At 35.8% G+C, this 144179-nt stretch overlaps 5 protein-coding genes across 5 annotated transcripts; 3 read left to right on the forward strand and 2 right to left on the reverse strand.

Moving 5' to 3' along the window:
• Positions 1–13926: 13926 nt before the first annotated feature.
• LOC132553428 (DNA fragmentation factor subunit beta-like) lies at positions 13927–30457 on the reverse strand. The gene is made up of 6 exons (XM_060217672.1): positions 30314–30457; positions 20274–20403; positions 19813–20007; positions 19518–19597; positions 16291–16565; positions 13927–14147 (listed from the first exon to the last, which is right to left on the reverse strand). The coding sequence occupies exons 1-6, from the start codon at positions 30455–30457 to the stop codon at positions 13952–13954; spliced, it is 1020 nt and encodes a 339-aa protein (XP_060073655.1). The 3' UTR covers positions 13927–13951.
• LOC132553422 (uncharacterized) lies at positions 20564–25729 on the forward strand. The gene is made up of 6 exons (XM_060217667.1): positions 20564–20568; positions 21495–21736; positions 22663–22741; positions 23883–23928; positions 25023–25227; positions 25647–25729. The coding sequence occupies exons 1-6, from the start codon at positions 20564–20566 to the stop codon at positions 25727–25729; spliced, it is 660 nt and encodes a 219-aa protein (XP_060073650.1).
• Positions 30458–34069: 3612 nt separating the features above from the next.
• LOC132553427 (centrosomal protein of 104 kDa-like) lies at positions 34070–68984 on the forward strand. Its single transcript, XM_060217671.1, has 27 exons — positions 34070–34230; positions 36395–36486; positions 37071–37152; positions 38778–38916; positions 39194–39256; positions 39938–39949; positions 45064–45131; positions 45238–45347; positions 46009–46220; positions 47293–47320; positions 47989–48103; positions 49324–49407; positions 50896–50943; positions 52221–52356; positions 52723–52890; positions 53087–53148; positions 54372–54444; positions 55145–55210; positions 55846–55970; positions 56333–56576; positions 56974–57069; positions 57417–57464; positions 57697–57764; positions 58044–58152; positions 59045–59183; positions 60945–61091; positions 68172–68984. Exons 1-27 carry the CDS (start codon positions 34118–34120, stop codon positions 68228–68230), a joined length of 2706 nt encoding a protein of 901 aa, XP_060073654.1. The 5' UTR covers positions 34070–34117; the 3' UTR covers positions 68231–68984.
• A 7109-nt stretch (positions 68985–76093) lies between these two features.
• LOC132553425 (lisH domain-containing protein ARMC9-like) lies at positions 76094–108137 on the reverse strand. Its single transcript, XM_060217670.1, has 24 exons — positions 108051–108137; positions 106219–106305; positions 105240–105365; positions 104777–104944; positions 103982–104131; positions 103111–103203; positions 102730–102757; positions 101501–101592; positions 97730–97804; positions 97372–97496; positions 94997–95111; positions 94541–94636; positions 94033–94123; positions 93658–93781; positions 93069–93208; positions 92772–92848; positions 91520–91594; positions 90529–90619; positions 89682–89734; positions 86347–86484; positions 85824–85921; positions 85025–85258; positions 84401–84603; positions 76094–76363 (listed from the first exon to the last, which is right to left on the reverse strand). The coding sequence occupies exons 2-24, from the start codon at positions 106276–106278 to the stop codon at positions 76293–76295; spliced, it is 2523 nt and encodes an 840-aa protein (XP_060073653.1). The 5' UTR covers positions 106279–106305; positions 108051–108137; the 3' UTR covers positions 76094–76292.
• A 16129-nt stretch (positions 108138–124266) lies between these two features.
• Positions 124267–127594, forward strand: LOC132553429 (octopamine receptor beta-2R-like). Its single transcript, XM_060217673.1, has 2 exons — positions 124267–124474; positions 125826–127594. The coding sequence occupies exons 1-2, from the start codon at positions 124267–124269 to the stop codon at positions 127592–127594; spliced, it is 1977 nt and encodes a 658-aa protein (XP_060073656.1).
• The last annotated feature ends 16585 nt before the right edge of the window (positions 127595–144179 follow it).

Below are 144179 nucleotides of genomic sequence, written 5' to 3' on the forward strand. Positions count from 1 at the left end.
GTGACATTGAAAGCTGTTTGATTATCACAGGCTATTCAGATACCACACACAGACAGATACTATGTAGGAAACAGTGAATTTTATCATTGAAGTTGAATCTTAGGATCATAGTTGCTGCATCCCAGAGATTATTGTGTTTTACTATTATATCAATATTTATGTTTATTTACATTACTAGTTTATGTCATTAAAAGCTGTTTATCACAAGCTATTCAGGTATCTCACAGTTACAATATAGGAACCAATGTCTCTCATCAAACCTTCCCTAGGGTGAGTTGTGCTATACTAAAGGATGTACCGTACCTCAGAATATGACAAACGTATAGGTAATCTAACATGCAATTATATAAGATGTAAAGGGTTAAATTAAATTAAAGTGTTGAGATTAACATGTGATTAATTTCACATTGATATCCAAATATTACCCATCAATAATTCTTCATTGTATAAATGATTTGTCAACTGTATCATTGTTTGCGAGGTAATGTTAAGTAATCACTTCGGGGGTGGAGGCACAACGTCCCTAAGAGTACGATTCGGTGGAAATCCCAATGAACTAGTCGTGGATCCAATAGTATACACGAGGTCTCACTAAAAATCCTGGTAACGAGTACAAAGGAGTGAGTCCAACACGGTAATTCTTCTGTATACTTGATGTTTGTAGTCAAATGCCTGTTTATGTTCATGATTGTGATCCTGGCATCGAGCTCATACTCTAGAGAATAAAGGAACTTGGACCTAATGCTGTTTGTTTTAGTGATTTCTTCATGTTTCACACTAAGACTTAAACTGTGTGGAAACATCTGGGAGTAACACCATCAAAAACAACCAATCAGATAATACATTTTCTGCTAACTTTTCCCCTGAAATGAATTCTACAACACAGCTACTTTTTTGATCAATGCGTGATAAGGTGTATCATACCCACAGCACCAGGATAAAATATTATCAGAAAAATACAGTACTAGACAGACAGATAGAAAAACATAGAGCAAACCCTCAGTGGTAGCAAACAAATGCTAGGTATGTACTGATACCATAACAAGAAATACCGGTATATGATAATATTCCACTTCAAATTCTGTTGCTATGCTGATAATTCCATAAATGCGCATTATTTGAATCATAAACACATATCTATAAACTAAGCGAGGAATAGGAGAACCAACATTCACGTAAAGTGTGCAGTAAATGATGTTTCGCTGATGGATTTCACACGGAATACAAGAATCCGACCTTAAAATAGAGTTATAAATAGGTAAAGATGACCATGACAATGGCTGGCTGGGCTGATGGACTTTAATCAAGGATGTTGACTAGTTATAACACTTAGGCCCATCATCATCATCAGAACAAATTTGAAATATGAACATAAGTGACATAATACAAAGCACACAATCAAAGGACATCAACATTAGATATGTGGACGGTTTGTGGTCAAATTATTTGAATGTTTTGCTGGTTACCCAGACAACAGATGATGTTGTTATGGTCATCTTTAAAGCTGGTTCTCTTAACAAGCAGATATTAATAAATAAAGTGGAAAATTTCTAATTCACTAGCAACTGTTATAACCATGGAGTTCTATTTTTCATTATTTTCAAAGATAAAATAAAAAAGTGAAAAAAATTGATACCAAAAATCATCTACCCATTTTGTGATTATGGTGACAAATCCACTCCTTTTGTTTCAAGCTTTTGGTAAAACCAGACATATCTGAACCAAATTAAAAACAATCTTTACAGCGACTTGATTCTGTGGAAACCTTAAGCTAACAAAATCATAAATTACACAGCGTTGTTGTTTTAATTATAACCATGACAAAATGGAAATGTACCACCATAATTAATTAATCCTTCACTGTAAGTAAAATCCTTCGAGATGTATAAATTGTTGGAAGAAGAATTCAAATCAAGGCATGATGACAGTTAGATTTGGTAGTTGATGACTTTATGAATATTTAACAGAGTGTCACCACTGTGGGATATACATGATGTTATTCATGCTAAACTCTGTAAAAAGAGGCCACTATAGCACAGTCAGCAAAACACTAGACTAACACAGGTGGTAAGTGGGTTCATTTTATATACTGATATATTGTGTATATCAGGAAGGCAAGATCATGGACCTCCCTGTGCTGTTCACAGTTCTTGTTTGTATCCTTTGGGAAAGACAATTTTGATACATTAAATTTCTTTGAATAGCACCTAAGCCAGTCTCCCACATTATTTGCAGTCAGATAGTCACCAGGAGCAATAAACCCACCAAACAATCAACCCATTAAACAATCTAACCAAATAAGGGCTTGTAATAGGTATTCATGTTTATGTTCACCTCCACTTTAAATAATTTGTCGACAATTCCATTCATTTTTCACTGGTTTAGTATGGAATTTTTTTTACATCATTTTGGTGAAAATTGATGAATTGAGAAGGAAATTTTCAGGAGTAAATTGCAAATGTTGCGACTTTAGTTTTAATATAAAATCATTTCAGTTGGGAAAGTGACGGGCTAATTATTGGCCCAAAGAGCCCTCAAATAATCTCTGCACTATTATGTAAGGAAATTATCAAAGCAAACTAGAATTTGTAAGGTTGACATTAATTTTGCTGAATCACTCTCAGGTGGTGCAGTGGTAACACACTCGCCTTTCACCTAGACATCCAGGGTTTGATTCCTGGAATGGACCTGAAGACACAGGGTCACCTGCCCTACTACATGGGTTTCATGGGGTACTCTGGTTTCCTCCCACAGTAAGACCCCTCATGTGCTTCCATCCGGCCCAAAGAGTATACCAGGTGATAAAGAGAAGTTGGGAAAACTTGTTTTCAATTGTTGTAAAATACATAAAGTTGATTTATATAGGTTGAAGCAGATGCAAATTGATCTACAATTATGAAGGCTACATCCTAAACCCAATCATTATCTGACCAACAAGATTTAAACCTGGTTCCTTTCCACAATTATCAGGGTATAATTTGTCTACACTGAACTTTTCCACCAGGTCATGACTGCAGTGACAACAAAACAGCATGTTCTATACAAAGTAATATTGAAAGGAAATCACATTTTACATCAGTTTCCTATACAAAAATGCATGTAAGTATATTTCTTTGTACATCCTATACACATTGAAATGACCACCACTTTTGCAACATCATCACAGATTCTGATACAAGGAAACATATGTGACCATGATGAGATTTTCTAAGCTGATTAACCATAAAGCAGTGCTGTTGTCTTATTGCATTTCAATGGGAGTGTCCAGTCAATAGTTTATTACTTATCTTGTGTATACTAAAATCTTGTCAGTATAGACAACATGTGTTGACTGAAATAGATCTTATCATAATCAATCCATAGCATTGTCTTATTCTATTTAGTGTTAGTGTGCATTCAACATCTAAATACAAATATAAATAACAGAATTTACTTTCCACAAATTATTAAAAAATTATTAAAATAAAAACAACAACTTATATTTGAGGACTTGGGTCAAGCGAAATGTTAATCTCACATGATGTATATATTGTGGGATACATCTCTGATTATTTCTCTTTGCCCTAGCACACCTTACATTTCACTAATGGCATGGCCACCATTGTACGATCTCTATTTTTCTCTATACAATGTATCCTTTCTCTTTCTTTCCAGTTGGTCCCAAAATCAAAACTTATGTCCCCCTCTGATAATGATCTGTATTACCTTTAAAGAAATGATGACAAAAAAACTTTGACAATTAAAATCCAAGATGGCGGACTCAGCCATTTTGTTTAACCATTAGGTTCCAATATGGTCAATGGACAGTGCATGACTATTGATCAAGCTTAAAAAGAGGTGCCTGCAAATAAATTTTGAGAATGACTGATCCATCAAGAAATAGCAAAAACAATAAAAAATGTCTGATATTTTGATTTTCCTGATTTTTTCCAAAATGTACATTGCACCATAGGGACCAAGGACAACCTACTTATGAAAGTTGTGGGCTAGCCATCCAAAATTTCTCAAGAAATATAGAAAACAGACAATAACTCAAAATCCTAGATGGCTACCTGTTCATTATTTTGTTTTTTAGGAATTATCCAGTTCTTCTGATAAAAGGGTGATAGTAAACAAGATATGTTTTAGGACAGCAGACAGTGGGGCCATCTGAAGATGCAGGCTACATTACACTATTTCAGCAATCCTATGAATGCATATTCAGTTTTAATCACCTGAATATTCTCATCTTAAAAACAGCCAGAGAAACATCTATTTTAATGCATAATTTCCATATAAATCTTGCAAGTCGAGTTATGGAAAGTTCTCAAGGACTTTGAGATGATGAAAACCAATTGACAATTGAGAAGAGTGATCTTATCTGATGCATTTACAGTTTTAATAATACTCTGGCAATTTCAATCATACATGGTCACTTTCTAGCTAAGCTTGATTGATCAAATGTCAGACTCCACACTTGGCAGTGACCGAAAACAGCTGTATTTTAGAAAATGCGTTCATTCTGCATTTATTTAAAAATCATGTTGAAAAATAATAATACCTGTTCCAATAAGCCATTATATGTTGTAACAAACAAGTTTATCTATGGAAATTTATAAAATCACTGTTAAATCCATTGAAGTTTGAAACTATATTTCTGCACAGAGCAATCATTTGATTGTACATCATCACTCATCAGGCAACACTCTCATTAACGTCAATGTTAGGATTGAACAACAAAACTGATTTTCAATCAATGTTGCAGGATAGATAGATTACATGGTCAGTGACTTAAAATATAAGCTGCATTTTGGGCTTTTGTCTTTCTTCACCTTGTCAAAATGCACCTTATATTATGAGACACTGACCATGTATTCTACATATATTTCAATTGGTCAGCAAAAAGTTAAGATTATTTGTAAATTGTCATGACTTGCACGTACTGGCAGGATCAGTCAAGAAGCTGAAATGTGACAAGCTACTTAATTACTAAAAAGTGTCTGATTTGGGAATGTGACAATACTTACTTGAATTGATCATTAATTATATAACAGGTGTTATCCATGAAACAGAAGACGCCTACCCTTCCTATACACCTGGTCATATTCTCTTAATTAATTAGTCCCTTACCTGGGGTCTACCTTAAATGTTTATTTTTCTGTTGTTCACATTGATAAGATTCTGTTGCCATGCTGGTATTTTCTTTGTAATTTTTGAAAGCACTGTTCGCATCAGGAAGTTGAGATTTTTTTCTCTCGAAAATCATTAGGACAGTAATGTTCAGATAAATCACTTACCAATATAATCACAACAGGTAATCAACAAAACGAACATAAGGAAAAACAAACATCTTAATATAAAATAATTATAACTTACCCATCGTTATACTATCTGGAGGTCACATCACATATTTTTTTAATGTCCTACATACAGAAAGTGATGAACACTCAACAGTGACTGACACAAGTGCAGCGACGTTCACGATTGCAAAAGCAGACGAAACACAACATACCAGCTCGTTTGTTTACAAATTGATCACAACGTCGTTGTCGCTTTATCTCGCTTTACTTGCGATAATAATATTCAAATAGTTAATTCAAACAGATACATACCTGAGTTATCGGATCTCGTTATCGCGGTATCATAGTGTCAAGTAACTGTGCAGAGATGTAAACTTTTTAAAGTCAAGTGACACCATTAAATTGTTACACTACCGGTGCCACATGTCAAAATAATTGAAGGAAGAGCCGTCAACTGAAATTGATATTCTTCAGAATAATACAGCTCAGTTTTGACGTACAAAGAATAATTGAATAAAACCCTAATGATTGTGTGTGCTTAATATTAACGATGACTTATAAAAAGTAACAATTTTGAAAATCACTTTTAACAACTAAACAACAACATAGACAACGACTGTTTAGAGAGGGGAATATCAATTGATATAACAGCGGAAGTTACAGTGGTAAGGGACACGGCTAAAATGTTGATAAACTGTCTAACCTGTCGACGCAATAACCATGACTTTCTCTTGTGCAAAAAAAACCCCTTGTTATTAGCCCAATAGCTATTCAAATCGTCATACGCCCGCGATCTGTTATCCGTATTCCATCCATAAACAATCCTGGTCATCAATAGGACATGAGAAATACTGGCTGAATATATATCTATGCCCTGAACATGACGCTAAACTAAAAATGGAACACTTCTCAAATATTTGAAGCAGAATTTTTATTTTACCATACAAGTGAATATCAACTATTCTAAAGAAGGAAAAGGTATTTTTAAATGACTATGACATTTTTCATCAGCAAATGTTTTCTGTTTATAACTAAAAGGGAAAAAATGAAATAATAAAAAAAATCCAGGAATTTATGCCATGCAACAACACAATCATGATATCATGTTATTAAACAATGAAAAATATTGTTGAAATCAGAGACATGTGATATATATGTCTCTGTTGAAATGAATATTTTTCATGGATAAATAGCTGAGGTTACTGAGAAAGTTAATGAACTTTCAGGATAAAAAGAACACAAAATATTCAGGATTACATCAATTTATTGTATAAGTGAACTGATGATATGAAATGCTTTCCATTTTGGGTACCATTATTACGTGTTGATTTCTGTGTTTTATCTATAGACACACGCTGTTTACCAAAACACGAAATGAAACTTGGTGGAAACTTTTTATGAAAGATCAAGAAAAAAGGATTCATACACTCAGTTGAAATTTTTTATAATTTCTGTAAAAATTGTTACGATTTTGGTAGCATCACATTAGTATACATCTGCTCCTTTGATTTTGGAACAGTTCAAAACAAAACAGCTGACAAGTAGTCATCTTGGATTTTTAACAATGAAAAATTGTTTGAACATCATTATTTCTTGAAAGTGCTGGATGGAACTTTCTGAAATTCCATTATCTATCTCAAGGCATAACCTTCACTTCAATGTCAAAGATCATTTAAGTACTTTTGTTTGAGTCTAGCTTTTAAACTATTGGTGATATTGAATGAAACTTGAAACCTTCATCATCCACGGGCAATGTGTCAGGCACTAAAAGTAGGCCACTTTGACCTTCAACTCAAGGTCAAAAGATAAATAAGTATTAATTCTTCTGTACTTTCTTGTCAATGCAATAGCTTTATAACTGCCAATGATATCGTGATGAATCTTGAAACCTATCTGCATCATGCACAGGTGGTGTGTTTTGCACACTAAAATTAATTAGGTTGCTGTGACCATCATCTCAATGTCATGTCAAGTAAGTGCATTTCTTTTCTGCAAGTGTTGTCTGGGTCATAGCTTTCGAACTCTAAGTGATACCATAATGAAACTTGAAACACACACATGTACCTGGATCAGATGACCCACAGGTAAGGTGGTGTACACTGAAATTAGGTCACTGCAACCTTTATCTCATGGTCAAAGTGCACATTGTGCAGTGTTTTTTTTGCCAGTACAATAATGTTTAAATCATAGAGTTATCAATGTGCAGATAAAGCCACTTTATTATATATGTTAATGTAGTCAGGTTGAGATCAATGTTAAATCTAGAATATTTAACGATTTAGTCTCTATTATAACGTTCTGAAGCAAAGGTGGACAAACACAATTGACAAGCATTTTTGGTGTTTATAAGTGCTTTCCCTTCTTTTCTCTTAATCATATGAAATAATTTTCAACAGTCAAATAAATATGGTCGCTTGTCAATATTTTACTTTTCTGACAGTCCTTAAATCAAAAGGGCACAAAGGGCCAAGGGAAACCTACCTACAAAATATAGTGACAACAAACCTTTAATGTCAAAATCCAAGGTGGCCACCTGTTGGCCATTTTGTTTTTCTGATCGGACTTCGAATAGAAAGGGCACAACTATGGACAAAGGGGTCCCTACATATAAAATTGAAAAAAAATATCCATCAAGTACTTCTCTAGAAATTGTGTGCTGTCAAAATCCAAAATGGCTGCCTGTCGGCCATGTTGATTTTCAGATCAATTTGATAATGTGACAATGCACAACTAAAGATCAAAGAGAACCTATATGGCATCTGAGGGTTTCTTTTGATGACAATTTGAAAATGATCCATCTAGTTCTTAGGAAATGGAGATAACAAACAGTCAATATCAAAATCAAAGCCTGTGAGTCTTTTTTTATTAGTCCAAAGATTGATAGACAATTTAATACAAGAAAACATCAGGACCTACATATGAGAAATTTGAGAACGATCTGTTTCACAGAAAAAGTGATGTCAATCTTCATATGTCAAGGTTCAAGATGGCTGCCAGTCTGGCATTTTATTTTTATATCCAGTCTCAAAAAGTAAAATGGAGACCAACAGGCACCTACAGAAATCTGAGAAAGATTCATCCTGCATACTTTAAGAAATGTCACCAACAAACTTTACAGTCAAAATACGAGGAAGCACCCTGTAAGCCATTTCTTTTACTAATCAGTCTGGAAATAATTGTTTCTGGTCAGGCTCTTACTAGGCTCTAAGAGAAATTTACATGCAAAATTTGAGAAAGATCCATTTAGCCATCTAAGCATTAAAATCATTACAAGAGATCCCAGAGGGATCTTGGCGCCCACCATTTGAGGATCTGTTTTCAGTTCTTGAAGATTTGTTTATTTTTTTTTTGTTTGTTACAGGTGTTGTAAATGTTCATGAACTGGTCTTCATTGAATGTACTCAATGATGGCACAAGATATTTTTATTAAGCACCTATTAGCAAATATCATTTGAAAAAGATCCCAAAGTATTATTAGATAGCAGTCAGTTACAGGTGGATAATGGACAATATGCTTGTGCTGTATTACTGTCTATATCCATGATGGCTGCCTGTGGGCCACCTTGATTTCAAATCAGTCCAAAAAAGGTACAATGCACAACTAGGGACCAAGGGAAACCAATATCTATGAAATATCAGAAGGATCCATCCAGGACTTCCTCAGATATAGCAATAACAAGATTTTACTCTCAAAATCCAAGATGGCTGCCTGTCAGCCATCTTGATTTCGGATCAGTCCAAAAAGGTATAATGCACAACTTGGAACCAAAGGGAACCTGCATATGAAATTTGAGAAAGATCCATCCAGTACTGTCCAAGAAATAGCAGTAACAAACGTTTACATTCAAAATCCAAGATGGCCACCTGTCGGCCATCTTGAATTCGAATCAGTCCAAAAAAGGTACAACGCACAAATAGGGACCAAGGGGAAACTGCATATGAAATTAGAGAAAGATCCATCCAGTACTTTCCAAGAAATAGCAGTAACAAACTTTTACTTCCAAAATCCAAGATGGCTGCCTGTCGGTCCAAAAAGGTACAATGCACAACTTGGAACCAAAGGGAACCTGCATATGAAATTTGAGAAAGATCCATCCAGTACTGTCCAAGAAATAGCAGTAACAAACTTTTACATTCAAAATCCAAGATGGCTACCTGTCGGCCATCTTGAATTCGAATCAGTCCAAAAAAGGTACAAAGCACAACAAGGGACCAAGGGAAAACTGCATATGAAATTTGAGAAAGATCCATCCAGTACTTTCCCAGGAATAGCAGTAACAAACTTTTACTTCCAAAATCCAAGATGGCTGCCTGTCTGCCATCTTGAATTCGAATCAGTCCATAAAAGGTACAATGCACAACTAGGGATCAAGGGGAACCTGCATATGAAATTTAAGAATGATCCATCCAGTACTTTCCAAGAAATAGCAGTAACAAACTTTTACTTCCAAAATCCAAGATGGCTGCCTGTCGGTCCAAAAAGGTACAATGCACAACTTGGAACCAAAGGGAACCTGCATATGAAATTTGAGAAAGATCCATCCAGTACTGTCCAAGAAATAGCAGTAACAAACTTTTACATTCAAAATCCAAGATGGCTACCTGTCGGCCATCTTGAATTCGAATCAGTCCAAAAAAGGTACAACGCACAACAAGGGACCAAGGGAAAACTGCATATGAAATTTGAGAAAGATCCATCCAGTACTTTCCCAGGAATAGCAGTAACAAACTTTTACTTCCAAAATTCAAGATGGCTACCTGTCGGCCACCTTGAATTCGAATCAGTCCATAAAAGGTACAATGCACAACTAGGGACTAAGGGGAACCTGCGTATGAAATTTGAGAAAGATCCATCCAGTACTTTCCAAGAAATAGCGGTAACAACCTTTTACATCCAAAATCCAAGATGGCTACCTGTCGGCCATCTTGAATTCGAATCAGTCCAAAAAAGGTACAATGCACAACTAGGGACCAAGGGAAAACTGCATATGAAATTTGAGAAAGATCCATCCAGTACTTTCCCAGAAATAGCAGTAACAAACTTTTACTTCCAAAATCCAAGATGGCTACCTGTCGGCCATCTTGAATTCGAATCAGTCCATAAAAGGTACAATGCACAACTAGGGACTAAGGGGAACCTGCGTATGAAATTTGAGAAAGATCCATCCAGTACTTTCCAAGAAATAGCGGTAACAACCTTTTACATCCAAAATCCAAGATGGCTACCTGTCGGCCATCTTGAATTCGAATCAGTCCAAAAAAGGTACAATGCACAACTAGGGACCAAGGGAAAACTGCATATGAAATTTGAGAAAGATCCATCCAGTACTTTCCAAGAAATAGCAGTAACAAACTTTTACTTCCAAAATTCAAGATGGCTACCTGTCGGCCATCTTGAATTCGAATCAGTCCATAAAAGGTACAATGCACAACTAGGGACTAAGGGGAACCTGCGTATGAAATTTGAGAAAGATCCATCCAGTACTTTCCAAGAAATAGCGGTAACAACCTTTTACATCCAAAATCCAAGATGGCCTACCTGTCGGCCATCTTGAATTCGAATCAGTCCAAAAAAGGTACAGTGCACAACTAGGGACCAAGGGGAAACTGCATATGAAATTTGAGAAAGATCCATCCAGTACTTTCCAAGAAATAGCAGTAACAAACTTTTACTTCCAAAATCCAAGATGGCTGCCTGTCGGTCCAAAAAAGGTACAATGCACAACTAGGGACCAAGGGGAACCTGCATATGAAATTTGAGAAAGATCCATCCAGTACTTTTCCAGAAATAGCGGTAACAAGAATTGTTTACGGACGGACGGACGGACCACGGACCATGGACGCAGGGCGATTTGAATAACCCATCATCTATTAGATGGTGGGCTAATAAATGTCAGACGATGGAACCTTGGTAATGTAAAGATGGTGGCCTACAAATACACATGAAGCAGTAATTCTGTTCATTTGCTTAGAAGTCATCAGCTTCATCGTTCAAAACCAATTAATAACATGAAATCTGTATTTGAAATTAAGGTCAGTTAGGAGGTTTAGTGAGATCTAGTAATTTGTACCAATGTAACTATCTGATTTCATCATCAAATTGCAGAATCTGTTTCTAGGGTAACTACAGAAACTATAACTGCTTTTTTCTGTACATATACATACATAGCACCATGTTTAGTAGTACCAATTAAACTAAAACCAAGATTTGTCTGTTGTTGGTATATATATCACAGATCACAAAACAGAATCATTGATCAATCAGTACTTTATTGATATGTAATTTAAAATCTATAAGTTTAGATGCATTAAAGGCATATACAGGTATACAGCCACACAGAATTACACACACTATCAGACTTCTTTCTCACCTTGTGGATTTTCCACATCTAATCAATTAAACACCCTGGAGATTAACATTTCTAAATGAGGAGGATTTTAAGAGAACAAAAGACAAAAATTGTAAGGCAGTTGTACTGGATATTAACCTTGATCATACAGATATTTCTGTGATACTATTGTCACTAACGGGCTGGTTATTTTGTTTTTGACTTCTGGACTAGTTCTGCTTATCGTTTTTGACTTTTTGAAGAGGGGAGTAAGTTGGAGTGTGCCTATTAGAAAAATGGAGAGGAATTTACATGAAATTATACAGGAAATCAACACATACAGACTTATATACATTTACTTGTGAAGCAGTTTCAAAAACACCATTAACAGGCAGAAAGTCTTATATAACTTTTATCACATTGTCTTTATGTACGAGGAATGTAATAGTCCTGCTGACAGCTACAAAATTGTCAGTGCTGTGGTATGTTACATATGCTATCAAATGTCAATAATGCTTTTCCTTGCGATGTGTACGAGGAAATTTGGAAACATAACTGGACATCAAAACGTTGTATAGATTTAAATTAATATTAAATAACAGCTTCTTTTTAATCTTGATTCATGTACATTTACAATGATTTCTTCTTGTGTACATTTTATCTACTGAGAACTTACAATGTGTACACACTCCAGGTGATCAGACAATGTATATACTGGTAAGTCGAGGTCAACAGGTATAATGTACATTTTATCTACTGAGAACTTACAATGTGTACACACCCCAGGTGATCAGACAATATATATACTGGTAAGTCAAGGTCAACAGGTATAATGTACAAGTACATGTACATTTATCATTAATTCTTTATCACTTTTCAAAAACATTAAAATTATTTAAAAATATCGCAGATGAAAAATTATACATCACACCGGAAATGTTTTCAGTATCTTTCAAAAGATGATTATAAAAATATATCAAAATAAAAACATCTTTTGACATATTGCACTAATAAGATAAATAATTCTGTGTAAGATCACACAAAAATCAGGACAGGAACAGATATCATTAACACAAGGCCCAGCCTCACAATGGTAACGTGTACTTTAAAAGTATATTGTTATGTTAGTCCAGATTGAACTTACATACATTGTTTTAGATTCTGCTATATAATTTGAAAAGAAAAGCTAGATCAATCTCGAACTTGAACATTTGACTCAGTGAAATCTCCCTTCCAAACATGTCCCTGTATCTGCTTAAAGACAAGAAAATCAGAGCAACAATTAGCACCAATCCTGATCATCTTAACGATCAATTAAAAACAGTTCCATTTACACAAGACATATGAGAAAAACTGTTTATATTTAGATATAAAAATTTAACATGTTCATTTAATGCCACAGGTGTCTGGGAAAATCCAATATTTATAAAATCATACAAAAAAAATAAAAGAAAAACAACCTCAACAATTCAGATTGTAACATGACATCTGTATTACACAACTCAGTTACTGTTTTCAAACTAAATCTGATAATTTGATATTTAATAACATGCCATTCAAGTCAAGTACTTCTGCAAGGTAATTATTTAGGAGGATTTAAAAGATTTCAAAAAAACTTACAGCTTGTTGGGGGGAAAAAAAGAAGAAAAAGAAAAAATGAAATTGCAAATAAATGACCTCATATGGTATTCCTAACACACTTCAGTCATTTTGGAAGTTTGTTCATGTATTGGGTAGAACAAGTCAAATTACACTCCTGAAGAATAAAAGGATTAAGCTCCAAGGAGCTGAAAAAGCACAGAAATACTGTTAACATACATCGTTTTAGCAGTGATTTAACTTCAGTGTTGTCATGCTGAAAGTGTAACACTAATATCAGATTGTACGGATTTCACTTCTATATGCTGCTGACAAAGTAATTGTGGTAGATGTGCACTTATTTACCAGAAAGTGATAAACAAAACTTGATTGTGTCACACTTATAACATATACAGGATAGCTTTTATGTCAATATATATACCAAAAATATCAGAAAACAAGAGCTGTCTAGGATTGGGATCCAAATGAAAGTTCTTTCCTTTTTACAGGATTAAAGATCTGCATAATATTACATGATTGCAGATTTCAGTGGGATAAAATGAGATCATAAAGATAAAATTAAATTAACTAACTTATTGTACAATAAAACACCCCTATATTTCACATGAAATATAATGTAGTCACATAAACAAAAGATCTCACTTTGAAGTATTCAAACTGAGATCCCGCACGTCAAATTGTCTATGATGATTGATGGTAAGTCTTGTAAGCCTGCCAATTTATCAGAGCTGTTGGTGAAAAAATTCATTGCACAAAATCATGCCAGGAACAGTTCCCAGAGCTACGAGCAGCTTTCTTGTGACAGCCAACCTGAACCAGTTTGAGATTTTGTCGGGTAAACAGGAGACTATAGAGATGATGATGGTTTAGTTCTTTCCCCTTGGGTACATTCTTTGCTGCCTCTATGTACATCGGTATTACCTCCCTTGATTTCTCTATTCTGTAATACAAAAATGAAATTATCATAAGTGACATACATATACTCATATATGTTTAACTGTTCTATAAGTGTGTAACATGATACAAAATTCTGATAGACTGGTAAATGATATTCTTATGAACAAGGTTCTCACTAGCTTTACCAGTTCCATTCTTAAAGAATACTGTACAATGGGTTTATTTAGCTTGGCACAAATTCCACCATTTGGTGTCAAAACCAGAAAATCTGTTTCCATTCATGTCATATCTTCACCATAGAAGAGTGGGAACTAAACTGATATAATCTAAATTTTTTTTAACTAATACTGACCAGTTCTTTATTCTCTTAATCTAATTCTTTCTCAATTCCAAAATGAAAAAGTAGATTTTTACAGAATTTTGACTGAATGCCATTGTTCCTGTGATCATAGTGATGTTATCAGAGTTGGAGTGGAGACAGTTCTCATATCAATAGTGAAGTTCAAATATAACTGATCTACAGTTGTAGATTGGTAATACAATTCCTTTCATTGAAAAATTATTTGCCAATCAGCAAAGCAGGGAAGAAATATCTTCATCCAATGATACATCAAAGTCCCATATCCAAATTAGGTGAATCAATTTTACAGAGTGTGTCTAATAAAGTTTAAAAAGATGATTTCCCTTAATATGACTATTTGATACATGTTATAACACATCTACAACAATTAAGTATTACATTTTAAAAAGACCAGTGAATTGTTTCCAACATCGGCCAAAGCTTTGCCATTGCTGGTACAATATACTTTGATTTCCTAAGAATTGTCGAACAAGAAGCCCACACCCCCAGGTCTCAATGATCCACACCCCCAGGTCTTAATGGTCCACATCCCCAGGTCTTAATGGCACACCCCCAGGTCTTAATGGTCCACACACCCAGGTCTTAATGGCACACCCCAAGGTCTTAATGGTCCACATCCCCAGGTCTTAATGGTCCCAGGTCTTAATGGCACACCCCCAGGTCTTAATGGTCCACACCCCAGGTCTTAATGGTCCACATCCCCAGGTCTTAATGGTCCACACCCCCCGTTCTTAATGGTCCACACCCTAGGTCTTAATGGTCCACACCCCAGGTCTTAATGGTCCACACTCCCAGTTCTTAATGGTCCACACCCCCAGGTCTTAATGGTCCACACCCCAGGTCTTAATGGTCCACATCCCCAGGTCTTAATGGTCCACACCCCAGGTCTTAATGGTCCACACTCCAGGTCTTAATGGTCCACATCCCCGGGTCTTAATGGTCCACACCCCCAGTTCTTAATGGTCCACACCCCCAGGTCTTAATGGTCCACACCCCAGGTCTTAATGGTCCATACCCCCAGTTCTTAATGGTCCACACTCCAAGGTCTTAATGGTCTTAATGGCCCACACCCCTAGGTCACACACCCCAGGTCTTAATGGTCCACACCCCCAGGTCTTAATGGTCCACACCCCAGGTCTTAATGGTCCACACCCCCAGGTCTTAATGGTCCACACCCCGGTCTTAATGGTCCACATCCCCAGGTCTTAATGGCCCACACCCCCAGGAGACTTTCACTTAAATCCTTCAGCTGGTCCTTAGAAAATCCAAATGTGAAAAGTTTATGCATAGCAGATGGAGGTCATGGATAGATGAATGACTGTCACTTTATCCTGATCCTTTAGGTGGAATGACCTTAAACTAGACGTCTGATAAACCTTTAGATCACCTGGACTATCACATTACTTTACACGACACAATGTTAGGCTAATGAAAACAATGTTATAGAAGATATAAATATATAATGTGATATTTATGGCACCAGATCAATAGTTGGCCCTCAGCAGGTTGTTAATTTTATATAAGTATGACCATCCATTGTAATATATATATCTGGTATATATTTCTAGTATCTATCAGGACAGGTCTGAACCCTAGCACTAAAAGTGAATCCCAATTATAAAACTCTCGGGTAACATTACTTCAGCAAATACACAGAGGTAGAATAGGGTTTCCTTTGTCTGATAGGTACACTGCTGTAACTCAGGTCTGAATGATTGGCTCAATCACTTAATGACACCCAAGGTATTACAATGAAGAGTCGTATGTTTTATTATCAGGAATGGATTCGTGGCCGAAGTGGCAGACCATTCAGTGGGATACTTGCATGTGATCCAAATTCCATAGGCCGAACAACTGACGGTAACCCTTAGAGGCGTATGGGTTAATGGTGTGATATTTGTCACATGATTCACTGTCAAATGGACCTTCGCATTTAAACCAGCCCTTCTTGTCACAAAGCCGCAACTTGGCGCCAGCTGTTCGGTCAAAGTAAGTTGCATGAAAGTCATTGCGTTTGAGTTTGTTAAGAACATCGTCTAGACTGGTGAGTAAGAGATCTTTATATTCTCCAGCAGATTCTTTCTCTATCTGGTCTTTTGCCTGAAAATACCAATAATTTAGATCAGGTCCTGATATCATACACAACAAAACCAATCAATTAAATTTCAGCAGCAGCAGCAGCGATATCAAAAAGTAAAATTCTCTTAGTTTAATGTTCAAATTAAATAATAACAGATATGGAGTTTTTGTTTTTTAATGATATATCACAATTTAACTGAAAAAAAACCCCAAACTTATGTTTAATAAATATAAATATATCTCTACTCCTGATTTGATGGAAAAGGGGGAAAATGCAAAGATTTGAACAATGTCTCCGTAAAATGTACACCAGACTATTGTAAATTTGAATAATTAAGTGATCGTTGTACAGATATGTCCTACAGATATGTCCTACAGATATGTCCTACAGATATGTACTACAGATATGTCCTACAGATAAGTCCTACAGATAAGTCCTACAGATATGTCCTACAGATAAGTCCTACAGATATGTCCTATAGATAAGTCCTACAGATATGTCCTACAGATAAGTCCTACAGATATGTCCTACAGATATGTCCTACAGATGTTTCCTACAGATAAGTCCTACAGATGTTTCCTACAGATATGTCCTACAGATGTTTCCTACAGATGTTTCCTACAGATGTTTCCTACAGATAAGTCCTACAGATGTTTCCTACAGATGTTTCCTACAGATAAGTCCTACAGATGTTTCCTACAGATGTTTCCTACAGATATGTCCTACAGATGTTTCCTACAGATGTTTCCTACAGATAAGTCCTACAGATGTTTCCTACAGATGTTTCCTACAGATAAGTCTTACAGATATGTCCTACAGACGTGTCCTACAGATATGTCCTACAGATAAGTCCTACAGATGTTTCCAATATTCACAGCAAAGCCTTTTAACTCAGTATTCATGGAAAAAAAGTTTATTTCCTATTAATTAAAAAAAGCATTTAAAAGCATATGCCATATAGAAGAGATGTAAGATGTATACATGTGAATTTATAAACATTTTAAAAACTTTTCACAAAAACTTAAGAAGCAGATGTTGACATATGTCACAGGAAACAGCATAAATGTTCGTTACATTAGTAAACCAATCAGCCTTTTTCTAAACATGGTTTCCTCCAGTAAAAGTGTTATTCCTGAGATGATACCATGCATCTTAACTTTTAATTTTCAGCTAAATATAACATTTAATAAAAGGCAATAAAAAGAAAAACAAAGGACCATGAATAAGTATGGCAAAAGGGCAATAATTATGTATATAAAAGGGAAAGGGCCATAACTATATATATAGGTGGGAAAGGGCAATAACTATGTATATAGGTGGATTAGGGTCATAGCTTTGGATATCGGGGAAATGGATATAATTATGAATGTAGGTGGTAAAGGGCCATTACTGTGTGTATAGGAATGGGTGTCTGTTAATTGGAACATGGCACCAGGGAAAGGTTTCAATTATATATGATGGAGAATTATCTTTTATCATCAGTCAATACTTGTATACCTTAGGGGTTCCTGGAGATGTATATCGTAAACGATATTCTAGAATTTTGATAGCAGAAATTTGAGATTGGACTGTTTAAGAAACAAATGTAATGTTGATTAAAAGTCATATCCATAATTCTATGTATTCCATAACACTTAAATATATCTCTTATTTCATCTAGGACCAAGCACCAAGAAAAATGTTCCCACAAAGGTAGGTATGTCTGTTAATTAGGACTAAGCACTATAGAAATGTTCCCACAAAGGTAGGTATGTCTGTTAATTAGGACTTAGCACTATAGAAATGTTCCCACAAAGGTAGGTATGTCTGTTAATTAGGACTTAGCACTATAGAAATGTTCCCACAAAGGTAGGTATGTCTGTTAATTAGGACTAAGCACTATAGAAATGTTCCCACAAAGGTAGGTATGTCTGTTAATTAGGACTTAGCACTATAGAAATGTTCCCACAAAGGTAGGTATGTCTGTTAATTAGGACCAAGCACCAATAATACTCCCACCCCAACTACCTTATTAACAATAGTTTTGGAAGGATTGTCCTAACAAGATTCCTTCAAGTGGTCTTCTTTTGGTCACCATGGCAACCAAATGGAAACAAAACTGGTACCATTGTTTTTGTCATCCTCCTAAATCTTTTTATACCAATTTTCAACTTAATCAGATAATATCTTAATTTTGACCAATCAGAAGCCTCCAAAGTGTTTCCATGGTTAATGGTTTTGGAGCACTTAATATGTCAAACTATAGGCTATGATAAGCTGTAGCATTTGATCAACTTTAAATGAAAAATGAAAGGGCACAATTATATATCAGAAGTATGTAGTATGCCAAGTTTGAAAAATACTGTTTCAGTACTTTTTTAGGATGTACTTGACACAATATTTTGGACAGGCAGACGTTCGGATGGTCAGACAGACTGACAGGGCGATTCCAATATACCCATTGTGGGATGTATAATAATTCTTAACTGCCAAATCAAAGATGGTCAGCTGGAAGCCATTTTGTTTTTCTGATCAGTCCCAAAACGGGCACTAGGGACCATGGAGAACCTACAGAGATTCATTCAGTACTTCTTAGAAATAGTGATAATAAACTTTACTAGGCAAAATCCAAGATGACCACCTGTTCCCATTTTGTATTTCTGATCAATCCCAAAATTACACAGGCACAACTCGGTACCAAGGCCAATTTTATATGAAACTTGAGAAAGATCCATAGAGTACTTCTCAAGAAATAGCGATGACAAATATTGTTATAGACAGATGTCAGATGACAGACCATGGACCATCTGATGATGGTGGGCTAAACATTTTGACCTTGCCCATATTAATGGTAAAGAACTCGCTTTTCACTTAGCAAGGATGTTAAAAGTTTGGGGTCACTTGTCCCTGCACATACATTTCCCCCAGGTAAATTGTTCTGCAATTGTTGTGACAGAAAGAAGTTTGAATTATATTATTGTTGGTACACCTACCGTTGTGAAGTAGCTACGAAGTCTAGTCTGGGCACTGTGTCTCATCACCTCACTTTTATTCTTGTACTTTTTGTTTAGACCTGAGGATAAACAATAAAATTCTAATAAACTTCTAAACTGATGACAATTCTTTAGAAAAACAAAAAGTCAGTGTTTATATCATACTCAATAGGTATCATAACATGTTTCAAAAATATTTCTATCACAGAACTGTAGTGTAATTTCAGTTATAGCATGGTATAATGTTGAACAAAAACATGCTATTTAAAGCTAGCTATCAAAGGAGATAATTTACCTTCAAACCAGTCCTCATCCTCATATCGCTCCTCGCAGTCTGTGTTAGTCTGCATCATCTCAAGATATTGAGAGATAATGTGAATTTTTTCAGGAGCATCTTCTCCCTGCAGGAGTTCACGAATTTGTCCTGCAATCTCGTTTTTCCTAGCAGTACAGTACAGCTTGCTCAAGGCATCATGTATTAAGGCTCCAGCTGGAAAAATGGTCACAAATGTCAAACATTGAACAATGATACCGGTATATCAAGGCAATATAAAACATTTTAACTACCTGATGCTTCTATCCCAATATATACTTTGATTTTGATGAAGGAACATTCAAAAAGAGTGTTATACGAATCTTAGAAAGGTGACAGATTAATACTGTGTCTATCTACTCAAACTCGTTGATACTGTCATAATCATACTAAAAACTTTCATAGATCTTGAATACAAAATTTTCATCTGAAGATTGAATTACCTCCCCTCCATCGCTCTCCTTTCTGAAGGAAGACAAATACTGTCTGAGATGGCAGCTTTTTGAAAAAGGAATCCTCACAAACTGTTGTCCCATCATCCTCTATCACCACGGTTACCTCCTTTTGACAAAGCTTCAATATAAGACATGAGAATATGATTGAAAATACCAACCATATAACTTAAGTTAACACAAAGACAGCAAAATTTGCTTTAATTTGTATAAGTTATTTATATAATTAGTATTGTCTCCCCATTTACTATGTGTTAACTGTGACTTAAAAACAGGGACAAATGACGTTGAAATAGAACTGACATGGTTGTGGGCGGAAATACACATACAAATATTTTACTGGCATATACATGTTGCTGGATATATGTACATCATATACCTTTAACTTGTTACAATAGAACAGATAGAATAGCGATCCAGGAAGACAACACTACATCCTATCCAAATCAGGGTTTATTCTATCTTCTGGTTGCCAGTTCTAAAAGATAGAATTATCCTTGGTACTAATCCAAATCAGGGTTTATTCTATCTTCTGGTTGCCAGCTCAAGAAGATAGCATAATCCTTGATATAGAATTGATTTGCAGTGTTGTCTTCACTTCTTCGCCACTATTTTACAACTTTTAGTGAGAACTCTGTATACACCTAGTGCTCACTACAGACCCTGGACAAATTTTACAGATTAAGCATTTGAGGGATGTTGTGCCTTCACTCCCCTGAATTTATTATGATAGAAGATATTGTACAGATACCTAACATGCATGACTGGCTATATAGTTGAACAAAAACAGACAAATTAAATGACAAAGACAATTTCTTACTTGTGCCCAGTACACACCTTGTACTATATTCATGTCTTATACCCTACAACTAATCTATACTAGGTGGCTCTTTAACATTGTACAATGAGTATTTTTCAAACAGTGTCTAATTTCTCCAATAATATTTTTGCCATAAGATTGCACATGAGCTGGCATTATTATCTTTAACAGTTGTATTATATAATGTGAGTAATTCAGAGATCTTCATCAATATGAACTAGCTAACATAAGATATTTCTGACTTGACACCAAATGATGAAATTATCATGTGATGAAATAAACTTGTAAAATGGAATAGAAGCAATGGTTTTCACATTTTAGTCCACAGGACATATTTGATAAAGACTTAATACATAAAATATTTATAATCTATACAAAAGCTTGTTTTCAAGGAAACGCTCGGAGTCACTAAAGAAAAAGGAATATGCCATTGTATCACCACAAGTGAGGCCACGCAGACACACAGCTGCTGCTGTCAAGTTTCCCCAGCCAAGTGTGGGGGTCTCACTTCCCAACTCAACACAGTCAAGTTTTCAGAACCAGAGTCCCACTCTGTCAGGGCAGTGTCAGTGCTGCCATCATGTGACCAGAAAGTTTGGAGAATTCCAAACAGAACTTAAACAATCAAAATGTGGTAAGTTTCTACAAAATTGGTATCAATGTTATAATCAGAAAAAAATATCAAGAAAATATCAGCATGGCAACATAATCATAATCCGAACTCAAATTCCATAAAACTAGGGCAAAATATGAACAAAAGAAAGATTTACATGGAGACTCCTGAAAAAGTACAAGGAGAAAAAGACCAGGTGTTCTGGAAGAGTAAGCATATTCTGCTTCATAAACGATACACACCATGTAAACCTTGGTCAATCCAAGTAAGTAATGTCATGTTCTCAAAAGAGAACAAGGTAAACAACAACAGAACCAACAAGCAAACAACCGAGCATTGAAATATGGATTTGAATATACTGAGAGTATTTGAATATTTCATACCATTTCATGTAGCCTTGAATGATAACTACTTACTAGAACTATGCCAAAATGACATGGATTGTCCTTTCCAGGTCTGGTTTCATATTCATTAGAAATATACATAATCTATGAAAAAAATATTTCAATCAATACCAATATATTTTTAAATAATACAGCATAATGTACGATATATTTGGTCAGATTTGGGCTGTAACTCTTGCTTTTAACTGATAGACCAAAAATGACTCTGAATGCATTCATGTTGATTTTGTTACCAATATCAGAATCCTGGAGAGTCATGTTCTCTATAGTAGCTCATCCTTTGCGAACTTAGTCATTTCAAGATCAGCATACATGAAATCATGTATTCAAGAATATGTCTAAAGAAGTAAGTTCACAAAAGTATAGAATTTGTGAAATCTAATTGATTTACAGTATACAAACTTTAAAGATTGTCAATTTTAAAATTTGATAGTTACATCTGACCATTTTTAGAGTATGCTACTCAAGTCTATAAACAAAGTGTATACAAAATGTAATTAAATTTGATGAGGATAAAAATGTGTCAATAACATATTTTTACAGATCACGCTCTTACCCTCAGAGATAGTCTGGTGGACCAACTCCAACAAGTACCCTTAACTCCTAAACCTGCCCCGGGTAAGTCCAACTCCAACAAGTACCCTTAACTCCTAAACCTGCCCCAGGTAAGTACAACTCCAACAAGTACCCTTAACTCCTAAAGCTGCCCCATTTAAGTACAACTCCAACAAGTACCCTTAACTCCTAAACCTGCCCCAGGTAAGTACAACTCCAACAAGTACCCTTAACTCCTAAACCTGCCCCAGGTAAGTACAACTCCAACAAGTACCCTTAACTCCTAAACCTGCCCCAGGTAAGTACAACTCCAACAAGTACCCTTAACTCCTAAACCTGCCCCAGGTAAGTCCAACTCCAACAAGTACCCTTAACTCCTAAACCTGCCCCAGGTAAGTCCAACTCCAACAAGTACCCTTAACTCCTAAACCTGCCCCAGGTAAGTCCTACTCCAACAAGTACCCTTAACTCCTAAACCTGCCCCAGGTAAGTACAACTCCAACAAGTACCCTTAACTCCTAAACCTGCTCCAGGTAAGACCAACTCCAACAAGTACCTTTAACTCCTAAACCTGCCCCAGGTAAGTACATCTCCAGCAAGGTAACTCCTAAACCTGCCCCAGGTAAGTACAACTCCAACAAGTACCCTTAACTCCTAAACCTGCCCCAGGTAAGTACAACTCCAACAAGTACCCTTAACCTCCTCCAACTCCAACAAGTACCCCTGCCCCAGGTAAGTCCAACTCCAACAAGTACCCTTAACTCCTAAACCTGCCCCAGGTAAGTACAACTCCAACAAGTACCCTTAACTCCTTAACCTGCCCCAGGTAAGTCCAACTCCAACAAGTACCCTTAACTCCTAAACCTGCCCCAGGTAAGTCCAACTCCAACAAGTACCCTTAACTCCTAAACCTGCCCCAGGTAAGTACAACTCCAACAAGTACCCTTAACTCCTTAACCTGCCCCAGGTAAGTACAACTCCAGAATCTACCCTTAACACCTAGTCTGCCCTAAAAAAGTACTGGTACCCAACAGTTATAAAAAATTGTCCTTAGATTTCCCCTTTACACCCAGCATATATACACATCTGAATATATCTTTACTTGGAATTGTTTTTAAAATGATGTGAAATCCAAATTTCGCCAAACTGTTTCAATTATTAAGAGCATGTAGATTAACTTGTACTATTTTTTTCTGTTTTGTAGAAAGACCAAGGGCTGGAATAGTGCCTTCTGCAGATGCCTTGAAACACAGAGTATGTAATTTCACTTATATACATTTATCACAGAATTGACTTGTTATCCATGGAATTTGCCTGTATACAATGTAATACTTTGTATGTATCACCCTGGAGTGTTTATCATTGGCTGTGCTAATTAGAAATTGATTGTGATGTCATAATACAATGACATTATTATTGGAAACAAAATACAAAATGGATTCCTCTGTTTAACTTTGTTATCCATGTATTGACTTTGATTAAGAGACTTTTGGGTGGTACAGTGGTAACACACTTGTCTTTTACTTAAAATGTCCAGGATTTTATTCCCAGTGTATATGTACAAAGATATGGGATCACCTGCCCAACCATGTAGGGTTGTCTCTGTACTCTGGTGCCTCTCACAGTAAGACCCCTCGCACACTTCAGGTCAATATAAGTTATCAATATACAATGATAGATTGTTTCAAAAATTATGTGAAATTAATACAATTTATTTATCATATATTTTGACTTTAAAACCTGCAAAAATTCAAATTTCTGATTTATATAAGAAAAAGTAAAGTATCTTGAGTTGTTCACATTATAAATGAATTTTTTTTCTAAGACTTCAGAAAATTCCTTTATTATCTTACACAATTTGTATATTACATGTAACATCGACACTGATAATCCCATTAATTTAGAAAATATCATTCAGTTTGAAATACGGCAGAAAATCCACCAATAATATCCCGAAAATCCACCAATAATATCTGATATCTACATGGTTTACCTGAATGGTTTTCTGGTTGGCTGAAATATGAACAGCTAGAGAGAGAGAGAGAGAGAGAGAGAGAGAGAGAGAGAGAGAGAGAGAGAGAGAGAGAGAGAGAGAGAGAGAGAGAGAGAGAGAGAGAGAGAGAGAGAGAGAGAGAGAGAGAGGAAGGGAAGGAAGGAAGGAAGATGAAAAGAAACGAAAAATTAATGAAAAAACATGAATAAAAATTAAAGAAAACACTACACTTTAAAATTAGCCTTTGGCATAAAAAAGAAAAAAACAACAAAAATCAAAAGGCCATTGTGTGACCTCTGTTTATGTATGAACTGATTGGGAAATTCCTAACACCTACATTTGTTTCTGGATACAGATGATTGAACTTTCTCCAGGGTCACAAGTTTTTATACACCGAGACCAAAGAGATGCTGTCATTGCTGCTGGAAGGACACCTGGAGGTCGTGACCTCAATGGAGAAAAGATGGCGGCAAAATTGCTTCATATTTTCTTCACTGAAGAGGATTTTGCTTATAACAACATGAAAGGGCCACATGAAGTTATTGTACAGGCTGTAACAGGTAAAAACAAAAGATGTGAACCAATAGAAAGATTTACACAAAAGACTCCTGAAAAAGTACAAGGAGAATAAGACCAGGTCTTTTATTAATTTGGAGTGGATAAAACATCAGAGCTCCAGCCCTATATAAAATGACTTGGCTGGCACTTCAACAATAATTCTGAAATCATTTTTCGTGTATGATAATATGGATGTCCCACATGCATTAAATGATCCATTGTTAATCTATGCTGATACCAATGACATGTTTTAAAGTTCAATACAAACCTAATTTGTACAAGCTGTAACAGGCCATGTATGGCTTCACCTTGAACAATTTCTATACCTTTACAATTTCATTTCCACATTTTTCAATTACGTACCACAGCATGCATGCTTTGAACATGAGATATGCAAATTGTATCCTATTTTCTGTTTCAGCATTTTGCCTTGCCAGAAGTACCAAGTCTCCAGAGAAAGTCAGAGCATCTATGTTTGCTGAGCTAGCTTCCATGCAGGAATAATGTGTCAAACTAAACAACATAGTTAATATTCAAGGTTTACTCTCGGGATGTATTACAGTGGACTTTTTAATTTAATTAAATGCTGTCCTTCTGTTCTGTTTGAATGGAATTTCTGAAAATGACTGGGGTTAGGTTATTACTAATTTATATGCTTCAAAACATTGACATAGACTTTGAAAACATATTTCTAATACACTAGCCTGTTTATAAGGCAGTAAATCAGATTGACAAAGCACATCAATGGATTGGAATTCAGTTTGAATGGAATTATTGAAAATCATTTAAGTTTTATCTAAGTTCTATGCTGCAAAAAGCTATAGATCAACACAAACTTTAAATATAATATTTTATCAATACCTACTCACCAAATACAGCCTTGTTATAATACAGTAAAAACAGATTGACAAAGAACTCAAAAAACAAAGGACCCAAGTGACTGGTGTGCTAACAAGCATAGGGAATTTCATATTTACATGTATTAGGCAATTTACTTTAATGTCCTTAGGCTCCCCTGTATGACTGATACGTAATTACCACAATAAAGAATTTTCAAAACCATGCTTCAATCCTCTAAATGACTACATGTTTGTTGGTTGAGTTTATCATCCTGTCAACAACCTGGGTCATTTTGAGGCGGGGCCTCCTTGTAGTAGTTGGTCGCTATACCTCACTGTAAAACCTACAGGAGCCTGTTTCATTCAATTGGGATAAGTTGTCTTGCAAAAGGACACGATCAATCAGAACCATTTTATGTTGTTGTGTAATTAAACACAAATCCTACAATGTATATAGTTGTGTATTATCAGCTTATTACAGCATCAATATTATCCCAAGTCTTGATTTATCATGATCCCAGGTCATAGATTTGAATTTTTTATTTAACAATTTCACAATATGCTGAATCATTTTTTTATGTTATTTAAGTCAAAATTAAAGGATGCACACAATAAATGACATATATCAACATGAGTGACATGTTTTAGTAACAATCGCTGATAAGTTATAAATAACTTTGAATCAAAGTGTCAAGGACACTCAGAGACACTGTGTATGATTTGTATTGAAATAAAGGAAGTGGTATATTGGTATGGAATGCATATGATCTTGAGTGATTGGTCATGCTGATTATATCTATATTATATGAAGTTTCAAAACATGATAAGATCTTAATCTGATCATTACGGTGGATAAGTGTGATTGGAGGGGGTGATCATGTCCAGTCAAGTGTGACTCTGAAATATGCACCTTACACGCTGAAGTGCATGGTTATAGGCCACTCTCATAAATCAGTTCAATGTTTTCTTGTGCTCATGAGAATGGGTTGTGATGTCAACATGGATGATCAGTTATTATAACTGACAACTAATCAGCTAGTTGCTTATTTATCCAATTAATCTTTTTTTAAAAAATTCTTTTAAAAGTGCCTTTCACAATAGTGACCAATAACATGTTCATAGCTTGTTTGAGCACTGGATACACAGTATTAAATCTCAAATACAAAGTGTATGTTTTAAACTGACAAGTCCTACTGATACTACAAGTTGTGTCCTTAGCTAGAGGGAATTTTTCTTTAATCTAGTAATACATTATCTGTCTAGAGACCAAAGGGTCACTATAGCTTCACCAGAATCGCTAGTAATGGTGGAGGTGATAACAACAAAGAAAATGAATTCAAGACCTAATTCAAACCTCAGCAGCTACTCCTTCCTATCATATCTGTATATATTATGTGAATCAAAATCAATTATGATCTAAACATTTTCATTCTTAAGTCAAACTATAAACCAATCACATAACAAAAAAAATTTAATTACAAAAAAAAACAAAAAAAAAAAAAAAACAATCACAATTTCAATTTTCAGATACAATCAACAACAACTGAACGACAGGTTTCATTGCAATAAAAAATAGTTTGATAAATCCTAACTTTCTTACAATTGCACTTGTGTGTAATTATAAATGAACGTGTACAGCAAACTTGATTTACAACACAGATATAACATGATATAAGATAAAAATCATATTGGCCCATTAGCTGTCCAAGCATTTAAACATGTTCTCCACAATGTTCTGAAATTCATAATTAGGGCTATAAGCATTGACAAATCATGAACATCCGAACTGTCGCCGATATTAAAATAATTACTCGCCTTTATTAACACAAATTTGATGATGTTATCTAAACCCTGTTTAGTTCCTCTCTATGTAGTTTACCGACTGCATTTTATTTCTTTAAGCAATAAATCTTTCACACTCTTGATCATTTTGTCGTCCATGTTTTGGCAAAGACAGATTAAGATTACCACCAAAATTTATCATGAAACGCTAAATCTACCATAGTCAGCGTTGTTTCATATTAAAATTAACTCCACCATGGTCAGTGTTCTTTCCTATTAAAGCTAACTCTACCATAGTCAGCGTTGTTTCATATTAAAATTAACTCCACCATGGTCAGTGTTCTTTCCTATTAAAGCTAACTCTACCATAGTCAGCGTTGTTTCATATTAAAATTAACTCCACCATGGTCAGTGTTCTTTCCTATTAAAGCTAAATCTACCATAGTCAGCGTTGTTTCATATTAAAATTAACTCCACCATGGTCAGTGTTCTTTCCTATTAAAGCTAACTCTACCATAGTCAGTGTTGTTTCATATTAAAGTCGTCAGAAACATTGCAATTACTTCATTGTTATCATATAATTTTCAAAAGTGAAAAGTATTTCGAACGTGTTTGAGTGGAAACCTCTTTGGAGTACATGTAATAACCAGGATAATGCAGGGAAAAACGATCCATGGCAAAAAGAAATACATTGTATCAAAATGTATACAAATATGGAAATAAATTGCCATCGAGAGAGCACAACTTCATGCCTTCATAAAGTCTACAAGTGTAATGTTTGAGTTGAAATGGAGGAAAAGGATCTACAGACAAGATTTTAAAAAGGTAAAAAATAACAAAAACTCTATTAAAAATTAAAACCAAAATGCCTGAAAGGAAAGCAGTACTATGTTTTAGAGGCATAGAGATCAATCACAACAGGTGAAGAGGCTGGGTTCTGGATGTAGATGTTTTAATGATAAAGCATACTAGATTTTAAAGGTTGAAAAACCAGAAAAGAAATCTCGGGTCATATTAAAATTCTTAAAAAGAAACCAAAGGGCAACAACTCAATTAAATATTGTATTTCTCATTAAGCAGCATCGAGAATCATATGCAATTTGTTTCATGTCATGGTCATTAAGCTTGCCAGCTTTCAAAGAAACAAGATCAAAAACTGGGAGAGGCTACATAAAAACAAGATTGAAATGCTTAGAAAAAAAAATAAATAGACAATGGGCAATAACTCCTCAAAAATTATACTGAATTAAAATGCTGTTTTAAAAGACACAACTTCATATCATAAAATGTTCTAAATTTGAAAGATATAATTACAATCTGAGAGCAACAAACTTTATTTTAAATGATATAATACTTCACAATGTCAACAGTTATTTTTCCACAGAAGATTCTGATGATGGTGGCCACTATCATCTTAATGCAGAGACACAGACCCAAATTTTAGCACAGGTCTAAATGTCATTTAGAGTCATCTACATCTGTGAACAATGATTATAAAACACTTCATTATTCATTACATTGTCTTGACTCATGATACAATAGTGTTTTCTGTCAACAGCAGCATCCCAAGAAGAAACAAAATATTCAAGATGTTTGCTGTCTTGAAATGAACCGACCTGTAGGTTAGGATCATCTGTGCATACACAACTCATCATGGTAATATTCGGGTATTAGGAAAAGCAGATGAAACAGATTTTCAAATTGACAATCATGTCATTTTTTAAATGAAAGTTCAGGAAACTCAGTTGGTAAAACCTGTCAATCATATAACTCACTGATAGAATAGTTGCCTCAATATGAATTCTGTTCAGGAGTAGTAAAATGCTGCCTTGATATAACTCTCATTTCAGAAGAAGTAGTAATGACAATATTTTCTGAGTGACATCCACTGGATGTTGCAGTACAGGTCCAAATTTTGTTGGGACCCATTAATATCATTCCCTGCTCATTATTGGAGGTATACCAATCTTTCTTCATTAACAAGATTAAGAAGCAATGACAAGATCACTGATGGTTCTTCACATATTTAGACGTATCACAAACTAGTGTAACTCTGGTAAAATACTTGCTGAAAATGGCTAGGGAGAACTTCTCTTTTGCTTGATCGGTTGAGTGCCACACTTTGTCACTAGTAAATCAGAGGTCCTGGGTTTGATGCCAAGCCAAGGAGTTGAAAATTACTGTCAGTGATTAACTAGTTTTGCATATCATTACACCTACATCTAGTTACTGGTATAATTTTACAAAAATTGATCAGGCGAGGGGTTAAAGTGAACTGGTCTCTCAACTTTTTCACTTTTATCTAAAATAGCTGATGGTTCTTAACATGAGCCGAGCTAATCAGACGCTGATGTCATTGGAATGGTGCAACTGGACAGGATATAGGCCTAGACCTATATCCACCAGAAACCTGTTTTGATTGTTTAATATTGGAAAATTATCTTTTCTACTGTCTAACACAACTTACGTTTAGCTTCTTGCATCCCTTTTCCAACAACTCGTGAAAATTTTTGGCTGTGACACCTATTCGCGCTTCTCGCTTAACATCTTGTACTTTATAAGCCCTCATACCGCCATTAAACAGGCCTAGAAATCGATCCCATATCGACATTGGTCACTTCCGTATGTTTGTGCTAAATTCTATAAAAAGGTTTTCAATTCAATGGCTTCTATTGAAGAGTTGTGTTTCCCGCCATCACACATGGGCGCCGCCATTAGGATACACATTGTTTACATAATAAGGAATTCTGCCTTCATTGAAAAAATATTATCAATAATTCATACATCATTTTGTATTGAATTTAAAATAGAATGAAGGGGTAAAAAGGTTTAGAATACGCATTCAATTGCATATTCTCGTCATTTCTCGTAAGCACGAGAATTGGGATTCCATTGGAGTCAATGTACACAAACTCCGTGGTTGTCAAGTGGAAAATGAGATATTTACCTTTATAAAGCATATCACATAATTGGAAGCTACATTTAAAATCCTAATATTCGGAGACTAAAGTAAGTACTCTTTAGAGTTCAGTTTTTCTTTTCACTATTTAGAAAACACACTGAGTTAGAGCTGTTTAGGGTACCGACCCGACTGGGCATGTCTGAAAGTTCATACAGTTAGCATGAGTACTGTAGGTGTAGGGATTTGCCAAATAACATTAAAGTAATAATAAACTTAAAGAATTAATTATTCACTGACAATTGATTACATAAATGTGTAAGTAGTGTTTCTTTTTCCAACAACGATTATGCATCTACTTCATGTAAATTAAAATTGATGTCGTTGGGAATTTTTTAATTTAAAAATGTGTCCGTCATGGAGATGTCGGGCATTTCGCACACATCTTATTTTGCAGCAGGACGTTTCGTACCCATATGCCACTGTTTGCCACCTTGTCTGATTACAAAAGAGTCAATTTTGCACCACCTCCAAAATACAGCTATTAAGCATATAATAATGTCAATCAACCTTAATTACACATATTGCATGCAATATATACATGGATGTACTAAACTGAAGAAATATATATTTATTTGCATTGATAGTAAGAAGCCTCACTTCTACCTCAGTCAGAGGTTGGAGGTCAGATTCTCAAGCAAATGTAGTGTGTACCCCTGTCTCAGAGCTCTCGTCAATAAAAACATAAAGTGGACCTCACACATTACAAGACTGTCAAAAAACTGTTCCTTCAGCATTATTATACATAACCCGAAACACTGCCGGCATGCATGCTGAATGTCAGCCTACCTCTGACTTGTTAGGTCAATCTTTGAGTATACATGTGTTGTTTGGGACTCATACTACAAATTTCCTGACACCTGAAAGACAATGATGAAAAATATGCCAGGAAGATTTTAGTGGTTTCTCTTACAGCAATACAATAAAATAGCATTAATGTAATCACAATAGGAGATACAAAATTCCAAATGCAAGAACGGAAGAATTGAAGAACTTATTCTTTCCCATTACCACTATCTCCAGGGAGCTGCTTGATGAGAAAACCTTCAAGGCTTCAGTGGTGGCCTCCAGCGGCAACAAGTAATATGCACCCCCTCCCCCAATGCATTACATGTCCACAAGGACCCTACATTGTAAACATACAGATACCAATTTTCTTTTTAATTTCATATCAAAAGATAAATCGCTTGCCATGAATTGAGACTACAAGTTTCCAAGTCCATCATCATAACTAAGATATGTCAAAACAGTGATTTGGAAAATTGACCTTATTATTTATCCTTTTGATTTTGCTGTTATAGTATCCATAAGTGTTTAATAATAACTGGGAATGAAGAAGGGGAGGGGGTGGGGTGGGGGGGGGGGGGGAAGAGAAATGTCATGGTGCATAATAAATTTAAAGAACAAAATGTGAAGTTATCAATTAGGGTCATATGATCTTGGTATGGAATCAATTGCCAAGTCACCTAGTTTCTTTTTCATATGTAGATGTGAAAAAATGAAGTTCTTCCAAAGGTAATTCTACTGCTTTTGACCTGCTATTTCAAGATTTGTCTGGGAAGGAAATACTGTCGAAATAGTCTTTGAAATATTTGTTATGTTCTCAAAACTAAATTTTACAAGGTACTGTGATCTCTGTGTGTCATGTGTGCTATTGTACATCAGACCAACAGTAACATGGACTTAGATTAATAATTCAAGTTTCTGATTGTTATAAAATATGACTAAGTGAAAGTTTGTTGAGATTTTTGCATGTATACTTTATTGTCATAAAATAAAAGAATTTACCAAACTGTGTATTACTGTAAGAAAATAGTTGTTTGTCTTTATATTCAAATTAATTAATGTATTGAGCATTTAAATTACCATCTGGAAAAATTACATAATCAACACTTTCTTGACAAGCATTGCATTCAAAGCCATCTGTTTTCTTAGATTATGTTTGCTTTCATGGAATCAGTGACTTACTTTCAGGATTTCAGGGTATTCTTTCAACCATGCTAAGACTTTGATGGCCAGCAGTATTATTTATAATTAACTCCCAATTCCTGGCTGCTGAACTTGTTATTTAAGCACCACACTTTAGTACTTTTTTCTTTGAAGATTTCAAATCTAAATGATTGACCAGAAAATAGTGTCATGAATAGTTTTTCACTACACAATCTTATGGTGTACATGTAATTTGTAAAATAAAAAAAAGGGAAAATTAGGAAATTTGATCATCAACAGAAACTTTTAATAATCAATCAGTTAAAAAAAAGTAACAGGATCTCGCAGATCTGCTGTATAACTGTATTGTTAATTTGAAACACATTTTTGTACCCTTTCAATGGTGATTCTTGTAATTGTAAACACATTACTAGGATATGTATGCTAATTTTGTGTTGTAACGCAGCGTAACAAGACGCTTACAGAGTGAATAGTATATGATGTAAGGATCAATATCTGACAGAACCATCCAAGTATTCCAGGAAAGTTTATACAGTGATATAATTAAAAATCATTAATAATTCATTTGTCACTGTTGGAAACTATTCCGTCACAATGACATAACATTTTCCTGTTTTCATTGATCAATTGACTAATATTCAGGATGTTGTTCAGTAATGTAGATGTTTACAACCTTACATTTACAGTGTTGTAAGGATCACTTAATATCACATCTGTAGGTAGATCAATGATGTTGTATTTACTACAAACACAGGTTAATAACTATGGAAACATATATCTGGATGATGTATTTAGTTATTCATTTATTTCTTGAATGAGCTGAACATCCACTACTGCAGCCTTCAGCCTATCAGCTAACAAACTCCACTAACTCCAGATGATGTTGACTAATGGGAATATAAACTGCCAAAAATCATACATTTTCGTGGGATTCAATTTTCGTGATTTTTCAAAAGATAACTTTTCTGTGGAAAATGTTGTCATGGATATACATATATAGATCAATAAATGTCTGTAAACTATTTAAATCAGTTCATGGACATATCATTTTCGTAGATAAAGAGGTCCCACAAAAACATCAAATATAAATCTCTCACAAAAATTGATGATTTCACAGTATATTCATGTAAAGAATAAAAATTCTGAGTACATGAAGGAATTTACAGCTTTAAGTTTGCTTATGGATTTTTATCGTTCACATGAATATATATTGTATTTGTGTTTTTGCAGCAACATTGATTACAAACGTATTGACATAATACGAAAGAAAACACATTCCTCCACACAAGAATCACTTGGAGTGACAGTTGGGTTAGGACAAGAAAGACAATGCTTACTTGGTAGATACTGTTCAGCAATATAATGCCACGTAAACTTCCATTTCGAGTGGTGCATGTGTCGGGCCAGGATGATGGATACAAAGCTGTTGAACTAAATGTCCACAGTCCATTGACCAGGGGATGGCAAGCTTCAAGGTAAGGTTGTTCACGGTCCATTGACCAGGGCATGGCAAGCTTTAAGGTAAGGTTGTCCAGGGTCCATTGACCAGGGGATGGCAAGCTTCAAGGTAAGGTTGTCCACTGTCATTGACCAGGGGATGGCAAGCTTCAAGGTAAAGTTGTCCACAGTCCATTGATCAGGGAATGACAAGCTCTAAGGTAAGATTGTCCACTGTCATTGACCATGGAATGGAAATCTTCAAGGTAAGGTTGTCCATGGTCCATTGATCAGGAGATGGCAAGCTCTAAGGTAAGGTTGTTCACTGTCATTGACCATGGAATGGAAATCTTCAAGGTAAGGTTGTCCATGTTCCATTGATCAGGAGATGGCAAGCCTCAAGGTAAGGTTGTCCACAGTCCATTGACCAGGGGATGGCAAGCTTTAAGGTAAGGTTGTCCATGGTCCATTGACCAGGGGATGGCAAGCTCTAAGGTAAGGTTGTCCACAGTCCATTGACCAGGGGATGGCAAGCTTTAAGGTAAGGTTGTCCACAGTCTATTGACCAGAGGATGGAAATCTTCAAGGTAAGGTTGTCCACAGTTCATTGACCAGGGGATGGAAATCTTCAAGGTAAGGTTGTCCACAGTCCAGTGACCAGAAGATGGCAAGCTTTAAGGTAAGGTTGTCCATGGTCCATTGACCAGGGGATGGAAATCTTCAAGGTAAGGTTGTCCAGGGTCCATTGACCAGGAGATGGCAAGCTTCAAGGTAAGGTTGTCCATGGTCCATTGACCAGGGGATGGCAAGCTTTAAGGTAAGGTTGTCCATGGTCCATTGACCAGGTAGTAGCAAGCTTTATAGTAGAAACGTCATTTTTGACTCACTTGTGTTGCCTATTCAGTAGAAGTTTGGGGTTTTGAAAATTTAAGTGTCATTGAAAAACTTCATTTACAATTCTGCAAACGTATTTTAGGTATTAGAAGAAGTACACCAAATTTTATGATTTATGGTGAATTGGGGAGATTCCCTTTACTTATTGAAGCTAAAAGCAGAGTTATTATGTTTTGGTATAAATTAATTACCTGTAATAACTTGTCAAGTATCATGTATAACTTAATGTGCAATCTACATATTAATGGCAATATGGATTTCAAGTGGTTGAAAAATGTTCAAAATATTTTTATAGAAACTGGTTTAAACTTTATCTGGGACTTCCAGAAAATATGTTCATTTGATAGAAATTATTTAAAACTTGTCATTAAGCAAAGACTACAAGACCAGTTCATACAAAAATGGTTCAGTAATGTAATTAATTCCTCTCGAGGAAATACCTATTGTATAATGAAAAGTAATTTTGAATTAGAAAAATATCTTTTGAGACTTAAACCTAGAGAAAGACAAATTATCGTTAAATTTAGAACTTCAAATATGCGTTTACCTATAGAAACAGGAAGATGGATCGGAATACCGAAGGAGAACAGAGTTTGTTATCTTTGCTCAAATGAAATTGGCGATGAATACCACTATCTTTTTAGATGCGATCATGAATCAGTGAAGAGAATAAGAGATCAATTTATTCCACATTACTATTCTACTTATCCTAGTATTACAAAAATGCATGGACTTTTTCTGTATGTAATGTTAAAGTTTTATCAAATCTCAGTAAATTTCTAGAAAAGCTTGATAATCTATTGAATCTACGTAGCTAAAATATCATTATGTATGTAACTGTGTACCGCCATGCCATGAATGTTTTTGTTGTAACCTGACCTCTTGTAACATACTTTGTATGTCTGAGAGTACCAATAAAATCTGTAAAATCTGTAAATCAACAGTCCATTGAACAGGGAAAGCATGCTTCAAGTTAAAAAAGTCCACAATGTATTGACTAGGGGATAAAAAGCTTATGTATGCTTCTATCATTGTGTATCAGGATTTTTGAACTTCGACTGGGTCTGGCACAAAAAGTGTTATCAAATTTAGTAAGCTCTGATCAAGTTTTCCTATGAAGTTAACTTCTAGATTTTGACCAAACTTAGCAGAAAAGATCCTTACAATTTGTTTATCATTGGGCTTAGAGAACAGTAGCTGGGAACACCTAGGTACAGATTCAGTCTGGTGACTAGTCTATAATATGTGTTATTTAATTCAGAAAAACAAAGTTCTGTTAAATCTGATCAGTGATGCTGTCTTTTACAGGTACTGTCTATATCCTCAGGACCTCATCGTACAGCTGGATGCTCGTTCACGGTTAAGAAAAATTCAGATTTTATCTCATCAATTTTTAGTAGGTGAGTTGTCATTAACATTATGCTGCAAACAGATACACTATTTGAAGGTATCAAAAATATATATGTGTATTTATGTTGAAGTAAACTTTTCTCAGTTCAAATTATATATTTTCATGAGAGTGACAGGTCATTTAATCGCCCATTGGTACAGTTCTTACTGAGTCTAATAAATATATTGCCTTTGACATATTGCAAGCTGTAAATTAAAGTTACTATTTTAAGGAAACAGAAAAAGTGATATCTAGAAATAAATATTGATTAACTGTTATTGCCCACATTGGAATTAAACATGTATAATCTGAAAATTTTAGATGTTTAAAAGTTGGTATTGACTGAAGTGAACAGGAAATGTATGAATTGAGTCCTTGTAATGAAAGCATTTTCTGAGTTTAGATATAACACAACCTCTACATATATTGATATTGTCACACTAATTTGTGATCAGCCAGTTCACAACCCATTCATTTGTTATTGAAAGAACAATTATTAAATGATTAATTGTAAGAACAGATCTAAAAGAAGGTGTCAATATCTTCTGGAGATATAAGTAATTGTAGTATTATTAATTCTATGTTTATTTTCAGCCACAAAGATCGAGTTTTTAGTGGGTGATGTCCCTGAAGATATGGTTCTGTCTCCAGACAATGCCAGATATACACGACTAGGGTAAGACGGCCACCAGTTACACATTGTATTCTATACTAACAGATACACTGTGATATTCTATTTTATAGATAAACTGTCACATTTGCATTAGACTCATGTGGCATTCCTATTAACAGAAAAGAAGATAAATAATTTCAAGGCATTATTGTGTAAATTTTGTTGCCTATTCTATTGATTAGGCAGCACACCCATGCTTGTAAGCCCAACCATATCACTGTTCAAAGATATGACAAATTGAAGCTGTTTTAATCTGGCAGTAAGCCCAAACTGGATAGATACAGTATTACAGGATATATACAGTATTACAAGGAAGAACAGTTTTACAGGATAGATACAGCATTACATGATATATACAGTATTACAGGATATATACAGTATTACAGGATAGATACAGTATTACAGGATAGATACAGTATTACAGGATAGATACAGTATTACAGGGAAGAACAGTTTTACAGGATAGATACAGTATTACATGATAGATACAGTATTACAGGATAGATACAGCATTACAATATATATACAGTATTACAGGATAGATACAGTATTACAGGATAGATACAGCATTACATTATATATACAGTATTACAGGATAGATATAGTATTACAGGATAGATACAGCATTACAGGGAAGAACAGTTTTACAGGATAGATACAGTATTACAGGATAGATACAGCATTACAATATATATACAGTATTACAGGATATATACAGTATTACAGGATAGATACAGCATTACAGGATAGATACTGCATTACAGGATAGATACAGCATTACAGGATAGATACAGCATTACAGGGAAGAACAGTTTTACTGGATAGATACAGCATTACATGATATATACAGTATTACAGGATATATACAGTATTACAGGATAGATACAGTATTACAGGATAGATACAGTATTACAGGATAGATACTTCATTACAGGATAGATACAGCATTACAGGATAGATACAGCATTACAGGGAAGAACAGTTTTACTGGATAGATACAGCATTACATGATATATACAGTATTACATGATATATACAGTATTACAGGATAGATACAGCATTACAATATATATACAGTATTACATGATATATACAGTATTACAGGATAGATACAGCATTACAGGATAGATACTTCATTACAGGATAGATACAGCATTACAGGATAGATACAGCATTACAGGGAAGAACAGTTTTACTGGATAGATACAGCATTACATGATATATACAGTATTACATGATATATACAGTATTACAGGATAGATACAGTATTACAGGATAGATACAGTATTACAGGATAGATACAGCATTACAGGGAAGAACAGTTTTACTGGATAGATACAGCATTACAGGATAGATACTTCATTACAGGATAGATACAGCATTACAGGATAGATACAGCATTACAGGGAAGAACAGTTTTACTGGATAGATACAGCATTACATGATATATACAGTATTACATGATATATACAGTATTACAGGATAGATACAGTATTACAGGATAGATACAGTATTACAGGATAGATACAGTATAACAGGGAAGAACAGTTTTACAGGATAGATATGTTATCAAAGGATAGATGAAGTGAAAACAGCAATAACAATTGTGTGAATTTCTATTTCTCCAGGTATGTGTCCCTGTCAGACAATGAGAAGACAGGCTTTAAGTCACGAGAGCTAAAGTCTGTACACGTTGATGCTATAGGCCAGTACCTGAAGATACTTGTACATAAAAACCATGTAAACAAACACAATGTGTATAACCAGGTAGGGTTCTTACCTATTATTTTGTCACTGACAGATAATAATTCTGAAGGTGATTCAACAGATGTTATAGTAAAATCTCAAAAAACCCAGAAAACATGGAATCTCAAATAGAATGAATTGGATGTCAGAAGACGAAAAAATTGTTTTGCAGAAGGTTTGAAATAAATGGCATTTAAACAGCATTAAGATGAAGTATCATTAATTATAAATTTACTTTTGATTAATGTTTTAGATGTAGAGTCTGTTGATTTATCTGTGTGAATCACTTTCCTTTCAGGTCGGAGTTATTGCTGTAAATATAATCGGTGATGTCATCTCACGGCCATCAGATCTAACAGATGTAAGTACATACTGATATATAATACCTATTTTATACAGTTATTGCTTATAGTAAGCAGTAATATGGGTTATACAGTGTAGGATGTGTATTGAGAACTTTACTCTGACCAGGATTTAGAAAAAACTGTTTATGACAATTCACGTAAATATTCTATTAAATCTTGGTATAGCAGATAAATAAAATGCTTATTACTAAGATCAAATGACCTATTGATAATTTATATGAATTCTGACTCATTATTTTTTCATTCCAAGGTAATTGTGTAACATCATACAAATAGGTTTGTCTTTGACATGAGCATGTCATATTGATAACAGGCCAGGAATAGGACAAGTTGTCATCCTGTAAGATTATAAATTATTAAAAATTACTAACAATATATCCTTTCTAAAGTAATCTGCTTTAGAGAAGATAACAGTGTAGGTAGGTGTGGTTTAAAATTAAAATCAATTTAAATTAAAAACTGAAAGTTATTAGAGCTGAGATCATGTGGGTTTATATTTTAATGTATACATCATATTGTCAGGAATATCTTTCACAGCAGAAAAGTTCAATGATCTTTATCATCAAAACATAACTACGGCCATCAGTTATATTTATTACCAAGTTCTGAAAGTTTTGATTTTGTGGTTTAGATTTATTATGTCAATGTTCTGTATTCTACTGCCTTGTGTGTTACAGAGGATTAAGCGAGTATGTATGGTTTGAACCTCAGTGATCTGTTGTCAGCTGTCATTACTGCCCTTCACTTTATCCTTTAGACCCTTATATGGAGTTTTATATGCAGTAAACACCATTTCCATGTGCCTTGAATAAGATTGATAATCGAGAATTTTTCAAAAAAAAAAAAATCAATTAAACCTTATACCTTATCCTATACCTTGAAATGTAGTACACAGTTTTTTTTACCTTTCAAATAGAAAAAAAATATACATGATAGATGAATGAAATGAACATTTTTTTAAATGCGATTGTGATATAGATATCCATTTGCTAAAACACTGCACGAGAAGACCAACTTTAACAGTCTTTAAGTTGTAGAATAGCTAGAATATTGGAAAATATCAGCTGTTAAAACTCTTGTTCTGTCACCACTACCCAAATCCCAACCATTCCACTTTCACAAAATGATATTTATTTTGTTTTCTATTCTCAAAATTTGATAAACCAAGTTCATTGGGACAGACTATAGTCATGCTATGTTTATATTTTCACACCAAGCCACTCACACCAATACCACTACTTCATTGTTACAAATGTGTGTAAATAAGTGTTCTTGGTAAAGGAGTCATCTCAGCCTGTCCCCTCCACAGGCTGTCCCCTCCACAGCCTGTCTCCTCCACAGCCTGTCCCCTCCACAGCCTGTTCCCTCCACAGCCTCTCTCCTCCACAGCCTGTCCCCTTCACAGCCTCTCCGCTCCACAGCCTCTCCCCTCCACAGCCTCTCCCCTCCTGAGCCTCTCCCCTCCACAGCCTGTCTCCTCCACAGCCTGTCTCCTCCACAGCCTGTCCCCTCCACAGCCTGTCTCCTCCACAGCCTGTCCCCTCCACAGCCTGTCCCCTCCACAGCCTGTCTCCTCCACAGCCTGTCCCCTCCACAGCCTGTCCCCTCCACAGCCTGTCTCCTCCACAGCCTGTCCCCTCCACAGCCTGTCCCCTCCACAGCCTGCCCCCTCCACAGCCTCTCTCCTCCACAGCCTGTCCCCTCCACAGCCTGTCTCCTCCACAGCCTGTCCCCTCCACAGCCTGTCCCCTCCACAGCCTCTCCCCTCCACAGCCTGCCCCCTCCACAGCCTCTCTCCTCCACAGCCTGTCCCCTCCACAGCCTCTCCCCTCCACAGCCTCTCCCCTCCACAGCCTCTCCCCCTCCACAGCCTCTCCCCTCCACAGCCTCTCCCCTCCTCAGCCTCTCCCCTCCACAGCCTCTCCCCTCCACAGCCTCTCCCCTCCACTGATACATACAACTATGACTACTATTACACTGTTTGACCGTTCACATTTTACTTTTTTTACTAACAGCCGTCATGGCCAGGTCTGTGGGGCCTGGATCATAATCCTGTGGCCTCTTATGATCAATTATCATTTGAAACTATTAAGGTATTCTGTACACTGTTTACTTCTCTTTTTTTATTTATCACATCATTTTAAGGAAAATGTCTTAATCTTTTACTTTTTTATTCCTTTTTCATGTTAGTGGTATATGTCTTTTTCTCTTTAGTGTTGATATGAAAACTCCTGATTTTTTTTTTAATTTCTTCACTCATACCAAAGTATACCACAGACTTTTATACCAAAGTATACCACAGACTTTTATACCAAAGTATACCACAAGATTTTATACCAAAGTATACCACAGACTTTTATACCAAAGTATACCACAAGATTTTATACCAAAGTATACCACAGACTTTTATACCAAAGTATACCACAGACTTTTATACCAAAGTATACCACAAGCTTTTATACCAAAGTATACCACAGACTTTTATACCAAAGTATACCACAGACTTTTATACCAAAGTATACCACAAGCTTTTATACCAAAGTATACCACAAGATTTAATACCAAAGTAATACCACAGACTTTTTTACCAAAGTATACCACAGACTTTTATACCAAAGTATACCACAAGATTTTATACCAAAGTATACCACAAGCTTTTATACCAAAGTATACCACAAGATTTTATACCAAAGTATACCACAGACTTTTATACCAAAGTATACCACAGACTTTTATACCAAAGTATACCACAAGCTTTTATACCAAAGTATGCCACAAGATTTTATACCAAAGTATACCACAAGATATTATACCAGACTTTTATACCAAAGTATATCACAGACTTTTATACCAAAGTATACCACAGACTTTTATACCAAAGTATACCACAGACTTTTATACCAAAGTATACCACAAGCTTTTATACCAAAGTATACCACAAGATTTTGTACCAGACTTTTATACCAAAGTATACCACAAGATTTTATACCAAAGTATACCACAGACTTTTATACCAAAGTATACCACAAGATTTTATATCAAAGTATACCGCAAGATTTTATACCAGACTTTTATACTAAAGTATACCACAAGATTTTATATCAAAGTATACCACAAGCTTTTATACCAAAGTATACCACAGACTTTTATACCAAAGTATACCACAAGATTTTATACCAGACTTTTATACCAAAGTATACCACAAGATTTTATATCAAAGTATACCACAAGCTTTTATACCAAAGTATACCACAGACTTTTATACCAAAGTATACCACAAGCTTTTATACCAAAGTATGCCACAAGCTTTTATACCAAAGTATACCACAGACTTTTATACCAAAGTATACCACAAGATTTTATATCAAAGTATACCACAAGATTTTATACCAGACTTTTATACTAAAGTATACCACAAGATTTTATATCAAAGTATACCACAAGCTTTTATACCAAAGTAATACCACAGACTTTTATACCAAAGTATACCACAAGATTTTATACCAGACTTTTATACCAAAGTATACCACAAGATTTTATATCAAAGTATACCACAAGCTTTTATACCAAAGTATACCACAAGATTTTATACCGAAGTATACCACAGACTTTTATACCAAAGTATACCACAGACTTTTATACCAAAACATACCACAGACTTTATAAGTATAAATAATATTATGATAAATGTACATAATATTTAAGTATAAATATTTCACCTTTTTATACAACTGCCTGGTTGATATGTGCACTTTACTTCATTCTTTTCAGTAATAAATGTTAGAAATGTTGATTATGACGAACCAGTGTTGTATAATAAAATTATCATTATTAATTATCGTCGATTACAGATCCTCTTTCTTAAGTGTATCATCAATTTTTGCAGTATCTGATCTTGTATAGATGGACTGTTACATGTTTTACTGAATGATTTATAATGTCGCTAGTTAACTATCCTCCATGTCTAGTCATAAACTTTCCCATACCTATTGCAGTTTAAAATACTATCTTGATGTTGTCTTGCTGTAAGGTCACTTCCTTTCCCCTCCCTCCCCCTTACCTCTTCTATTTCACTTTGAGTCAGATGCTGTGCATTGTCAACATTCATTTACCATAAGATACAATGATTGTAAATTTGTGAATATCTTTATAAATATGGCTTTTGAGTCAGACGATTTGTGTTTTCACCATTTCTTTATTGTAAGACACAATGTTTGTAAATATTTTTATAAATATACATTAACATCATAATATTGAATGATTGAAATGACTATTGAGTCAGATGATATGTGTTTTCACCATTAGTTTATTCGTGAAATGACACATGTCATCAGTGATATGACACCTGTCATCAGTGATATGACACCTGTCATCAGTGATATGACACCTGTCATCAGTAATATGACACCTGTCATCAGTGATATGACACCTGTCATCTGACACCTGTCATCAGTGATATGACACCTGTCATCAGTGATATGACACCTGTCATCAGTGATATGACACCGGTCATCAGTGATACAACTGGCTTCAGATTGTTGTTTAATTTGGTATTCATTTTACAATCAAGATGTATATTATCATATTTTGCGGTTATATCTGACTAATTTGTTTATGGCTATTTACAATGTATGTTGTTCAAGTAAATATGTTACCATTGAAATGGTGTGTCAAGGTATCAATGTAAATGTGGGATTATAGTAAATGGTTTATTGGGATTGTAGTATGTGGTTTGTCAGGATTATAGTAAATGATTGGCGGGGATTGTAGTACGTGGTTTGTCAGGATTATAGTAAATGATTGGCTGGGATTGTAGTACATGGTTTGTCAGGATTATAGTAAATGATTGGCTGGGATTGTAGTACATGGTTTGTCAGGATTATAGTAAATGATTGGCTGGGATTGTAGTATGTGGTTTGTCAGGATTATAGTAAATGATTGGCTGGGATTGTAGTGTGGGGTTTGTCAGGATTATAGTAAATGATTGGCTGGGATTGTAGTGTGGGGTTTGTCAGGATTATAGTAAATGATTGGCTGGGATTGTAGTGTAGGCTTTGTCATGATTATAGTAAATGATTGGCTGGGATTGTAGTACGTGGTTTGTCAGGATTATAGTAAATGATTGGCTGGGATTGTAGTGTGGGGTTTGTCAGGATTATAGTAAATGATTGGCTGGGGTTGTAGTGTGGGGTTTGTCAGGATTATAGTAAATGATTGGCTGGGATTGTAGTGTGGGGTTTGTCATGATTATAGTAAATGACTGGCTGGGATTGTAGTACGTGGTTTGTCAGGATTATAGTAAATGATTGGCTGGGATTGTAGTACGTGGTTTGTCAGGATTATAGTAAATGACTGGCTGGGATTGTAGTACGTGGTTTGTCAGGATTATAGTAAATGATTGGCTGGGATTGTAGTACGTGGTTTGTCAGGATTATAGTAAATGATTGGCTGGGATTGTAGTGTGGGGTTTGTCAGGATTATAGTAAATGATTGGCTGGGATTGTAGTATGTGGTTTGTCAGGATTATAGTAAATGATTGGCTGGGATTGTAGTATGTGGTTTGTTAGGATTATAGTAAATGATTGGCTGGGATTGTAGTACGTGGTTTGTCAGGATTATAGTAAATGATTGGCTGGGATTGTTGTGTGGGGTTTGTCAGGATTATAGTAAATGATTGGCTGGGATTGTAGTGTGGGGTTTGTCAGGATTATGCTACCATTAGCCCTAATGAAAGCTTTAAGTAATGAGAAAAAATACTAAAAGTCAACTCTGATAAAATATTACCATTTTTTTTGTTTTGTAGGATTATTACTTAAACCCGGAACAGTCTAAAAGGTTAGAATACATGGACGACGAGGAAAGTGGCGTTAGGTAAGTACATTATAACACCATTCTACACTCAATCACTGTTCTTTGGTCATTTGGAATTTGATTTATTTTGAAAGCCTAATGATGTGTTCCTGTTAATATCTTACAGACCAGATTACATATCACCTCTTGATGACTTGGCATTTGATATGTACCAGGACCCAGAAATAGCCAGCATTATACGCAAACTGGAAAAGAAAAAGAAAGAAGCCGTTCTCCGTATGTTGACTAAAGAATTCACTCTGATATTAATGATTCCCTACCAGTTTTACACTCAAAGTCTGGTTTGTTTGGGTTTGTTGATAATTTTACCAATGGAAAAACGACGACATTCAAAGCACAATGGACACTCCAAATATGTCTATCTGACCTGTTTCAACAAATCTACGGTCATGATCAAGAATATTCCTAATTTTGTCTAATTTATATCTAAATATTTACTCTAACCACTGGCAAACTTAAACAAATTTTGAGTTAGTGGTGTTGTAGTGTTTATATGTGTAGTATGATACAAATGTTTGATCACAGTTCAGTAATTGTATGTTATGTCTGTAAGGACTACCTATATACTATACTAGGATTCAGTTTCTGTTGATAACAGTAAAGAATGGTTGTATTTTTATTTGATTATCATATTCATCTCACAATGTGTCCCTGCTGGTGATTAATTCACCCAGATTCTACACAGCTGTTCAGTAGAATTACAAACAGTTCACTGTCCTGTAATAAGCCCATCCTCTGATTTTATATCAGTGTGTTGTTTCCTGGCATTACAGCAGGAGAAATATAGTATTATGTTGTAATAAGTCTCCATGGCAGATTCTGTTTAGTATATAAAACATAGAGAATGTTTTGTCAGATTAAGCAATATGTTTTACAGAGGAGAGGTTTGATTATGCAAAGAAGCTTAAGACTGCTATTCTGGACCTACAGAAGGTAGGCGAGAAGTTAGGCAAGTACGAGGTGGAGAAACGTCAAGCTGTTGAAAATGAGGATTATGACAAGGCCGCTCTCAAAAAAGTTCAGATGGAGGAATATCGCTTACAAATCTACCGTGACCTCAACCTGGGTGATCTGTTGGAGACAACAGGGGTAAGTAATATAGATCTACCTTGACCTCAACCTGGGACAACAGGGGTAAGTAATATAGATCTACCGTGACCTCAACCTGGGTGATCTGTTGGAGACAACAGGGGTAAGTAATATAGATTTACCGTGACCTCAACCTTGGTGATCTGTTGGAGACAACAGGGGTAAGTAATATAGATCTACTGTGACCTGAACCTGGTACAACAGGAGTAGGTAATATAGATCTACTGTGACCTCAGAGTAATCCATCAGAGACTACAGATGTAGGTATTTTCTACCTAAGGTTTACTATGACTTTAACCTTCGGTTTTGATACATTAGTCAAAAATTTTGACAGAGGTATTATGATATGAAGTTGTCAATATATCTGTCAATCATAACTTAATTTGTCTGGAGGTCGCCTCCAAAGCAATCTTTTTCAAACTTTGGTGGCTTGGATACCATGACTTGAAGTTGTGTCTGCCTGAACAGCAGTTTGCTTAAACTGCATTTGGAAGAGTTATTGTCATGATGTTAATAATTCCCAGTTTTCAACTGATTTCTTTCAAACTTGCTTACCATTGCTGTACTTGTTTTCTTTTTTATATAATAAAGGAGGAATGTTTATTGGGATTAGACTGGATATACATGTTCATTGTGACTAGATATGAAATAGAACATACATTGTGCATTGTGACTAGATATGAAATTGAACATAAATTGTTCATTGTGACTAGATATAAAATTGAACATATATTGTTCATTGTGACTAGATATGAAATTGAACATACATTGTTCATTGTGACTAGAAATGAAATTGAACATAAATTGTTCATTGTGACTAGATACAAAATTGAATATATATTGTTCATTGTCACTAGATATGAAATTGAACATACATTGTTCATTGTGACTAGATATGAAATTGGACAGACATTGTGCATTGTGACTAGATATGAAATTTTAAGTCTGGCTTATGAGTGATTGATGGGTCAGTGAACCTTACTTTCTCTTGTTTTTTACTAAATCTGTGAGTTTTACCTTATTGGTCAGTATCTGTGTTTTATGTACTGAACAACGTAATTTTACATTTCAGTCGAGGCATCCCCAGCATGTAGACCTTGGTAAGTATTCTTATCCACAATGTGATGAATTTTAATTTTGATAGAAGCTGTTTGATGAATTTAATTTGATGAAGGAGTATGAGGTTCGGTGTGTATTATTCCCAGGTTATTACTGAAGATATCCAGTTTGTTGTTAAATGTGTAAATTATTTTGCTGGAGTCAGATTTTCTTGTCTCACCCTGAGGTTGAAACGGGGAGGGGGGCAGGGGACGGGGAGCTCCCATTTCATAACTATGACTTCACGTCAACAATCCTAAGCATTGACATAAGTCATGAAATAAGGTCAGCAGAAAAATAACCCCTTATCATTGGTGAGATAGGAGGATCTTTACCGCTGAGGAAAGATTATTAAGTTGCAAACTTTCAGTAAGCCTCTGTTTTCCAATTAAATAATCTTTACACTCTGGATGACATCCCTCTATTTCACTCCAAAGGGGGTGAAAGTTTCTATCAGTCTGTAAATCTGTTCATAAGTTTTTTTCAGATAAAATGTGACTAACTATTTGTGTTAATAGATTTAGTCTGAATTCTTATAAAACTACAATCGTATTGTGATAAGGTGATTCCAATGTTCACACCATATGTTTAATAAACAACACCTAGGGATGCACTGGAGCTATTTTCTGTGTAGGATTACAGGTTCAGTGATTATTGTGTTGTATTACAGAACCTGTAAGGGAACCGACACCACCTCGTCTCAGCCATTTATCACCGAGAACTCCACCCAGGACTCCACCGCCAAGGACACCTTATGATGAGCGACCCCTTCCTGCAATGAAAAAGTAATATATATCACACATCCTGTACTTCAAATTATAGCTTTTTATCCTGTCTGTAAACTTGTATTATGACCACAGTCGTGATTAGTTAACACCAGTCGTGTAGGAAAAATGTTCAGGTAAAGCTGACAATCCACGTTTTTTTTTATAAATCAATTTTATAATATTGAAGTGTTGAACTTGTATAATTATGGACATCACATAATATTTGGGTGATCGATAGCAGAAACTTAAATTACTTTGAAAGCGTTGGAAGCCATAACTGTGTGACATGAAAATAATGAGTAAAAATTCTACTTATGTTTGGTTGGTAAGGGATATGCTAGTGTATAAATGTTTATTTCAGAACAATATGTAAATGAGTCTGCTTCGGTAGTGATTCACATCTTTTTGGGTTGGGGATAGTTTGAGGTGAATTCTGTGAGACTGTGACCTCTCTGATTTATTGGGCCTCCTATAGATTGTCAGCTTTAAGATGGATGTTCTCAGTTGGCAATATATTTCATCATGTCAATTATTAACCTGTAATTCTATGTACAAATAACATTTGATTTAGCGTACATAACATCTCAAGCTTAATGAAGAGGAGATAGTATGTTCCAGAGCACATAGTACAATTTGTAAGCTTTGATACAGGTGTTGTATCATTTAGTGATAGTGTTAACAGTTTTCACAATTTGATACCAATGTAATATATTGCACATTGTATAACCTATACTTTAGTATTGTGTATCATTAAAGCTTCTAGATATACATTTTACAAATTTAGTTTCACAAATTTTAATTGTGTCTGTTACACATGTCCTAGATAGGAACAACTCCACTTTCTCAGCCCCCCCACCCCCATCCCCCAACTTAGTGCCCACTCTCATCATGATAAGTATAATAAGTAATGCGAGCCCTCACCCCCACCCCGGCTCCAGACGCCCCCCCCCCCACTCCCCCCTTCCTTACTATGAATTACAGAACAAATACATATCTCATTTTCAGCAGCCCATTGTGCCATTCCCCTCCCCCTCCCCTCCGCTCCTCCAACAACCCCTCCTCAAATCCCCAAACCTCAACCCCATAACAAACAGGTCCCCGAGTCAAAAAGCATGATGTTTTATACACATTCCTGGGTCAATGCATCACAGGACTTTGTGTACCAATATTGAAGGGACATACAGTACTCAGTAATAGGTATTAGTAGTTTTAGAAATCCTTTTTTTCCCTCCCAATAGTAAAGGGGACACAACTCAGCGAGAACAGATTCCATCACCACGCTCCCGGACGCCATACGACGAACGCCAATTACCTGTTAACAAGTAAGTTTGAGAATTTCTGAGTTATTAAGATAAATAAAGCAGTCGCCAAATCTTGGTTAATTTACACAGAGGACATGTTGTTGATCTGAATGTGAAGTTAAAAATGGTGTACATAGGTTGTTGTTCCCTGTCACAAACCTAGACATGAAAATGATCTGTCTGTCCGTCCATATGGAGGAACATATTATAAAATTGTTACTTTACTGCTTTATCAGATAACATACAGGTAACAAATCTCTGTTTTTATTCCTTTATTTTAATTGCAGTTGTTGCCCCTTTTTACATTATCCTTGAAATTCTCAACTTACATTATATGAAAAATCAATTAGAAACACAGCTTGGGTAAAACATGGTGATAACTGGTTTTATCATACAGTTACTGTCCTTCGACCTGTGTTGTATAATTTCTTTAGATATTGGAAACATAGATTAAAATTTTAAGTCTAGAGAGCAAAAAAAAAAATGGAGGTCAACTCGGGTTATTATGTTACATCATTTTCATGAATGTACTTAAAAAATCACTGATTTCATGATGCAAGAAATCTTTTTAATGAATATTTTATACGTCAAATATATATTAGTTGTTTTTCCAATGAAACCTTTGTTGTGCTGAAAATAAGACAGCATTTATTCATTTTAATCAGAATGCTTTTATATCTATGATGAAGTAGTGGCTGATTAATTAAGCTAGTCTATGTATGATATTATTGTATGTTGATTTGTAGTGACACTAGGTATGTACAATCACAGTGTCTGTAGTGTGTAGTGACTAACACATCAATGATAACCATCCTAGTAGTTTTATCAATGATTTTGTTGTTCATGTCTGAAGTACTCTCAACATTATTAATTATTCTAACCATGAATTACTTGCAGTAGTTAAAACTCACTTTTAATTGCTACATTTTTGTGAGATAATATCAATAATTTTCATTCACAATTTGAGAGTTTTCAAATAAATTTGAAGTGATAGAAGTACTTGCTTCAGTGTATCTTTCATTTTCACAATTGAAATACAATGTATCAGTACAATGTAAATAGAGAAAATGTTGCTCAGAAATTATCAACTTGTGTTACATTTTGTCATTCTTCATTTATAGTCAAGTCTATTTTCACAGTTTTGATGTCTTATAAGATTTTTGTAAAAGTTCTTTCTACTTCGTACAAAACGAATGATTACAGAATTCAGGCATGACAGATAGTGGTGTTACAAACCCTTAAGGAATCCAAAATAATCCTGTGGGACAAATTGTAGTATTCTAAGGGATGATTGTGGTTAGGGGTCACAAGTCCCATTCTACCGCTGAGTATATAGTTAGTGTACCGGTGTTTGTATTTTATTCCTCTGACAGTATTTATGAGTAATCAGGTGTTTGATTTTCTAACAATTTTCAAAGTGTATAAGGAAAACTAATGTAAGATTTCCTATTTTTAACCCACTTTTCTAATCATTGGTATGACTGTGTGTTGTTCTCCTGTATTGACAAGCTATACCAAGCGCTATGTGAAACCAACTCAGATTGCCAAACGTTTCATGTAGGTAAAACTGTATGTCTATAGCCTCAAGGTGTCAAGGATCATAGGTCAAAGGTTATGATCCTTTTAGGACACCATGTCTACTGTCTCCTGTGTGAAGTAGTTCTCTGGTTATCTCCCTTTGTAGTGCTGTTTTTAGTTGTAGAAATCTTGCTGAATGAATCTTTGAAAAGCCTATGATATTATTTCTTCATAACTTATAAGACTTTAATGAAAATCAAAATCATTGTACTTTAAGATATGAAAAATTAGTTGGTTTTTAGGAGACTAAGAACAATTCCGAGGAAAATGATTGATAAAGTCATTTAAGTTGATGTGATACTTCTTTTCCTTACAATGCATACTTGAAGCATTATTTTCATAATTCCATTTTTCTTTTCCTTTTTTCTTATAAAAACAAATTCTTACATTACGTTCCTGTCATTGTAGTAATGTTGTCTATTTCTTGCTTTGATTTCAAACTTCAGTTGGTTTATTTATATGTATTGTTAAACTTCTAGTTTTGGTAACATTTTAAATAATTCCTGTCAAATCCAGTCCCTAACCTCACTCTATCAGGATGTGACAGCACAGACTGATTTACTGGCTATTATTTTCTGATGTCTATTTACTCCTTAAGGCCTCAGTATAAAGACTCTGACCTCTGATTGATAAAATCTTTTATATACTTTTTAATATTCTGCTGTTTTAAGGATTACAAATAAAATAGAAATAAATTCATCACAGTTAATGTGATGTATCTGTTATTATAAAACTTGTTTCCTTTGTCAGAATTATAGGTGTTGTATATATAGTTTGGATAGTCTTGAAACATTCATTGTGGGTCATTTAAATTTTTAAATGATTGATCATTTGGGTTTTATAACCTTACGTTGCTTCTTACTTTCAAATGTCATCATTATCCTGGTATTTTATTGCATCACGTGACCATGAGTCGCATTTACTTTGTAGAAAAGCTATCATTGATATGAAAAGATTTTATTTGATGCATTTTTCTATATTTTTATTCCAAAAAACCATCACATTTGATTCATGAAATTTCCATTTCGAAATCTGAGAAATTATGTCCAGTTTCATATCATCAATTTGAGGATTTAAGAAAAAGTTTTTGGAGGTAAAATCACCTAACGTGATGTATTACATTGATTTTCTGCTTGAAATTTCTTTGTTATATAATTGTACATAAAGTCACACAGATATTCCCTATAGGGCTAAAGGTCATGTGTCTGGTACCTTGTGTTGTTGTTGTCTGTTACATCAGTCTATTGTTACTACAGACCTCCCCCAGTGACAGAGGAAGAAGAACAAGTGGCAGACACAGGAGGTGGGGGCATCACGGGCGAGCCAGAACCCATGTCTGAGAAAGATTTACGTGAGGCATCAGCGGCAGTGGACGTATTTGGAGAACCACTGGTAAATTATCTCCCTTGACGTTCACTCAGTTGTTTGGAAATATCTCTTTGCACCTAAATGTGTTCAAACAGTTGTTTTTGACCCATTTTCTCTTTATGCACGACTGTATTCTGAGGTGAGGTGTCAAACATTATTTTGTAAGTTAAATATCTCTGGATGATGAAAAACAAACAAATCTAAAGTCTGGTAATTTTAATACAGGAAAAGTGAATGAACAATTTCTTTAGATCACATGGACCTTCTGTGTCCTAAATATACCTGTCAGCAATGTTATTGCCCAGAAACAGTTTTATTAGTGGATGTAACTGATAAAGGTAAGACTGTCTGATGCCGTATGGTATGTTTCTGTGTTTGTGTGTGTTATAGGTGGCCAAAGCCTACAGTAAGACCTGGTCCTACCGGGAGGATGCCTTACTGGCTGTATATAAACAGATGTCAGAGATGCAGACATCCACACCTAAGGATGAGGTTAAGTCAGCATTGAAGGGGGCTGTGTACTTGTGTAAACGTGCCATTCGAGACAAGGTTTATGCTGTAAGTTTATCTATTCCAACTGACTTTTTCATTTTTTTATTATTTGTGTTTGAAAATGGCGGTATTTATTTAGAATCATGATAAATACACTCTGTTAGTTAAAAAGTATCTGGTTGAAAATCTTTTGTATTTTGTGTGATAACAGTCAGGGCTAATCTTGTCGGGTGTTGTGTAGAGATTAAATCTCTGATTCCAGGTATTTAAGGCTGGCCTGCACCTCCTCAAAATGCTGCTTACAGAATATATACCCAAACACAGGTAGGTATCACACAGACCTATAAACACAGGTAGGTATCACACAGACCTATAAATACAGGTAGGTATCACACAGACCTATAAACACAGGTAGGTATCACACAGACCAGAATATATACCAAAACACAGGTAGGTATCACACAGACCTATAAACACAGGTAGGTATCACACAAACCTATAAACACAGGTAGGTATCACACAGACCAGAATATATACCTAAACACAGGTAGGTATCACACAGACCTATAAACACAGGTAGGTATCACACAAACCTATAAACACAGGTAGGTATCACACAGACCTATAAACACAGGTAGGTATCACACAGACCAGAATAAATACCAAAACACAGGTAGGTATCACACAGACCTATAAACACAGGTAGGTATCACACAAACCTATAAACACAGGTAGGTATCACACAGACCTATATACCTAAACACAGGTAGGTATCACACAGACCTATAAACACAGGTAGGTATCACACAGACAAGAATATATACCAAAACACAGGTAGGTATCACACAGACCTATAAATACAGGTAGGTATCACACAGACCTATAAACACAGGTAGGTATCACACAGACCTATAAACACAGGTAGGTATCACACAGATCAGAATATATATAAACACAGGTAATATATACCTATAAACACAGGTAGGTATCACACAGACCTATAAACACAGGTAGGTATCACACAGACCTATAAACACAGGTAGGTATTACACAGACCAGAATATATACCTAAACACAGGTAGGTATCACACAGACCTATAAACACAGGTAGGTATCACACAGACCAGAATATATACCTAAACACAGGTAGGTATCACACAGACCTATAAACACAGGTAGGTATCACACAGACCAGAATATATACCTAAACACAGGTAGGTATCACACAGACCTATAAACACAGGTAGGTATCACACAGACCTATAAACACAGGTAGGTATTACACAGACCTATAAACACAGGTAGGTATCACACAGACCTATAAACACAGGTAGAATAATGTTGAATAAGTTTCTGTTACCAGTTTTTATTAAGAACAAAATATATATGTAATTAATCTTAATATTCCAAGCAGAATAAACACACTTTGTATACATCAATTCACATTATTGATAAGCTATATGAAAAATAAGATTTTGAACATATTTAAGAATCAATTATATCTTTCTTCATCTTTGAAGCATTTGTGAATTATGTCTGTGTTACAGGTTGGGCAAGTCAGATATTGTCCACACAGTGGAGTTGGTCATGCCTGAGCTGTTCAACAAGTCTGCTGACACGGTATGAACACTATTATTTGAATTTGTTTTATATATAATACAGTTCTTTTAAGGAATAAAAACTCACCTGTTCAAAGAATTCTTAATCTGTTTTTGGCCATTTGTTATTAAGTGGTGGATTGTTCACATAACACTGTTATCTAATTGGTCTATCTGTCATTATGTCAGTATTATTATCACTATTTCCCAAGTAAAATCATGACTTGTAGATGGTTTGTAGGTTGAGGATGCTTGTTGTATGTGTATATTTTGAGAGGCAGCTATCTTGAATTGTTGTTAAAGTTATCCCTTTTTCTTAGAAATAAAGAACAATCTTGTTTAAATTAGTTTGTCTCAAATTTCATTTGTAAGTTTCTTGCACATTCTCTTAAGTTGACTTCTGGTTATGCATGTGAAATATGGAGACTGAGAAAAGACATTTATCAATTCTTTGAATTGATATATATATATATATGCAAAAAATACATATATCTATGTATATATGTATTTTTGCACCTGTCCCAATGAGAATATTTGTCTTAGCTTCACCATCCAATACAAGGAGGCTTGCCTTAAAATGACGCTGACTTTTCTGAGTAAAAACAAAACACGAAACTTTTACATTGTATGACATACAAACAACTAATATAACTGATTAAGTTTGACATGTAAAGATAATATTACAGTGATGTGATATTTTACTGTTTTCTTTATTTTATCAGGCTTCAAGGAATCGAGAAGATGCAAAAAATTTTATCAGAGAAATGGCAAATTTCCCTGATGTACGAGTAAGTAAAATTTACTTGTGATAACGGAGCCATTTCTTTAAGGTCTTCCTGTCAGTCTAAATAGAAAATCGACCACCTGTTCTTGGTGCCTTTTCTTTCATTTATATTTCATTATTAACTAGAAGGGCCAAGTGAGCTATAGGGATACTGTGTCATCCATTGTCTGTCAACTTTTTCTACAAAATGCTACTAGTCATGAAAAACTGAGGGGAATTTGACCAGAATTTGGTCAGAAGCATCCTTAGGGGAATGGGAACATTTTCTGTATAAATGGTGTGTACTGGCCTCCACCCATTGCCTGAGGGGGTGGGGCCCAATAGGGGAAATAGAGCAAATTCTTTAAAACCCTACTCCTCCTGTAGGAATGATTGGATTTTCCCCTGATGTGGTGTGAATCATGTTTTAGTGAAGGAAAATCAATTTTGTATAAATGGTGGACCTTGGGGCAGGAAGGGAGGGGCTCAATAGGGAAAATATGTTTGAAAACAGTTTAGATTCCCAAGTCATAACCATATATAGCATTGCTGGGCTTAAAGAGATAAACACAGTAGTTGAAATGAAATATTGTTACACAGATTTGTGAATCCTTCTGACATTAGAAAGAAGTGACATATTTTTTATCTTCTGTTTTACAGCCCACCAATGTTGTACCACATGAATGTCTGAAGCCAATTAAGATGACATTAGCACCCCGACCAGCTCAGTCACGTGTGGAAATTGTGGAGATGTTGTACAAAAGTCTAGGAGTCAAGGGTAACACGTACGTAGTCATAAACAGTAGTTACTTCATCATGGTTTATCTGAGTTAGCTTACATCTTTCAGAGTAGCACATGTTTAGTGAACGGAAAACATTGATTTTGAATTTCAGGATAGAAAATATTTTTTCATAGGCAACGTTCGTAATCAAGAGCAAAATACCTTTAGTCCTAGACATGTTTTACAGTTAAGGACAATATATTGTTAGACCACAGTAACACAGGTTTAATTAAGTGTATATAGATCAGTAGTAACTGGAGTAAATGGTGTCATATGTAGCGGAAATATCTACGTGGTAATAATTAATTGAGCATTACTGTATAGAGATGTCTCCGGTGTAAATATGTTATATTTTAATGTTACAGAGGGATGACAATAGACAACATTATGAACTTCTGTGTAGTGGCCTTGGGTCACACTGCAGGAGAGGTGAGAGAAGTATCAGAACGGATCATCAGGACAATGTACAAAGAAAACCCAGGGGACCGTCAAACCATCAAAGATCATTTACCACCTGACGACGAGAGAACGCGAAAAAACACAATGTATCGACAGCTTTTTGAATATTTTGACAAAGTGGATGGCAAGCCAAGCAAATCTGATATTAAGGTAATTACTTAGTGTAAGTTTATATAAGAGTGATTACATAGTTTAAATGTGACTTGAAGGGATAATGTCTTTGATTATCAAATTTCTCCCAATTCTTACAAAAGGATGGTGTATAAATTTTTCCACTATGGTTAACATTGAAAAAGTATTTTCCAACAATATTTTTAAAAAGATATTTTCATGGTTATAGATATTTTGACATCATTATGTTATGTATAACTGTTTTTAATATAACTTGGGAAAGGCTAAACATTAAAATATAAACATGAACACTGCTGGTTAAGTAAGAGATGAAGATAATAGCTTTTCACTGTATAAGTGCTGGACAGGTTGACCATTTACTAATAAGGTCACAATGACCTACTTTCCATGCTAACGAGGTTGATGTTAATTCCAGAGACAGAAGGCAGAGGAGGAATCAAGGAAACAAGAGGAGATAGAGGCGCTCCAGAATCAGCTACAACAACTGCGCAGCATGGCTGCTGGCAAACAGGTGATTTATATACACACACAGTAATTGATACAGTAACACAAAGATTTGAGAGTTCTCTAATTTAATGCTAGGTACCCTAAACAGTATGCTATAGTTTGTTTGTCTTTATTGCAATATTTTATGATGTTTACTGTCCTGCATATCAGTATCATATATCCATGTATTCCATTTTTGGATGAAAATTGAAAATTGTTGTCTTTCTGTTATAAACGACTTTAGTGTTGTCGACCATCCTATCATGATTTATGATTTTAATTTTGACATTTAATTATATTTGAACGATTACTCTGGGAAATATATAGGATAATGTATATAGATATTGACAGTGTGTATTTATTGTATTGTAGCCAGTGGATGAGAATGTGTTGAAAACAGAATCCAAGAAACCTACAAAGGTAGGTATACAGGTATGCAGATGTTATGTCAGTCGTTCATGTCACTAATCCCAACACAGATCATACAAATCTGTCACACTATTTTCCTGGCACAAGTCCTTGGTCTCCTTTCATATGCTAAACTCCACGGGTTCCTGTAATTTTGAAGAACTTTCAAAACTTTTCACTATAATGTGTTATTACTGACTTAGCAATGAAATAGACTTCATCTCTAGCATGTTGATTATTGCAGAAAGCATTGAACAAGTCAAAGCCGAAACAGAAGGAAGACGATGATGCTTCTGTCTACAACATGGATCAGTAAGTTTACTTCTTCGGGTCTACGTCACGTTGCCATTATTCATTTTCCTATTTATATGGTAAGAGTAACTAGTAATTATAGCCATAGGTCAGGACCTGTTGTTCATCATCAATTATTACTTCAAAATCTAATTATCCAGAACTGTAAAGGGATTGTTGACTGTATTGATATAAATTAATACCGGATCATGAAATGGTATAATAATTGCCTGTATTGTTATTGATATATCGTTAAGACCGAGTGTTTATTTATGATAGTATGTTACTCTCTCCTTACAGTATCTGTATATTCTGTGAGGAACACAATCCCAGCTTTACTGAGGACGGACTAGATCTGCACTACTGGAAACACTGTCCTATGTTAAAACGCTGCACTAACTGTAAACAGGTAAGGATTCTCGTCGAGTGTTACAGCAGCTGGCTGTTTATCTCAGTTATCAACTTCATTACTGTATAAACACCAGATCTCCCGGTTTTTGCTATAACAGTTTGCAGCACTAAAAACAGTCCTGATTCATATGATTTGTTTGATAAAGTCACAGCAGATATCGAGATATCATTGTATCTTAAACAATTAGTGCAATAGTCTTTATTCCATATTGTATCATCCAGCAATAGACTTATATATATATATGTAATTAACCCACCTCCTGACATCATCCAAATCTGTTTTAATTCTGAGTATTTTCAAATAAATGTTTTGTTCCTGGGCCCCAGACATCTATGTCAGCGCTTGTTCCTGGGCCCATGACATCAATGTCAGCGCTTGTTCCTGGGCCCATGACATCAATGTCAGCGCTTGTTCCTGGGCCCATGACATCAATGTCAGTGCTTGTTCCTGGGCCCCAGACATCTATGTCAGCGCTTGTTCCTGGGCCCCTGACATCTATGTCAGCGCTTAATCCTGGGCCCCAGACATCTATGTCAGGGCTTGTTCCTGGGCCCTAGACATCTATGTCAGCGCTTGTTCCTGGGCCCCAGACATCTATGTCAGCGCTTGTTCCTGGGCCCCAGACATCTATGACAGCGCTTGTTCCTGGGCCCATGACATCAATGTCAGGGCTTGTTCCTGGGCACCTGACATCTATGTCAGGGCATGTGCCTGGGCCCCTGACATCTATGTCAGGGCTTGTTTCTGAGCCCCCAGTATCTGTGTTAGGTGCTGTGGGTGAGAAGTGTTTCTCCCCTGACATCTGTGTCAGGGGTTGTTTCTGAGCCCCTAACATCTGTGTTAGTTGTTGCGTGTGAGAACCACATGTAACTGTTGCTACTTATTACAGGTTGTGGAGATTGCCAGCTATACAGATCACTTGTTATCAGAATGTGAGGCGAAAGGAAACTACGCCAGGTGTCCTCAGTGTACAGAAGCCATACCGAAGTCCGAGTACGCTCAGCATATAGCAGACAAAAGTTGTAAAGGTATAAATGTATATTAGTATACAGACAACATTCCTACATCAGAGTATGTCCAAGTGTTTAGCAGATAAATGTTGTACAGGTATAAATGTTGTACAGGTATAAATATTGTACAGGTATAAATGTTGTACAGGTATAAATATTGTACAGGTATAAATGTTGTACATGTATAAATGTTGTATAGGTATAAATGTTGTACAGGTATAAATGTTGTATAAATATTGTACAGGTATAAATGTTGTACAGGTATAAATGTTGTATAGGTATAAATATTGTACAGGTATAAATGTTGTACAGGTATAAATATTGTATAGGTATAAATGTTGTACAGGTATAAATGGTATAAATATTGTACAGGTATAAATGTTGTACAGGTATAAATGTTGTATAAATATTGTACAGGTATAAATGTTGTCCAGGTATAAATGTTGTACATGTATAAATGTTGTATAGGTATAAATATTGTACAGGTATAAATATTGTATAGGTATAAATGTTGTACATGTATAAATATTGTACAGGTATAAATGTTGTACATGTATAAATATTGTACAGGTATAAATGTTGTACAGGTATAAATGTTGTATAAATATTGTACAGGTATAAATGTTGTACAGGTATAAATATTGTACAGATATAAATGTTGTATAAATATTGTACAGGTATAAATGTTGTACAGGTATAAATGTTGTATAGGTATAAATATTGTACAGGTATAAATGTTGTACAGGTATAAATATTGTATAGGTATAAATGTTGTACAGGTATAAATGGTATAAATATTGTACAGGTATAAATGTTGTACAGGTATAAATGTTGTATAAATATTGTACAGGTATAAATGTTGTACAGGTATAAATGTTGTACATGTATAAATGTTGTATAGGTATAAATATTGTACAGGTATAAATATTGTATAGGTATAAATGTTGTACAGGTATAAATATTGTACAGGTATAAATGTTGTACATGTATAAATTTTGTACAGGTATAAATATTGTACAGGTATAAATGTTGTACAGGTATAAATGGTGTATAAATATTGTACAGGTATAAATGTTGTATAGGTATAAATGTTGTACAGATATAAATGTTGTATAAATATTGTACAGGTATAAATGTTGTACAGGTGTAAATATTGTACAGGTATAAATGTTGTACAGGTATAAATGTTGTATAAATATTGTACAGGTATAAATGTTGTACATGTATAAATGTTGTACAGGTATAAATATTGTACAGGTATAAATGTTGTACAGGTATAAATATTGTACAGGTATAAATGTTGTACAGGTATAAATATTGTGCAGGTATAAATGTTGTACAGGTATAAATGTATAGGTATAAATGTTGTACAGGTATAAATGTATACTAAATTGTGTAATTATGTCTGTAACTAACGTGCATCACGGTATATTTTTTATTTCCTTCTATGTTATAAAAGATGAAGTAACTCATTTCTCTGTGGTTTAATTTGACATATCTAAATATTTTTCTGTTGTTATATGAAATGCACTGCTGATTTGAGTAAAAATTGCATACAATATATACGTATGAAAAAGTTAACTTCAAGTTACATCACAAGTTGTTTTGCAATAATGATTGATCATTTCTCTGAGTTACACCTTCAAATAGAATCAAATTTATTCATGGAAGTTGAGAATTCTTTAAAAATGAAATTAAGTCATTTTAAATGATTGTAACTATTGTATCTGTGTGCGATATTGTACGGTAGTGTGTAATGTTATTGATTGTTTGATTCAGCTGCCGAACCAGACAAGAATCACTGTCCATTATGTCACCAGAATATTTCTGCTGGGGAGGATGGATGGAAGAAGCATTTAATGGGAAAAGATGGATGTAAACAGAACCCACGGCGTCTGCTGGCCCTCAACAAACAGCCACCCCAGGGTAGGTTGACCATCATTTTGTACTTATATGCTGACAGGAGATATAACCCTATTTCACACCAGGTGTATAAATGACCTGGTGATTTAAACTTAAGTTCAGCTCCACATTTCACTTTGCATAAAAATGTCAATAATCCATCATGATTAACAATTATTATGAATCTTTTTAATAAAATTTTATAATTTTGAATATGTGTTCAGACTCCAGCCAAATTCCAGAATATCCACAATAAATATCAAATCTAAAGATTTTTGTACCACTTGGAAACAATACCTATTCAGCGAGAGTCTAACCTCAACACAATGCCATTGGTTTAAACCTGTTCTTTAGGCCTTGGATTTGAAAGCTCTGATTAGCTATGTAATACAGCAGGGTACAGTCTTCTTCCTACACCTGTACCTCATGGTAAAGTCTTCTTCCTACACCTGTACCTCATGGTAAAGTCTTCTTCTTACACCTGTACCTCATGGTAAAGTCTTCTTCTTACTCCTGTACCTCAGGGTACTCCTGTACCTCATGGTAAATATGATCTTACACCTGTACCTCAGGGTAAAGTCTTCTTCTTACACCTGTACCTCATGGTAAATATGATCTTACACCTGTACCTCAGAGTAAAGTCTTCTTCTTACACCTGTACCTCAGAGTAAAGTCTTCTTCTTACACCTGTACCTCAGGGTAAAGTCTTCTTCTTACACCTGTACCTCTTCTTACACCTGTACCTCAGGGTAAAGTCTTCTTCTTACACCTGTACCTCAGGGTAAAGTCTTCTTCTTACACCTGTACCTCAGGGTAAATATGATCTTACACCTGTACCTCAGGGTAAAGTCTTCTTCTTACACCTGTACCTCAGGGTAAATATGATCTTACACCTGTACCTCAGGGTAAAGTCTTCTTCTTACACCTGTACCTCAGGGTAAGTATGATCTTACACCTGTACCTCAGGGTAAAGTCTTACACCTGTACCTTACACCTGTACCTCAGGGTAAATATGATCTTACACCTGTACCTCAGGGTAAAGTCTTCTTCTTACACCTGTACCTCAGGGTAAATATGATCTTACACCTGTACCTCAGGGTAAAGTCTTCTTCTTACACCTGTACCTCAGGGTAAAGTCTTCTTCTTACACCTGTACCTCAGGGTGAATATGATCTTACACCTGTACCTCAGGGTAAAGTCTTCTTCTTACACCTGTACCTCAGGGTAAAGTCTTCTTCTTACACCTGTACCTCAGAGTAAAGTCTTCTTCTTACACCTGTACCTCAGGGTAAAGTCTTCTTCTTACACCTGTACCTCAGGGTAAAGTCTTCTTCTTACACCTGTACCTCAGGGTAAAGTCTTCTTCTTACACCTGTACCTCAGGGTAAAGTCTTCTTCTTACTCCTGTACCTCAGGGTAAAGCCTTCTTCTTACTCCTGTACCTCAGGGTAAAGTCTTCTTCTTACACCTGTACCTCAGGGTAAATATGATCTTACACCTGTACCTCAGGGTAAAGTCTTCTTCTTACACCTGTACCTCAGGGTAAATATGATCTTACACCTGTACCTCAGGGTAAAGTCTTCTTCTTACACCTGTACCTCATGATAAAGTCTTCTTCTTACACCTGTACCTCAGGGTAAAGTCTTCTTCTTACACCTGTACCTCAGGGTAAAGTCTTCTTACACCTGTACCTCAGGGTACACCTATACCTCAGGGTAAAGTCTTCTTCTTACACCTGTACCTCATGGTAAATATGATCCTGTACCTCAGGGTAAAGTCTTCTTCTTACACCTGTACCTCAGGGTAAAGATCTTACACCTTCAGGGTAAATATGATCTTACACCTGTACCTCAGGGTAAAGTCTTCTTCTTACACCTGTACCTCAGGGTAAAGTCTTCTTCTTACACCAGTACCTCAGGGTAAAGTCTTCTTCTTACACCTGTACCTCAGGGTAAAGTCTTCTTCTTACACCTGTACCTCAGGGTAAAGTCTTCTTCTTACACCTGTACCTCAGGGTAAAGTCTTCTTCTTACACCTGTACCTCAGGGTAAATATGATCTTACACCTGTACCTCAGGGTAAAGTCTTCTTCTTACTCCTGTACCTCAGGGTAAAGTCTTCTTCTTACACCTGTACCTCAGGGTAAATATGATCTTACACCTGTACCTCAGGGTAAAGTCTTCTTCTTACACCTGTACCTCAGGGTAAAGTCTTCTTCTTACACCTGTACCTCAGGGTAAAGTCTTCTTCTTACACCTGTACCTCAGGGTAAAGTCTTCTTCTTACACCTGTACCTCAGGGTAAAGTCTTCTTCTTACACCTGTACCTCAGGGTAAATATGATCTTACACCTGTACCTCAGGGTAAAGTCTTCTTCTTACACCTGTACCTCAGGGTAAAGTCTTCTTCTTACACCTGTACCTCAGGGTAAAGTCTTCTTCTTACACCTGTACCTCAGGGTAAAGTCTTCTTCTTACACCTGTACCTCAGGGTAAAGTCTTCTTCTTACACCTGTACCTCAGGGTAAATATGATCTTACACCTGTACCTCAGGGTAAAGTCTTCTTCTTACACCTGTACCTCAGGGTCTTCTTCTTACACCTGTACCTCAGGGTAAAGTCTTCTTCTTACACCTGTACCTCAGGGTAAAGTCTTCTTCTTACACCTGTACCTCAGGGTAAATATGATTTTACACCTGTACCTCAGGGTAAAGTCTTCTTCTTACACCTGTACCTCAGGGTAAATATGATCTTACACCTGTACCTCAGGGTAAAGTCTTCTTCTTACACCTGTACCTCAGGGTAAAGTCTTCTTCTTACACCTGTACCTCAGGGTAAATATGATCTTACACCTGTACCTCAGGGTAAAGTCTTCTTCTTACACCTGTACCTCAGGGTAAATATGATCTTACACCTGTACCTCAGGGTAAATATGATCTTACACCTGTACCTCAGGGTAAAGTCTTCTTCTTACACCTGTACCTCAGGGTAAATATGATCTTACACCTGTACCTCAGGGTAAATCTGATCTTACACCTGTACCTCAGGGTAAATATGATCTTAAACCTGTACCTTGTGGTAAATCTGCTCTTGAATCAGTACCTTGTGACTACTTTTGTGTTAAATTTCTGTCGTATACACTCCTGTTAATCCAGCTCCATTAGTGTACAAAAGTACTTCCTAACCCATAAATCTATTTTCTTAACCTATGCATCTACATCTCTAATTTATAGATCTACATCTTCCTTACCTATCAATCTACATCTTCCTCACCTATCAATACACAGCTTCCTCACCTATAAATCCTCATTTTCCTCACCTATCAATCCACATCTTCCTCACCTATCAATCCACATCTTCCTCACCTATCAATCTACATCTTCCTCACCTATCAATCCACATCTTCCTCACCTATCAATCTACATCTTCCTCACCTATATCCACATCTTCCTCACCTATCAATCTACATCTTCCTCACCTATCAATCCACATCTTCCTCACCTATCAATCTACATCTTCCTCACCTATCAATCCACATCTTCCTCACCTATCAATCTACATCTTCCTCACCTATCAATCCACATCTTCCTCACCTATCAATCTACATCTTCCTCACCTATCAATACACAGCTTCCTCACCTATAAATCCTCATCTTCCTCACCTATCAATCCACATCTTCCTCACCTATCAATCTACATCTTCCTCACCTATCAATACACAGCTTCCTCACCTATCAATCCACATCTTCCTCACCTATCAATCCACATCTTCCTCACCTATCAATCTACATCTTCCTCACCTATCAATACACAGCTTCCTCACCTATAAATCCTCATCTTCCTCACCTATCAATCCACATCTTCCTCACCTATCAATCTACATCTTCCTCACCTATCAATACACAGCTTCCTCACCTATAAATCCACATCTTCCTCACCTATCAATCTACATCTTCCTCACCTATCAATCCACATCTTCCTACAGTTTGGTACTGTACATATGAGAAGTGATAAATTGTCTAACTTTTGTCAAGCTGACAGAAGAAGAGCACAACAGGAGGATATAAACGAGTTAGATGCGGACTCTCTGATTGAACTGTTACAGGGCTCACAATGGGGGCACCTGTTGTAGGGGGTATGACCACACCTACAGATCATATATATGTCTCGTGTCTAATATCACCTTAAGTTGTCACACATTTTGTTTATTTATGTCACTTTTTAAGTGTCAGCTGTAGTCTGCTTTTGTTTGTTGGCAGTAAAAATATCCCAATTAGTAGATCATTCCTGTTCAAATTTATTTGAGTTGTAAAACCATATTTTATTAGTCAACAGAAGTAAATACAATCCTGTAACCTCTATATACAATAAGAAATCCTGCAGGCACAGGGATTGATGAAGACATGGATGATTCCTACATGTAAATGAAGACAAATAGTCATAGATATTACATCCCAAAATATCAAAGAAACGCTGTCACACTGTTAAAGCATCTTTCTTCACTAATTTATCATCAGGTATCAAATATCGGGTTGTTTTTTTTAACATACTGATTATAGTAAATACCTCTGGCCGACCTAGAAACATAGTACAGGCTGTCCAGCGTCCCTAAAATTCCTAAAAAATCCTAATTTTTTTCAGTTTTGCTAAAATTCCTAAAAAAAATGAAAAATTCAAAAGGAATTCCTAAAAAAGCCCTTATTTTTCACTTCAGTTCCTACTTTTTTTATATTGCTTACAATTTACTGAAAATGTTTTCATTAAATTCATACTTAAAATGTATTTTAATGTAGTCTGTAGTTCTAATTCAGGGTAGACAATGAAAGGCATGCAGTTGACCAGTGGATCTATGTACCCAGATTGTTATTGGTTGTGACTGAGTGACAGAGGTGTTATTCTTAAGGTCACAGCCAACAGCAGCTGGGACACTGAAACCCTGGAAGACACCTTTCCTGCAATTAAGGCATTGTATGTTAGTTTCTATTTTGTCAAATTTGCAAAGGTAAGTCAGTTTAATGCTTTCATACCACCTATTCTAGTTACAAAATTCCTAATTTTAGCCCTAAAATTAGCCCGAATTTTTTGTCAAGAAGTGCTGGACAGCCTGATAGTAGTGTTATCAGCTTCATAGCAACAGCTTGAAGATTGTATTTATTTCTGGTTTGCTCTGATCTTAAAAACTGTACACATGACTGCTTCTTAGAAAACTATATGGCTTTAGATATATAGACTATAAGTATTTATATAGTAGTCCTTTGATAATCAATAACATGGTCAAATTCAGAGTGGTGTTATAAGCAGCTGGCTGTGCTGCTTTGTCAGTAGATATAATCCTTTACAGAAAAGCTATGATGTTTATTAGAAAATATAATCCTGTACAGAAAAGCTATGATGTTTATTAGAAAATATAATCTTGTACAGTAAAGCTATGCTGCTTTATCAGTAGATATAATCTTGTACAGAAGAGCTGTGCTGCTTTATCAATAGATATAATCTTATATAAAAGAGCTATGCTACTTTTTCAGTAGGTTTTATCTTGCGTAAAAGAGCTATGCTGCTTTATCGGTAGGTTTTATCTTGCGTAAAAAAGCTATGCTGCTTTATCAATAGGTTTATCTTACGTAAAAAAAGAGCTATGCTGCTTTATCAGTAGATATTATCTTGCGTAAAAGAGCTTTGCTGCTTTATTAGTATATGTAATCTTGCGTAAAAAAGAGCTATGCTGCTTTATCAGTAGATATTATCTTGCGTAAAAGAGCTTTGCTGCTTTATTAGTATATGTAATCTTGCGTAAAAGAGCTATGCTGCTTTATCAGTAGGTTTTATCTTGCGTAAAAGAGCTATGCTGCTTTATCAGTAGATATTATCTTGCGTAAAAGAGCTTTGCTGCTTTATTAGTATATGTAATCTTGCGTAAAAGAGCTACGCGGCTTTATCAGTAGGTTTTATCTAAAAGAGCTATGCTGTTTTATCAGTAGGTTTTATCTTGCGTAAAAGAGCTATGCTGCTTTATTAGTAGATATTATCTTGTACAGAAAAGCTATGCTGTTTTGATGAGATGTTTTCTGATCTTTCAGATTCTAAAGTTATATTTTTGTGTTTATGACCTACTTCAGCTGGTACAGCTATAATCAATGTACTACCTACATTATAGCTAAGTATAGCTAAGCAAAATGTTACATTATAGTCATGCTGTGATACTTTTACCTTGTTGTACATTGAATATACTAGCTGTATAGACAATTTGACAAAATTCTATAGACTTACCAGGTAGCTGTGATGCTTCAACAATATGGTATAATTATAGACAAGTTATATTGGCTTCAACAATATTGTAGCAGGATCCATCTTACCATATGGACTACATGTATACACTGTACCTACATTTAGTCATTTATATAGCTGTATAGACTTAGTGATAATGCTTCAGGGCTTTAGAACCAAATCTCTTTCTGACCATCATTCCATCATCGTCTGTCCATCCTTAAACTTATGATCGCTGTAGAGGAGTACAGGATGGATCTTTCTCAAACTTTACTGATAGGTTCCCCTTGATGTCTGATGTACTTGTTATGTTAGGACTGAGCAGGAAAACAAAATGGCTGACAGGTGGCCATTTTGGGATTGACAGATATTATTTTTGCTTTTTCTTCACAGGAATTTTCAAATTTCTTACAATTTAGAGAAAAACAGGGGAAAGAAAAGAAAGAACCCACATTTAAATAAGAAATATAAATAAGAAATATCAGGAACCCAGATCCTTCTGGGATCTTGTTTTATATCTGTTATGTATCAGGTGTTCTTTCATACATAATTGTACACACAGTTAAACACTGTAATAATCTAAGTTATGAACAGCTGCTTATAATCCCAGTTTTATTGATTTAATAGTTGTTTTGTTACTTTGTTTATCAACAGCTGTTCATCATGCTGTCTTTATGAGAGACTTTAATTTAGGATGTTGTTTTAGCCTGGTGGTTCAGTACATTATTTTTCTAATTGTTGTAAAGCATGGCGGACTACCATCGTAAAAATTGTGAAAACATGTGCTGTAAAACACTGGTATTGATGTTAACAATTACTAATGTGTTGTCTTGGTTTTACACAGGTCAGACAAAAGGTCGAGGTGGAGCTAAAGGGGGCGTTGGACGGGGAAAGAAACGGTAGTTCCAGCAGCAAGGGTGACTTGGGAATCAATTTAGTGGAGCTGACATGTTACACAGTGTAAAGATAACTCAACAGGGAGACTGTTACATATGCAGAGAAAAATCAAACAACAGGATGATGGACAAAGGATCTGTGATACCACAGACAAGATGGAGCTGTTAAACAATGTTGTCCATCTACATGTATTTAATTTTACAGTCTCCTTGTTTACTATGTGTAGAGCATTGGGTGGGAAATCTGTTGGAATATCTGTAGAAGGAAGAAAAATTTCAAACTTTTTAAAATTTAGCTGTTTTTCTCAGTGGACTTTGCTGAACCACAGACATCTAGATGTGATGTTTTGTGTTAAGTACATCAATTCTTTTCTTCCTGCTATCAAACTAGTACTTCTTATCTCAGTTACAAGTATATTCTGTACTCTGTTGTCCTCGTCTGATTATCCAACATTGGATATAGACATTGTGGTAGTTTGTATACATGGTTCTGTAAAGGGAAACAGAGGGATGGGAAAGGATGTGCAGAGGTTGTTATCAGAGTAAAAACAGGTGTACATGGAAACGTTCGCCCAAATATTCACAACCTCCGTTTGTCCAATAAGATTCATGTCACTGCACAGTTAGATGTCATATGTAGTAATAATAGTTCTGACATTTGTTGTCTTGATAAATTTTGAACCGGGACAAAAAAGTCAATCTAAGGTTAAAGATTCCCTGTATATATACTGAAAAATGCATATGTGTGATGGACAAGGAAATCTACTACATGTTGACTTAATATGTTTATAATTTGTTCTGAACTCAATACTCAGTACAAACTGCTTGGTCAGTTTCTGTGGACAGATCCAGTGAGATGGTGTGGGGACCGTTCGGTGAGCGGGATATCTCCATAGTTAACACACTGTGATGATTGGTTCCATTATTTTTTTTTAATTGTAATGCTGGACTTAAAGATCTGATAGGTTAGGTTTGTAGATTTCAAAGGCTTATTGTAAGAGAGCATGCTTCAGAATACATCATTTAGAAAAATCATAACACAGTTACACCACTGCACTATAAATATTTTAAATTACTTTTTAAGTAGCTTTAAGAGAAACAAGCTAGAAAGAAAACAGAGAGATAATTAGCCATTGCCTACATATATAATTTATTTATAACCAATGTAGACAAAAATGTAGACAAAAAAGCAATAGCTAAATAAAATAGAACAATTTTATGAATGTGGAAAGTAGGGGCTGTACCAGAAAACATCTCTCCCAGAAACATCTCTCCCACCCCAGAAATATCTCTCCCACCCCAGAAATATCTCTCCCACCCCAGAAATATCTCTTCCACCCCAGAAACATCTCTCCCACTCCAGAAACATCTCTTTCACCCCAGAAACATCTCTCCCACTCCAGAAACATCTCTTCCACCCCAGAAACATCTCTTTCACCCCAGAAACATCTCTACCACCCCAGAAACATCTCTACCACCCCAGAAACATCTCTACCACCCCAGAAACATCTCTCCCACCTCAGAAACATCTCTTCCACCCCAGAAACATCTCTCCCACCTCAGAAACATCTCTCCCACCCCAGAAACATCTCTCCCACTCCAGAAACATCTCTTCCACCCCAGAAATATCTCTCCCACCCCAGAAATATCTCTCCCACCCCAGAAACATCTCTTTCACCCCAGAAACATCTATCCCACTCCAGGATTCCAGGTTATATTCACGACTATTCCAGCGTAGATTTTGATTGAAAATTTGCTTATTAAGTAATAGACAGTAAACCTGTAGATGTTACACTGATATACCCCTAGAACAGGTTACTGTGTTTGTTTACATTCCAGATCAGTAGTTTATATAAATTACTGGACACTACACTGCTATGTAGGTAAAATGACACTGCACAGTATGAGGGAATTTTCTCACTGACGTCAGTAAGAATGAGAGACAGTATTGACCAGGGAATGAGAGATAGTATTGACTAGGGAATGAGAGACAGTATTGACCAGGGAATGAGAGACAGTATTGACCAGGGAATGAGAGATAGTATTGACCAGGGAATGAGAGATAGTATTGACCAGGGAATGATGACCAGGGAATGAGAGATAGCATTGACCAGGGAATGAGAGATAGTATTGACCAGGGAATGATGACCAGGGAATGAGTGATCACCTGTTTCTATGTAAGCGTACATTTAATATTGGAAAGAAACATGATGTTCGGATATAGTTCTTGACAAGATGTTCTTTCTGGTACATATTAAGTTCGGAGTATTTGTAGTATACTCTCCTATTTTATAGACAGAGACATTGATTTGTGATTTACATTATGCTACAGTCTGAATCTGTATGTAATCCGATATGTAGCCATCTTGTCTCATCCGTCCAATTTACCACAGATGTAAATATAAATATCTAAATAAGTCCCTTTAACCACAGAGTTAAATATAGATATCTAAATCAGTCCCTTTAACCACAGAGTTAAATATAGATATCTAAATCCATCCATTTTACCATGGACGTAAATATAGATGTCTAAGTATGTGATTTATACTTATTGAGAAATAAGCTCTTGCATACTATTATACCTACTCACATAGTGTTAGAGGTTTAAGTGTTGGTCCTCACTACTTATTTCCCTATAATAGACCTCAACATTAATCAGAGGTAAATGTGTTGACCCCTGGACATATTAATAAATGTTTATAGGAATTCCTTACAAAAATAGAATTTCCCGTCCTTTTTCTAGTAGTGCCAAATCACCTGATCTCTTATTCTCTTCTCTCTGTAGTATAAGTATCAAGACATATACACAGATTTCCAGGTTCTGTACTTAACATGTAATTTTACATTTCCATGTGTCTGATCTCGTGTAGCCTGGTGTATGTATTGTACAGTACTACCAGTGGGGTGGAAAGGAGATTAAAACATGTCATTCACCATATAGAGCCCTGATGATATAATGTTTGGTAATTGAGATGAATGATTGAAAACTCTATATAATGATACATGTATGTATAATTCACTATTTTACCAACTTAGAGGAAAAAGCTACATATCACTTTTTCAGAAGTTTGATTTTAATTTTCATCCTACTTAGAAATAATACATGATTTGGAATTAATCGGGCTATAACTGTATTACTTGTCATTGCCAGATCAGCCTGACTTTAATTGAACTGCCTCATTAAAGTGGTCACATGACATCTTCGGTGCTATATTTGTCTGACTAACATTGAACAATAGAAAAGTACTTTTATATAATGGATACATGACTGGCAGATTGAACATTACAGATACTATGAAATCTATGTAATCCACAGATATATAACTTCTTATAACGTGGTAGGTATAGGATAGTGGACAATCTCTCTCACATCAGTAAAATAGTGTGATATTTACTCCTCAACACCAATTTACTGTAGGATTTAAGTCTCTTTGACACTCGTGTCATATTTGTAACTGTTTTGAATTATTTTTATTTATAATGATTGTCCATGTCAGTTAGAACACACTTTGTTATATTGCACTTTAAAAAACAGGAACGAGTTATTGATAGTATTGTGGCCGATTAGAGTTGGTCCTATTATTGTCATCAAGGAGGAAAATGGTTTGTTTCACTTTTCATTCCAATTTTTCCTTATTTATGTTTTTGTAGTTATTTGCAATATAAAGAGTAAAACATTATCTCCTATAACTAAGCTTCTGTATGCTATTTCTGGAACAACTTTGAACTGTATCATCAAAACGTTTGTTCCTTCCCATAGTTGCCAATTAAATAAGACAAGAGTGAAAAGGATGCTGACCATATTGTATTTAGAATTTTCTCTGGGTATTTATTGAAGGGCATGCTGCAGAAATGTAAATGAAAGTAATGATAGATTTGCTTGCAAATCGTTGTTTCAGATAAGTTAAATTTCAATAGTACTTCTCCTTTCATCATCTGGGATTAAAATTCAAGACAAATTTTCTTTGAACAAAATTAAAACTTAATTTACTTTCTGTTTTTACTTTATCCAGTTTATTCTGATCTTATTCCTTCTTCTTGGTGTTGTATATATATCACAGATGTCTTTATCACTGTGATACTTGTGATGTTGCGATTACATCACTGATGTAATATATAAAATAAGATATTGAAAATCAGTCTGTATGGAGTTAAATATAGGTAAATCCAAGGAGTATGAAGCTTAGTCTGAACAGTGATCCAAAGTTTGTGGTCAGTGGACCATATCCTGTGAACAGTGATCCCAAGTTTGTGGTCAGTGGACCATATCCTGTGGTCAGTGATCTGGACTTTGTAGTCAGTGGCCTTAAGTATGTGATCATTGGTCCAAAACTCATGGTCATTGCTCTGAAGTTTGTGGTCATTTGATCAATACTTGTGGTTAGTGACCTTAACTTTGTGGTCAGTTGTACAAACTTCATGGTGAGTACATACAAATTATACAAAAATGCTCCCATTCCCACTGTTTGGTGATGTATGTATTTTTTTCTTTTGTTTCCAAGATCTGTGATGTGACATTGGAGATATCATTCCCTTTCAACACTTGTGAAATATAACACAAATAAATTATTGATACCATTATGTTGTTGTGTGATATTTTATATATCAGATGAAAGCCCTACTTCTTACATTTATCATAGGATTCTTCTACAGCAAAATGCTTCTACACCAGATCCCTTCTATAGATATAGGACAAACTTACACTAAGTGTTGACTGGGAACCATATAATTTACAATAACATTTTGGTTAATGTTTGGCCATGAAAGATTTCTGCCAAGTTTATTGAAATCAGTTCAGGGGTTTTACAGGAGATACCAAAAATGTTACGTCGCGGGACAAAGGGGTATTGTAAAGATCTTTATCTCGCGTGACCTAATAAGCTAAAATATAATATTGTGAAGACATTATGTACTGACCCCAGACTGACTTTATGAAGCATGATACTTTGATGAATACACAGTGTAATGTACCAAAAATAAGTTCCAGTGAATTACAAAATAATAACAAAAACAAAGAGAGAACGATGTGGACTTGTTTATTAATTATAAAGAGATGGAATGCTATTAATTAAGACCTGCTACAAATAAACTACTGGCAACATTTTAAAATTCTCTGTAGGGAATGCTGAGGTAAGGCACGGGACTTCAATATACCAATATAAGCGATGTCTGCACGGCATCAACACAAACAACACTGTTGTCAGCTTACTATCAACAACAGCTGAGATTCAACAATAATTCATATATGTTAAAATCAATTAGAATCCTTAGAATTGTCAATGACCTTATACGGATGAACTACTTATAGAAAAGTTTCGATGATATGTGAAAATTTTAGGGATGAACTTCTGATCTAAAATTCAGTTTGAATGATGACATGTTTCCAGTGTATTTTCTCTACTAGTTTTCTGTATCCTATTCGTGTATTTAAAGAATTATGGAATTCTATTACAGAATATCAGTTTAAAAACACTGTTTACAAAATAAATTTTAACAACCTTGTGAAGATAAAATTCCACTACAGCATTAAGTTAACACTGAATGAAAAACTTTGTATAAGTAACTGTTGTAGTGTAGGTTTGTTTTAATTAGTATTTTGTCCATATTTCACAATGTTGCTAGGTCACTTGTCTGGTCTATGTAGCCGTTAAAGCAATTGTTACCTCCCCTGAAAAACATGATACACTACTATGTATTACATACATAAAATCACTGACTAGAGATGAAATGGAGTGGAAAAATCATCAACATGACGTTCTGTAGTACTGAGAATTACATATCATATATAGATATACAACAGAAAATTCAAATAACACTGATACAGTTCACTGTATGTGTATGTCTACATGTGGTGTGGAGATAAAGAGATAAAGATATGTTGAAAAACTATTAATTGTCACTAAAAAATAGCAGCTTGAAACATCATTTCTTCACCTAGGATTTCTTATTAAAAACAAAATTTGAAATGAATCAAAAATGAAAATATACATTTAATAAAAAATGATATCGGAATTGAATCAAAAACAAAATGTGAATCCAATATATTGTAAAAATGAAATCTGAATTAAATCAAAATAAAATTTAAGTAAGATTGAAATGAAATTTGAACTGAATTAAGAATGTAATTTCCATTGAAACTGTTGTCAAGGTTCTAACCTGGTTTATCCTGTGAGATAAAGAATGCTTAAAGAAAGGATAATTTCTAAACAAGATAATTCCTTAGGCTTTCATCACTCACACTCCACAAGATCAGATCCAAAATGTAAATTATTGATCAAATGACCTTTTGTCAGCAATAGTAAACTTTTAATATCTGTATTCAGATTAACAGAATATCACATATATATATAGCCAACAGCGTCAGATCACCACACAGATCACCACAAAGACCACCACACAGACCAACACACAGATCACCACACAGCTAGACCACCACAGACCAACACACAGACCAACACACAGATCACCACACAGATCACCACACAGACCACCACAGACCACCACACAGACCACCACACAGACCACCACAGACCACCACACAGACCAACACACAGACCACCACACAGACCAACACACAGATCACCACACAGACCACCACAGACCACCACACAGACCAACACACAGACCAACACACAGATCACCACACAGACCACCACAGACCACCACACAGACCAACACACAGACCACCACACAGACCACCACACACATCACCACACAGACCACCACACAGACCAACACAGAGACCAACACACAGACCACCACACAGACCAACACACAGACCACCACACAGACCAACACACAGACCACCACACAGACCACCAGAGACCAACACACAGACCACCACACAGACCACCACACAGACCAACACACAGATCACCACACAGACCAACACACAGACCAACACACAGATCACCACACAGACCATCACACAGACCAACACACAGACCACCACACACTAACAGTGAGAGTGCAGAATTAGCACTAGACTTAAATAACAGATCTGTCTCCAACTCACAACCTCATTTTCATCCAACTAAAATTAATACAAAGATGAAAGATAATTGAAAAAAAACCCAAGAGTATTACATCAAAATCACAATGGTTACCTAATAATGGAAACTGTTGTCATAACAACACATTCTAGACATACTGTGTGTACATATATGGAATACAAGGTCTCGTCTAAAATTTACCTGATCCTGAGTAGATAGTAACTGAGAGTCTCCATACCTTATTTGGAATACTATAGACTGTTTTAGAGAGATTTGGTCTACAACGGTATCATTCCTCACTGTCCCTTGGAATTGCTTTGGAGAGACAAAGGTCTAGGACGGAACCAAACTTAAGCCAAGGGTACAGACACATTGAATAGGATTGTATAGGATATATTATGGAAGCAGCCTCTATATCCTCTATATCAGTTTATACAACACATTAAATGTTTAGGATATTTCCTGTATCAATGAGCAACATTTAAACTATAAATTGAAAGTTATGTTATTACGGTTACAGTATTCATCTAGAGAGATTTCAAACTTTTTGACGTCATATGAATCTATTACATCCTGAGGGAGACTGTTCCATCAATAACACAGTAAAGAAATGCTTCCATATATCAAGGTGAGAGTGTTTTTTAAAACGTTTATGCTAATGCCCTCTCGTTCTACTATTTATTGAACTGATTGTGGTCAGTAACACTGGTCATTTTCCACTCACTCGACTCTCATTGTCATACAAACTAAATAATTAATTAACAACTGGATTAATGGCAAATACACAGGAGCATGTAAAACATACACAGGACATATCATATCAAATTAATGACTACAACAAATAATTGTGTAACATTACAATGAAAAAAATGGCCACAAATAAATAGATCATATTAATAAAATTCATTTGAAATGTAAAACATTTTCTCTGTTAACTGTCAGAATGATTATCTGTACATGACCAAAAATATGGAATGTATATCACAACAGTGTCAACAAACAAATTTGATATTTCTTCAAGGCAGATGTTTAACATGTTGTCAAGGTGAAATTTGATATGTTGTCATAGTAACAGCACTATGTTGCACCACTTGGCTCTGGACGGGGACTGGCACTGCTCTTGGCTGATCCTCGCCGCGATCCTGACGCTGAAATAAACATTCACAATTACTTCATGATCATTATAATGAATTCCTCGTCTTTCATTAGACACTAAAAACTAGACACTAGACACTTATCACCAGATACTAGACACTAAAGACTAAGCACTAGACACTTATCACCAGACACCAGATACTAGACACTAAAGACTAAGCACTAGACACTTATCACCAGATACTAGACACTAAAGACTAGACACTAGACACTTATCACCAGATACTAGACACTAAAGACTAAGCACTAGACACTTATCACCAGACACCAGATACTAGACACTAAAGACTAAGCACTAGACACTTATCACCAGATACTAGACACTAAAGACTAGACACTAGACACTTATCACCAGATACTAGACACTAAAGACAAGACACTAGACACTTATCACCAGATACTAGACACTAAAGACTAGACACTAGACACTTATCACCAGATACTAGACACTAAAGACTAGACACTAGACACTTATCACCAGATACTAGACACTAAAGACTAGACACTAGACACTTATCACCAGATACTAGACACTAAAGACTAAGCACTAGACACACAAATTCATGAACATCATCAATAAAATGGAATTTGCAGACTTAATCATTTAGTATTGAAAAATAAACAGAATATATGGTCTGAGTTTGATTGACAGCTGTATATGTTGGTAAGATCAACTAATGTAGCCATGTTAACAAACTAAATAAGTCAATTAAAAATCAAAATTAGATTAGGGAAGATATCAGAAATTCTCATTAAAACAAAGGGAAAAGTCTTTGGAAAATTGCTCCAAACTATAGCTACCCAGTGCCTGAAACTAGCAAATACCAGGCAGTGTCAATTGTGTCACTCTTCAGCCATTGATTGATCAGCTTTAATTTTGCAAGAAATACACTTTAAGTTCAGCTGCATCTAATATGCTATTCAGAACACATTTATTTCTGTAGGCTCACAGAAAATTTACTCATTTACAGCTGAGTCACCTGGAACAGCGTTCATTAACAAGTACTCATTTACAGCTGGGTCAACTTAAGTTCAGTATCTTGTCCAAGGATACAACATAGTGCCCATGTCGTGAGTCTAATCAGCGTTTCTTAGATCCCAAGTCCTACCACTAAACCAAATCATAAAGATAAAACATCGGCTTTTTTTACTATTCTTACTAGTTAATATGTAGCATTAGAGACATGTCCATTCCTACTGACATCTACTTTATAACTACTTAGTATGTGACAATTGATTCTACACACTTTTTTGGTACTTCCTTATTTACAACTTTGACACTTACTTGAATGTTGAGACACTTGTATCTAGACACTTCTACAGTTAAGACACTTGTATTCAGACAATTTGTACATTTAAAACATAAGTACTCCAACACTTTCTACAGTTAAAATACATGTACTCTTATTCAGGCATTTCTGTCTGATAATTTCTACAGTTAAGACACTTGTATTCTGATACTTTCTACAGTTAAGACACTTGTATTCTGATACTTTTTACAGTTAAGACACTTGTATTCTGATAATTTCTACAGTTAAGACACTTGTATTCTGATACTTTTTACAGTTAAGACACTTGTATTCTGATACTTTCTACAGTTAAGACACTTACATTTTGATACTTTCTACAGTTAAGACACTTGCATTCTGATACTTTCTACAGTTAAGACACTTGTATTTTTAACCTTTTCACAGATAAGACACTTGTATTTTGATACTTTTCACAGTTAAGACACTTGTATTCAGAACTTCTACAATTAAGACACTTGTATTTGATACTTTTCACATTTAAGACACTTATATTCTGTTACTTTTCACAGTTAAGACATTTGTATCTTTATACTTTTCACAGATAAGACACTTGTATTTTGATACTTTCTACAGATAAGACACTTGTATTCTGATACTTTCTACAGTTAAGACACTTGTATTCTGATACTTTCTACAGTTAAGACACTTGTATTTTTATACTTTTCACAGATAAGACACTTGTATTTTTATACTTTTCACAGTTAAGACACTTGTATTCAGAACTTCTACAGTTAAGACACTTGTATTCTTATACTTTCTACAGTAAAGACACTTGTATTCTGATACTTTCTACAATTAAGACACTTAAATTTTTATGCTTTTCACAGATAAGACACTTGTACTTTTATACTTTTCACAGATAAGAAACTTGTATTCAGAACTTCTACAATTAAGACACTTGTATTTGATACTTTTCTACAGTTAAGACACTTGTATTCTGATATTTTCTACAGTTAAGACACTTGTATTCAGAACTTCTACAATTAAGACACTTGTATTCTGATAATTTCTACAGTTAAGACACTTGTATTATGAAACTTTCTACAGTTAAGACACTTGTATTCTGATATTTTCTACAGTTAAGACACTTGTATTCAGCACTTCTACAATTAAGACACTTGTATTTTTATACTTTTCACAGTTAAGACACTTGTATTCTGATACTTTCAACAGTTAAGACACTTGTATTCTGATACTTTCTACAGTTAAGACACATGTATTCTGATACTTTCTACAGTTAAGACACTTGTATTTTGATACTTTTTACAGATAAGACACTTGTATTTTGATACTTTTCACAGTTAAGACACTTGTATTCAGCACTTCTACAATTAAGACACTTGTATTTGATACTTTTCAGTTAAGACACTTGTATTCTGATACTTCCAAAGTTAAGACACTTGTAGTTTTATACTTTTCACAGTTAAGACACTTGTATTCTGTTAGTTTTCACAGTTAAGACACTTGTATTCTGATACTTTCTACAGTTAAGACACTTGTATTCTGATAATTTCTACAGTTAAGACACTTGTATTCTGACACTTTGTACAGTTAAGACACTTGTAATTTGACACTTTGTACAGCTGAAATACTTAAAATACTTTTTATTAATAGGTTTAGTCATTTCTTCAAACAGCGTTCATAATTTTTTTATTTCCAAGCAGGCAAGTTATTTATATTTTTTTTAAGATACATAAACACAATGATAGACTTTGGAAATCATGGTTTCAATTTTTTTATCATATATTTAGTTATAATTTAATCATAAAATCAACACCAGGTACATTTTTAACATTTTTCAAACAACAGTCAACTGAGTCAAGGTCTTGGATCATGTCGTAGAAATGATTTTGTTAAAAAATGTACTATTTCTTGTGTATACATTTAGCTACTGGCCAGTTCCAAACTAAGGCTTCTAACCAAGTTTGAATTAAAAGAAATTTCACTCAAGATTTGAATTTTCCTATATAAAATCTTCCATCCAGGAACAGTAGAACATCCTTAAAATTTCAATTAATTTGACCCACTTTTGGCCTTGCCTCTCATCCCCCCTTGTTGTCAGTCAAAGTCAATATATGCATCTCATCAAACAGTTTATACTAATAAAAATAAATTCTAACCAAGTTTGAACTATTTCTGAAAAAAAAAATATGCTCAAAAATGCAATTTTCCTATATACAGTAACAGACACAATCACAAAACAATGACAATTATATACCACATTTAGCTAATACCTAATATACAAACTGTGTCTAACATGCAATATAGACAGTGTAGGGCCCAGGGCACTCAGAGGGTTCACATGATCCTGGGTATCACAGGGTTTATAAGGGTTAACATGACCCAGGGTATCACAGGGTATTACAGGGTTTATAAGAGTTTACATGACCCAGGGTATCACAGGGTTTATAAGAGTTTACATGACCCAGGGTATCACAGGGTTTATAAGAGTTTACATGACCCAGGGTATCACAGGGTTTATAAGGGTTTACATGATCCTGGGTATCACAGGGTTTATAAGGGTTAGCATGACCCAGGGTATCATAGGGTTTATAAGGGTTTATATGACCCAGGGTATCACAGGGTTTATAAGGTTTACATGACCCAGGGTATCACAGGGTTTATAATCATAGAGCTGATAAGGGTTTACATGATCCAGGGTATCACAGGGTATCACAGGGTTTATAAAGGTTGATATGACCCAGGGTATCACAGGGTTTATAAGGGTTTACATGACCCAGGGTATCACAGGGTTTATAAGGGTTTACATGACCCAGGGTATCACAGGGTTTATAAGGGTTTATACATGACCCAGGATATCACAGGGTATCACAGGGTTTATATACCCAGGGTATCACAGGGTATCATAGGGTTTATAAGGGTTTATATGACCCAGGGTATCACAGGGTTTATAAGGTTTACATGACCCAGGGTATCACAGGGTTTATAAGGGTTTACATGATCCTGGGTATCACAGGGTTTATAAGGGTTTACATGACCCAGGGACCCAGGGTATCACAGGGTTTATAAGGGTTTTACATGACCCAGGGTATCACAGGGTTTATAAGGGTTTACATGACCCAGGGTATCACAGGGTTTATAAGGGTTTACATGACCCAGGGTATCACAGGGTTTATAAGGGTTTATATGACCCAGGGTATTACAGGGTTTATAAGGCTTTACATGACCCAGGATGTCACAGGGTTTATAAGGGTTTTCATGATCCTGGGTATCACAGGATTTATAAGGGTTTACATGACCCAGGGTATCAAAGAGCTGATAAGGGTTTACATGACCCAGGGTATCACAGGGTATCACAGGGTTTATAAAGGTTGATATGACCCAGGGTATCACAGGATTTATAAGGTTTACATGACCCAGGGTACCACAGGGTTTATAAGGGTTTACATGACCAAGGGTATCACAGGGTTTATAAGAGTTTACAGGACCCAGGGTATTACAGGGTTTATAAGGGTTTACATGATCTTGGGTATCACAGGGTTTATAAGGGTTTACATGACCCAGGGTATCACAGGGTTTATAAGGGTTTATATGTAAATGAACCAGGGTATCACAGGGTTTATAAGGGTTTACATAAGGGTATCACAGGGTTTACATGACCCAGGGTATCACAGGGTTTATAAGGGTTTTAGGGGGACCCAGGGTATCACAGGGTTTATATGACCCAGGGTATCACAGGGTTTATAAGGTTTACATGACCCAGGGTATCACAGGGTTTATAAGGGTTTATATGACCCAGGGTATCACAGGGTTTATACGGGTTTTCATGATCCTGGGTATCACAGGGTTTATAAGGGTTTACATGACCCAGGATGTCACAGGGTTTATAAGGGTTTTCATGATCCTGGGTATCACAGGTTTTATAAGGGTTTATATGACCCAGGGTATCACAGAGTTTATAAGGGTTTATATGACCCAGGGTATCACAGGGTTTATAAGGGTTTACATGACCCAGGGTATCACAGGGTATCACAGGGTTTATAAGGTTCACATATGACAGGGTATCACAGGGTACCACAGCGTTTATAAGGGTTTACATGACCCAGGGTATCACAGGGTTTATAAGGGTTTACATGATCTTGGGTATCACAGGGTTTATAAGGGTTTACATGACCCAGGGTATCACAGGGTTTATAAGGGTTTATATGACCCAGGGTATCACAGGGTTTATAAGGTTTACATGACCCAGGGTACCACAGGGTTTATAAGGGTTTACATGACCAAGGGTATCACAGGGTTTATAAGAGTTTACATGACCCAGGGTATTACAGGGTTTATAAGGGTTTACATGACCCAGGATGTCACAGGGTTTATAAGGGTTTTCATGATCCTGGGTATCACAGGGTTTATAAGGGTTAGCATGACCCAGGGTATCACAGGGTTTATACGGGTTTTCATGATCCTGGGTATCACAGGGTTTATAAGGGTTTACATGACCCAGGGTATCATAGAGCTGATAAGGGTTTACATGATCCAGGGTATCACAGGGTATCACAGGGTTTATAAAGGTTTATATGACCCAAGGTATCACAGGGTTTATAAGGTTTATATGACCCAGGGTACCACAGGGTTTATAAGGGTTTACATGACCAAGGGTATCACAGGGTTTATAAGAGTTTACATGACCCAGGGTATTACAGGGTTTATAAGGCTTCACATGACCCAGGATGTCACAGGGTTTATAAGGGTTTACATGTCCCAGGATATCATAGGGTTTATAAGGCTTTACATGACTCAATGTATCACAGGGTTTATAAGGGTTTACATGACCAAGGTTATAACAGGGTTTATAAGGCTTTACATGACTCAATGTATCACAGGGTTTATAAGGGTTTACATGACCTAGGATATCACAGGGTTTATAAGGGTTTACATGACCCAGGATATCATAGGGTTTATAAGGCTTTACATGACTCAATGTATCACAGGGTTTATAAGGGTTTACATGACCCAGGATATCATAGGGTTTATAAGGCTTTACATGACTCAATGTATCACAGGGTTTATAAGGGTTTACATGACCCAGGATATCACAGGGTTTATAAGGGTTTACATGACCCAGGATATCATAGGGTTTATAAGGCTTTACATGACTCAATGTATCACAGGGTTTATAAGGGTTTACATGACCCAGGATATCACAGGGTTTATAAGGGTTTACATGACCAAGGGTATCACAGGGTTTATAAGGCTTTACATGACTCAATGTATCACAGGGTTTATAAGGGTTTACATGACCAAGGGTATAACAGGGTTTATAAGGCTTTACATGACTCAATGTATCACAGGGTTTATAAGGTTTACATGACCCAGGATATCACAGGGTTTATAAGGGTTTACATGATTTTAATTACATTTAATTTAGTGTTATATAATTGTGGGATCAACCTCTGTCTCTACTACAGCATACAACATCAATCAAGGGGAGACAATTCAGGGACTTATTTCTTCTGTTCATGTAATATCTACTATAATCACTACCCACTTTTCTATAATACAGAAAGCCTATGGTGACAGAAGGTGACACAAAGTGCTGATAATTAGTCTCCTCAAAGCTAGAAATACCACATTTTAATCAGTGTTATAGAGGAACACAGGATCACAGGTGATAAATATTACATACCAGTAACAATTAAAAAATAAATTAAGTATACCAATTCATGTTCATCACCATGTTATAATTTTAAGTTTAAATTAAAGGTTATGTTTGGCAGGTCAACATTAATCAAAACACCAGTATTAAAACACTACTAAGTAAGGGAGAAAACTCCATAGAACACAATATTAAGGGCCTGTTCATTTATGCAGACAACCGGTTCATCAGCACTTAAAATTTCTGCTATAAATTGTCAGACCTAGAAATTTTAAAACAGGCATTGGAAGTCGTAGTGAAAAGTTGTTGGAAAACAAAATAAGATCAGTAGGGCTGTCCTTATTTTATAAACAAACAATCCTGGTCCAATGGCCCTGGTTATTGACTAGCACAACACAGAGTCATTGACTAGTTGAACACAATATTTAGTAAGGGAGAAAACTCTGTAAGACTTTCTTACCAGTGTTTCATGTCCCTGTTAAACCAAACAATTAGAATTAAATTCACTAAGTCAGGTTAACAAGTACAACAAATAGCCCACAGACATCAATATCTCATTATCTAAATAAAGAAACGACATCCAAGAGGAATCCTAGTGTCCCTCATTGTATACATATTTAATTTGATGATGTTTAACATGGTGAACCCACAGACTTTAAGAAGGTCCATTCAGTACCTCTACAGAAAGACTGATTAACAAACTACCATTGACAATAAATGACTGCCTATTGGCATTTTAGTTTTCTCATTAATACTCCCAAAATCAACAATGCACTACTAAGGATAAAGGGAAACCTATATAAAAACATTTAAGAATGACCCACCCAACCTCTAGAAAAAGCATTATTAAGGACAGATTATGGACTGACCAGCAACAAATTTGGATTGAAATATAAATGCAATATTACCATACAATATTTATTTAAACATCTAACTATTTGAAAGTAAATCTTCACCTATAAATTCTTTTAGCATTAAAAAAAAATCAATTAATCAATTAAATCTGAATGACAAGTATGCTTCTGACATTAAAAGATATGTCAGAATTACCTACCACAACAATAGTCATGTTTGTTACTTTCTATTACATCATAAGGCACACACACCTGACTTTCCAGCAGAGCTTGGCCTGGGACCAGACTCAGAGAATTGTGGAGGGGGAGGGGCACTGCCACTGATAGAACCCCGACTTGTGGGGCGTTTGGATCCATCAGGAGTCCTCGGAAGTTTTGGAACTCCACCACTCACATCAGGGGTTCGTGGGATCTTAGGACGGGAACCGAATGCTTGGTTGTACTCTTTACCACTCCTATAACAAAGAATGCATATACAGGGCATTTCAAATTATTTAAAAATACTTTGAATGAAAACACAACTGCAAGAAACATTTTGTGAAAGGATTTTTGGAATAAATGATTGACTTAAAATTTATAAAATACAACACAGATTAAAGCCTTGTTTAATAGTTTTTTGTGTTTTTTGAAGTCAGATTCTCTGTCTATCACCCATGTCTATTAACATAGTAAATCCATATCTACTTAAATAAATGAGTATGCTGAGATCTATGCCTAGGAAAATTTTGTGTTACTTAATATGGAATAAAAGACACATGTAATCTCTTGCCTAGCAAAGGAGTTCTTATTTCTTTTCGACAGCCTAAACTTTCAACTAATTAAGTTTCAAATTTAGAATTTTAAAGGATAGTGATGTGCATATCTCTCCTAACTTACAGTTGGGAGGCTTTGCTCTGTGGGCGTAGACTTTTCTGACTAGCTTGACTCATGGGACGTTGACCATCACCACCTTCTCCATCACCGCCACGAGACATACCACGAGACGGCACACGAAGTCCGGCCTGGGCCAGACTCTCTTGTGTGGATGGACGACTGCCAGACCTAGTAGGGGGACGGTCAAAGCCTGATGGTGTAGCGTGACGCTGGGACAAACTGGACACTGCTCGGCTCCTAGAACACAAAACAAACACCTTAACACAAGTCCTATGTCTTAGGTCAGCTTCGTTGTATCAATCGTTTCTTCAATGACACAGAATGTATAACTGTAAAATAACCTTCCTGGCTACTAACTGTCACTATTCCATTGGTTCAGGTGGTCAGGCTGCATAGTGGAAATACACTTGCCTTTCACCTGTTTGGGTTTCTACACAGTCAGCCAGACCCCTCACATGCTCCAATTCAGGCCAAAGTATTGAATGATACAAGCTGAGAGCTTCTTTCACAATTTCTAAGAAATAAAGTTTATGTATGATATTTTTTATACATAATATTGTTGATAAGTAAGGTAATCAAGTTGTAATATTAATCAAGAAAGTCAACTCATAAAAATTACTGTTTATACATAGATTTTAATTGTATCTATCCTAATTTTTGCTGTTTTCCTTTTCTTTTTTTTTCCAATGTCACAGAAATTTGAAAGGCCTCTCTTGAAGACTTTAAATATTTCAGAATGAGACTTACCCTGCCTGTGAGGGACTAGACATGTGAGGGGTGACATTAGGGATGAGAGACTTACCCTGCCTGTGATGGGTGTGGTGAATCTGCTGCCCTACGCTGACTAGGGGTAACAGGTCGTTGAAGTGGAACCTGTTGGGCCATCACCATATCAGTATGCTGTAATAAAACATGTTTCTGAATCAGTCTCTATATATGTTATAAATAGTCATAGCTGAATCCGTTAACACAACCACAGGTTTTACACAGCCAACATGAACTGCTGCTTTACACCAGTGAGGAAGGGACCATCCCTAGTGTAAACCAGTGTTTACTTTTTTACCCAATCTATCAATAGACTCAATATCAATAAATGTCTCCGTGTACTTTGTATAATTGTGAATGTCTGATTGGTTATTCACAGGTTAATCCATAAAACTTTAAGACCCTACTTTATCAAAAGACCACTTTTATTTTAAAAAATGCTTTTGAAATCTTTCTTGAGTTGTCAGATTAAACAGAGTTGGCTGTATGCTAAATCTAAATCACCAGGGACAGGAGCTATCTAGAGGTACAATCATCTCCAGGAGCTATCTTCCTCTTACTCGTTTCTTGGGTTTGACAGCCACGCCCCCTTGGGCCAGGTAATCAGTAGTGAGTAGTTGTTCCCCACTAAGTTCATCGCCCTCCGGTCGGATTGGTTCATCCTTGTCAAGATCAAGCTCCATGGCATCCTGGTCCTCCTGGAAATAAAACAAACATTTCAATGACTTGGATACAATAAATTTAAGTTTACACTCAGCATTGTGCTGAATTATGAATGTGATAAATGCAGTTTCTTATTAGGTAAATCCTAGCTGTATCAGATGATGTACATTTACATCTAAGTCAGGATTAATTTCCTTTTTTATCTCAGATTAAATATAAAATGGAGTAAAGTACACTCAAGTAAAGAATTGAAAAACAAAGATGTCAGGATCCACAATAATCAAACAGAAAACTGGATTTCTATTTTAACTAGCAGTCTGTAAATTCCAATGATAAGTTTAATAAGATTCAGTATTCATGAGATCGATGGTGATATACTGAATTTTTATGTAAAATAAATAACATTCTAATATACATTTACATACTCTCATGTACTCCGAATCTTAGAAAATTGTATTTACACAATGATAAAAGTATATACTTAAAGTTCTATTAGAAAGCTAAGTTACTAAGTAATACAAAGAATCTAATGTCTGTATGGATTCTACATAGTTACTGTAGTCAATCCGACAATAAAAATATCTAATTTATCTGTCGTCGTATATCTGTCGTCGTATATCTGTACGGAGTCTACATAGTTACTGTAGTCAATCCGACAATAAAAATATCTAATTTATCTGTCGTCGTATATCTGTCGTCGTATATCTGTACGGATTCTACATAGTTACTGTAGTCAATCCGACAATAAAAATATCTAATTTATCTGTCGTCGTATATCTGTCGTCGTATATCTGTACTGATTCTACATAGTTACTGTAGTCAATACGCCAATAAAAATATCTAATTTATCTGTCGTCGTATATCTGTCGTCGTATATATGTACAGATTCTACATAGTTACTGTAGTCAGTAGGCCAATAAAAATATCTAATTTATCTGTCGTCGTATATCTGTCGTTGTATATCTGTACGGATTCTACATAGTTACTGTAGTCAATCCGACAATAAAAATATCTAATTTATCTGTCGTCGTATATCTGTTGTCGTATATATGTACAGATTCTACATAGTTACTGTAGTCAGTAGGCCAATAAAAATATCTAATTTATCTGTCGTCGTATATCTGTCGTCGTATATCTGTACGGATTCTACATAGTTACTGTAGTCAATCCGACAATAAAAATATCTAATTTATCTGTCATCATATATCTGTCGTCATATATCTGTACGGATTCTACATAGTTACTATAGTCAATCCGACAATAAAAATATCTAATTTATCTGTCGTCGTATATCTGTCGTCGTATATCTGTACGGAGTCTACATAGTTACTGTAGTCAATCCAACAATAAAAATATCTAATTTATCTGTCGTCGTATATCTGTCGTCGTATATATGTACAGATTCTACATAGTTACTGTAGTCAGTAGGCCAATAAAAATATCTAATTTATCTGTCGTCGTATATCTGTCGTCGTATATCTGTCGTCGTATATCTGTACGGATTCTACATAGTTACTGTAGTCAATCCGACAATAAAAATATCTAATTTATCTGTCGTCGTATATCTGTCGTCATATATCTGTACGGATTCTACATAGTTACTATAGTCAATCCGACAATAAAAATATCTAATTTATCTGTCGTCGTATATCTGTCGTCGTATATCTGTACGGAGTCTACATAGTTACTGTAGTCAATCCGACAATAAAAATATCTAATTTATCTGTCGTCGTATATCTGTATGAATGTTCCTATTCTTGATACTAAACTATAATAAACGTTGCTATGACAATTAAAGACGTTAGTTTTAACTCAGTATGGAGTCCATATGATTATAAGCTACAGTTACTAATACATGTACTAGCTAGGGTGATAGAAAAATCTACACTTAACTACGCATGGCATGATGAATTATCCTATTATAATGAACTTGGTATAAGGGAATGAAGCAGTCCTAACTCACATCCTGTACAAGTCAAGCTACGCTTACAAAATGGGATCAATAAAAAAGGTTTATGATAATTATACTCATTTGAAAAATAAGAAACAAAAAATATATAAATGTCAAGGTTTCTCCAAGGCAAATTTTACTGATCAATATAAAATTTTTCAAAGTGGTTAAATTTTCATAATATATTACCTGATCTCACTACAAAGATTGCATGTAATTACAGACAGTGAACAAAGGAAGGACATTTGTGTGTAGTTATTCTGGTTTCTCAGTAAAATGTGATGGAGAAACATTGTCTGCTGGTCTTACCATGAATTTATATTCCTTTATATAAACAAAACAAACAGTTCAACACACTTATCTCAACAATTCTCATCTTTATAAATAACAGCTTCTTCTAACCTACATCCCCCTCCTGTTTAAATAACAGCTCCTTCTAACCTACATCCCCCTCCTGTTTAAATAACAGCTTCTTCTAACCTACATCCCCCTCCTGTTTAAACACCAGCTTCTTCTAACCTACATCCCCCTCCTGTTTAAATAAGAGCTTCTTTTGACCTACAACCCCCTCCTGTTACTGTTAAGGTCACTGAGTAAGATCCTATCTGATCTGTTGTGATAACTGTACATGATGTTAGATACAATAACAAACTCACTCTGCTTCAGTAACAGTAAACATGTGGTTAAAACAAACACTTAGGTCAAGAAAATGCTGCATAATGTTTGTCTAAAAATCAAAATCTAATCAAATGGTGGCATTTGAATGTGAAAGCCCTATAATCATAGATGTTACATTTGTGTTCATTGCTTATTTCATTGATGTGTGGTATTTCTAATAATTTTAGTAACGATGATCTAATTACCACTTAAGATTGGTAACAGAAATAGTTAATATTGATCCTTGACCTTATAACCTCATAGATAAAGAAATCTAGACCCTTTATAAGGTTATATACAACAATCTTGTCCTTTACCCTTATAACCTTAAAGAAACAGTTACCTTGTAGCTACAGTAAACTTGACCCCTAACCACATAACCTTAAATCATCAGTAACCTTGTCCCTTGACCTTATAACCTTACAGCAGCGGCTGTGTCCCAGGTAACCATGTTAGATATAGACTTAACTAAGAGAACTATATTTATCACACAGAAAAAAGAATACAAAAGGACCCCAAGGAAGAATATTCCCATCTCAACAGCAGCCTTAGTAAATATTCTATTTGGTGCCACAGTGTACATAATTCCAACATACCAACTTATATCTAACCCATCCCACCTACCTCTTCTTCCTCCTCATCTTCATCATCAGATGCATATTCATCCACAGTCTCCGCTGAAATATAGAAACATTATAATTACAATCAACACCTTTCTTGTGTATACAGGTGAACAATAATTCTCAAATTTACAGTAAACATGAAAATGATGACAACTTGTCCTCTGACTCTTGTGAAAGACGCCTATCAGTAAATTTGTTTACTTCATGAATAAGAGTCAGTTTATCAAACACAACTGATAATCCAATTATTTATTTTAGCAGATTAAATTTATCAATCAGTATTCAACATGATAGCACGATAGCTGTGTCATAATTTTTTTTTGATATTTCACTTAAAGTTAAAACACTAATGTATTGAGATTTCCCTCTGTAATGTTTACAACAGCTAATATATTTGATATAAACATATGAAGATTTTATTTTGACATCATTAAAATAAAGTTTTCATTTATTTTTAATTCAACAGTTGAAACACTAGATAAATCAAATACTTGATACAATACCGATTACTGAACTCAAAATTATCATTGTGATTAAGAAACCATTTCAGAAAATCACACACTGGCAGGTATGATAAGTAAAATTTAAAATTATGACTTACACTAACCAATTTTGTCTTCATTAATTCAAGGGGACCAACACAAATAATGTGCCTCTAAGAAAGATGCAGACATGTTGCAGGTCAACAAAATAAAATTTACTGACAGTGAGCTGGAACAGGGTGGGCTTATTAACAGGCAGATCTAATTACCCAGTAGCACACTACTCTACAGCTGTATCATATCAGAGTGGTTTTGTTCTACAATTGACCCATGTTATTGTAAATCTGTTTAAGAATGAGGACTAACTTGAGTTGAGCTGTTTGATGATAAACTCGATCTGTCTGTTCATATCAGGTTGGTCTTCCTTGATAAAACAACGTAAAATCTCCTCCATACCCTGTAAAATAACGACCAGAATTAGTAAGATATATACATTGGTAACATCCTTACTACAGGTGTCCTGCCAACTGAGGAACTTTTATGTGGACAGTAGACGTACTCAAAAGTGCTTCACTACAGGATATACACACCACAACAGATCACAAGAGGATCTAGGTGACCATCATAATTTAATATTTATTTGTTCTTTAAAAATTGGATCTTTTCCCTTCTATTTTCTTATTTTTCTTTGTTTTTTGCTCTTTATAGCAAGAATAAAACATTACTGAAAATTTGGAAACATTTTCTTCAGGTTGGTAATGTCAATAGAAGTTCTTACACCACAACTAGTAGAATATTCTTTACTGTTGTGTTATACAAACTTCTATTCTAGTACTGAACATTTCACATCATTGACATTTAAAGTCTTTGTTAATTTTTCCACAATTTGACCCCTCTGGACATGAACATGGTTCAAGGTCATTTATTTCATAGAAATTGATGGGCTTTATTTCAGTATCCTGTCAGTCTAGACCTTTGAGAGATCAGTGAGAACATCATAACACTGGTCCTTCGTGATATTGAGAAGAAATCATTTCAAGATTTCAAATATTTTAACCCTGTGACCTTGAAAACAGGTCAAGGTAATTTCTTCTGGCAAACTTAGTCATCCTTCATCCCAGGAAACATCCAAATGAATGTCATGATCCTATGCCTTTTGACCCATCAGAAAATTACAATATAATCCTACTTTAATAACTTTACTTTAAAGGAACAATATTATCCGTCAGATTTCAAAATGAAATACAATTGTATGTGATTGTTATATATAATCCTACTTTAAAAACTTTATTTAAAAAACAATATTATCCATCAGATTTAAAAATGAAATACGATTATATGTAATTGTTATACTGACCATGGCCTTAGCCTCCTCACGGATCGATGGAATGGCTAGAATACTATACAGGGCACCATTCACATAAGGTCGAATCTGGAAAGTAGTACACACCAAGTTATCACAAGGGTATCAACATAATTCTATTGTATCAACCTTATTGTCTTCTATATAATGTAACTCTATAACATTATAACATTCATCACGTAATCAGCTTGTTTTTGAATTTTACTTTGTAATAACCCTTTTGTATATATCACTAAGTGTAACATACTCTAGAGTGTTTTTCGCTCGCTGTTCCAGCCAGAAACTGAGTTTGTATATATCACTAAGTGTAACATACTCTAGAGTGTTTTTCGCTCGCTGTTCCAGCCAGAAACTGAGTTTGTATATATCACTAAGTGTAACATACTCTAGAGTGTTTTTCGCTCGCTGTTCCAGCCAGAAACTGAGTTTGTATATATCACTAAGTGTTATATACTCTAGAGTGTTTTTCATTCGCTGTTCCAGCCAGAAACTGAGTTTGTATATATCACTAAGTGTTATATACTCTAGAGTGTTTTTCGCTCGCTGTTCCAGCCAGAAACTGAGTTTGTATATATCACTTAATGTTATATACTCTAGAGTGTTTTCTATTTGCTGCTCCAGTCAGAAGTTTGATGTCATAATACAGACAATGACATGAACTGAGAATGGCCCAACAAAATGGCTGCCATCATTCAATCTTGCCCTCCACACTTTGAATGATCTAAATGTAACTTTTCTGAGTTATGTGGTTTAAATGTCTTATGTTTTCATCTCTGATGAAATGTTATGAAACTCTTCTTAAAGTTTTAAGTTTTATCTGCTAAAATAAAAATTCCTTCGACTTGTTTCATAAAATTCACATGAAATGAAAATTCCTTTAAGACCCTATATGTCTGTAATGCATCTATGTACCATGATGAGTTTCAATATACTGTTTAGGATATAAAGTTCGTCCCGGATAGTTTGTTAACTTTCTTGTTATAAAGAAAATTCAATATCTGCAAAGGTGTACATCTTTCAGACAATTTTGATGAATCCATACTGAAAACTTTTCCAAACTAAGTACCAGTTTCTACCCTGTATTAAATCTATTACGATGATTTAAGATGATAAGTTCTTAAAGAGGTCAGAGTCATCAAACAGAATCATGTCTTAGTAACAATCTTCATCAATTGATATCTAAATGTAATGTATATCCTCAGAAGTCTAGCCTAACAACGTGGAAGGGAACACCAGTATAACTTGCCTCCTGATTTTCATGTCCTAGAAGGTCACTGAGTACTTTTAACGTCTGGTTAGCATGGGTCACACAACGCTTCTTTCCTGTATAACAAACAAAGTCATGGAATACATATTCACCATTATATATATATATATAAAATATTCAAACTCATGGCAGATTTTTTTTTACTTTTTACATCATCCTTACATCAACAGTTGTATCTATATTAAAACCCATGGTATCTTCTAAGAAAAACAGTCAGTGCCCTAATGTCTTCTGACCAACATTGTAACATGTTTTGACATATGACCAGGGTCGTACCTGATGTCCTGAGACAGAGATTCATGAGGAGAGCTACAGAGTACTCCAGTGTGTAGTCAGACAGCGAGTCGTTATCCTCCAGCACCTTGACCAGCCACTCAATCAATCCTGCATCAATCATTGCTGTCTGGAGGTTACGTCTGTTAAAGATACCATGTACATGATTAAGATAAATCAGTTTTAAATGTTAAACTGACAGATTTGGAAGGACATCAGACACCTCAAATAATGAGGTACTCCATTGAGATATTGTAAACATGATCAGGTGCTCAGTACTTACCGGAGACTGAGTTTCTGTAGAGCCCCTAGCACCATCTCCCTGGTGATCAGTACTTACCAGAGACTGAGTTTCTGTAAAGCCCCTAACACCATCTCCCTGGTGATCAGTACTTACTGGAGACTGAGTTTCTGTAGAGCCCCTAACACCATCTCCCTGGTGATCAGGTGGTCAGTACTTACTGGAGACTGAGTTTCTGTAGAGCCCCTAGCACCATCTCCCTGGTGATCAGGTGGTCAGTACTTACCGGAGACTGAGTTTCTGTAGAGCCCCTAGCACCATCTCCCTGGTGAACAGGTGGTCAGTACTTACCGGAGACTGAGTTTCTGTAGAGCCCCTAGCACCATCTCCCTGGTGACCGACTCTTTCTCTTCACTGTGGAGACTGTCCAGTAGAGAAGTAAATAGATCTTGGTTCTGAGCTAAATAGGTCCGGCCTATAAAAGAGAAAACTATTTTGTTACCTGTGGTCAGCTGTGGTACAACATTTCATGACATTTTTTCCACTGGTTGTCAAACTTCTACTTTCTCTTTTGAAGGAGTTGACTCAAGATTTATTTTTCCTCAGTAAAGGGTCATAACTCCATCAGACATATAAAATTCTAATATGAGATATCTCACAAAGAAAGAAAGGTTAAATCTCACTTATAAAGACTAAGACCTTATGTAGTGGACTATTTAAATGTACCTGCACACAAAGAGGCAAATGCATTGAAGAGTCTGGCTGCACCCTGTTTAACTAACTCATCTGATGACGTCAGAAGACCAAGCACCACTGTCTGTAATAAACATCTGTCTCATTAGTCTTCAAATACAAATCCTAATAAGGAGCCAGTTATGACAATATTATTTGGTTTCCCCTTTGTTAATATGCGAGTGTTAAATTTGCCCTGTGGGGTACCCCTTGTTAACATGATAAATATACATTTACCCTGTTGGGTACCCCTTGTTGACATGATAAGAATACATTTACCCTGTGGGGTACCATTTGTTTACACAACACATTTACATTCACCCTGTAGGGTGCCCGATGCAAACACAACATGATTACATCTACCTTGTATAGGGTCCCCCTTTGTTTACATGACAAGGTTATACAATGTATTTACCCTGTGGGGTCCCCCTTTTTTATGATGACCAGGTTATATTTACCCTGTGGGGTCCCCCTTTCCTTACGATGACATGGCTATATTTACCCTATGGGGTCCTCCTTGTACACATCCCAATAGATCATGATCCCTGTATGCTGTCATTGTAATGTCACGCTGCTGTGGGTTGGACTGTGTCAGTCGCTGTAAACAAAAACAATAGCAACAGTTAATGACTTCTAATTCAAAAACTGTGACTGAAAATTTTCAAAACCTGTTTCCTTTATCAAGAAAAGTGTGCAAACAACAGAACCTTGATGAAGGTTTAAAATATGGCGAACAGCTAGTGGTCTGAAGTCAGCTGTCAAATTATGATTACGTCCCAATAGTTATCTTATACAGTAATCAGTCTTAGGGACTGATGCAGTTTTATCCATTCTGCCCCTTTATGACCCCCTTTGATCTGTTTGTATTCAGGATAAACATCTTTTCAAAGCATGTATATTTTTTTTCATAAAACAAAATCATAAATTTGTTGAAAAGTCTAAAATTAATGATACCCACCCATCTCATCGCCTGAAGGAGAAGTGCCTTGCGTTTATTTGAAGCGTCGGCCATAGCCTGTTTGATCTTTGTAAAATCGAGAGCAGGATAAGGCTCCGGCTCCTCCATAGCTTTTCTTAAAGAGAAAAAAATCATAGTGAGATCTTAGTGTAATATAGAGTAATGCTGGGGACATATGTACAGAATATAGAGTGATGCTGGGGACATATGTACAGACTATAGAGTAATGCTGGGGACATATGTACAGAATATAGAGTGATGCTGGGGACATATGTACAGACTATAGAGTAATGCTGGGGACATATGTACAGAATATAGAGTGATGCTGGGGACATATGTACAGAATATAGAGTAATGCTGGGGACATATGCACAGAATATAGAGTGATGCTGGGGACATATGTACAGAATATAGAGTAATGCTGGGGACATATGTACAGAATATAGAGTAATGCTGGGGACATATGTACAGAATATAGAGTAATGCTGGGGACATATGTACAGAATATAGAGTAATGCTGGGGACATATGTACAGAATATAGAGTAATGCTGGGGACATATGTACAGACAATTCAGAGTGAGATCTTAGTGTTATATAGAGTAATGCTGGGAACAGATGTACAGAATATAGAGTAATGCTGGGGACATATGTACAGAATATAGAGTAATGCTGGGGACATATGTACAGAATATAGAGTGATGCTGGGGGCATATGTACAGAATATAGAGTGGTGCTGGGGACATATGTACAGAATATAGAGTAATGCTGGGGACATATGTACAGAATATAGAGTGATGCTGGGGACATATGTACAGAATATAGAGTGATGCTGGGGACACATGTACAGATGTACAGAATATAGAGTGATGCTGGGGACATATGTACAGAATATAGAGTGATGCTGGGGACATATGTACAGAATATAGAGTAATGCTGGGGACATATGTACAGAATATAGAGTAATGCTGGGGACATATGTACAGAATATAGTGATGCTGGGGACATATGTACAGAATATAGAGTAATGCTGGGGACATATGTACAGAATATAGAGTGATGCTGGGGACATATGTACAGAATATAGAGTGATGCTGGGGACATATGTACAGAATATAGAGTAATGCTGGGGACATATGTACAGAATATAGAGTAATGCTGGGGACATATGTACAGAATATAGAGTGATGCTGGGGACATATGTACAGACTATAGAGTAATGCTGGGGACATATGTACAGAATATAGAGTGATGCTGGGGACATATGTACAGAATATAGAGTGATGCTGGGGACATATGTACAGAATATAGAGTAATGCTGGGGACATATGTACAGAATATAGAGTGATGCTGGGGACATATGTACAGAATATAGAGTAATGCTGGGGACATATGTACAGAATATAGAGTAATGCTGGGGACATATGTACAGAATATAGAGTAATGCTGGGGACATATGTACAGAATATAGAGTGATGCTGGGGACATATGTACAGAATATAGAGTAATGCTGGGGACATATGTACAGAATATAGAGTAATGCTGGGGACATATGTACAGACAATTCAGAGTGAGATCTTAGTGTTATATAGAGTAATGCTGGGAACATATGTACAGAATATAGAGTGATGCTGGGGACATATGTACAGAATATAGAGTGATGCTGGGGACATATGTACAGAATATAGATATGTACAGACTATAGAGTAATGCTGGGGACACATGTACAGAATATAGAGTAATGCTGGGGACATATGTACAGAATATAGAGTGATGCTGGGGACATATGTACAGAATATAGAGTGATGCTGGGGACATATGTACAGAATATAGAGTGATGCTGGGGACATATGTACAGAATATAGAGTAATGCTGGGGACATATGTACAGAATATAGAGTAATGCTGGGGACATATGTACAGAATATAGAGTGATGCTGGGGACATATGTACAGAATATAGAGTGATGCTGGGGACATATGTACAGAATATAGAGTAATGCTGGGGACATATGTACAGAATATAGAGTAATGCTGGGGACATATGTACAGAATATAGAGTAATGCTGGGGACATATGTACAGAATATAGAGTAATGCTGGGGACATATGTACAGAATATAGAGTAATGCTGGGGACATATGTACAGAATATAGAGTAATGCTTGGGACATATGTACAGAAAAATCAACACTGAAGGATAGACAATACTTTCTGTTTTGCAGCAACGGAGAAAACAAAATATAAATACTGCCAAGTGACAGAGAATAAGAAAGATTTGCTATGATTATGAGAGATAAACAACCAGAGATATTAACCTTTCTGAATGATTCATAATTAGATCAATCTACTGTTTAGAGTAGTTAATCAGAGATATTTACTGTTTCGGAGCAATGGACTGTCGTAGGAATTGACTGGCTGTGCCTGGACGTGTAAAGTCAACAGACTGGTTCATGTGGGCACTGAACAGACGAGCGCATATCTCCTGTAGATACTCCGGAGTAACCTATACACAACAAAGGTCAGAAGTTCAGAGGTCAGATTAACTTATACAAATTTACAAGTAAATATTTCAATGTTCGGTTCAATGATTCTCATTTTGTATATACACTACAGTTCTTGTTTCAAACAGAAAATTGCAGAGGTGATTGACATCAGAGCAGTACTTCTACATACTGTAACATCACAATATAAATCCTTATGTGTAAAGGACACTGCGTTGTATGGTACATTACATACTGGTTTTCCTGTGACTGTAGACTCCAGGGCCTCCACCAGGTCAGCTGTTATCCCTATAAGGTTGTGGTAGTCAGCCTGATAAAATAACAAGTTATATTTCATGTATTTTCTGTATCAATGTCACTTTATTTGAAATATAATAATTGTACATGTAATTCCTTTTTCTGACGATGAGATAATAAATGTACACTATAGTAGGAAACAATGAGTCATTTTCTTTGTTTAAATGAACATTACATATACAGAGTACAAAAAATTACATGTAACTGTGCATAGAAGTCATTGTTAAATACCAAACTTGTTTGAGATTCGGAGTATGGCTGTTTGAAAAGTTTTTTTTTAATTCAACCAGCAGAGAAAACAAACAACCATAAAATATGATTCTACATGATCAATAATGCAAACTGGAATGAATGCATTGAATCAGAAAGTGGAAAAAAATCTATTTTCTTTAGACAAATTTCATATCTTGATGGACAACTCATCTCACCTAACAGTCTTAAGATGTTTTCCGTCTCTGATAACCACATTACCTACAGTAATATTACATGCCTACTCTTTTTATGCAATTTTTTAAAGGAGTACTGATAAGTCAAAATCTCTCCTATTTCAGTGAACAAAAGCCAACCAGTGATTTCTTAGAAATTTTCTAAAAAGTATTGTGACATAAGTAAGAAGAAGGGGGCATAACTCTGTGAAAGTTTGAGATAGGAAGGTAGAGCAGACATTAAGTAATTGGTTAAAAAAAATTAAAGATGAAAAATGAAAAAGAAAAATAGGATAAAAGCTAGCAACATTCAGAATAATTAATATATGTATAATTGTGCAACAAGCTTTAATCTTTAAAAAATAAAATTAGAATTAAAATTTGTAATTATTTAATCAAAAATGCAACAAGCTGAAAATACGCAGCGATATACGTAGTATAATGGAGATATATACTCCCGTAGACAATCAGAAAATAGCATAGGCTTCTACAAAGGTGGGTGATAGCATGATTTTGGTGTTGTCTGTATGAAGAACAATTGGATTGAGGATTAATAATGTTGCCAGGCTATTCCATTATAACTACTTAGCTGATCAACTCCAGGTCATGGCTGCTGTGCTTGTCATGTACTGTACAACTGTTACATTCATGGAGGTTTTATTTCTATGTATTTTTACTTCAAACAAATTAATAAAATCACAGAATGATACACAGTTAAAATTGGCATTAATTTTTACTGGTGGATTTTGCTGGGTACCACTTACCTACAAAATTAAGTGCCAACCAATTACTGATATTTTTAGGGTAATTATGACAACATTTAAGCACCACAGAAATATCTGATATCACAGTACAAGGTTATGATAAAAGTTTTCATTTCCAGTGAAATGAGACATATTTACAATGAAGAAATAGTAAGGTCATAAGTTTGGAATTATGGATCCTACAAGCATGTTGTTGTAATGGTAAGTGTTTTTCCTCTCTTGATTTTACAGCAGCCTGTGCTGAGAAAACTGAGAAAAATAGTTTTCTGAAAAATTTGGGAAAATATTGATGGTTTTTGTTTCATTTTAGGAAACACTGTGACACATTTTAGGCTAGATTAAAAGCAATTTTTTGGGGTAAAACAAGGCAAAGAATTATCGCTGATATTAGATCTGAAAAAATAAAATCTTTCTGATGGCCAAATATTTGACATGAACTTTTCTAATGGTCCAAAATTACTATAAACAATAAGACAAACCCTCGCGCGCTTACATCCGGGCCAACAAGAGTGATTAGTATAAGTTGACATAACTTGTTTCGCAATTGTTGTAAAATAAATAAAGTTTATATATTTTAGGCTAGATTAAAAGCAATTTTTGGGGTAAAACAAGGCAAAGAATTATCACTAATATTAGATCTGAAAAAATAAAATCTTTATGATGGCCAAATATTTGACATGAACTTTTCTAATGGTCCAAAATTACTATAAACAATGATCAGATCAAACATAATAGCCATTCCATATGTCCCAGTGTGTGGTATTGTGTGACAATAGCCATTCCATATGTCCCAGTGTGTGGTATTGTGTGACAATAGCCATTCCATATGTCCCAGTGTGTGGTATTGTGTGACAATTTCCATATGTCCCAGTGTGTGGTATTGTGTGACAATAGCCATTCCATATGTCCCAGTGTGTGGTATTGTGTGACAATAGCCATTCCATATGTCCCAGTGTGTGGTATTGTGTGACAATTTCCGTATGTCCCAGTGTGTGGTATTGTGTGACAATAGCCATTCCAAATGTCCCAGTGTGTGGTATTGTGTGATAATAGCCATTCCAAATGTCCCAGTGTGTGGTATTGTTGATGTACATCTATGTCATTAATCAGACTATAAACATATCTGGGCAGTACTTAGGGCTATTATGTAAAAAACCCTATATCTTCTTAGAATTCTAAAAATAATAACGAAAAGATCCTACTTCTTTGTGGCTGCCCTCATGTTATCTAGTACCTATTTGTCATAACAAAATAATGGTCCTTTAAAAACAAGGGTCTACACACATAAAGAGGTACACAGCACACAAGAAAAAATAAAACATTTATACGCCTGACAAGTTAAGAGGCGAGCCGCTTTCACTATTACTTTAGAAGCACAATAACACAGAAACATACGCATGAATTTAAAACTTCCTTCATTCTATCAATGATATTGATAAGTCTGACTACAGTAGAGGGAACAACAGGCCAACGACAAATACATCACAAAATATAATCCGACCTTCTAACTAACACAATCAATTTGTTCTGAATGGCTATTTTAGTGGTGGGTGGGGGATGTTTGATCATGGCATAAAACTTAAAATATCATCATTATTACTGAGACAAAACAAAAACACAAGTATAAGATATTGTTTGGTTGGCTTTCTAAAACTTTAAAGGTTGAAGAATTGAGTGGACATAGATATGAAAATATGAACAAAATTAAAAAACAATGAAAAAAACATTTAGAATTCATAGAAATTCAAGACAAATGTAAAGATCAAATAAACATCTAAATTCAAAAACAACAAACAATAAAAATATTGATGCAAGCTACACCAGAAGCCACTACCAAAAATACTCATTCTCTCGGACAATGGGACACGGAAGTCAAAATTTAGACACAACACTTTTAAATTTAACAAATATTTTGGTAACCATGGATACTAAATGACCGAGCTAACAATTCAACATCTGGTTGTCATGGTAAACTATATATCTGTTACTCACCAACGTTGCCCTAGCTGGTGTTAAAAGATAAAAAAACGTATTAGATTTACAGTAAGTAGTTATAATCAGATATTAGTGTGCACAGGCATTAGTTGGCCATTTGTATGGAGATGTGTAACAGGATTGTAGACACACACCCTAAATCATGTAACACCCTTGTGAGAGTAGGTTAAGTGTCAGATGGAATGGACAGCGAAGTTCCTCAAACATCAGCTCCTGCCCTGGTTACAGACTGTATTCCAGATTACACAATGTTATCTCCATTCACAAGGTAAGAATAAAGGTATTTCAGCATCATCACAGATTCTTAAAACCATTTATGTAGAAATGTAGATATTTCACAGTAAATTTTCCTTTGTATTATAACACAGAAAGACAGCCATTACATCAAAGTATTGATAAATCTGTGACTACAGTGACAGGAGCTGTGAGATGAGGATTTGTGTGTGTTTAGTACATAGCAGCTGAAAAAGTGTGAAGAGAGCATGCCCATGCATACATATATACATATATATATGATTGCTGTACCTGTAGACGATTGTGTCGTTTAATGTACGACATTGTCTTTCTCTCAGCATCCACAAGTTGTTGCTGTAGGCGGGAGATCTGCTGGAAATTATCTGATAAAGACATATATTTTAGAAACAGAATTGAACACCACTATCATACATATGGTGGACACTTGATAATTCAGACACCTTTGTTTCTGACCAAAATCAGCCAGAATACGAGTTTGCACCAGACTGCAAACTGAACTTACCAACAGTTAACTGTCCAATTTAACCGGAATTATCTTCCTGAATATATTAGGATGAAGCTGTCAGTATCATGTTGTGGGTTGTTTTACTTTGTGGTATTTAATGGAAGTACATGGTGTATTTATAAATGTTTTTCATTGCCTACTAAAACATTAATATCATTTAAATTAATGTTCATTAAAGTCTATTACCTGGAGCCCCAGTTTGATATCAATAATGATATTTTACTAACTAGTAACCTGCAAGTTTTCTGAATATAAAATGCACTTTTTATGTATTTATGAGTATTTTTGTACAATTCAGAAGTCAATGTCCTGGTGAATAATTTCAGTATTACATATTTGTTTCAAAGACAACTTCGCAACTCATTACAAACATTGATATCATATTGAACCTTTTGATTAAACAACAAAACATCTGGTCATTTCATGCTAAGGGCAAGTTCAATCATTGACCATTTACTATAATCTAGCTGTTCCATCTATAATCAGGCTGTTCTATCTATAGTCAAGTTGTTCATTCATTAGTCTGGCTGTTCCATCTACAGTTTGGCTGTTCTATCTGTAGTCAAGCTGTTCTATCATTAATCTGGCTGATCCATCTGTAGTCAGGTTGTTCTATCTATAGTCTGGCTTTTCTATCTATACTCAAGTTGTTCTTTCATTAGTCGGGCTGTTCTATCTATAGTCAAGCTGCTCCACCATTAGGCTGGCTGTTCCATCTATAGTCTGACTGTTCTATCTTATGTGGTTACACAAGTCAACTCCAACCAATCACTGCCATGCATCCAAATGAGGGTAAATGTGGTGCTTTGGTCTGACCATTTCATATCGTTTTGAGCTGTAATTGTCTAGAAACGCACAACTCTTTTCACTATACATGTGTAATACAAGCTACCAAAGTGAGTTCAACCTTACTATAGCACAATTTAAGTAACTAAAGATGGTGATTGAACTTGCCCTAGATACCAAATAAACAGATGATGTTACATCTACTCACCATTGTCATCGCCATGTTTACTGCCACGCTGAACAAAACTGTTAAGGAATCTATGAATATCATAAAAAATCTCACAATTTTAAAAATTACATTATGGAATCTGTCCTTTGTTTTTTTTTACAAAAACATCATCAGTAATTAAGTCGAAACCAGATAATGTAATCCAGCTGCTGTAAACTAGCGTTCTGATTTGTCAACATGGTGTACCATGTTGAATTGTTCTAGGATTGATCAACACAGATCTAAGTATGTCTCACAACATCTGTTTAATTACATTATAATTCTATGGAATAAAAAGAGTATCTCTTTAACACATTGTCTTATGACATTTCTTTCAGGTAAATTTCATCGGCCATGATGTGTTTAGGTTGCCAAGGATACATATAAATCAAAGAGTTTAGGTTGTGGTGTCGACTTGAGTGTTAAGGTGAGGAACTTCTCCAGTCTATTCTCTAGATCCTTCACCCAGGCATCCTAAAACAGATGAAGAAATTACAGTGTACAACAATTATAAGAATACATCTGAAAGCTTTTCCAAAACCTTCATCTAGATATACATAGATGATAGGCAATGTCAGCAGTGACAGATTAACAACTGTCAGAGAGTAGAGTTCCTGCTATTGAAATGAGAAGTAGAATTTTTACTAAAACTGATGTAAGAAAATCACTTCTGACAGCTTGACTCGTTATTAGTTTGACAATGTAGAAGATTAAATTAGATATAAAATTATGTTCTGATTGGTCACAAATATACTTTATTAAGAATGGTGTCTCTGGACAGAGTGAAAATAAAAGAAGCTGATGAGGTCCTGCTTTTAGAGAAGTATACAGCAGTTCATACAATGAAACATGCATTCTTGCTATGTTTGGTCACCAAGAACATCAACAAATAAGCATTATCTGTTTATGGCTGAAAACAGGAATGAAGAGGAGCAACTGGTTTATTTATCTTTATCTAAGAGTAGATGAACCACAACACACACAGGAACTAAGCAGGACATTGGTTCTTGGATATTTTCTCTGTTGACCCTTTGACATGGTTCAGTCAAAAAAAAAAGTTACAGTTGTTCTAATAAAGATTTAATTAAAAAAACAAAACAATGACTTAAAAACTGTCATTTTCCAATTAATTGCAAAATTCATCCTTAAAGTTTGTGTATTTCAAAAACATGACTAAATATATAAAATTGAAAATCTTCAAAAACTTGATTACCTGTTGTCTTTTTAATTCGTTGAACTTTAATCTACTTACAGTGAAGAGTTCTTTGTAGGACGGATGACTCTTGGCATTAGGCACAAAAGGAAGGGCATAGAATGGCAGAAACTCTGTTGTCTGGCTCAGTGATGCACCACGGTTCTCTAAATACTTCTTAAAATCTGTCATACAGCGGTCAGCTTCTCTCTGTTTGGATACAGATATGTACAAATACAGGTTAAATACTGTATGTACAGGTTTTGGAGTAGATTACATTGCTAATTCAGCAAGGCAATATCAGTAACATTGTAGAAAATACCTTTCAGGAAAGCATAATTCTTATAGCACTAACAGCTTCCCTATCTGGACTAAGCAATGCCTCCTTATGAGATTTTTACATAGAAAGAGTAAGAAATGTCGGTCAAATTCAGCATCTGTAACCTATATTACATATGTAAGTATCAGTCCTGTAGCACTCATATTTTCTTGACAGGGCCAAGTTTATTTCAATATCAAGTCTTCCTCAAACTTTGTTGAGTGAGGGATAAGATGCTAGAACATTTGAAAGGAGGATGTAATGGAAGTGAACATAACATGTAGATTTGATATATGTTTAGTGTGGAAATCAAACAGAATTATTCTTACATCTGTTGACTTTTTCTCTTGTTATCTCCCTTGGTATTTTGGTATGAAAAAGTGCTATTTTCATTGAAATCTTTTTGAAGGAAATAATGTTCTATATAGATCATTCCCAAAATTTGTGTAGAATATTCACAGGTTGATTCATATGGAAGAAAGTGGTACATATTTCCCCAAACTTCATCAATCTCTAATTTCCCTTTATTTTCTCACCTGTCCTCTGCCAAACTTTATTGGGTAAATAGCAAAGTAGATGTTGAGGTAAAATTCTAGTTTCTTTGCCACTGCATCAGAATCTCTGACATTTGGTGGCAGATTTTCATTCCACAATTTGAAGCACTTGTCACGTTTCCCTTTATGGAACTGCTGCATAAGGTCATTCTACAACAGAAAAACAGAGGGTTGTGAAAATTCTGGTAGCATGAAAACCATCACAACAGTATCACAACAAGCTGAAGACAAGAGGGATTTAATAAAACAGTGAAGAATGGTCAAAAAACACAATTTTCATAAATATTTGTGACTACTTTCTCAGATGTGAACATTGACTGTTTCTTGATTAGAACAGATGATGTATTCCCTGGTGAGCAGCTAGTAATTACAATGATACTGGTCCAATGAGTTAGGTTGTGGTAAGGAGACATCAGCCCCTATATGAAAGACAGAAAGGTGTTACCTGAATCGCCAGCAGTTTCTGGTTAGATTTAGATTTTATGCTGTGGGATGTCACAGGTTTATTTTTTTGATCACATTCTTTCTGGAAAGTTGATAATGTACGGTCAAATCCTCCAAAGTCCAAAAACTGGAGTGAAAAAGAAAATGAGTCATAGATTGTGCATCAAAACAAAACCAAAAATTAGGAAGATCACGTGGATATTCTAAGGCTTTTTCTGACATCATCAAAGAAATAATTGATAACAATTTTGTAAAATCATTGTTTGAATCATGAGCCAACATTTAGAGCACATTTCATTAAAACAGGTAAGTAAGACACTATTTCTGAACAGTACATGTACAGTTACACACCCATACCTGGTATTCCTGTATGTCTTTAACCTCTGTGAACAGTACATGTACAGTTACACACCTCCTGAATGAACAGTACATGTACAGTTACACACCCATAGTAACCTCTGTGAACAGTACATGTACAGTTACACACCCATACCTGGTATTCCTGTATGTCTTTAACCTCTATGAACAGTACATGTACAGTTACACACCCATACCTGGTATTCTTGTATGTCTCTAACCTCTGTGAACAGTACATGTACAGTTACACACCCATACCTGGTATTCCAGTATGTTTTAAACCTCTCTGCTTTAACCTCTCTGAAGCAGTGAACAGTACATGTACAACACACCCATAGGTACTGTAGTGAACAGATACATACACACCCATTACCTAACCTCTGTGAACAGTACATGTACAGTTACACACCCATACCTGGTATTCTTGTATGTCTCTAACCTCTGTGAACAGTACATGTACAGTTACACACCCATACCTGGTATTCTTGTATGTCTCTAACCTCTGTGAACAGTACATGTACAGTTACACACCCATACCTGGTATTCCAGTATGTTTTAAACCTCTCTGCTTTAACCTCTCTGAAGCAGTAACAAACAAATAGGATTCTAGTGATATACATTACCTCTTGAACAATGGCATTGAGTTCCCCTTCAAAAGACACCACTGATAATGATCCAGACATTATGGGTGTTAGTATATAGAGCACAATCTACAAAGGGAAAGACAAAAAATATCGTCAATTAAAATATTGGATTCTTTTTTTACAGTTCTTATGTATGAGATGCTTTATTAAATAACAGATCTAAATAAAATATTTCCGTAATTATGATTTTCTCAAAAATGTTCTTTATATATACAAATTATGATTTAGCATATTGGTTCATTAATTAAATCGTCTCAATCAACTCCTTAGTCTACCCTGGTGTAAAATTTCTGTACAGGTAAATAATATTAACACATTTGTGTTATGTGCTGTCACGGCAAGAGGCCCACTATACACCTTTATACCTGTGTCAAGGTGTGAGACCAGTGGGATGTGAGCAGGTGGGTAGGGGGTAACCTGAATTTAGAGTTACTTTGTGGATTAATGTATGTTATGTATATTTGTTCAGATAGTACATCTCCATTTGTAAAGAAAGGGGTGCTTGGAAAGTTTTTGTAAATTTGTGTGAATCTGTTATAGGTTTGTGTTGTATAAATCACAGACCTGGATAAGTATGTATATAAATTTGGAGTTGGTCATATTTTCAAGAGACTAACTGGATATCAAAAACATTTACGGTCATGATCACTTGATTGATGAATTATGAAAACAGATTAATTTTGATAGCATCTGCTTATGTGGTCACACACTTGTATACATTTCATTGTTTGTCCACTTAAAAGAAACTAATAATTTCATAACTGAAATTGCAAAAAGTCATTTCTATATGTATGTACAATATGACCTCCAGAAGTAAGTGTCAATAGAATATAGAACAAAAAGATAGCATATTGAACACATGATGGAAACTTCCTTATATGGCTACTTTGACATTGTTGAACTTGTATGTCACAGATGTGGGCAACCCATAGCGAGGCAGTCACCATTGAGTCAAAGGTAAGCATTTCAGATAAATAAAAACTGGGAAACAGGATTAACTAGGAAGCTCACACTTTCTTGACCTTTTTTTCTAATATGAAGTATCTGTATTTTATAGCTAAATATAGCAAAACACTGCAGGTATACTTTAAGCTTCCATTATTTCTATAGCATGTCTTTACAAGATGCATTTCACAATATACACACCGGTGAGTTTTCTCTACCTGAATTTTACAACAGCAAGTGTTATGCACAAATCTTTTCTTTGAATACTAAACACTGTTAAAAAATAATAAAAGATGATAATAATAATGTTAGGTTTCCTACACTTTGAGCACTGTATGCCAGTATTTTACCAGTATGTAACTAGCTTTAAAACAGTTTGTAAAATGTAAGTTACTGGTCACAGATTTATATATTTGTATATCTGCCAAGTACACGTTCTCGCAAATGTGTTTCACGGGTATTGGCAAGAACTGATACTTGCCGACAACAGGTAGGTGACCAGTAGTCTCCTTAGGCCCTACCAGTAAGGAATACTTATTGGGCTTTAAACAGAATAAAGACAACGACTTTCTGGCAAAAAGTCAAATTGTACATGTTTACATTGCACAGTTGAATGACCGAACGAAAATGTATGCTATGGAAAGAAAGGGGACCTACTTATTTGAGTTTTACAAACCCTCCCAAGGACCAAATCACATGTCTGTTACATTTCTGTTTTCAAAGCATCGTTTTGCAATTTTGTTAATAAAAGCTTGTATAAATCACAGTTCATTCAGTCTCCAAGTACAGCTATGTAACAGAACAGCAATCAGTCATAAAGAACGTAAGTATGCATTTTTCACGTACAACAAATTTGCAAGTGCTACCTAACAAGAGAAGGGACAAAGATGTTTATAAATCCGTCGCCGCAAGAGGTGGTGAGCTTCAGATCATGATGAATGAATATCTGTCTCCCGTGAACGATGGTGTTATTCCCCTCACCCTGGACGTGAAGTAAACAATGATCATGGTTGTACAAGTGCTTGTAAATGCTTTTATCACGTTCTGTTCAAACGCTCAAATGACGAAGTTAATGTTGGTTCTCGCGCGAAACGAGATTGAACCTGAGGCTGAACGCACCTGTAGACTTGCCCAAGTTCCCTTAGCATTACAATTCATTTTTCCTAAATAAAAACAGGGGCTTATATGTGTTATATATGTCTCTGAAGGAAACCATTCACAGTACTCATAAATTCCAACAAACTGTAAAATATTGTTTTGGAAAGATGTCTTAAAAAGAGCTTCCCCAGAAATTTAACATATATACCTTTTGCATAAAGATATCTCAAATGTGAATATAAGTTACCCATATGTCTCAATTAATCTAGAATCATTTATTAAGAATAAAAAGGGAAATGAAAGATCTCAATAATATACTTAATCAAAAATATTCCATATCTACCGGGAGAAAAATGAGAGGAAATATTTGACTTTGCAGAGATACAAAGTTACAAAGGCTTCAATTTAGAATTAATCAACAAATTTTGGCGACTAACATATCTTTATATAAAATTGGCCAGGCTGATTGTCCATTTTGTTTCTATTGTAAAACTGAAAATTAAACCATTGTTCATGTACTTTCGGATTGTGAAGAAGTCCATTTTTCATCAAATTTTGAGTCTTTATTAGATGTGATATTGACCCAATATGCTTTTAATTGGGAATCCTTTATCTTTGGTTAAATGATAAAAAAAAAACCCAGTGTGGATAACTTATTAATCTTGTGATCTTGAAACTTTATATATACAAGGCTGGATGTCTGCAAACTACATTGTTCATTTCTGCCCTAAAGAACCTTATTAAAGATATAGATACCAATCAAAAGGAGATAGCTGTAACAAAGGTGAAAATGATCTCCTGAACATGAAACGAAAATGAAAAAAAAAACCGGGAAATGTGATTAGAAACCACATAATTAAAAGATAAAAGCCATATAACTAGCTTTGTCTAGACCGGGATTTTTTCCCCTTTTTTTACAAGTTGTATTGAATTTTCAAAAAATTTCCATATATAATGTATTATATGAAATATTTCTATCATACTATGAGTATTTTGAAAAAAGGAATCTTTATTAATCCTTTGGCACTGACCTTCTATTTCTGTCCTTTCCTCCAGCATTTCTTATCTTTAGCTGTATTCTTCTTTTTCAGAAAAAGTTCAAAACACAATGTTTTTCAACTCTTGAAATAATAATTCTGTTTTTCTCTAATTACACGTATGAGTATATAATTTCTCATGTATTAAAAAAATACACCCCCTCCTCAAAGATTCTAGTATTCCCACATACATTATTGTACCTCCAATTCAATATTCAATTTGTGAGATGATAATTTGATTTTTGCTATTGCCTTCAAATTAGAATTTGCTACAGATTTTGTAAGATATTTTTGACAACAAAGTTCCTCACTGATACATACAGGGCACATTTGCATGATAAATTGATCTTTTCATTAGACTCTTGTTTAAAGATCTCGAACGATCTAGTTTTGTTAATGTTTATACTATAATCAGGTGTAAAAGTATCAAAATATTGCCAAATGTGCCCCACACACAATACAAAAAGCTCATCTGTCACACCATATAACCATTCGCTTTCTAGCATATCTTGGTAACAGGCTTGTAAAACACAGTTATCAGAATACACATCTTTGTCGTGTGCCGAGAGTGACTGACGGAATTCCACAGATTGCAATTATAACTGATTTGTTTTAGACTGAAATACGAACTGATGAAATATCGTGGTCTTTGATATAACGAGAACACTGAGAAGATTAAAATAGACTATGGATGACAAGTTTACAATCCGACTTCTATCAGTATTGTTAGTGTGTTAGACCTCCTTGGATATAAACCAGTTGGAAATGCATCAAGGACTATTAATGTTATATATAGATCACGTGCACCGTTAATTATGGTTTATTAACCGGGTTGGACGAATGGTCTCCAACACTTCCTCTGATAAATTAGTTTAGAACGGACCAACGTTTCTACCTTATACACATGTAAATTAATTGAAGAGACCAGCCGAGCCCCTTTCCCCCCTCCCCCATCTCTGTGTGTAATTTTGTATTTAAACATGTCTTGTCAATATGAATCTTGTCAAACTTTTTATGGAAAGGATTTAACATAAGTTGAAAGACTTGTGCTTAATCTTATTGTATTTGTTACAATAAAATAGATTTAAATCTAAACAGCGATGGTTAAATTAAGAAACCCTTTAATCACGCGATGAAAAATACAACTTAGTTGGAGTCAAAGCAATATCCACGACAATCACAGAAAACTGGTTTGTCTGAAATACAAGCGCAGGCAGATTAAGTTTAGGAGTTCTCTTCTCCGACAACAACACAACTGGTCTGTTTATTTCAGTGAACTCATAGCTATAAGCGTAGCTGAAAGACAGATTGATCAATCCAAACGAGACACGACAATAATTCTCAGACAATCTACTACAATCTGTAGACACAGTGAAGAACACGAGATCTGTCACTCTAGACGAACAAGGTATTAGTAGAATCAGTATAATGAGGTCGTGAATAGCGTTAAAACAAGGGTACTCCACGCCGTTTCCTGATTCAAATCAGTAGCGTGTGTGTCCACTCGTGGCTTCAGTCGCTGCTGTTACTCTCCTTAACATTGACCCCATCAAGGTGTTTATTGTTATTTCGCTCTACATTCGCTTTGAAAAGAAATATTTTGTAGCTGATCTCTTACAGTGTTCGATTTGTACTGATTTACCAGATCAAATCGGAAGTAGTATCCTGGATGCACGCTTTCTTGAAAAATCTGCTGAAAGCAGCGTTGAGCGGGGTCACGGTCGACTGAATTCTAAACAAAAGAACATTTTCACGTTGCCCGGAGGTAGTTCAGTACCAAATTCAACCAGATTTCGTCAACGTGTCTAAAAGTTATATTACACAAAACAAACTTGCGTATATTCTCGATTACAAGGAACTGACAACTTAGCTAGGAAAGCATTCCCCTGAGAGACAAGGTTTAGACAAACCCACGTGGTTACAATCAATCAGATGACGTCATCAGTACAAGACTGAGACAAAATTAACCGATATGAATGTTATATTGAAAAATATATCACAAAGGGCGCTTCGCCAGAACACTGGCGTTCGTCGGCGAGACGATACCTAGCTACGAGAGGAGTCGAGGAGACGGGAAAACCAACCAAACAACCAACGTTGTAGGCACGTCGCCAGAATACTGGCGTTCGTCGGTGAGACGATACCCGGCAACGGAAGGAGTCATAGAGACGGAAAACCTGTAGGTAACTAAATAAAAAATAACAAAAGTGAGTCCCGAGGTAACATAGAAACGATAGATAATTTATTCTTCTGTTCAAAATATTTAACGACAAGGACGGAATTCTATCATGAAACAATGACTCTGATACAGTACACGTGCCGACTCTATGGTCTTGTCTCGGAGACACATACTAATGTCTATTTTCGTTATTTCGGACACATGTCCATGGTTTTTCTTTACTAAACTCATCATGATTATAATACTTCACTCTAGTATTTTCATGGTTGGTTGATCCAGGTGACAGTTCAACCATATCTAACAGGAACAAATTGGCCACGTGATCCTTCTACATTGCTAGCCGCAAAACGTATCCAGCTGTCTTTCTTACAATCATGAATTGAATTTATAGACACATTCGCAATTCGCAATATTTGGCATGGTATATATAAAGGATGGAGAGCACGGAGGGTGTGTGTAGGGGAGTGGGGGGGGGGGGGGGGGGGGGGGGGGGGGCGTGATTTATACACGGACATGAGTAGAGGGTATGAAAGGTGCAATCGATGAAAGGATTTATTTCTATCTATTGCAGCAATGCCAGTCAGATTGACAGTGTTAGGGTATTTGTTAAATGGGTATTTAGCGGGTTTGGTAAAATTGACTTTCGTGATTCCCTGAAAAAAATGAATTTTCCATTTTTTTCTTGGAAATACAGAATTATCCTATACACATTTTAGACGTTCACTACCAGATTGTAAGTCTGGCTGGGTGCACTCTTCCGAGTATTTATTTTCTCTGTTTCAATATAGCCCTATTTGGTTACAAAGAAGTGAAACTACGTACACGCCTTCCTCCCACTAGCGTACACTCGTCCGTAGGTCAAAGTGAGACAATTTCCAGGAAGACATTAGGAAAAATAGTTGTTTACAAAGAATGGATCAGACCTAAAGTACACTAGTCTCTTGCGGACCCTGTCACTAGGGAAAATTCATAGCTGTAACGCCCTTTATGTAAGGTAAACCCTGTATTATTGATCATTCCTGACCACATACAACCATACGACGATAACTAACAGATCATTTTATTCTGATATCTGTGACATTCCTTGTGTGTAGCATGTCACTGGTATCTTTCCACTGCGAAGCCTCTGTCGACGTCATCAGGTGGTTTCCAGCCCTCTTCAGATGTTTCGACCCTAAACCATAACATCCTCCCGCTGGTGGGTCAGCAGTGGTGGCCAAACCCCTGCTCGTCTACATTGGCTTCCACATAGGCTCATCTCGTCTGTGTCATAGCCAGCACGATGCTTTCTCTGCAGCTTCTGCCAAACGTCTGATGGCTGCACTTCGTGTTCCTCCTGTGATCCCTTGTGTCTGCAGCATCATCCATAAGGATTGGGCCGGGAACCCTCTGCAGCACACCTACACAGGAAATAGCCACACAGTCCATCCCCTTTCTCTGCACCTCGCCATCAGCTCATCATACTTTGTTTTCATCCTTTCATGGGCCTCCTCGCAACCTTCTTCAAATGGTACTGGTTGCTCTATTGCGATGAGGAGTTTGGACTGCTGCGATGATATCACAATGTCAGGCCTCAGCGTTGTCTGCGCTATATCTAGGAAGACAAGCTTTCTGTCTAAATCTACCTTCATCTCCCATAATTGAGCCCTGTCCAAGATAGAAGAGTTGCTTCTCGTCTTTATTTTCCCTCTTTCACTCTGCCTGACAAACCGAATAGCGGATTGTGCTGATAGCCGATTTGTCCTTTTCTTCCGTCTTTCCATCTCCAGGATATCAGCCAATACTCTCAGTACATTGCCGTGACTCCATCGATACCTTCCTTGTTAAAGTGCCTTCTTGCATCCAGCTAGAATGTGAGACATTGACCCTTTCTGATTGCAGAGTCTGCAGTTCGGGTCCTCTGTCATTCCCCACTGGTGCACATTTACGGGCGATGGAAGAATGTCATATACTGATCTAAGCATGAACGAGATGCTGAAGGGTTCCATCCTCCACAATTCAGCCCATGTATGCTTTCTCTCCGGGAGGTTCCATCTGGTCCATGCACCTTGCTTACTCAGTTCAACGGATTTCTGCTTCCGTCCCTTCTCGTCTACTCTCCGTAGTTCTTTCTGAACCATCTATCGTCGCTCCAGTGTATTTGCCCTTTCCCACTGCTGGAAGTGTTGAACAGTGAACACCTTGCCTTCCGACATATGTATTCCCAATGATATCTCTCAACTCCAGCATACTCTTTGCTTCCCCTACAGCAGCAATCGCAGACCACTTCCGTCCCGGTTTTGTTTGTATCTATGCCTCACTGATCTTTGGGTCTTTGGAGTCCCGTAGTGTCATCACCAGCCTGCACTGGGATACTTTGAACTCCTCACCGACTCCCGGAAGTGGCAGTTGTAGCTTTGTAGAGCGTCCAGACCAATATCTGTGAAGCTTGGTGGTACTCGTAGCCATTTTCTCAGGTACCTGTTCACCGCCCTCTCTAAAGTCTCCACTGTCGTTATTGAGATCTCATACCGCAACAGCAACAATGTCAGGTGTTTTTCTGGTTCTGACGATCTCCCAGTGTGTCGTCGAACCATTTCCCTAGGCATTTGATAGGATTTCCAATGATTGAAGGGATCACCTCTCCTAGGACCTTCAGTGTAACATGTTGGCTGATTCTTGCTCTCCTCACAATCATGTAACGAGACTTTTGAGGTTTAAACTGCATACTTGCCCATGAGACCACCTCCTCCAGCGCAGTCAGCACCCATATGGTTTGTACATGTGTTGTGGTTGTGACGGCGTGGTCGTGGTCATCCATGAACCCTCGGTAGGCTGGTTTGTATACACCTGACTCCATCCTTGGTCCTCTGATTTCCTTCTCTGCAGCCTTTATGATGAGGTTCATTCCCATAATGAAGAGAATTGGTGATATGGTGCACCCTGTCACTATTCCTTTCTCCAGATCTATCCACTTTGTAGTGCTTTACCTAACTGCAAATCTCATCTGCTGCATCTGAAGTAGTCAATCACCATGTTTCCTACCTGCCTTGGAACATAATAATGATCTAAGGCCACCTCGATCAGCTTGTGTGGTACTGAACCATAGGCGTTGGCAAGATCCAACCAGTCTACCGTCAGGTTACCTCTGTTCCTCTTGGCTTCCCTGGTCAGTTGGCTGATTGTACTTGTATAATCTAGGCATCCAGAGAACCCTGGGATACCTCCCTTCTGGACCGAGGTGTGAATGTAGTTGTTCTCCACCATATAGGATGTCTAGGATGTCTTTAGCTTTGCAAGGACAGAAAAGAATATCTTTCCCTCAACGCTCAGCAAATGAGTCCTAAACTGGTCGACTGTATTTGAGTCTTTCTCCTTTGGGGTAAAAACTCCCTGCGCGTTTTTCCAGAATATCGGTATAATTCCCTGAAATACGTCAATGTCCTTGCTGACATCATTATTCAGTGATGAAAGTCCACTAATAATACCCCTTAAGATATGAAGATCCTAGAACGAGGACATTGTTCAGACCGGGACGGACAGGAATAAGACCACGCATCGCCATATGAAAAAGACTATAGAATGAAAATTTTACAAGCAGCACTTATATAGAAAATCTTTGCTTGTGACACGTGGAACGTAATACAATGATTCTGACCTCGTGGTGAATTCCATCTTTCACATAGGCTTACATGCTTCTCCATCACCGCATCCGGTCCTTCACTAATCACCCCATTCAGTAACTGTTCTTTATATAATGGAAAGACGGTAAACATTGTCATTAGGCTAATGACCCAGCGTTAGGAAAGCAGAAATGACAACTATTAACAAGCACGCGATGTTTTAGGATAAGTGAAATGCCGCTTTTTGTCTCAACGCGACAAATAACAGTCGTCAAGAACCAAACATTTAAATGTTTACAAATGGACGAACATGCTAGTTTTGATACATTAAGACGCAAGTTTTATCGTACACTAGTATTAGGTAACGGTTTCCTTAATATTAAGACATGTGTCTTATCGTACAGTAGTCCTAAATAATATTTTCATTAATATTAAGACATGTATTTTATCGTACAGTAGCCCTAAATAATATTTTCATTAATATTAAGACATATATCTTATCGGACAGTAGCCCTGAATAATGTTTTCATTAATATTAAGACACGTATCTTATCGTACAGTAGTCCTAAATAATATTTTAATTAATATTAAGACATGTATCTTATCGTACAGTAGTCCTAAATAATATTTTCATTAATATTAAGACACGTATCTTATCGTACAGTAGTCCTGAATAATATTTTCATTAATATTAAGACACGTATCTTATCGTACAGTAGCCCTAAATAATATTTTCATTAATATTAAGACACGTATCTTATCGTACAGTAGTTCTGAATAATATTTTCATTAATATTAAGACACATATCTTATCGTGCTTTAGTCCTAAGTTACATTTTCATTGACATTTAAGACACATGTTTTATCTAACACTCGTACAAGGTAACGTTTTCAGTAATATTAAGACACGTATCTTATCATGCTTCAGTCCTAAGTTACATTTTCACAGACATTTCACCGTTTCGGAACACCTGGATTTACTTATTCTTGTAAATCTTTGTAAATCTTCAGGATCATATTTTGCCACAGTTTCATCTGCTTTGTGTTTGAATGAAAAATAAATGGCATATTTCTGTTATAGAAGATGTACATTTGTACTGCTAATGTGTAACACAACGTTTCAGCATGATTAGTTAACTCCAAGTGGTCTTATTCGAGTGAGCGCCATTTTGAATTATCTAAACGTAATTTAACATTTTCTGTAGAATAGAGACCTCGGTTCTCAGTCAAATATGTAACTAGGTCGACAGGCAAATGTGAGCTAATATGATTTGTCGTAACACATCTTGCTTTCTAACAATTTGCTTTAATTAAGGAAACTGTGGTCTCTAATTAGGACTATGAAATATGTGATGTTGACAAATTTTTCCACGTCGTAAACAAGCTAGTGCTGTTGTTTGTTTTTTTGTTTGTATTGGTTTTGATTGATTGTGAATATTACTTCCTGTATTATCGTTGACCTGGATTGACCACGGCCTCTTCTGAATGTGATTCACATAGTTATCTGGTAAAGATGGTATAAAACAACATACCGACATGTCCAACACAAATTCGATGAAGATTGCTCAGTACAATTTCTGATGGATGGATTGTACGAAAGACGCGCAAGTGAATATCTTTTGATACAAATTTAGAATTAAAAACCTTAGAGCCAAAAATGAATGTAATTGAATCATACACCTGTGTTGTCATTCTAGTACTCGTCAGTAGCTTGTCATTCTAGTACTCGTCAGTAGCTTGTCATTCTAGTACTCGTCAGAGGTTTGTCATTCTAGTACTCGTCAGTAGCTTGTCATTCTAGTATTCGTCAGTAGCTTGTCATTCTAGTACTCGTCAGAGGTTTGTCATTCTAGTACTCGTCAGTAGCTTGTCATTCTAGTACTCGTCAGTAGCTTGTCATTCTAGTACTCGTCAGTAGCTTGTCATTCTAGTACTCGTCAGTAGCTTGTCATTCTAGTACTCGTCAGTAGCTTGTCATTCTAGTACTCGTCAGTAGCTTGTCATTCTAGTACTCGTCAGTAGCTTGTCATTCTAGTACTCGTCAGTAGCTTGTCATTCTAGTACTCGTCAGTAGCTTGGCATTCTAGTACTCGTCAGTAGCTTGTCATTCTAGTACTCGTCAGTAGCTTGTCATTCTAGTACTCGTCAGTGGCTTGTCATTCTAGTACTCGTCAGTGGCTTGTCATTCTAGTACTCGTCAGTAGCTTGTCATTCTAGTACTCGTCAGTGGCTTGGTATTCTAGTACTCGTCAGTGGCTTGTCATTCTAGTACTCGTCAGTGGCTTGTCATTCTAGTACTCGTCAGTAGCTTGTCATTCTAGTACTCGTCAGTGGCTTGGTATTCTAGTACTCGTCAGTAGTTTGGTATTCTAGTACTCGTCAGAGGTTTGTCATTCTAGTACTCGTCAGTAGCTTGTCATTCTAGTACTCGTCAGTAGCTTGGTATTCTAGTACTCGTCAGTAGCTTGGTATTCTAGTACTCGTCAGAGGTTTGTCATTCTAGTACTCGTCAGTAGCTTGTCATCCTAGTACTCGTCAGTAGCTTGTCATTCTAGTACTCGTCAGTAGCTTGTCATCCTAGTACTCGTCAGTAGCTTGTCATTCTAGTACTCGTCAGAGGTTTGTCATTCTAGTACTCGTCAGTAGCTTGTCATTCTAGTACTCGTCAGAGGTTTGTCATTCTAGTACTCGTCAGTAGCTTGTCATTCTAGTACTCGTCAGAGGTTTGTCATTCTAGTACTCGTCAGTAGTTTGTCATTCTAGTACTCGTCAGAGGTTTGTCATTCTAGTACTCGTCAGTGGCTTGTCATTCTAGTACTCGTCAGTAGCTTGTCATCCTAGTACTCGTCAGTAGCTTGTCATTCTAGTACTCGTCAGAGGTTTGTCATTCTAGTACTCGTCAGTAGTTTGTCATTCTAGTACTCGTCAGTGGCTTGTCATTCTAGTACTCGTCAGTAGTTTGTCATTCTAGTACTCGTCAGTAGCTTGTCATTCTAGTACTCGTCAGTAGTTTGGCATTCTAATATTCGTCAGTAGCTTGCCATTCTAGAACTCGTCAGTAGTTTGTCATTCTAGTACTCGTCAGTAGCTTGTCATTCTAGTACTCGTCAGAGGTTTGTCATTCTAGTACTCGTCAGTAGCTTGTCATTCTAGTACTCGTCAGTAGTTTGTCATTCTAGTACTCGTCAGTAGCTTGTCATTCTAGTACTCGTCAGTAGTTTGTCATTCTAGTACTCGTCAGTAGCTTGTCATTCTAGTACTCGTCAGTAGTTTGGCATTCTAATATTCGTCAGTAGCTTGCCATTCTAGAACTCGTCAGTAGTTTGTCATTCTAGTACTCGTCAGTAGTTTGTCATTCTAGTACTCGTCAGTAGCTTGTCATTCTAGTACTCGTCAGTAGTTTGTCATTCTAGTACTCGTCAGTAGCTTGTCATTCTAGTACTCGTCAGTAGTTTGTCATTCTAGTACTCGTCAGTAGTTTGTCATTCTAGTACTCGTCAGTAGTTTGTCATTCTAGTACTCGTCAGTAGCTTGTCATTCTAGTACTCGTCAGAGGTTTGTCATTCTAGTACTCGTCAGTAGCTTGTCATTCTAGTACTCGTCAGTAGCTTGTCATTCTAGTACTCGTCAGAGGTTTGTCATTCTAGTACTCGTCAGTAGCTTGTCATTCTAGTACTCGTCAGTAGTTTGTCATTCTAGTACTCGTCAGTAGCTTGTCATTCTAGTACTCGTCAGTAGTTTGTCATTCTAGTACTCGTCAGAGGTTTGTCATTCTAGTACTCGTCAGTAGTTTGTCATTCTAGTACTCGTCAGTAGTTTGTCATTCTAGTACTCGTCAGTAGTTTGTCATTCTAGTACTCGTCAGAGGTTTGTCATTCTAGTACTCGTCAGTAACTTGTCATTCTAGTACTCGTCAGTAGTTTGTCATTCTAGTACTCGTCAGTAGTTTGTCATCCTAGTACTCGTCAGTAGCTTGTCATTCTAGTACTCGTCAGTAGTTTGTCATTCTAGTACTCGTCAGTAGTTTGTCATTCTAGTACTCGTCAGAGGTTTGTCATTCTAGTACTCGTCAGTAGTTTGTCATTCTAGTACTCGTCAGTAGTTTGTCATTCTAGTACTCGTCAGTAGTTTGTCATTCTAGTACTCGTCAGTAGTTTGTCATTCTAGTACTCGTCAGTAGTTTGTCATTCTAGTACTCGTCAGAGGTTTGTCATTCTAGTACTCGTCAGTAGTTTGTCATTCTAGTACTCGTCAGTAGTTTGTCATTCTAGTAGTCGTCAGTAGCTTGTCATTCTAGTAGTCGTCAGTAGTTTGTCATTCTAGTACTCGTCAGTAGCTTGTCATTCTAGTACTCGTCAGTAGCTTGTCATTCTAGTACTCGTCAGTAGTTTGTCATTCTAGTACTCGTCAGAGGTTTGTCATTCTAGTACTCGTCAGAGGTTTGTCATTCTAGTACTCGTCAGAGGTTTGTCATTCTAGTACTCGTCAGAGGTTTGTCATTCTAGTACTCGTCAGTAGCTTGTCATTCTAGTACTTGTCAGTAGTTTGTCATTCTAGTAGTCGTCAGTAGTTTGTCATTCTAGTACTCGTCAGTAGTTTGTCATTCTAGTACTCGTCAGAAGTTTGTCATTCTAGTACTTGTCAGTAGTTTGTCATTCTAGTACTCGTCAGTAGTTTGTCATTCTAGTACTCGTCAGTAGTTTGTCATTCTAGTACTCGTCAGTAGCTTGTCATTCTAGTAGTCGTCAGTAGCTTGTCATTCTAGTAGTCGTCAGTAGTTTGTCATTCTAGTACTCGTCAGTAGCTTGTCATTCTAGTACTCGTCAGTAGTTTGTCATTCTAGTACTCGTCAGTAGCTTGTCATTCTAGTACTCGTCAGTAGCTTGTCATTCTAGTACTCGTCAGAGGTTTGTCATTCTAGTACTCGTCAGTAGTTTGTCATTCTAGTACTCGTCAGTAGCTTGTCATTCTAGTACTCGTCAGTAGCTTGTCATTCTAGTACTCGTCAGAGGTTTGTCATTCTAGTACTCGTCAGAAGTTTGTCATTCTAGTACTCGTTTGTGGTACTAAATACCGAACAGACAACCAAGAAAAGTCAAGTGGTTATAAATTTTCTAAAAGTCACATAGGTACCACTCATAATTACTTTTAATTAGGGGTCAAGTTCTGATAAGGTATGGATGTTTTTGCCGATTCATCAATGTAAAATGATTGATTTCTTTGTAAACATAATCACCGCCTCTAGATCTCAGAACGACGCAGTATCTACTTTAATCTATCACAGACTGGCGTGTCGACTTGTCGGTTTTTTCCTGAAGCAAATTACATCTGATGTGTAACTGGGACGTTGTTTTTTTGATAAATAGAATCAATATTGAAAAAAAGCACAACTTTAGTTTTTCCAGTCTATTCTTCATCATTCTTTATGTTGAAGATTTAAACTTCATTTTTATGACTGTGCATGATTTCAATCTGAAAGACGAGGATCAATGATAGCATTAAAGTCGGTATATCAGTCACACCATTCTACAATCAGACCAGGCGTCAATCTATCCATCAAGTCACATATGTATTGTTCTGAGCGATTTATTGATCTAACTATCATACTCTGATTAGGCGTCCAAGCCAACAGTTGTGTCAACAAGGAGGGTCGTAAAATAAAACCCTCATCAATTACCTCGACGAAAGTGAACGAGTTGGATATACAAGCGGAGTTACAGACCTATCCTTCATTTACATCGGCAGTGAAATAGACAATTAGTGGAGAAAAGGTTTCCACTTTAATTGATCTGAAAGTTAAACTCAAAACAAACTACAAAAACAAAAAGGAAAATACCGACATGCCAACAGAATCTTATCTAAAACTAAGATTCGACAAAACCATGGTAACATATAAAACCATGGCAACATATAAACAATGGCAAAATATAAACCATGGCAACATATAAACCATGGCAACATATAAAACCATGACAAAATATAAAACCATGGCAACATATAAAACCATGACAAAATATAAACCATGGCAACATATAAACCATGGCAACATATAAAACCATGGCAACATATAAAACCATGACAAAATATAAACCATGGCAATATATAAAACCATGACAAAATATAAACCATGGCAACATATAAACCATGACAACATATAAAACCATGATAAATATAAACCATGGCAACATATAAACCATGGCAACATTTAAAACCATGACAAAATATAAAACCATGGCAACATATAAAACCATGACAAAATATAAACCATGGCAACATATAAACCATGGCAACATATAAAACCATGGCAACATATAAAACCATGACAAAATATAAACCATGGCAACATATAAACCATGGCAACATATAAAACCATGGCAACATATAAACCATGGCAACATATAAAACCATGACAAAATATAAAACCATGGCAACATATAAAACCATGGCAACATATTTACAAAGGGAAGATTTACACCGACCATTGAAAAAGTATCAGGAGATAAAGTAAGAATAGCATAGATATGGAAATTAACTTTGGAATTTGTTTTGAATTCTATTAAACAATTCCTATTGTATACATTGAAGTACTTGAGTGATGATGCTACTTCACAATAAAAGCACTTTTTGTTTTATATATCTAACATGATATGTTATTGGTATATCTTTGAGACGCAATAAATATAATTAAGAAATCAATAAAATTTAATCAAACAAATAGATTAGAACTCTGAATTTCCAATCAACTTCATTTCGTTTTGTCAAGAATAACATCAGTTTGCAATTTTGGAATTATCTACTTTAAGTTCTGGCGCATGAACATAGTAAGGAAGTTGATATTGCCACTCAAGCGACAGGGCTCATCAAAAATCGACCAAATTCACGCGATGTCGTCTGTAGGCACAGCTGTTAGCTAATGTTGATCAATAAATGAAAGGGATGCAGATATTTCACACCGATGACTTTGTGGGAAATGATGTTATATAAAGCAATCACAATATATATTTCTACGTAGGTGTACACCAGAACCAGTGCAAGTTACGCCTACTTGGCACGCCATGGACTTTGATAAATTTTTTGACGTTATGAAACTTTTATCTATGATGGCTTATACCTGACATTTCGTCTATTTGCTTTTACGCGAAAAAAACCGAGCGAAAAAAAGGTCAACATGAAAAAATTCTTAAGTGTGGTAAAAGACTACGTTTTAACTTAACGCTCTGACGTCATATTACCTCGATTTTGTGTCTTTTCGCGAGCAACAAAGCGAAAAAGACAAAATGTTAGGTATAAGCCTCCATAGTTATCATTATTACACAAGCTTTGGAAGTCAATAATCCAATCCAGTAATATTTCTTGATTCAGGTGTGACGTCATTATAACATGTTGATGATAATCGTAAATAAAAACGCACAAAGTATATGCGGAGATTAATCATTTGTGAACCACGTTGAGGCAGCTAGATTGCTGTGAACTGTAAATAAGGATATCGAAGTATTATTTTTATCCAATTCAGGAATCTGCGTGAAGAAATAGTGTGTGTATGTGACGTCACACCTGCTGGTTAAATAAGCAGGTTATATTAACAGTCCTTTATTTATACAGGGCATATAGTTTGACGTTTATTAGTGTATCATAAAGTGACACCGTGTTACCATCCACACAAACGGACCACGATCACAAGGCCTTTAATATCAACATATATCCAACGCTTACAGACATTACTCACCCACCCTTGTCAAGTCACTGAAATACATTTTGACTGTAGAAATAAAAAACTAAAGAAATGCATAACAATCACTGTATATCACCATATCAACCTATTGCTTGATATGTCTAGTGACACTATCAGAAGTGTACTGTGTCATAAACACGTGACATTTTATCGGAAGTGCCAAAGATACCATGGATATTAAAGAAATTTATTTGTTTTAAGCATACATCGGTGTCTGTTATAGCTTTTCGTAGACCCGTGTAAAACTTTCATTAATGAAAGAGTTATGTATTTTATTCTCCAAGGTCAGAAACTAGTGTGTAATATCATATTTCATTTACATGTTTACAATGAAATCATAGTGGCAAAAACCTTATAACAATGAGTGTAGATCTGGTCAATGTTACCACTGATATCAGACAGGAATAGATTTCCTTCCTTATCTTTTTTATTATGATTAAATCAAAGTAGATTGATATCTGATATTCTGTAATAACATTACTTCTGTAACGTGTGTAAAAATCTACAAAATAAAAGAATATCACACCATATATACAGTATCATCAGCAAGGTAATTTACACAACGGTGGAATTCTGTCAACAACATTCGTCAATGCCAACAAGACCTGTTTTGCCAATACAGCTGAGTGCGTTGTTTGATGTGTGGACTATTCTGGGTTTATCTCTAGAGAAGGAGGTGTGACAAAGCTTGGCAGCACGTATACGTTGTGTAAAGATAACGGTGTGCCTATTGTAAAAGGCACAGGTCACAACAGTACAGGGATCACCAGATCGATGAAGAAAGTGTAAACGAAACATCTCTTCAAGGATCCTTCGTGAGGAGTTAGAGTGGTTCACAGTAAACACTGCCAGGATGTTGTGAAAATCATATGGTGGAATTTATGTCTATTCTTTTATTATCAAAATAACTGATTACATAACTTAAGCATACATCTATGAGACTATGTCACCTTGAACAGGTACAAAGTGGTTTCATTTATCAGAGCATAATTGCCATCTAGTACAAGAACCTCTTAGCGTGTTGCCAATACATACAACCGGGATTCGTTACTAAGAGGCGTTAATTGACCTATGAGTACTCGGCGGGGAAACTGTGGTGGATTAGTGATGGTTCACATCACACGGAAACATCGTTAATGGTAACACTAATGGAAGAAATGTTGAAAAAACGTGTACACTAATACTGCTATCACTACAGTGGACATACATAAAACGGATGTGTTATACTAACGTGTCTATTTACAAGTAGTTGATCAGAAATTACTCTTATGTATGATAATACCAAATGATAAATTTTACTGGAAAACCGATCTCTCAGGCTAAAATAGGATAGGATTTACTACAGTTAGAAACCAGATATTCTTTGTCAAAATGGAAAAATTATTCCACAGGAAAGCTGTATTCGAACACAAATTGTTTACATGCTAACGAGTCATGTCGACAACGGATTGTAATCGGACTGTCAGTGTAGACTGTCAACAAGATGCAAACGTAGGTCTCTCCTTGATGGCATTGTGTCTTGGGGTGATTTTAGCTCTGTCTGTTGCAGCAAACGGAATGGTTTGTTTTGTTTTTTACAGGAAGTCAAATCTCCTAAGCATATCCAACAGTTTTGTGCTGAACCTTTCCTGCTCGGAGCTAGGTAAGATGTGTACTGTACTTTACATTGTTTATGATGGTTTTTGATATGAAGTTCTTTGTATACACATAGCCAGGAAAACGTAATATATCCCACCGTTTAAGTTGCTAAATACACTTTGTAGGCCCTTTTAAAGATAATGATTTCCTGTCACATAATCAAACGTTTATCATTTTAATTCCAATGTGTAATTTAATGCCAAAAACTATACAGACAGTTTCTTAGTATGTTATGTATTTGACAATTGGCTAGTTTCAAGTAATGACCACATATTAAAACTTAGTTTATAATCATCTTATAAGATACAAGGAAAAATTATCTAACGTGGCACATGTAAAAAATCATTAGATATAGTACTGTTTTAGCGAAAAACATAATTGAATCCCTCCCTCCCCCCCCCCCCCCCCCCCCCCAAAAAAAAAGAATATATATATATATATGAGAACAATAATCAGAAACACGATGTGCATTTACGTGTAAAGCATGAGCGCTTTCATGTATTAATCTTCAGACGCTTTACATCATGTACTGTCAGCCTGACAGTCTGACATGTTGCTTTTAAGTAGTTTTAATGTCTAACATCAGTAGTTTAACTTGTAATTATAAAGGTAATTTGAAGATGTCACATCATCGCTGTTATAAAAAGCACATCAACTGTTAAAAGTGAGCTCTCTTCGCCTTTAATTACCCAGAGAAATTATGGGTTGGCAAGTCAATGTTAATTTCCTTTAATTATACACGAGAGCTTAGAAACTATACAAACATACGAAGACCATACCAATGACCTACCACTATAATTAAACACAAGAGCTTAGAAACTATACAAACATACGAAGACCATACCAATGACCTATCTCTATGTTATGTTGTAAATTAAACATATTACATAATATTGATAACTGATTTATAATTCTACATTTACCGGGATGTATTTATGTAACAAATACAACTCACATAGTCCTATATATCCCAAGATAAACGTCATATACATTCAAAGATATTGATTTTCACAGATAAGTGAAGACCAAGTTGGTAAACCGTATCATTTAAATCTATTAATAGGAATGTGAATATATATAGGGCGATGATATTAAAATACATGGAAACATTTATATAATATGCCTATCATGAAGACTCTATATTTAGGCGCGTCTAATTGTCTTAAATACTTAGCTGGACAGGTTCATTTACATAACAAACTACAGGATGTATTTCAGGAAAGGCTTATTTTTGATGTCGACTTGTTTTCGAGTTTCAGGGTATTTTGTCAATACTTTATATTTTGATATTTTTGAATTCAAATTCTTTAATAGTTATGTTCTGTATTATACATGATTTTTGTTTATATTTCCAGCACTGTCCATCCTCGTGTTGCCTTTCACATTGACGTCCGTCTTCTCCTCGTCAGGTTGGGTATTTAACGACATTTGGTGTAAAATTCAGGGATTTATCTTCAGTGTTTGTGTGTTCTCAATACAGTTTTCCTTGATGATTATCTCCCTTGACAGGAATTATGCGATCATAAACTCACTCCGCTATGTGAATGTGTTTACTCAGAAACTAGCCAACATCCTCATAGGACTGTGTTGGTTGTTGAGCATAGTGTTAGCGTCTCTTCTATTGCTGAACTGGGGGACTTACGACTACATACCCAGCCAATACACTTGTGCAATAAACTGGGAAGAATCAAACGAATTCCTCATCTCCGTATGTATAATCGTTTTCCTTCTCCCACTCAGTATCCAGTCTATATGTTATCTCAGCATATTTAAAGCAGCCATTAGCCACACAAAGCGATCTAGTCGCGTGTATCCATCGATGCCAAGTTCAATCCGTGGAATTACAACTACAGTCCAGGATCTGCAAAGTGATTCGTCAGACATCAGTGACGTTTCACAAAATGTCCAAGTAAAATATCAAACTATGGAATGTAAGGCTGTACGCACTATCCTGTTAATTGCTTTTACGTATGCGATTTGCTGGGTTCCATATATTACTGTTTCGATTTTGAGGCTAAGGTCAGTCACCATAGTCTCGTCTAGTGATTCGGCGGCTGTCTGCTTCGTTTTTCTAACAGGAGTAATTAATCCAGTAATATATGTATTTATGAATAGAGTGATGCGGTTCGAGATAAATAAGTTTTTCTGTGGGCCTACCACGAGGGAATCGAGAAAATCAAGCACGTGCGATGAAAACGACGATTTCTATTCAACGACAACGATGAGTTTATCGGTACCAAAGACGACAACAACATCATCCTCATCGAGCTCTTGTCAGACTAGATCCAGTGGAGGGAAGAGTAGGAGGATTGAGATGAAAACCATAAAAGAGGAGGAATTAGAACTAGGAAACGTATTGAAACCTGTTCAACTTCCCTCCAAACATCAAATGTCACCTGAAAAAATTAGAAAAGATTTCGAAGACAAGACCAGTAAACAGTCGGAATTGTATTTAAATCCTTCTGATCTATATCTTCAGAGAAGACGGATACGGATGAAACATGCACGTCTAATGTCTATAAGGGAGGAAGCGACGATACCCGCTGGGGATAATTCATCAAGCTGGCAGTGTCTGGAGGATTTGGACATGGTCTGGAGTCCAGCTGTTATCAATGAGTCTCCGGTTCAGTATAAACGGCGGCGATCACGTGCTAACTCTCTAGGGCTTCAGAAAGACGAAACATTTTCTAAAAGACGGCGAGATAGTGGATCATTTCTATACTTTGAACACTGTAGTCCAAGCAAACTGCAACATGGGCAGAATCGTCGTTCGGGGCGTGGCCTTTCAGTTGACGAAGCATTTATGAAATTCGACAATGTTCCACGAAGAAAGCAATACAGACATCACAGCCTTTTCGAAGGAATGCCAAGTACTACAACCATGCCAATTCCAGACGCACCACGACCACATTCCTCATATGTCTTCTCTGTTTCCAATCATATTAAAACATGTCAGTCCGACCTATCCCGTGGTCGGTCACGTGATTCCTTGTCAGATCCGGAACTAAATCGGATGTCACCATCAAATCCAAATGTTCGTTTACAGACATCATGCACAGATGACAAATCAGCAAAGATTTTTTTTGTTTCCTCGCAGCGAAACCGGGACTGTTTGTCTGCTTAAGTGATTCTTTTCTGCCAGATATAAATATGTCTGTTGTGCCAATGATTGATCAGGCGTTTCAGGGGTGCAGTAGTTTGAAAGTGGTGTTTGACGATGTTATCTCTTACAAATAAATCCTTTATCAGATATGAATGTATGTAATTGATTTGTTTCTTTGTATGATAACGTTTTAGTTGTAAAAGTTCCTGATCCCGGATCGTGGAGCCTTCCTATACAACTGTTCCTCTATTACCCTTGCTGTTCCTTTCTCCCGAGGCAACCGTTCTCATTCTCGCTGGTTGTGTTTCCTTAGACACCTATCAACATATGCCCTTGCTATTTGGAGTCTCACTAGACACCCATCATTATATGACCCTGCCTGTTGGCGTCTCCCTAACGACCGTTAACATGTGACCTTGTTTGCCAATGTCTCACTAGACACCAGTTGCCATATGCCCCTAGTTGCTGGTATATCATTGGTCACTATTACAAATATGACTATGGCTGTCCCAAGACACCATGGACACCCGTTTTCAAGTGACCCTCCCCTGCCTGTCGTTGCCTTCAAAGACACCAGTACCCATATAACCATGCTTTCCAAGACAACAGTCCCCATATGACCACAGCTGTGGGTGACTCCCTAGTCATCCGAACTCCGCGACATTTCTAACATAATTGATGCTTGGTACCAAGCAAATTTCTCAGCATACATTTTTGTTATTGCGATGTGTTTGATCTTCCTATTCTCGCCTTCCATTCCCCACGTAAAAGTGATATAGTGTTTTCTATGTTAAAAAAAGACCAATGAATGACCAACTGGAATATCATTGTAAAAGAAAAGAACACGAGAGTAACGTACCAAAATTAACATATCTACATGAATATTGTTTCACACTATTTGTTTTCAAAATCAAAATAATAACTTGATACCAGTAGTTCAAACAGAAAAGTTCAAACAGATAAGTTCAAACAGAAAAACAGAATCCCTTTAATTAGGTTGGTTATTCATTATTAGCCGGGTAATAAAACTGATTTATGAACTTTTTTAGTTAAGAAAATAAATAAATAAAGAAGAAAGTAAAAAAAAAAAACAAACAAAACTGATGGTGCTTTTTTCAGAATTAAACTGTAAATATTTGCTGCTACTGATAAAATACAATATTGTAAACCGTAAAGGATTTCAATGTTTGGTGATATAATACATTATTGTAAACCGTCAGGGATTTCAATGCTTGATGATAAAATACAATATTGTAAACCGTCAGGGATTTCAATGCTTGGTGATATAATACATTATTGTAACCGTCAGGGATTTCAATGCTTGGTGATATAATACATTATTGTAACCGTCAGGGATTTCAATGCTTTGTGATATAATACATTATTGTAACCGTCAGGGATTTCAATGCTTTGTGATATAATACATTATTGTAACCGTCAGGGATTTCAATGCTTTGTGATATAATACATTATTGTAACCGTCAGGGATTTCAATGCTTGGTGATATAATACATTATTGTAACCGTTAGGGATTTCAATGCTTTGTGATATAATACATTATTGTAACCGTTAGGGATTTCAATGCTTTGTGATATAATACATTATTGTAACCGTTAGGGATTTCAATGCTTTGTGATACACTATTGATACGTAGCTTTAGTTTACGAGATGTTATTTCTTTGCCTGGGACACTTTCGGGAGTAAGTGCTCATTTTGTAATTGAATGGTTATTGGTACAATAAATCATTACTGGTTTTTTTTTCAATCCTTTGATTTCCCCCTTCATATGACGTCACCAGAAGAGTTTTTGACACCCGTCCATCAATAAATAAAATTAAATAGTTAAGTATCGGATAATGAATCTCTATAGGTATGTATTCATTACGAGACAGGTTTTATGTCATATCTTAATTTTAATATCTATTGCTTGCGCGACAAACAAATATTGATTACTATTGATCACGCGCCGTGTTAAGCTGAGCAAATTACTTCCGGTATAACATGACAACATGGAATATAACTCGGCTACTTCCGGTTTCACAGTCTGTTCCGAATTGAGTGTATTGACACTGCAATCCTCATTGTTGAATCACACCGGATTACTAAAGATTCGTTAGCACAGCTCAATAATCTGAATAATATGGCTGGTATCGTAGTTATTGCTGTGTGATTTCATTCACATTGTTTCTACTTATTTTGTTTATAAAACATACTGGATGCCATTTGTTTAACAATGTATCCAGGTAGCGGGTGTTCTCGTAAAAACAGGAGGTGAAAATAAGTCAAACGGTTGGGCAATGCCGGTCCAGATGGTGAAACTAGTGGATAGCATTAGGGAAATCACAGACTCTAGTAACCGATTTACGACCCTGTGTCACACAGGATAGACATGTTCATTGTGTCTATAACATTTTAATTTCATCTTACTACTTTTAGTGTACATAGAAATAAACAACAGCCACAAAGGTTGAGCAATTCCTTACCGTCTCGTACCTTACATACGTCAGGGCCAGTACGTTTAACACTGGCCATTTATCTGATGAAGGTGACATCGTCACACTTATATTGTCTACTACTTAATCCTTTATTCTATTGACATTATCAATACTCGACATTTTTTTTTTTTTTTTAAATAAACCAATCAATTAATCATATTTCAGACCCATTACCAGTTAAAAGAGCATTAAACCAGAATTACGGTTAAATCGTCGGCATATGTAAATATTTACAAAAATAAGCGACTAATGCCAATGCTTTCCATATTTATTTACAGTGTAAATGTCATGAGTTAGGAATATATTCTGAAATCCTACTGTGATATCATAGACAGTCTATCAGGATTTCAAACAGTAATATATCCGTACAGGTATCTTATTTATAAATTAATCTTATGAATACCTTGGTATTTTATAATTCATTATAAATCATATCAAATCATAAATGCCTTTTTCATCTACAAAGCAATAATAAATATATAGAAATTCATATGAAATCAAATTAAAAACAATAAAGAACTATTTTTTTGCGCGTTGTAATTTCTAAGAGTGAGTGAAACGCCCTTTCAATCAAAGTTCAAAGTTCAACAACCAATCAAAAGACCGGACGGTCAAATGCTACTTGATGTATACAGACTTTTACAAATTTTATGTGAAAGCGGAATAACACAACATGATATTGTACTACTTTGTGTATCGTGACGAATTAAATGATCAATATTACTCTAGTGATGTTAATCAAAATATCCATGTCGGCTCCAATAACATTTGATATCTTCTCCACTGATTGATTAAACATCAGAAGAAAGTGGCAGTTGATATATCACAAGTTACGATGTTATTAAAGAGTAAACCGATCGATTTATGTGACTGATTTGTACAAACAAGCACATTAAAATAACTGAGCTAATGTTCGTGTACTCATTAGTGTGCAGTCGTGACTACATGACGTAATGTCACAGATTATAACAAGAAAAGGATTATGTCTGGCGTAAGCTCAGGTCCAAGATCTTCGTTAACCATCATAGACCTACTATAAATAGCTCATTTATAGATATTTTCAGATTACAAAACGTTGAGTGTCCCTTGTAATTATATTTCGATACAAATTTGGATTGTTATATTTAACATGAGCGCTATTTATGGGTTGATCTAGTGTGAGCAAAGTGAGAATGTTTAGAATCGGTCTATCAGGAAATGTGAAAACTCAGTCATGCAATGAAAGGATCGCATACAGCCTAGTTTACCTGCTTCCTATCGAGTAGTCGGAAGAAACGACTAAATAAGGACATTTTGTTTCTCTCTCCGGTCCTCAGTCTTTACATATTTTCTTGATAACGTGAAAATTGACAATACTTCTGTTTTTTGCCTTTGTGTTGCCCAATGAGGAACGCATTAGGCTCTGTCCACTGACCCATACTTGCCAACTTTCTCGATTTTGTCGGGAGTTTCCCGATTTTCACTCCCCATCCCGCCTTCCGATCGTATGGATCAAAATTGGGGTAATCTCCCGACCTCAGAGATCCCGCTATTTTTTTTCATTATGATAGTAAAGTAAAGCATGCACTTTATCAATTTAAAGTTATCTAGATGCTTTGATTAAATATACATGGATTAAATTTTCCTTTGTGATAGATTTCGCGACGCACAAGGTATCACTGCGAGTCAAAAATGTCGTTCATGCACTTTTCTCCGCCATGAGAATTTTGAAAAGTTGGTTCTCGAGATTCGAGAACGATAGTTAACTTCGGCCTTGTCTTATGTGATATGAACTGTGTTGCTACATGTAATAACTTGAACTTGAACTCTTTCTTGTTCTTGTTTTAGTATATATTTGTTCTTTTTACATTGTTTTTGCTCTCCCCCCCAACCCCCTTACCCCGGAAACCATTCTTCCTAATCGACTTCCTATCTGAAGCGTTCGAGAGGAGTCGACCACAAGGAAGCTCAACCTCTGAGGCTCTGCTAGACCTAGTTATAGGATACGTGTATGTTTATAATGCCACAAGGTAGGATTGCAGTTTATGATCGCCCACCTTTACATAAGCCGATCTACATAGACAGCGGGAGCTAATTAGACATATTGTATAGTACTCATATTTCATTGTCTACCGTGTCAGCAATACACGTGTGACACCGTCATCTATTTCAGGATAACTATATATTTATTTCCTTTTTGATGGAAACAGAACAGAGCAATTATATTAGAAACCAACCTAATGAAAAGATAATTTCCCCTCAGAACCTTGAAATTTGATTCACGTTATATCTGTTCTAGCCATGTTGAGTCGTACTCAACACCAAATTCTGGTCTGTGTCACCATGTCGAGTAGGTCTCAACACCAAATTCTGGTCTGTGTCGCCATGTCGAGTAGGTCTCAACACCAAATTCTGGTCTGTGTCGCCATGTCGAGTAGGTCTCAACACCGATTTCTGGTTTGTGTCGCCATGTCGAGTAGGTCTGAACACCAAATTCTGGTCTGTGTCGCCATGTCGAGTAGGTCTCAACACCGATTTCTGGTTTGTGTCGCCATGTCGAGTAGGTCTCAACACCAAATTCTGGTCTGTGTCGCCATGTCGAGTAGGTCTGAACACCAAATTCTGGTCTGTGTCGCCATGTCGAGTAGGTCTGAACACCAAATTCTGGTCTGTGTCGCCATGTCGAGTAGGTCTCTACACCAAATTCTGGTCTGTGTCGCCATGTCACCAAATTCTGGTCTGTGTCGCCATGTCGAGTAGGTCTCAACACCAAATTCTGGTCTGTGTCGCCATGTCGAGTAGGTCTCTACACCAAATTCTGGTCTGTGTTGCCATGTCGAGTAGGTCTCTACACCAAATTCTGGTCTGCCATGTCGAGTAGGTCTCAACACCAAATTCTGGTCTGTGTCGCCATGTCGAGTAGGTCTCTACACCAAATTCTGGTCTGTGTTGCCATGTCGAGTAGGTCTCTACACCAAATTCTGGTCTGTGTTGCCATGTCGAGTTGGTCTCTACACCAAATTCTGGTCTGTGTTGCCATGTCGAGTAGGTCTCAACACCGAATTCTGGTCTGTGTCGCCATGTCGAGTAGGTCTCAACACCAAATTCTGGTCTGTGTCGCCATGTCAAGTAGGTCTCTACACCAAATTCTGGTCTGTGTCGCCATGTCGAGTAGGTCTCTACACCAAATTCTGGTCTGTGTTGCCATGTCGAGTAGGTCTCAACACCAAATTCTGGTCTGTGTCGCCATGTCGAGTAGGTCTCAACACCAAATTCTGGTCTGTGTCGCCATGTCGAGTAGGTCTCTACACCAAATTCTGGTCTGTGTCGCCATGTCGAGTAGGTCTGAACACCAAATTCTGGTCTGTGTCGCCATGTCGAGCAGTATCCAACACAAAAATCTGGCCTTTGTCGTCATGACGGGAAGTACCGTAAACCAAGTGGTCCGTGTCCTCATTTTAGGTACAGTTTTAGATCGTTTCATGATCATCAGTCCTAGTTTGTTCGTCGGGTAGTATCCAAACTCTCTCCCCGTGTCGAGTATCTAAACAGACTGTGGTCGATGTCTCTATACTAGGTAGTACTCAAACCGAAGTTTATGTTTGTGTAAAGTTGTTTACACGTTTTAGCCACAGTAAATCAACGAACCGGTCTGGGCTGTCGTAAATATGTCCTTGGACAAGATATTTACCTTATTACTCTTGATGACACGCGACGGACCTCTACAATGTTATTGAATGAGCTAAACAACTTACGGGACGGATACCCCGCCTACCAATAACTCGGCTGTTTATGAGACGTTAAAAAAAACCAGAGAAAAATACTCTACGTTTTGATTTCTTTTCATTTTGTAACTGTACTTAAATTAAAAAGTCAATGTAACTTAGCGGGAGATTTTTTCTGTTATACTAGGTGTGTTGAAATCCAGGCAAAATATGAATTGTTTTTTCATACCGACAGGAAGCGCTAATGGTTATGAAACGCGGAGACGGACAAGTGACAATCGATAATCATTTTACAGGGAATGTAGGTGGGGTCAGAACTTGGTCAAGTAGAAACTGACACATGTATAAACTAGAATTCAGATTTGTTAACAACATTGCGATACTTACAGGGACAAATATTGAGATTTTGAATTATCTAAACACACGATCCAGATCAGAAAAAACACCAAGAAAATACCAACATGTCAACAAAATCATAATCCTAACTTAAATTCCAGAAATTTAGGACAAAATTTTAATAAAATGAAGATTGAGACAGATACTCCTGAAAACGTACAAGGATAATAAGTATTCAAATTTTGTCAGAGCGACAAAAGACCTGAATTGTGTTTCAAATACTAGAAGACAGTGACACAGACCAGGCTTTGATTTAAACCAAATTTGGGTTTTCAATACTTCTCTGACCATAACTTGATTTTGAAGTCTGCATACTTTCCATGAAAAAGGAGTATGAAGTTTCATTCAAGCAGAACAGAATGCCGTGTTTATCATCTAGCTTTACTTTCTGTTTAACAATATGAAGCAAAATAAAAAAAAAAAAGATGATAATAGAGGTGAATCCGTGTCATGTTTCGTTATCACTAAGCAGATTCAATATCACATCTGTCCATACATTTGTAATACAAGAGCATTCCTCCCTTACCATTCAATGTAATTACTTAGAGATAACAATGCTGGAATAAGGTTATGTCCCTTGTCTCAAACTTGTGAGTTAATCATGAGAGAGCGATACTTCCTACTTGAAAATCATCAATAAATGGACATGATGCAACGGATTTGTGTCTGATATGTCAGTGAGACTACACTATAACCTTGCTCCGGTAACGTTTCTCCATTCAAGTGGTCTATGCTTGCCTTGTTTGACGCCCAAGCAACACCCATGATCATTATAGGGTGCCGATTCCTTGTAGAAGTCAGTATCTACCTCATTAAATAACATATGGGAAGTTCGTCACATCCCATCAAGAGAATCTGGAGGTAAAATATTGCCCGAGAATACAACCATGACACCGTTTGTCATCTTCTCGAGAAACAAACTGCCACGTATTGAGCGTCGGACAACACCTCTAGGATTCTTGCCCGAGGACGAGTAGGTCAACAATCTACCAATTGATATGTAAACAATATGAGACATATTTTGTTATGATATGGTTTTTTGTCAACAAATCAAAACATGTGTCGTTTAGACATTTGGTCAATGAGTCAATAACTTAGATCAGAGACCGCTAGGGATGGTAAGATTATGTCTCGAACAGCTTGGGATACAGCATAGAAGTAACATATCGGTAAACAAAAGTGATTGTACAAAAAAGACACTTTAATACAACTTCAGAGTTAGATAATAAATGAAACTGCATCATACACACGTTTTGTCCTCCATAAAAAAATGATCGAAAGTCATGTCAAATCACAGCTGCGGGAGAAAGGGTGAGGGGGCGGGGTGCACAAGCCAAAATTTCAACCAATTTGGCAATTTTCCGAGATCTGATAAATTTAGCAGAACGTCAATTACATGACCCGTGCTATTGCCCGCGTTAATTAAAACGTGACAAGCATGTTACGTCAAAACTCGGGGACTTCAATTTCACAATACAATCTACTTACTATATCGCCTGCAGTTTGGAAGATTACACAAATTTAGAGTTAGATAGAGTAGAGCCAAACAATGAATCAAACTGCCACATACATCTGTTTTGTCCTTCTAGTACTCGTCAGTGATGCTGCATCATACAGCTGTGTCGTCCCTATAGGACTCGTCAGTGATGCTGCATCATACAGCTGTGTCGTCCCTCTAGGACTCGTCAGTGATGCTGCATCATATAGCTGTGTCGTCCCTCTAGGACTCGTCAGTGATGCTGCATCATATAGCTGTGTCGTCCCTCTAGGACTTGTTAGTGATGCTAAGGACTAAATTTTGAACAATGGAAGGCGACTAAGAAAAATCCAAAATGACCAGGCGAAAATATAAAAGTTAGATAGGGAGTTGTACTAGCCCCGTATTTCAATAAGTGTAATAATTTACGTATGTCTGATGACCAGGAGATTCCACAGTCAAAATGAATGTCAGTTTATACAAAGGGAAACAATCAGCTTCTCTTTACAAATAATGGAAGAATAATTTGTATTCATCAGATACTTTAATAAATAAAATACATGTTATATAGTTTCTATTAAGGAAAACAAAGTGATTGTTATATGATTGATAAAAAATAAATAAACAATGTTTTATATATATTCAATATCAGGACTGACTGGTCTTGAAACTGGTCATGGAGATGCTGACCCTGGAATTCATAAAAACATAGGTTATATTACACTATTTCATGTCAAATTGAAAAACAGATAGAAAATCGGAAATGGTTTATAGTTGTTACTGGATTATTGTAAATATTGAAGGTTCGTTATATCGTTATTCTGAAACAATAGTGCTGTTTCCTACTCTCATTTGAGAACGTGGCACTACTAAGTTGGATTGACCAAGATTTACATGGCGGGTGTCGTCTCGTTACTCTTCCGGAATACCTGGTCTTACTATCCTTGTACGTTTTCAAGAGTCTCTGTGAGAATATTTCTTTTGTTCCAATTTTGGCCTCAGTTTTATTGAAATTGAGTTTGGATTATGATTGTGTTGACATGTTTGTATTTTCTTTTTTTTTTCCTAATGAAGGAAAAAAAACTTTCTCTGAAGGGAACCATGAACAGATAGAGATGGAAAAAGGTTGATGAAAGTCATATCCCAGCCAGCATATATACCACATACAATACTCAGTTGTGATTTAATCAATAATTGTACAAAAGGCAGAAATGGAGAACCTTTTAAAACGAATTTAGAACTAGGTACAGAATTGCCGAATCATAGAAAACTGCTCTAATACAACCGTTAAGTTCTCCTCTTGTTAGGCTTCCACATCGCTAATCCATTTCTCTCTGTGTAGTTGTCTCTTTCATTCATATTTTGCCCACGTGCTATTAAAGTTGGACTGGAGTATGATTCTATTGACATACTGGTACTTAATTGTTTTATTACCTGTCAGTGATGCAACGGGCTTAAATGTTTGATAATTGCAACAAGGAAATACCAACATGTCAACAAAATCCTGATTCAGGCTCAAATTCAATAAAACTGGGGCAAAATATATCTGAAAGTGAAATTAACGACTTTGCGAGGTCTTTGTGACATGTTTTGATAAGCTTTTCAATAAATCCAGTCTCGTATGAACACAAAAACAAGTCAACCAACACAGGCGCGCACTTTGTTCCCATATATATGCCAATAGTCTGTTGGAGTACTTTGCCACCAAACTCGACGAAATTGTTGTCAACCAGAAACTCTGTTATTCTTATAATTTCATCCTATACATAAATATTTCTATATTGATTCGGACGAATTTTTCACGAAATCCGCTTTTTTCTTGACTGATTTTTTGTATGGATTATTAAGTCCTCTAATACCCTAGTGATATCAACTACTTACCTCCATTTTTCTGAAAGCACGTTAAAAATCCTCGTTTACATATGCTGTAAAAAAGAAAAGTGACACGAGTTCATCAAAATCGTTATACAATTAGGTGATTTTGAAATTACTTACAATGAATGAAGATTCGCTACAACTGTTTACAAACCACTGTTATGGTTATTATTTCCGAGATATATTTAAATGTTTTCGTGTAATGAAATCACTATTGAAATATATATCTAAAAATAAACAAATTAAAAAGAAAATCATTGTCGATTTAATAACTTTAAAGATATATTCATATACAAAGGGCGATAACCCCTGTTCATCAGAGGGAAAAATTGTAATGTTAACAAGGTAAATAATGACGTCATCAATTTAACAAGGAAGCCATGTAATTTAAGATCTACACGAAGTGACAACACAATTCATAAAATGAGACAATTTAGAAATCGATTCATTTTTTCAAAATTTGATAAGTAATTGTGAAACATATCCGAGTTTAAAACCTAAGGGAGGAAATAATTGTGATATCAATATGTAAGGGTAGTTCTGTCTCCTCTCAAAATAAATCTAAAATAATAATAATAATAATAATGCCCGCAAGTAGTGCGAAAGAATTCTACATGTTATCTGCATTACATCAACCATAAAAACAGTAACTCAGTTGTGGATCTTTTAAACATAAAAAAAAAATCCTAAACATTTCCTATTCCTCCTGATGCCCTGATTTCTAATACTTCCTTAGTATCTTAGTGTTGGGCGTCCATTACTACAAAATAAATCCTCATCATAGGACAATTGTAATAAGTAGCAGTGACTGAAATAGAAACATAAACCCCTGCCAGAGTACCGGTAAAGACGGGAAAGACTAAATCGTCCATAAAGGATAGCTATATATGTAACATTAATGATGTAGATCATGTTACACAACTAAAAACAAATCACAGATGGTGATTCAGACCTATATATAACGCTTCTGTCACTTATACACACACGTATCACCTATATATAACGCTTCTGTCACTTATACACACACGTATCACCTATATATAAAGCATCTGTCACTTATACACACACGTATCACCTATATATAACGCTTCTGTATACACACACGTATCACCTATATATAACGCTTCTGTCACTTAAACACACACGTATCACCTATATATAACGCTTCTGTCACTTATACACATACGTATCACCTATATATAACGCTTCTGTATACACACACGTATCACCTATATATAACGCTTCTGTATACACACACGTAACACCTATATATCAAGCTTCTGTCACTTATTCACACACGTATCAACTATACATAACGCTTCTGTCACTTATACACACACGTATCACCTATATATAAAGCTTCTGTCATTTATACACACACGTATCACCTATATATAAAGCTTCTGTCACTTATACACACGCGTATCAACGATATATAACGCTTCTGTCACTTATACACACACGTATCACCTATATATAAAGCTTCTGTCATTTATACACACACGTATCACCTATATATTAAGCTTCTGTCACTTATACACATACGTATCACCTATATATAAAGCTTCTGTATACACACACGTATCACCTATATATAAAGCTTCTGTATAAACACACGTATCACCTATATATAAAGCTTCTGTCACTTATTCACATACGTATCACCTATATATAAAGCATCTGTCACTTATACACATACGTATCACCTATATATAAAGCATCTGTCACTTATACACACACGGATCACCTTTATATAAAGCTTCTGTATACACACACGTATCACCTATATATAACGCTTCTGTCACTTATACACACACGTATCACCTATATATAAAGCTTCTGTCACTTATACACACACGTATCACCTATATATAAAGCTTCTGTCACTTATACACACACGTATCACCTATATATAAAGCTTCTGTATACACACACGTATCACCTATATATAAAGCTTCTGTCACTTATACACACACGTAACACCTATATATAAAGCTTCTGTCACTTATACACACACGTAACACCTATATATAAAGCTTCTGTCACTTATACACACACGTATCAACTATACATAACGCTTCTGTCACTTATACACACACGTATCACCTATATATAAAGCTTCTGTCACTTATACACACACGTATCACCTATATATAAAGCTTCTGTTACTTATACACATACGTATCACCTAAGCTTCTGTCACTTATTCACACACGTATCACCTATATATAAAGCTTCTGTCATTTATACACACGCATCACCTATATATAAAGCTTCTGTCACTTATACACACACGTAACACCTATATATAAAGCTTCTGTCACTTATACACATACGTATCACCTATATATAAAGCATCTGTCACTTATACACACACGTATCACCTATATATAAAGCTTCTGTCACTTATACACACACGTAACACCTATATATAAAGCTTCTGTCACTTATACACACACGTATCACCTATATATAAAGCTTCTGTATACACACACGTATCACCTATATATAAAGCTTCTGTCACTTATACACACACGTATCACCTATATATAAAGCTTCTGTCACTTATACACACACGGATCACCTATATATAAAGCTTCTGTCACTTATACACATACGTATCACCTATATATAAAGCATCTGTCACTTATATACACACGGATCAACTATATATAAAGCTTCTGTATACACACACGTATCACCTATATATAAAGCTTCTGTCACTTATTCACATACGTATCACCTATATATAAAGCTTCTGTTACTTACACACACGTATCACCTATATATAAAGCATCTGTCACTTATATACACACGGATCAACTATATATAAAGCTTCTGTATACACACACGTATCACCTATATATAACGCTTCTGTCACTTATGCACACACGTATCACCTATATATAAAGCTTCTGTCACTTATTCACATACGTATCACCTATATATAAAGCTTCTGTTACTTATTCACATACGTATCACCTATATATAAAGCATCTGTCACTTATATACACACGGATCAACTATATATAAAGCTTCTGTATACACACACGTATCACCTATATATAACGCTTCTGTCACTTATACACACACGTAACACCTATATATAAAGCTTCTGTCACTTATACACATACGTATCACCTATATATAAAACTTCTGTCACTTATACACACACGCATCACCTATATATAACGCTTCTGTCACTTATACACATACGTATCACCTATATATAAAGCTTCTGTCACTTATACACATACGTATCACCTATATATAACACATACGTATCACCTATATATAAAGCTTCTGTCACTTATACACATACGTATCACCTATATATAACGCTTCTGTATACACACACGTATCACCTATATATAACGCTTCTGTATACACACACGCATCACCTATATATAACGCTTCTGTCACTTATACACATACGTATCACCTATATATAACGCTTCTGTCACTTATACACATACGTATCACCTATATATAAAGCTTCTGTATACACACACGTATCACCTATATATAAAGCTTCTGTATACACACACGTATCACCTATATATAACGCTTCTGTATACACACACGTATCACCTATATATAACGCTTCTGTATACACACACGTATCACCTATATATAAAGCTTCTGTCACTTATGCACACACGCATCACCTATATATAACGCTTCTGTCACTTATACACATACGTATCACCTATATATAACGCTTCTGTATACACACACGTATCACCTATATATAACGCTTCTGTCACTTATACACACACGTATCACCTATATATAACGCTTCTGTCACTTATACACATACGTATCACCTATATATAAAGCTTCTGTCACTTATACACACACGTATCAGACTAAGATGTCTCCTGTCTTGTATGCCTCAGTTACATTACAAGGATCAAACAAATTGCAATTGATTTTGTCATTTTTTCGTATGAGTTATCGCTTTACGGAAGTAAAATACTAGTTATTCTTAGGATGTATTACTTTATCAAAAAAAAAAAAAAAAAATAAAAGAATCTATCAATTTGATAAAAAAAACTGCTGTGGGGAAATAACTTTTCCAGTGGTGATAAAACCACTGCACTTCAGACCGGTTATTTCGTCAAGAATATACATTTTTTGACTCAAAGGAAGCGAAAGTTAGTTTTCCATCAAATCTTTTCCGTTCTCATCTCGGGCTTTCTTTCATTTGATCTATAAAACCTGTTAACGATGTAATGGATTCTTACTAGATAACAACATACAATGTTTGAAGAACACATTAAACAAAACATTTTAAATGGCGTCTTGTTGTGAATCGTAATTCCAAATTATCTTATGTTAAAGAACGCGCTAATATTCCCCGAACTTTTTGAAACATTTTTACTTCATGTTAAGATAATTTTCTTTCTATTTGTTTTACTTTAAAACGTTATACAAAGATAATTAAATTTAATCTAATAGTGTCTATTTACATAGTATATATATCATTAGTGTCTAACTTTGGATTTTGTAACACAACTGACAAAGGAAGACACGAACTCACGATCTATGGCACCAAATCGTTAAGCCAAGAAATTCTAATACTGCCTAACCATTACATTACATCACAAAATTAAAAGGTTGTTAGGAAGTTATAGTGAATAGACAGCCAGAAAGGCTCAACATGATCATAGTGGCGAATCGTTTGTCACGTGATATGAACACCTGGATCGCAAAGCACACTGAATGCTACGGTAGAATAACGACAGGTAGGTTCTTACACATCAAACGTGATACGAAAATCTATGTCATTTACAGATGTAACATAACATAACATATTGCAATTTGAAAATTTTCCCGAATCCTCTTGACATCGTTTCCTGGTTTTGATTAATATTTTGAAGCAATGTTAAGGTAAGGAAATGGCCAACGCCGAAAAGCTTAAGTAACACAGAACTTTTTATGGTCAGTTACAAATATGAACAAAAATACCTAGAACTATTTGATGTAATTATTCCTAAAAATTGTCCACAACCACTAGGAATAAGACTTTAAAACTTAGGTTTCTTTGTTCATAAGTAAGTACGTACCATGTCTTTCCCTTAAACACCATGCTGGCCCCGTTCAACAAGACATATTTATCCATCCAGCACGAGTTGTCCTTCATACGCCTGGAGACGTAGCCCACACCAAGCCTGGCGACTGTCGATTGTAATAACGTTGTAATCAATACCAGGAGATAAAGCTGGATCACAACTGACAGGCTGCTTATATTCTACATCATAAGGAGCGACATTAAATGTCATTTAAAACGTTTTATTTACAAAGCTATATACTGTGGCTAGATAAGGTTTTTGTCAATAGAGTACGAAAGGATGCGGCTATTACAATGCTAATTAATTACGGTATTAGACAAGGTAACACATGATAGCCGTGTGGCTAGGAAATGTATCAGTGTGATTTTCTTGTATACACGAACAAAATATAACCGGGTCCTATATCTGCTGCCAGTCTGAAATTCCTTTTGAAAAACAGAAGAAAAAAGGGGAAAAAAATCAAAGGTCCATTTTGAAATTCAGTTATAACGACTTTGACATCTACTGGCGTAAATAATATCTGATTATTGTATAATATAATTTGATATAATATATATAAATGATTAAATAAGCATTAACACCAGACATTGTATGTCAGTATTTTTTTTTTTGTTTCTCTGAAAATAATAACCTATATCCAGGTGATGTAATATATTTTCCAGCAGAACCTTTCAAGTCAAATCAGTCATATGTTCAATGCTTTACTGAAGTATATAAATATGTATAAACACTTGACAGAGCACACGTATAGTGTGCCTTTCTTAGTGAAAAATACTTTATCATGAATATGACTATTTTTAAAGTTCGTCTACGAATAAGAAAGCATTTTCTACCATTATGACTATATGTATACCTAACATGCATGAAACCTGCTTAGCTATGCGATTGAATTTGTTAATAATTCAATATATTTACCTCGAAATACAAAAATGTTTCAAAAACGGAAAGAAAATCCCACTTTGTTACTATGCATTAAAAGAGTACCGCAACCTGTAAAACGTTATTGAAGAAGGATTACGGAAAATAGTACATACACTTATCGTCTGATTCTGGAATACAGTGACCCCTGTTGGGAAGGTCTATCTCTGGATCCCCGGGATCCTCCACGTGACACACGTATCCATGGGGACAAAGCAGTGGGTCTTCTTCGTCACTGTACGGTGTCGTACTACATGGTTCCACTGTTTATATGGCGGATAATATAATTTGGATTTTTTGCAATTCTTTTTGAAAATTAAGAACAGAATCTTATTTTACCACTTGGAAACTAATCCTTGTTATTGTATACTCTCATATATAAACATATGATCTCGGCTGTTCCTTTTATCAGTGAACGATCCATCTTTCTCTAAGATGTATGAGGCTTACCCCTGATCAGGTTGTACAACCCTGTATCATGTTACAGTGTAATGTTATCGTTCTGGGATTAGAACCAAAGACATAACGAGGAAAAAAATTACATGGATGATAATTTGGTGATAATTGTTCTGATATCAATTTATATTTCTAAAAATAAAGCATTTGAAATACATACGTACATTCTTGTGCTAGATCTGGACCGCTCAACAGCCATGAGATTCCTGA

This window comes from Ylistrum balloti, unplaced genomic scaffold, assembly GCF_031769215.1.
Source record: "Ylistrum balloti isolate Yb309-2 unplaced genomic scaffold, AGI_CSIRO_Ybal_v1 Utg370326, whole genome shotgun sequence".
NCBI lineage: Eukaryota > Metazoa > Mollusca > Bivalvia > Pectinida > Pectinidae > Ylistrum > Ylistrum balloti.

What these genes read in the sequence shown, in the direction of transcription:
- LOC132553422 (XM_060217667.1), top strand. An exon ending in CCTAAACCTGCCCCGGGTAA is followed by an intron (nt 22,742 to 23,882) that starts GTCCAACTCCAA and finishes TTTTGTAGAAAG; the next exon opens with ACCAAGGGCTGGAATAGTGC. An exon ending in TATTGTACAGGCTGTAACAG is followed by an intron (nt 25,228 to 25,646) that starts GTAAAAACAAAA and finishes TTTCTGTTTCAG; the next exon opens with CATTTTGCCTTGCCAGAAGT.
- LOC132553429 (XM_060217673.1), top strand. Translation starts at nt 124,267, where the DNA reads ATGTCGACAACGGATTGTAATCGGACTGTCAGTGTAGACTGTCAACAA. An exon ending in CCTTTCCTGCTCGGAGCTAG is followed by an intron (nt 124,475 to 125,825) that starts GTAAGATGTGTA and finishes TTATATTTCCAG; the next exon opens with CACTGTCCATCCTCGTGTTG.
- LOC132553428 (XM_060217672.1), bottom strand. Translation starts at nt 30,457, where the DNA reads ATGTCGATATGGGATCGATTTCTAGGCCTGTTTAATGGCGGTATGAGG. An exon ending in AGGGATGCAAGAAGCTAAAC is followed by an intron (nt 20,404 to 30,313) that starts GTAAGTTGTGTT and finishes CTTATATTGAAG; the next exon opens with CTTTGTCAAAAGGAGGTAAC. An exon ending in GGATGAGGACTGGTTTGAAG is followed by an intron (nt 19,598 to 19,812) that starts GTAAATTATCTC and finishes GTTTATCCTCAG; the next exon opens with GTCTAAACAAAAAGTACAAG.
- LOC132553425 (XM_060217670.1), bottom strand. Translation starts at nt 106,278, where the DNA reads ATGTCTGGATCATTATCAGTGGTGTCTTTTGAAGGGGAACTCAATGCC. An exon ending in CTAAACTCTTTGATTTATAT is followed by an intron (nt 102,758 to 103,110) that starts GTATCCTTGGCA and finishes AGTTTTGTTCAG; the next exon opens with CGTGGCAGTAAACATGGCGA. An exon ending in CTACAGAAACTCAGTCTCCG is followed by an intron (nt 93,209 to 93,657) that starts GTAAGTACTGAC and finishes TATCTTTAACAG; the next exon opens with ACGTAACCTCCAGACAGCAA.
- LOC132553427 (XM_060217671.1), top strand. Translation starts at nt 34,118, where the DNA reads ATGCCACGTAAACTTCCATTTCGAGTGGTGCATGTGTCGGGCCAGGAT. An exon ending in TCCCCAGCATGTAGACCTTG is followed by an intron (nt 47,321 to 47,988) that starts GTAAGTATTCTT and finishes GTTGTATTACAG; the next exon opens with AACCTGTAAGGGAACCGACA. An exon ending in GAATATATACCCAAACACAG is followed by an intron (nt 53,149 to 54,371) that starts GTAGGTATCACA and finishes TCTGTGTTACAG; the next exon opens with GTTGGGCAAGTCAGATATTG.